Source organism: Cryptomeria japonica, chromosome 4 (genome assembly GCF_030272615.1).
Source record: "Cryptomeria japonica chromosome 4, Sugi_1.0, whole genome shotgun sequence".
Classification (NCBI taxonomy): domain Eukaryota; kingdom Viridiplantae; phylum Streptophyta; class Pinopsida; order Cupressales; family Cupressaceae; genus Cryptomeria; species Cryptomeria japonica.
In genome coordinates this window covers 66,203,106-66,347,284 of record NC_081408.1, presented here as the reverse complement: position 1 = coordinate 66,347,284, position 144,179 = coordinate 66,203,106, and the positions used below count along the sequence as shown (strand labels likewise).

The 144,179-nt window shown below is 36.2% G+C and overlaps 1 pseudogene; it reads left to right on the top strand.

Annotated features, from left to right (window-relative positions):
- The first annotated feature begins 23,869 nt into the window (after positions 1-23,869).
- On the top strand, positions 23,870-99,197 carry LOC131077878 (probable inactive poly [ADP-ribose] polymerase SRO1; annotated as a pseudogene).
- The last annotated feature ends 44,982 nt before the right edge of the window (positions 99,198-144,179 follow it).

Genomic DNA, 144,179 nt, shown 5'->3' with positions numbered 1-144,179 from the left:
GTTTTGAATCCATAGAATAACATCTACCAAATGTTTTTGTCAAGGACAACCCTAATGCTTTAGCTACTATAAAAGGCATTATATTATCAAACGCACCTGAATTTATAATACAATTATTTAACTTATGACCATTTATAAACAATGATATGTAAAAGGGTTCAAGTTTTGACTCAAGGGTAGACAAAGAATCATCTGTTTGGAGAGAAGTTATTTCAGGTACATTTTCATGAGCAACAGGGTAAACTGATTCATTACTGTGCGTAGGCAATATGGCATTCATTGACTTTGTGTTCCATTAGCTTGCAGTACATTATTTCCTTTTATGAACTGAAAGAGCCTATCTAACTCTTTGGGATTTATCTTAAGGTACTCGGTAGGTGTAATTTAAATTTGAGAAGATTTACAAAATTCTACAATATCAAATGAACTTTCCTTTTCAACAGACCTTAACAATGGAGAATCTTGTAATTTTTTATCATTGTTATGAAATTTTGAAACCATCTCCTTACCTTTGAAACTCATAGTAGAAGATGAAGGGGCACCCTGAGGTTTCACATTTTGTTGATTTTTTGTGAGCACAGCACATGAAGGATATTATAAAGTACCCAAAATATCACCCCCTCTTTTTGAATCTAACTCGTACTGTAGCAAGTGGATTTTAGAGTTGCCAGGTTGCTTTAAAGATTCTTCTTCAGTCCACTCATTTGGGGTATCTTTAGAGTTAATCAATTGTTCATAACGCACCATCTCAAGACAGGAACTACCTTCATGTCCGTCGATGAGATGAAAAACACACATACTCCCTTTAGGTGGCGGTGCCTCAATTGCCGAGCAGGGGCTAATTGCAAAGTCTTGTTCACAAACCCCAAAGACTAATTTGTATTTTTCCTAGGTACATCTTGATAGGGATATGGGTATGATGTACTGGATTTAGGTAATTATCTTTTAAGGGTAATCACATCATTCATCAATCTTTGGATCACAGGGTCGGAACAAGTAGAAGGTTGGGCACTAGGAGTCTGTACTTCTCTTTTCCATTTACCTGTCATGATCAGATCATCCTCCAATTCAATGATAAGGGTTTTGGCAGCACTTAAATCTGCAACTCTTTGTCCAACCTATTTCTAAAGGCATAGAATTTATAAAAAAACACTTCAAATTATCATCTAAAGGTGACCAAAATTTTATGCATAATTTTATCAAATTTTTCTACAAAGTCCCTCATAGACACCATAATCTCTTTCTTTAATTGGGCCAATTGAGCCAAGAGAGAGTGTTCATATTCGATCACTTTAAATCTTGCCACAAACCATGTTTTCAAACTCTGCCATTTTTTATCACGTTGTTTGGTAGGTGATAGAAACAATGTGCAACTACTCCAGTTAGTGTTTGAACAAACAATCTTATAACAACATCCTCATGTTGAACATCTATTATCCCACAAGCTACATTGAATACATTTAGGTGCTCATTAACCATGATTTTCCCATCCCCACTAAACTTTGGCAGCTGATCTCTAGCATCTTTGGGTAAGGGGTTCAAATTTAATCCTAAATTCAATGGACCTACAATAGTCCCCCAAGGAATATTTATTGCCATTGGAAAGATGATATTAAGCAGAGTTGGGTTGATTATTTTTGGTAAAGTAATACCATTCAGGGTCAAAGCTCGACACACTAAGGACATAGGAGATGATGGGGATGGGGAAGGAGGCCTACTTCTTGCTCGTCTTTGAGGTGAAAAGGTGGGTTGAAAATTGAGGTTTTGTAACTCCTGAAAGACAGAATCAACTATCCGCTCCCTTCTTTGGGACCTAGTATATCTCTTTGACTCCAGTCTTGCAACTAGGCAACCAATCTTCTAATTCGACTCCCCAACAGAGTCACCAAAAATCTGTTCATAAACAGATTTGTCTCTTTCCTGAAATCTATTTGTTTTCTCTGAACAGAAAAATAACTCTTGTACGCCCCTTTATGAAAGGAAACAAATTACCAACAGTTGGATGAATTAATTAAAATCCAACCTCTGCATTAGAGGGAAACTCCTCATATGATTTGCAATGAATTTAATACATAAATAAAATGTTGACACTTATTACCAGAAAGCATGGAAAGGCTTTAGCATTCACCATCAACACAAATGAATGCCTTCTAACTAAAACAAAGAAAATATTCTGATGATTAAATAGGAGCTCATAGACCCTGATTCACACACACACTCACTTTATAAATTCAAAGCATAGAAAATGCACAACAATATTGATGTCTAATCAATACTCTCTCATGCCTCACAAGACAAGGGGGATTACAACAACTCAATACACAATGAATCTGCTAACAATTAATAGAAACCATGAACTCAGAAAAAAAACATAGAAATAACTGATCATAAATGATATCATGCCCATAACAAATTTCTCAAGAAACATTGCTAATCTTTAAATACACAGATTCAAAGACTGCACACCATAACATTTTATTGATAATCAGTCATTCCAATTTAAACAGTTCATAGAAAAAAAAATGGATATTGTTTGTTACTTGAAAAATTAAAGTTTTTTGGACCTCAACAAAAATAAGCTTTCTAGCTAAAGTATCCAGCCGGATCATATTTTTTACATAACAAAAATACACTTTACTTTAACCAAAGATTAAAGAAACCACTTACTATAACAGGAAAGAAAAACTAAAACAACAACCACTATGAGGCTGACAACTCATTCTTGGATTAATCATGATTCCACTGTGGTAGAAGAAGTTACTGATTTGTCCTGCTTTGCCGCAGAACCATGCATTCCATTCCATTCCAAATTTGTCACCGAGAAGTTCAGGATGCCCTGATAATATGGAAGTCTGATGTGCTGAATTCTTTGCTTCCACACCTCCTTGTCGATGTTCACTTGTGTCACCCTTTCCTTATGTGCCTCCAAATGATCGAAACAGACTGTGAGCATTGATTTGATCCTAGCCACCTTTGAGAAGTCATCCATGGTCAAGGATTTTGTCATCTGGATGAATTGTATTCTTTCCTGAAAGATTTTGGTCATATGTATGGCTGCTTCAATTGTCTTAGCATCACTTTTCATCAGCTGAATATCAATGCACTTGAGATCCTTCTCCATTGTATCAATTAAGTCTATCAATCCTCTAAGAAGCTTAGTGGACTCTTCATGCCCCTATTTAATGATTGAGTTATGCCACTCCACATTCTTCTTTGATACATATAACACATTATCATCCATATTTTCTACTAGTTTTTTGGCTAAGATCATCATCACTACATACATTTGTATGTCGTTCATTTGCGCAAGAACTACCACCCATTTGATCCTTTATTTCTCCTAGGCCATAGTCTCCAGCTCCAATTCCTTGCTCACAGTCTTGGCATCATTATAAACCTTCACCAAATTGATGATGTAGTTTGATCCTTGTTGCATTATAAGATCCAACCATTTATTGAACATCTTTGTGACTATTCTATTCCTTTGAACCTGGTCCAACATTTTCTGATTGGCTAGAGCTTTAGGATCAAATGATATAGGTACCTATGACAAAGGTTGGGGATTTGGATTATGAATGAAATTCATATACTCAGCCATCTGAGTGAAGACTTTCTTCAATTCCCTTTTATCTTTTCATCTTTCCATGTCCTAGAAATTATCCTTTTTGTGGATGACTCCAAATGCTTAACATCTACGACACATGAAGAAACTCCTAAGTCTATCTTTTCAACTATAAAGTCTTCCTCAGTAGCTTTGTTTGCATCTCTCTCTGGAATTGGTTTGGCTATCTCGACTGTCCAGTGACCTGTTGCTTCATCCACTTCAACCATTGTTTGAGTCTTGAGTTTTCTCAGCTTTGATGCCTTTCCCAAAAATTTGTTGACCATGTCTTCCATAGGGATTGTAATTGGCACTACACTCCATTTCTTTCCAACAACACCTTCCAACCATCGTTGTTTATTTGCAGGCTCTTTAGGTGGAGGAGTTGTCTATATATCGAGTGAAGTGATAATGACCAAGTGTTCATGGGGTCTTGTTTTCTTTCCACTTCTTTACCCATGTCAATTTCTTGCATCTCAAGTTCTTCCAAATCCTTTTGATCCATTGTTACCTCTATCCCTTCACTAGGGTCTAGGTCTACAACAACCTATTTCAAAATGTTCTCCCTACTCTTCTTCTTACTCCTAGACTGAGTTACTCAAGCAGCTATGGAACCTGATGGTGACCTCTTTGATCTCAGAGGTTGGAATTTCTCTACAATAGGCCCTGAAAAACCCACAACATTAACAATTTCATTAGTGGAAGAAATGGGAGATTGAGTCACAATGTGTGAATTAACTCTTAGTTCATGTGAGGAAATGTGAGATCCCTCCTTAAACTTTTGGTTTCTCAACCATCTCTCTATTCTTCTCACAACATTGAAGGTTCTAGCTTGAACATTGTCATCCTCCTTTCTATTCCAATCAATTTTTTGGAATTGGTTTTCCTTGAACCTCTATGTCAAACTCAAGGTCTAAGATATCTTCCCCTGTATCTTCTTGTGCTACAAATATATTGATTGGAAGCTTCATGGTAATTATTTGTTACAAACTGAACCATGGCCACAATCTTTTCCTTACCTCATATTCGTCACTGCAATTCTCCTAGTAATCCTCCAACTGAGGTTCATGACAAAAATGGTTGTCCATATTTATATTTTCAATGGCATAACCTCTACTATCAAAATTACATCTTGCCACATATGGCTGTAGGTTCATCCTCTTGAATTCCAATTCTAGGTTCAGAGAGTCAGATACAAATTTGCAGCTATAGTATCCAAGTTCAATAGGGAATACAACTCTAGACTTACCCTTTGTCACCAATCATTTGTCAATGTAAGCTAGCTCCTTGCTCAACTCTATAAGTACATAGCTGTCAAAGGCATACCTAGGAAGCTTGAATGGTTGACACTCAAAACCACCTATGCATAGTTAAGTGAACCTAGGAAATTGAATAAAGAAGCTACCATATATGATTATGAACTCATTTTCTTCAACAAACATTCTCCTTTTCACATCCCCTTGGAGCTCAAAAGCAATTTTTCCCACAAAGACACCATTTCATCTATCAATTTGCTCAACATGTCTTTGTTGCTGTAACAAGGGATAATAATTATACACCCTCATCCCATATACCCAAGGTTCATTAAGAAAACCAAGCCAATCCCTTGTACAAGCTAGTATGAAGAAAAGAGAAGAATACATATAAAAACCTAACATTCCCACAAAGTTACTCAACATTTAATGAAGTCTATCTGCAATTACCTGAGACCAATCAAGATACTGGTCACTAGATAACAACACCTCATTGAAAAAGTACATCCAATCTTCCCAGTAGACATAATGTGAGTTTCCCTTCACCCTGTTCAAAAGTATCACAATATCCCACACTTATGTGATGAAATGCTCTCTAGTCAGGGGCTTTGGCATCCATGACCCTCCTTTCTAAACTTTCAGCAGCCAATTCCTAGCAATCACACTCCTGTACTTACTTTTCTTTTCTGATAAATAGGCATACGAGCTCCCAATGGTCCAATCCCGATATTCGTCCTTGTGCGGAATTCCTATTGCCTCCATTACTATTTCTCTATTAATATTGACTAGCAGCTCACCATTACTAGTTCCGATGTATCTTTTCTCCATATCATACCTATTCATGCAAGCAATCACCAAATCTGGACATGGTGCGAGAAGCGGAAACGCAACAGCTTTAACAAGACTGCTTTTCACTATTTTCTCCATCATTGAACCAGTTTGAGGGTTCTTGGCTCTCTCTAATAAATATCCTAAATCAACATGAGCCAAGGAAGTATCTTCTATCTCTAGTAATATGCTCACTAGACACGAGGTCTGACCAAGCTTTGACAATATTGGCCTCATACTGCCTATCTATACTTCTAACCAAGAAATTCTAAAACAAGGCAGAATTTTACTCCAGCAATTTAGAGATTTTCTTCCTATATTGATAAATCTTCAGAACTTAAAGAAACATAGCTTACGAGGAGTCATCTGAACTTACCCATTATCACCATTAAAACAGGAAACTTTCTCAGGAAATCAGAGCTGGTTTTACCTTCGATGCCTCAAATTTGCTCAAATATTGCAGCTGCAACCCTTACAAACTATGGAAATAAATTCATACATTCCTTTTGAACAGATGGGAAAATATCTATAAAGCCACACATGATTCATAATGATTCACTCAAGCATACAAAGTAACAGTGAAATGACTAAAATCTGACACATTTTTAATTATCCATCACTTTCAGACAAGTAGTTGATGCACTCATGATTAGTTTCCATATTTAAAATTTTAAATTGCTGAATGTTGGGAATATTCCTTCTTTCTGCACCACTTTTATTGTCATCAAAAGCCTTAGAATTAGTTTTCAAGTGAACTTATGAACCTTGAACCATTTCACAAAGAGTTCAATGGTTCAAATTCATTTAGGAAGTACAACAATGAACAAGCGGCACACAACAATATCGTGAATGAGCAACAACAATGATTATTAAGCAGAAGCCTTGAACCATTGAATTGCTTGAACCTTTTGAACCGCTTGAAAATTTGTTCAAAGTCCAAGTTTGAAAACTAACATAAAACATATAGACATCTGCTCGTTATACAATAATACATTTCTGTGACTTACAAAAGACATTTTGAACCTTGAATCAATTAAGGTTCACAGGTTCAAAGTTCAAAACATCTAACAATAATGTGCTTGCTTTCGTGAAGACAAAGACCACTTATGACTTTTTTCTAAATCTCGCTTTGAACCTTGAACCTATTGAACTTTTAGAAAGAGTTCAATAGTTCAAGTGTGAAATAAAGGCACAATAAGGCAACCTGCAAGTATGAACATTCAAAATGGAAAATTGCAGGGAGGCTAACAAATTATTAATAACAAAACTTACATATCATGATAACTATCTAACATACAACAATGCATGATAAGGTTATAGGGTTGTTAAGTTTTCTAGGATGAGTTTTACGGGTGACAAAAAGGTAGATAAGCAACTCTTGTAAATAAAATAAAAAATTAGAAACTAATGAAAATTTATAAATCTTACAATTTCACTTTGTCAAATTATAAACTTAGGGAAAGAGTAGAAAAGGATGAAAGTAAAACTATGAATCTATTCGTTTTTCAGAGATGTCAAGAATGGTATGACAGAGAGAGGGACTATGGTGGTCTCAAGAATTATCATGATGGAAGGATAGGTTTGAAAAGGGCACATAACTATCATAAAAATACAAATGATAGATTTAACACCCAATCATAAGCATAGCAAAATCATAGGTATAAATATAATGTCCTCTAACATGATTGTTGCAATGTAATGAATACTTATTTTAAGGTAATAAGAGAGATAATATTTTAATATATAGGAGTAATCATTTGATATAATCACACTTATGAAAGAACAATCTTACCCATCACAACTTTATATTTTCCTTAAAGTGGCCTTTACTAGTCTATATATCTATAACTATAAATAAAGTATATCTTCAACCCTTTATTGCTCTCTTTTTTTATTTAAACAAACATTGGAGACTAAATACCCACATATCTATCAATGCTCGCCAAAAACAATTTCAAATTGAAATCATAGTTTTGTAAATAAAATACACTTAACAACATGTAAAGAAAGAGATAGTCAACACTTGATAGAGTTTGAGATATTCGCTTTCACAAAATTCCTCTAGTACTAAGCATTAATTACAATTTTTTCTACATTGGGGTAAGTGCATAAAGATGGTGGTCAAAAAGGGGGGTATAAGTGGACACTTTTTTTTTTCTGAAATCGGGTGAACCTGAACTTGGAGGCAAAATTTGAAAGTCATCCACTCAAGATATGAAGATAATCAAAGAACAAATATTGTAGTACTCTAAATTTAGTTTTCAAACTACAAAATGTTTTCAAAATTGTATAATATTAAGGGGGTCAAATACTTCGCACACAAAAACCTGACCCTGATTTTTTCTAAAAAACATAACATAGTGTCTCATGTGTGCATCAAAAAGTCATAGTTAGATTTAGTATTTTGACAAATCCTTTGGCAGAAAGGTAGTTAAGACTGAGCACTAGAAGATTTGTATTGTTTTGTAATTTTATGTTGAGTATTTTTTTTTTTATGATTTTTCCAATCAACTTTATCTTGAAAAATTAGGTACCTGTTTGTGCACGAAGCATAAGTTGCACTTAACAAATCAAAAATACAATTTGTTTTTTAAAATTGTAAAGAATCAAGTGAACTACAATAATATATATATATATATATATATATATTTTTTTAATTTAGATAAGTATATTTAAAGTTATTCAAAAACTAGTGCACCTATGTCTATGAGAACCATGGAGAGATTGGTAAAAGAAATTCAATAATAATATGTTATTGTTGTTCAAATTGAAAAAAAATTATATGGTTAGAAATCTTAGAAAATGGGTGAAAATATGGTGGCAATTTTAGAAATACCCACTTGATGAAGTATAAACCTGATGATGACAAAGTTGATAAACCAAGTTGATAAAATAAAACACATCAAAAATGAGAGAAATGGAGGGAAATCAAACTTCCAAACCATAGTTTTATCATCCAGGCCTATTTCCAAGCCTAAACAGTCAAAAGAGCGTAGAGGGTACTTATGGTGTAAGCAGCGCATACGCGCTATTGTATAATATGATATTTTATATATAATATATGTATATACATATAATACATGTAATATATAATATGTGTATAATATGATATTGTATATATAATATGTGTATATATATATAATATATTAAACATATATATACACATTTAAGTGTATTGTCTCCCCCTCTCAAATGCATACAAGGTCTCTCTCTCTCTCTCTCTCTCTCTCTCTCTCTCTCTCTCTCTCTCCCCTTTTCCCTTCCTCCATACCCCATCCCTCCCTCTCTCCCCTTATCCCTTCCTCCATACCCCATCCCTCTCTCTCTCTCTCTCTCACTTTCTCCCCTTCTCCCTTCCTCCTTACCCCATCCCTCTTTCTCTTCTTGTCTCCCTCCCTCCCTCCATACCCCACTGTAATTGTGTCTGCACTTCTATAGAAGTAAGTGAATTTATTTCTTGTCTGCAACTTCCTCTTTGATTTTTATCATGTATGCTCTCCTAAGAAAATTGACTGATGGATTTGTGTGTGTATATTGAATAGAAGGAATAGGGTCTGAAATTGAACCACGGGTCTATTACCATGACAAACAAGGAAACCTGCAGCAATATTCTTCTCAAATGTGTTTTTAATGAGTAGAGTAGATGTGGAAAATAGTGTCAACAAATAAACATGATGAGTTAGAGTACCTGCAATATGTTTTTTAGAAGGAAACAACAGGTAGGAAGAGAAAGAGGGAGAGTAACACAGATGATGTCCTAGAGAATGATAGTGGTGGGTATGCGAGAGCTCCCATGTTGTTACACAATGCTTGTCCCCTAAAGAAATTAAAGTTTGTTGTATGCATGGCAGTGGTAGTATATGATGATCATCACTTGTCAAAAAACTTTGAACGATACATACCCATGAAAGAAATCAAGTGTGTAATTCCTATAGTCACAGTCGAGATCAGTCTTATAACTTTGCAAGTTTAATAGCATCATATGTTTTACAACTTAGGCAGTACTCTTAGGGTTAGGTCAAGCTCTTACACTTGCTTTTTAGCGAAGCCTCATTATTTTTTCACTTGGAGTCTCGTTGACTGATGGATTTGTGTGTGTATATTGAATAGGAGGAATAGGGTTTGAAATTGAACCACGGGTATATTACCATGACAAACAAGGAATCTTGCAGCAATATTCTTCTTGAATGTGTTTTTAATGAATAGAGAAGATGTGGAAAATAGTGTCAACAAAGCAACATGATGAGTTAGAGTACCTACAATATGTTTTTTAGAAGAAAACAACAAGTAGGAAGAGAAAGAGGGAGAGTAACGAAAATGATGTCCTGGAGAATGATAGTGGTGGGTATGCAAGATTTCCCATGTTGTTACACAATTCCTATCACCTAAAGAAATTAAATTTTATTGTATTCGTGGCAGTGGGAGTATATGATGACCCCTTAGATGTTGTTAGGGGTCATATTGTGTCCTAGAAATTAAATCTCTTCCTCTCCCTCCCCCTCCTCTCTCTCTCTCTCTCTCTCTCTCTCTCTCTCTCTCTCTCTCTCTCTCTCTCTCTCTCTCTCTCTCTCTCTCTCTCTCTATCTCTCCCCTTCTCCCTTCCTCCCTTCCTCCATACCCCATCCCTCTCTCTCACTTTCTCCCCTTCTCCCTTCCTCCATACCCTATATGTCTTTCTCTTCTTCTCTCCCTCCCTCTTTCTCTTCTTCTGTAATTCCTATAGTCACAATCGAGATCAGCCATATGGTGTCCCATGTCCTCTGTCTCTCTCTTTGTCTCTCTGTCTCTCTCTCTGTATCTCTGTCTCTCTTCTCTCTCTCTCTCTCTCTCTCTCTCTCTCTCTCTCTCTCTCTCTCTCTCTCTCTCTCTCTCTCTCTCCCTCCCTCCCTCTACCTCTCCCTACCTCCCCCCCCTCTCTACCTCTCCCTCCTTCCCTCCTCTCTCCGTCCACCCTACTCTACCTCTCCCTTCCTCCATACCCCTTATTCTATCCCACCCTCTTCTCTCCCTCTATCCCTCCCTCTACCTCTCTTCCTCTATCTACCTTCCCTCCCCCCTCTCTCTCTCTCTCCCTCTCTCTCCCTCTCCCTCCGTCCCTCTCTCTCTCCCTCTCCCCCTCTCCCTCCTTCCCTCCTCTCTCCCTCCACCCTACTCTCCCTCTCCCTTCCTCCATACCCCTTCTTCTCTCCCACCCTCCCCCCTCTTCTCTCCCTCTCTCCCTCCCTCTACCTCTATCCCTCTCTCTACCTTCCCTCCCCACTCTCTCTCCCTCTCTCCCTCTCCCTCCTTTCCTCTCTCTCTCTCTTCCTCTCCCTCCCCTCTCTCTCTCTCTCTCTCTCTCTCTCTCTCTCTCTCTCTCTCTCTCTCTCTCTCTCTCTCTCTCTCCCTCTCCCTCCTTCCCTCTATCTCTCTTCCTCCCCCTTCCCCTCCCTCCCCCCTCTCCTCTCCCTCCCTCCCCCCTACTCTCCCTCTCCCTTCCCCCATACCCATTCTTCTCTCCCACCCTTGCCCCTCTTCTCTCCCTCTCTCCCTCCCTCCTTCCCTTCTGCCCCCCTTCTCTCTCCGTCCCCCCTTCTCTGCCCCCTCTCCCTCTCCCTCTCTCTCTCTGTCCCTCCCCCTCTCTCTCTCCCTCCCTCCCTTTTCATTCACATATTTTCTACTACCAATAGCGCATACAAGGTACTAAAACTATTAGTTCACTACCCTGCCACAACTTTTTAAGGCAAAGGAGCACTTACGTGGTACTTATTACTTGTAAGCACGGATGGGGTATTGAGCCCATTATTCGCTACCCTAGGATAACATTATTTAGGACTAGGAGCATGTACGTTCTACTTATTAGTCCAAAATGGGAAAAAAGAATACCGTTGGGATTACCAACATTTTATGGACTAACAACGCATATGCGGTTATTAATGTAGCGCATATGCGATACATAGACATAGTTGTAGTTGCCCAAGAGCCTCAACAGCCTCAAAAGATGTTTTTGAGGTTGTTGAAGGCCCCACTGGAACTGTGTCTACACTTCTATCATTGTTTTATACATAGAAGTAAGTGAATTTTTTGTTTTTGCATGATTTCAAATGATTGAATTACTGTTCTTATTAGTTAAATTGTCAATAGTATTGTGATTATTTAATAGTTTGATTCCAAAAAATAGTTATAAGATGCATATTTATGGTTATTTGTTTGTTTATGAACTTTTGTTTGCATATATATGTAATATGATTCTATTTAGGACAAGCGAGGAATGATGGAACAACACGAGGCTCAAAAGGATAGACAAAGGCAGCGTATGAAGAAATTACGTGACATAAGAACAATGGGAGAAGAAGGTATGTCATCCTCAACATCTCAATTCGAGTTACCAAATGAATATAATGCACCTAATGCAATTGAAGAAGAGACATTTGATTTACTGTATGAACCTAATGCAATTGAAGAAGATACCACATTGAATAATCAATTAAATGATGAATATATTACACCTTCTCTACTTTATGAATTGAATGTACATAATGCACCGATGTTAACACCTCCTAGAATCATTCATAGGAAACTAAAGTATCTAATTGACATTGATGAGAATATATTGAAGACAATGCCCAATAAAATGAATGAGCTAACTTGTAGGAGGATGGTTAAAATAACATGGCAAAACAATTTTGAAAACTTAAATCAAACTACAAGATGTCAATTAATTTTTCAAATGATTAAAAATTTTAATTTTACAAAGACAATGAAAATTCCAGGCCTAAGATCATTTGAAAGTAACAGTAAAAGAACTATTGTGAGAAATCTATTTGTTGCATATCAATCTATTGATTCAAAATCACATACTAAAGATTCTAATGCTACTCGACGTGTCATTATATCAACCATAATGAGAAAGAAAATAAAAAAAGATCGTTTGATAAGCAAAACAAGTAAGTCATTAAACATTAGTAGAACAACATTAAGTAAAGCATTAAAGAGGCGGGAAAAAATAGAGGAACCTAACAATAATTCTCTCTGGGCATTCTTGAGTAGACTACCACACAAAGACAAGGTTGTTTTTGATGCACTAAAAACATTAATTGAAAATTTTTGGCATGAAAACATAAGAGTTTTGCCCAACCAAAGAGATGTTGTTAGAAGGAGAATTGGGTCTAAAAATCATGAGCCATGTGCCAAACACTATTTGGATATGACTCAAACTAAATTTTATGAAAGATTCCTTCAAAAGTTTCCTCAAATAAGAATTTCTCAACGATTTTTTGAAATGGAAAAACCTTTTTATATTAAGATTAATCATGTACGCACCACATGTTGTTGTACGATGCATATTAAATTTTCCATGCATTATGATATTTTTTGTCATATTTGTTGTACTTTGCACACTAACGATGTTTTGCAGGAATGTAATATACAAGCACCTCCTAAGTCAGTAAGAGAATTTATTTCAAGTGTGCTATGTAATAGACATGATGGTTGCATTTATTATAAGATTCCTTGTTTGGAAGGTTCTTGTGCTATATGTGGTGGTTTGCAACGTTTACCAAGATGCATACATTTGGAGAGCACACATGAAATTGGTACAAAACTAGTTTCTTTTGGAAAATACAAGGCAATCACATATGGAGTTAAAGATGGAAAAGATTTGAAGAGATGTGAGCTAGTGAAAAATGGTATATGTGTAGCTCAATTCATGAAATTTTTTCAAGAGAAACAACGTTATGAGTACATAATGCATACACATAGAGCTCGATGGCTAGATGAGCAATTCAAGTTATGTAAGGACACATTTTCTCTTGGCACCATTATCTCTATCGTTGATTTTGCTGAAAATTATACACTACAACCTCAAAATGAAGTGCAATACATGTATTATCACTCTACACAAGCTTCTATTTTTGTACACATAGCATTCATGCATGTAGGTGATAGCACAGAGGAGGATAGAAAAATTGTAAGAGAGTATCACTTCTACATAAGTGATGATCATACTCATTCATCAGAGTTTGTAAAAGGATGCTTTAAAGTTTTCTATGATAGTTTAAGGGAAAGGAACATACGATACAACCGACACTTAATATGGTTAGATAATTGCACCGCATAATTCAAGAATGAAAGGATGTTTTATTGGTTGACAAGGATGCATATGACAAGTGGTGTACAACATTTTTGGAATTTCATTGAGGTTGGACATGGTAAGGGAGAGCATGATGGTGCAGGAGCATGTGTGAAAAGAGCCCTAGCTAGGGAGGAACTGAAGTATGAAGGTGGTGCTCAGTTGATAGATGCATAAACAATTGTGTGATGGTGTAGGTCTATGATGGGCCTAGGTAATCTAGGTATGTCAATAGTTCATAGATATTTTTGGTTGATCACTAAATCTAACATTGAAAACTATCTAGATTGTTGTACAGTTGCAAGATCGAGTGACATGCACTCATTTATGAGTTCAAATTCAAGTTCATTGGTAATTTATACGAGACAGATGGTATGTTTTTTCTCTTCATGCATGTATTGTTTGTGGGAAGAATGTGAATCACAAGAGTGGGTTGAAAAATGGTCTTGTAGACCATTGGTTCCCATTGAGTCATATCAAATTCCCAAAGCACTACAATTGAGCCAGATGGAGACATCAGTGGATTTTGACCATGTATCCAACCTAGTGGATTCAGGTGATTTTTTGAGTTAATTTTTTTGCAATTATTCTTTTTGGTTCATTTTGTTGTACATCATACTTTATTTTTGGTATTAATTAACACTTTATAAAATGCAGGTCATGTGTATACAGTTGTTGCAGAAGAGAACAATGAAGAAGAAACATATTACTATTTGTGTCATTGTGTTGAGCCAAAAAGAAAACTGACAACCACAATCATTGATAGAGAGGGTATTGAGTAGCCAATAGGGTTTGTTGTCATGAGAGGAACGTGGCTTTAGAGATACCCTATCAAGAATTCTGATGTTTAGTTGTTTGAGGAATTTGAAACACACAAACATATTCTTCATTTCTCTAACCTTATTGTTGCAAAAAATATTCATTTGATTAAGTATCATGGTAGACCTCATAACAAGAATTATGGAAAGTTCATGAATCTAAGCACGAGGCAATACTTGACACAATACGGGTTAGAGCAGATCTCAAAGGCTCACTTGATTGATTCTATTGTTCAGAGTAGAATGATTTTGAGAATTTTGTATAAATCATCGATGAATTGTTCTATATTCATTTTTTGTATATATAAATGCCCACGAGCTGATTTTTACATGTTTAGGGGCATAATTTTGTATATTTAAATGACAATGAGCTGATTTGTACATATGTACATGCCAAATTTTGTATATTAAAATGGTGATGAGTTGAATCGCACATATTGTAATGCCAAATTTTGTATAAAATCCCATGAGATTATTTTTAAGACATTTTTCTATATAATCAAATATCCAAGAGCTGATTTGACCATATTTAGAGGCAATTTTTTGAATAATATGTGACAATGTTTTGTGACTATTTTGTGTGTCAATGTTTTGTGACTATGTTTTGAGTATATGTGATGTGTCCCTCATCAATCATGAGCATTATTGATTCTTATATAATCATGGGGAGTTATTTGAGTCATTATCGGGTCGTAGGGGTCATAGATTGAGACTAGATACAATTTGAGCAAAAATTATCATTGTTGTCAAAAACATTGTCAAAAACGTTGTCAAGCAACTTCTGAATTCCATCATTAGGGTATGACTCTCGACGTTTTGGCACTTTGGGATGCACAATAGGGGCATGCCTAGCATAAAAATGTCCACCTAAATGTGCTCATAACATCGGTTTGTGCACATGACAAGATGAATCAATTCTAGCCAATCTTGCAACTTTTCATTGCATGCAACTAACGGTTTTTGCAGCAGACAAAAAAATGCTACCAATTTAAAATGACTCGGAGTCGCCAAAAACTAAGATAGGCCATTGTAGAGGAGCCTCACACAAACCCATGGGTTCAAACAGATCTACAATATGTGTCCTAGATTTGAAGAAATAGTCCATTAAATTTTGACAATATTTTGGACTCAAGGCACTTGAGAGATCGCATTGGTATGGTATGACTCTCTACGTTCTAATGCTTTGGGATGTAGGATGGGGGCATGGCCAGTGTAAAACTACCCACCTGGATGTGCTCACCATGTTAGTTTATGCACATGACCAACCAAATCAATTCTAGCCAATCTTGCAACTTTTCATTGCATGCAACTGATAGTATTTGCAGCAGGCAAAAAAATGCCACCAATTGAAAATGGCTTGGAGTCATCAAAAACTGAGATAGGCCACTATAGAGGAGCCTCACACAACCCCACAGGTTCATATGTATCGACCATATGTGTCCTATATTTGATGAAATAGTCCGTCAAATTTTGATAATTTTTTGGACTCATGGCACTTGAGAGATCGCATCGATATGGTATGACTCTTGACATTTTGGTGCTTTGGGAAGCATGATAGGGGCATTCCTAGCATAAAAATGCCCACTCAGACATGCTCATGATGTTGGTTTGTGTACACAATGAACCAAATCAATTCTAGCCAATCTGACAACTTTGGATTGCATGCAACTGATGGTTTTTATAGCAGGTGAAAAAATACTACCAGTTGAAAATGGCTCCGACTCATCAAAAACCAAGATAGGCCATTGTAGAGGAACCTCACACAATCCCATGGGTTCAAAAGGATCGACCATATGTGTCTTGGATTTGAAGAAACAGTCCATCAAATTTTGACATTTTTTGGACTCGGGGCACTTGAGAGATCGCACCAGTATAGTATGACTCTCGACATTCTAGTTCTTTGGGATGCATGACAAGGGAATGCCTAGTGTAAACCTCCCCACATAGATGCATTTGCGACATTGGTTTGTGCACATGATGCACTGAATCAATTCTACCCAATTTGGCAACTTTGCATTGCATGCAACTGATGGTTTTTGCAGTAGGCGAAAAATGCTACCAATTGAAAATGGCTCTGACTCATCAAAAACTGAGATAGGGCATTCTAGAGGAGGCTCACATGACCCCATAGATTCAAATAGATCGACCATATGTGTTCTAGATTTGAAGAAATAGTCCATTAAATTTTGACAATTTTTTGGACTCAGGACACTTGAGAGATCGCACCGATATGGTATGACTCTCAATGTTTCGGTGCTTTGGGATGCATGAAAGGGGCATGCCTAGCATAAACCTACCCACCTGGATGCAATCGTGATGTTTGTTTGTTCACATGACTAACCTAATCAATTCTAGCCAATCTGGCAACTTTGCATTGTATGCAAGTGACAGTTTTTTGTAGCAGGTGAAAAAATGCTACCAATTGAAAATGGCTCCAACTCGTCAAAAACTGAGATAATTTTATTATAGAGGAGCCTCACACGACCCCATGGGTTCAATCAGATTGAGTATATGTGTCCTAGATTTGAAGAAATAGTCCATCAAATTTTGATAATTTTTTGGACTCAGGGCACTTTAGAGATCGCACCGGTATGGTATCACTCTCGACGTTCCGATGCTTTGGGATGCACGGTCGGTGCATGCCTAGTGTAAAACTACCCATCTACACATGCTTAGGATGTTGGTTTGTGCACATGATGAATAAAATTTGACCATTGCAAGCGTGAGGGTGCTCTTGCACCAAACACATATTGTTGTTTATATTCATATTGTCAGTTTTTGTTGTTTATATTCATATTGTTGATTACATACACAAATATTCATTTAAATTTATAAAAGGGCAGCCACCAAATACAATGAATACACAATAATGAACTTAATACAAGGAGTTTTGTAGGGTTAATTCAACATTTTAGAAATTTTATCAAATCATATTCCATGATTGCAATGTTTTATATCATATTTTTTTATTGTTTATATTCATATTGTTGATTACATATTCAAATATTCATTTAAATTTATAAAAGGACAACCACAAAATACAACAAATACAAAATAATGAACTTAGTACACATTTATTGGATCAAATATCGATATTTATGTATATTAAAAAAGGCATGTATGCCAAGTCAATACAAGTATTACAAAAATGTGGCATATTCCATGTCCAAATCGATATACAATAAAAATGTAGAATAAATATACATGTATTGGTCATTCTATGACAAAAAATAACACTATATGATTATAAAATTGTGGTGGATCATCAAAATCAAGCCTCTTCGATGCAGTATGCAGCTCTATAGATGGCTGAAAAACCACAATTCAAAAGCCAAGTTAGAATTCTTTTCTAAAAAATTGTTCACAATTAACAACATAACTATGCATTTAACTTTAATTCCTTTGCAATTGAAATGTAGATTATGTCATTGACTGATCTAGGAGCTAATGTCTTCACTCTCCTCTCCTTGTCACTCTTAGGATTTTTCTTGAAGACATACTTAAATGGATCCACATTATGGTCATACTACGAAGGGGTCTATTGTAGATTGAATGTACAATTAATACAATGTACTAACATAAATATATCAAAAACACTTAAAAGCTATAATATAGAAAACAATGGTGTACATGTTCCTGAGATGCTTCTCTAATGGACTGAGGATGGCTCACCATCGATGTAGAAACTGTTGCTATTATCTATACAAAAAATGTTCAAAGATTAAATACAATTAATATAATTGTAGGATTTTTCCAAGATCAAGGGCACAATGAAAAGCATAAAAGAGACAATAGAATGACAAGAACAAACTGTATTCTCATCAATATGCAAAACGATCAACTGGATTAACAAATACAATGAATAGAGGCCTACTTATATAGGCAAGGCCATATGGATGTATGAGCACACAAATATGACATCTGGCTCAATGAGAAACAAGGGTAGGTAAGAAATACTAAGGGTAGGTAGGAGAAATAATATAATATTCCACAAGAGGTGGATGACCCACCGAATGTGGAGTGTAATAGAAAAATAAGACCACAAAAGGTGGAATTTCTCCTACAAGCTCTATCCCTATGTGCACACTTCCCTAAGTGTCTCAAATCCAAACTACGAAGAGATGCATTATCCTAAGTTAACTTAAATAAAGTGTAATAATATCCAAAATGAATATTTATTTACACCAACACCCCCCCTTAAGTGCAACTTAGGGGAATGAAGACTCAAGTCAACAATGCAAGATGGGTCTCGGCTACTAGGCCATGATAAGTACCCATGTACAAAATGCAAATGTAAGCAAAACTATGCAATGCAAGGCAATCTCTCACAAACGGAGAAAGGGAGAAAACCCAGTGGGAAAAAACTCCCCCCCAAAAGAGAGATGAATGTACAAAAGACTCTCAAAGAAGAAGGACAAAACCTCAAAGAGGAAAAATTCCCGCTATAAGAGAGGAAGGAGAAGTCAGCTAACCCCCCTAATGACACATCCCGCACCCCCAAGAGAGCTCGCAACTGCTAGAACTTACTCTCAGTGAAAGGTTTGGTGAATATGTCAGCAACCTGCTCTGCTATAGGACAATACTACAAATCAATGACCTACTCCTGGATGAGCTCTCGAATATAGTGCGTATGAATCTCAATGTGTTTGGTCTGCTAGTGTTGGATTGGGTTCTTCGAGATTGCAATAGCACTTTGATTGTCGCAAAGTAGAACTGTCGGCCGTGGAGTGGTGAATCCAAACTCTGTGAGAATCTGTTGGAGCCAAATGGTCTCAATTGCTGTGTTAATAGTGCCTCAATACTCAACCTCAGTCAAAGAGAGAGCAATAGCATGTTGCTTCTTGCTTTGCCAACAAATGGGGCCTGAACCAAGGTGAAAACTGTAACTAGAAGTAGACTTATGATCAACTAGATCGCCAGCCCAATCAGAGTCTGTGTAACCAACCAAGCGAAGTCCTGTGCCTGCTACATAGTGAATCCCATAGTGATGTGTACCCTGGATGTAATGAAGGATGCATTCGGCGGCTTTCCAATGAAGCTCATGTGGATCCTGCATGAAGCGGGAAACCATGCCAACTGCAAATGAAATATCAGGGTGTGTATGAGTCAAGTAGATGAGACTACCCACAAGCTGACGATACAAAGTGGCATCAACTAGTGGAGAAGAACACTGAGCCTCAAGCTTGACTCCTGAAAGAAAGGGAGTCGGGATAGGCTTACAATCAGCCATATGAAAGCGTGCAAGTAGATCAAGAGCATACTTGGGCTGTGATAGTGTAATCTTAGAAGGTGACTATGAAATCTCTATCCTGAGAAAATAGTGCAAAAGACCCAAGTTAGTCATAGCAAATCTGTCATGCAAAGCAGATTTGACCCTGCTAATGATGGATGAAGTACTCCCTGTAATGATCAAGTCATCAATATAGAGCACAAGTATCAAGTGAGAGTCATCCTGTCACAAAATGTAGACATTTGGATCAGAATGACACCTGGTGAACCCTGCGGAGAGAAGAAAAGAATCCATCTTGGCATACCAAGCCCTGGGGGCCTACTTAAGGCCATAGAGAGATTTCCTTAGTTTGCAAACCAAGGAAGTATCCTGGATGAAACCTTGTGGCTGCTCCATATAAATCTTCTCATCAAGATCACCATGAAGAAAAGCACTCTTCACATCCATCTGATGTACAACCCAATCATGAGCTGTAGCAATAGAAAATGTCAAATGAATGGAGTTCATCTTGGCTATGGGTGCAAAGGTCTTAGTATAGTCAACACCTGCAACCTACGAGAAACCTTTCGCAACAAGCTGAGCCTTATACTTATCCACACTACCATCCACTGCAAACTTGGTCTGATAGATCCACTTACATCGAACCATCTTTCTCCCCTTAGGGAGATGGACTAGATCCCATGTGTTGTTCCTCATCAAGGAACTATACTCTTCCTCCATAGCTTGGTCCCACTCACGAACCCCTGATGCTTCCCTAAATGTCTATGGATCGGAAGTAGTAGCAATGAATGCATGTGGAAGATCCTGATGTTGTGATCGAGTTCTCCATGTATCCAAAGGATCCCCAATAATAGAACCCACGGACTCAAGTGTCTGTTGAGCCCAACAAGATCTAGGTGGAGGTGGAGAACAAGGCTCCTCAACTTCAAGTGGACCTTGCAGAGGTGTAACCCTATGAGTCAGAGTTGAAGGAGTGTCATCATCGGAATCACTAACATCACTATCCACAATGGAGGAAGGTGGAGGAGGTAGAGAGGCTAAGCTAGGAGAGCTTTCCTCAAAGTGAACACTCCTCTCAATGAATACCTTATGTGTCTCTGGATCCATCAATCTGTATGCTTTAACACCCTCAGGATATCCAACAAATATGCAAGGTCAACTCTGTGGTTCCAATGCCTTGCATTTCTATGGAGGTATGCAAACCCATGCTGGACACCCAAAGACTTTGAAATGTCTCACAATCGGTTTCCTACTAGCCCAAGCTTCAAAAGGAGTAATACCTTGCAAAGCTTTGTGAGGAACTCGATTCTGGATGTGTGTGGCACAACTGATAGCCTCTGTCCAAAAGGCGGGATCAAGAGAACGTGCATGTATCATACAGCTAGCCATTTCTTTGAGAGTTCTATTCTTGTGTTCTACAACCCCGTTCTATTGTGGAGTGTATGCAATAGAATGCTGAAGATCAATCCCCTCAAATGTACAAAAATCCTCAAGTCTCTTATTCACATATTCCCTTCCATTATCTGTGCGAAGAATCTTGACAACTTTCCCTAATTGCTTCTCCACATGAGTCTTGAAGTCCTGAAATCTGTCAAATACTTCACTCTTATGAATGAGAAAGTAGACCCAAGTGAAGCGGGAGTAGTCATCAATGAAGGTGAGAACATAGCGGGCCTTACTAAATGAAGGTGCTTGAAATGGACCTGCTACATTGCTATGAACAAGTTGAAGAACTTCCAAAGCTCTCCAAGTTTTCCCTTTATCAAACTTCTCTTCGGGATGCTTGCCCATGGAACAACCTAAACATACACCCTCTGAAAAACTGATTCAAGGTAGACCTGTGACCATGTCTTTAGTGCTAAGCTGCTGAAGATAGCGGCAGTTGAGGTGACCAAACCGCTCATGCCATAGCTTACTTTCTGAATTTGAATGAGTAAGTAAGGCCCTAGAAGGTGAACTTGGCACAAAGTGGGAGAATGAATAAAGCCTTGAGTTGTCATTGACTTGTCCCACTGCTACCAAGGCATCATCATCAAGTTCCTTTACCACAACTGAATCTGGTGTAAACTTAACCTTTTTCTGATTCCCATAGTGAGTGATTTGGTATATGGAGAGAAGGTTGGTAGACAAGTTAGGAACATAGAGAACATATGAGGTACCTTGGATGGCTCCAATGAAGAAAACTGCTCCTTTGTAGAACCCATGTGATATGAGGCACCCAAGTCAAGTATCCATTGCTATGAAGAACCTATTGTAGCCACAAATGCTTTCTCTTTTCCCTTAGACTATGAGGAAGAGGAAGGAGATGAATTCTTCTTTGTGTAGGTAGATGGCAAGTTGATGTTGTTTTTCTTAAGAAGATTGGTTAACTCATCAACTTGCTTTGCATGGCATCGATGCTCATCATGACCATACTTCTTGCAATATGCACAAGTTGGTTTATCCTTCTTAGGTGGTGTCCCCTTCTTGGAAGAGGATGTAAAATCGCCTTGTGATGGAGAGGATGATTGTCCTTTTTCCTGGTGTGGCTTAGACTTAGAGTGCTTCTTCTTCTTGTTGGAATCTTTTCCTTGACTTCCTTGATTCCCTTGATTAGCCACCAAAGCCTTGGACTTTGAAGACTTGAGAAACCCCATGTTCAACAACTTAGATTGTTCCAATATTAACATTTCTGTGAAAGCATCAAATGAAGGCATAACATATGAACTCCCCACTGTCAAATGATGAGTTTGGAAGCTAGACACAAATGTTGCATATTCTGGTGCAAGCTTATCCAACAAGTTGAATATCAATTGAGCATCCTTTTTGTCAATTCCACAATCCTCAAGCTTTGCTCTTAGCTCATTTGCTTTGGTGACATTATCTTGGATTATATCAAAACTCTTGGGATCCAAGTTGGTGAGCTCATTGTCAATCTGATATCCTCTGATTTCATCAACTTGTCCATACAATTTATGAAACATATCCCAAGCCTCTTTGATTGTTTTACACTTCTCAATGTGAAAAATGAGGTCATCTGATACATACTTGCATAAAGTTCCAAGAGCCATGCAATTCTTTGTGAGCCATTCTAATTGAGCATTTGGCTCAGCCTTAGGATAAGGTGGTGCTATTATTGTTCCATCTATGTAGTGTGTGAGACCCTTTTCCATTAATTTACTCCATACTTTAATTTTCCATGATGCATAATTATGTGGAGTTAAAGGTGGAAATTTATTAGGACTCATTGCAACAAAAATGAAAAGAGCACAAAGAGAGGCACAATCACACACGACACCCCCCCAAATTCACTCAATCAAAGAACCCCCCCAAATGTGATGATTTGGCACTTTATAATTAGTGCGTATATAATGGGCCACTTGCAAACAATGGCAAAGTGGACTTCTGATTTATAATTTTACAACTACCTCAATAAGGCCAAAAGAGACTCAAACTGATAATGCAAGAGATCTAACTAAGATCCAAGCAATTTACAAGTACCTAATAGGCCAAATAAGACCAATATCTGAAAGTACAATTTCCACTTAAAATATCTAAAATCTTATCATAGATTATGAAAGTAGATGAAAAAATAAGCACTTTAAAAAAAAACAGCACCTAAAAAGGAGGTCGTATGAGCTCAAACGAGGCCTTTGAAGTTGCAGAATTGAGGATTAGACAGGTACAGCTGAGAGAATTCAAAAATTCCGAAAAACCTGTGCACCAAAATGAGAAAATAACCACACCACTTCAAATATCATGAAATTTTAGCCCATTTCAAAAAAAATTGCACCAAAAAAGGAGCACAAATGAGCAAAATATGGCCTTTCAAAGTTGGACTGCAAAACTGAAAAGCTCAATGGAGAGGGGTCAAAAAATTTCCAAAAAATGTTGATGTGGTGCTGATGTTAGCAATTCATTGTGTTAAATTGGATGATCATATGACCATTGCAAAAAATTCGCCTCCCTGCTGACTGGGTGTCCATACTGTACGGATTGCTGACTATACAGATGACTGTGCATACAGACTGATAGGCGTATAGATCTGACATGGCAGATAGAGCGTACGGGTTTTCCCGTGGGCCAGTGGCCGCTTTCCATGTGGCGGATGCGGTTTTCGCCTGGTTTAGGTGGTCGCCGGTGGAGGGAGCGGCCAAAACAAAGGGAAGCCGACGGCAGCGTGCAGAGACCGGCGAGTGGCGGGAACCTACTCGGGCGGTGACGGGCGAGAAGTTGCTGAGCGGCGGGGAGAATAGGTTCTGAGGGGTGGGGAGACCTGGGCACCGGGGATGGAGGTTGCAGTGGAAATCGCCACTGGGGACGCGTGGGAGAAGGATGACCGGAGTATGGAACCGGCGTGGACCTGCGGCGACACAGGTCCGACCTGCAACACACAGTCTGTGGGTATGAGCGGTGCTATACGGGGGGGTCTATGGACCCCCAACAACCAAAATTTTTTTTTTTTATATTTTTTGAATTTTTTTATTTTTTCAAAATTTTTCAGAAAATAATTTTTTTTTTTGAAATTTTTTTTCGAAATCCATACGATAATAGCCAAAATGGGGAAAAAAAAATTCTCACCAAAATAGGTCGACTTTATAGTCAAAATTTATGGAAACGGCCTCCCGGATTCAACGGTGATGTCCAAATCGCTATATGACGCCCCCAAAAAATGAAGGTCCCCAGATCCGAAAATGGAAACCTTCCACGATGTCTCCAAAAACCAATCAATGACGCCCCAATTGCTCTGATACCATGTAGGATTTTGCCAAGATCAAGGGCACAATGAAAAGCATAAAAGAGACAATAGAATGATAAGAACAAACTATATTCTCATCAATATGCAAAATGATCAACTAGATTAACCAATACAATGAATAGAGGCCTGCTTATATAGGCAAGGCCATATGGATGTATGAGCACAGAAATATGACATGTGGCTCAATGAGAAATAAGGGTAGGTAAGAAATACTAAGGGTAGGTAGGAGAAATAATATAATATTCCAAAGAGGTGGATGACCCATCGAATGTGGAGTGTAACAGCAAAATAAGACCACAAAAGGTGGAATTTCTCCTACAAGCTCTATCCCTATGTGCACACTTCCCTAAGTGTCTCAAATCCAAACTACAAAGAGATGCATTATCCTAAGTTAACTTAAGTAAAGTGTAATAATATCCAAAATGAATATTTATTTACACCAACAATAATGATAAGTATTGAAGGTTAAAATAATTAGTTTTACATATCAAACAAAAGTGTACCGGATCCTGAGATGCTTCTCCAGTGCACGGAGGAGGGTTCACCATTGATGAAATAGGTATCGATATTTCCTATATGAATCACAAGTTCACATGTACGTGTGCATATAAACATGAAATCAAGAAAATAAAGTAGAGAAACATACCTCCGCCCAATATGGCATTATAACAAACAATGAAAGATTATAACAGACAATGAAAGATTGTTGGCATTTCTTAAGGAAATTGAGAAGGTTGTTGATGATTATAGATATAACTGATTAAAGATGTTTTACTGTCTTGATATTATTATTTTGTCATTGATGTCATGAAATTGATTTTCTAATTCAGTATGATGTTGCCATATCTTGAGAAGTATGATATGAATATTATAAAGTTGTCAGTAAAAGACATAGGAAAGAATATGATGAATAAGGGGATGAATAAGGTATTCAATGGGCAACTACTACCGAGTCAGACAATGATGAGATCATGATGTTTTAGATTGTTTTAACATCATACATATGTTGTAAATTGTAAAGGTTAATACTATACTATGTGTATGTGGGAAAAGTGGGTCAATAAAACTTAATATATGAAAAATGTTGCTAAATGACTTGTCCACACACACACACAGGATTTCTTGGTGCAAGCTATGGAGTAATGAAGTATTACTCAGCTTCCCAAGGTGGGTCCCATGGTTCTCTATCTCACAATGTCCCTCAAACCAATGTTTTTTCCTTCAGATCACTGAGCAAACTGGTTTAGGGATGGCAAATGCAAGAACGAGGGATGTTTTGATAGATTTTAGTATGAGATGCATCTTAAGCTATGCATGATTCTAGAAATGCAATAAACTAGATTATAAGATGACAAGGTTAGTATAAATACTATCCTAACATGATATATATTAGTCTATGATTGAGCTAAATGATAAAAAAAGTATTCTAAACATGCATATTTAGACTAATTCCTGATTTTAAAGAGGCTAAAATGATGAGCATAAAAATGATATATGAAAGCTTGAATGTATTTGAGCATAAGTGTGATACTACAAATTTAAAAGATGATTTAAAATGGAGGAATAAGAGCTCTATTTATAGCAAAAACAGGGCAATGGATGGTCAAGATTGAAAGATTCAATCAAGGGTTGAGTTTGAAAGTTGGGGATCCATGTGCACAATTTGCACCAATGAAAGGGTGACAAGTGTCAACATAGGGTTGGGTTGAGAGAAGGGGTTGGAGGCATTAAATGCCTGAGAAGACCTCATGGTTATCTAGAAGGTAAGGGTCAAGCTTAAGTTAGGTTTACCTATTGGATTAAGAGTTAATCCAAGGATAAACCCTTGTGCAAATGATTAAGAGATAATCATGGTCAAAGCATTAAAGTCCTGATGAGACCCTTGGGTTGGATGAAGGTTGAGCTAAAACAAATTCTTTAACCATGTAAGAGGGTTTGAGTTAACCATTAATGGTTATTGAAGACTTTGGGGGATTAAGTGGTTGAAGGTTGGAAGCCTTTAATGGCTATCAAAGACTTTGAGAAATTAAGTAGTTGAAGGTTGGAAGCCTTTAATGGTTATCAAAGACTTTGAGGTTTGAGAAGTGACTTCCCTTTGCTTAGGGATGTGACAAAGTTTAGAATGATAGGTTAGGCTAATTAGAAGTGATTAGAAGAGTCTAGAAGGGATTAGAAAGGGTTTTAGGAAGGCAAGTGGGAGATGTAGGATTTTGCAAGTGGATGGAGGGATAATAGGATTTAATTGAAATAAAGTAATTTAATTCAATTTAGTTGCAATTTGGGGAAATTAAATAAATTAGATTTATTCAATTTTAGGATAACTATTTAATTAAATTTGAATTTAATTAAAAGTGGATAGGGGGGATTTAATTGAATAAAATGATTTATTCATTAAATGGGTATAGTGAATTTTATTTAAATAAATTGAGTAATTTACTTAATAAAATAGAAGAATGTGGATAATTTAATTAAATTGGATTTAATCAAATAGAGAAATGAACATAAAATATTCATTTAGGAATATGGTCATTTTTATACGTCTACATTTTGCCCTTCTTTGAAGTGACATGTGTGCACATGTTATTTCAAAGTTAATGATGCTTTATCATGATTTATGATCAAATGCAATTTTTGTGTCGCTCTTTTAATTTGCTAGTTGTGCCTCAGATTTGATTTGATGTGTGATGCACCAGATTCGATATTTGATGGTGATGCCCCCTCGGGAGATGAATCAATATTTTGAAAATTTTGGATTTAATTTGATGAGTTGCGTATGATGTGTATGATTTCGTGCATGTGAAATGTGGGGAAATTGATTCATCTCCTAATAAGTTACAAATATTATGGTATAGGGGAGACCGCGACCATATTACAGGTCCATTCGGCTAACCCTAATTTCATTTTCCTCTTATAAAAGGGGAAAAGGGCTTGAATTAGATTCATTTGTGCTCTATTGACTTTGGAGAAAGAGAATTTGGTCTACAGAGAAAATGCCGATTCCTTATCATAGACACCGTTTCAAGCGCGTTCGGAGGTACCAGAGACCTCCAGCGTATGGATCACCAGTAAGTCAACATTTTTTACCCTTTTTTGACTTTTCATTTGGTTGTTTTTAGTCATTTTTTGATTTTCAAAGGTCGGGTTTAACGGTTTAGCGCGTCTAGGGCATAGATTAGCACATACAAAGTTTTAAGTAGCACATCAAGTCAAATATTAGGGGTCGCGTCCGAAATAGATAGGATAGCACATAAAAAAAATAGGTTAGTGCATATATGTAGAATAGCACATGGCAACAGTCGGGTAGCATAGGGTCAGCCAGGTAGCGCGTAGGGTAGACCTAGCGCATAGGGGTCATAGGGGTTCGCATGGGTAAGGGGGTTTAGCGCGTGGGGCTAACCTAGGCATAGGGTCAAATAGGTAGCGCCTGGGAGGGATAGATTAGCGCGTAGAGTCAGTCTAGCACACAAGGTAGGTTTGGGGGGAAAGAGTTAGCGCGTAGAGTCAGTCTAGTGCATAGGGTAAATAGATTAGCGTGTAGGAAAAACAGCCTAGCATGTAGGGGAATTTTAGTGCAGTGGGAGTCTGTTTTAGCGCATCTAAAATTTTTTTGGGAAATGAGCCGAAATGTAAATTTATTTGCTTTGTCTATCATGATTTTATGGATTTTTCCAATATGAGTGTCGATATAATTTGTTTTTGATTTGTGATTTTTCAAGTTATGTATAGATATCAATGTGGTGTTTTGATCAAAATATGATTTGTTTGCATACCGTGTTTCAAATTCAATGTGTGAAGCTTGATTTGTGTTACAAGCTGATATGGGTTGGAAACTTGAGTTGTGTTACAAGCTGATATGGGTGGGAAACTTCAGTTGTTTTATAAGTTTATGTGATTGTGGAGATTTGAGTTGTGTTACAAGTTTTGATATGATTTTTGATAACTTGAGTTGTGTTACAAGTTGATATGAAATGATAGGATTTTGAACTTGATGTAGATGAGAAAATTATTTCATGTTGATGTGAGTTTGATTTTGATATCGTTGGTTTTGATGTGGAAACTGATATTGGATTTGTTTTGCTTGTTTGATAGGAGCGATTGGGCGTGGTTCAGTCGTGAGAGAGATTTCTGAGACTGTGGACATTGATACCGCAGTTGTCACAAGCCGACCTTGATATCATTAAGAGATGTGGGTTGACTTCCCTCTTGGATATGTCTCGGTTCACTGTGAACTGGGGGCTATTGATAGCACTTGTGGAGAGGTGGCACAGTGATACAAACACCTTCCATTTTGCCACTAGAGAGATGACAGTCACACCAGGGGACTATTATAGGATCCTGTGCATCCCTATAGTAGGGGCACTACTACCATATGAGCAGTTGGAGGAGGGTGGGACAGAGGCACTGCGACGCATTTTTCAGGATGATATAGTCTGTGGCTATGAGATCCCATGGCAGGAGTTTCTAGACCTGGATTACGCACCACTGCCATCTATACTAGCAGGGTTCATTGGTGGATTCCTTTGTCCTGATCACAGGTCAAAGGGATTTTCGGTGGGATGGGGGCCGGTTTTGGAGGAGATGGTCACACAGGGCCAGAGGTATTCATGGGGGTCAGCTATGCTAGCCCATCTATACAGGGGTCTGCATGAGGTGGTATACCTCGGTTACGGCAGTTTGTCAGCTAGCATGACATTATTACAGGTATGGTGCTGGGAGCACATTCCAGCAGCAAGGCCACTAGTAGACAGGGATAGGCCTGTGGGATGCGCATATGCGTACGGATACAGGGGTCTAGTTGTCCAACGTAAGCTAGGCAAACTAGAGCATTGGAGGAGAGTGCTAGATGACATAGATACAGTCACCTAGCGACCGTATACAGGATGTGAGGTGTGGGCTGAGGATAGGCTGGAGATGCCCTTTGTATTCATGACCAGATACCTGATCGGGAGGACCCCATTTGTGATTGAGAGGTTTGTGGTGACCCAAGTTTTGAGGCAGTTTGGGCGCCAATAGGGTATTCCACAAGGAGCATGCTTATATGCATGGCGACGATAGGATGTAACAGATTGGGGGCCGACCATTGATAGTGCAGTGGCGGTGGAGGAGTTTGTGGGGTTGGCTGGGTAGATATGGGATTATGCCCCTGAGATTTAGGATGCGGGCATGACAGATGAGTTTTACCGATTGTTTGCTGCGTGGGCGGTGGCCAGGATATCTGATCCTGATGAGATGAGGCCAGCTTTTGATTTGGATGAGGAGGAGGGAGACAGGGGAGACGATGGAGATGATGGAGATGATGGAGGAGGACGATGAGGGAGAGGAGCCAGAGGGAGGTAGGGAGATAGAGGGAGGAGAGGGGATAGAGGTGTGGATAGAGCGGTGAGAGTGGGGGTGATAGACAGGGGTAGAGGTGGATTGGCTATTGGAGTTAGTGGAGAGGAGAGAGTGGGGGAGGTGTTAGCTGTAGTGGGTGGTACGGAGGAGGCTAGGCGACCAGTGCAGAGGAGGAGGATGGATGTACTCCCACCTCCAGCACCGAGGACAGGCTGAGTGGGAGGGGTTCCTTCAGCATAGGTACCACTATGGGTTCGGGTCCCAGGTCATATGGAGGATGCTTAGATGCGGACCCTACAGATTACTATACAGCAGTTGCAGGCACAGATTCTGACCTATCAGTGGTAGATTTCTCAGTTGACCACTAAGCAGGACACTGAGATAGAGCGAAGGGGATGAGCGAAGGAGGTGGTGTCCAACATGCAGAGAGCAGCTACGGGTGGTCCTATGAGAGACACCCTGAGAGAGCTAGTGTTGAGAGCTCAGGAGGCAGAGTACTATCGACGGCACTATGAGGCTGCAGTACCCAGGGATCGCTGAGTACAGAGTTTTGCACAGTTGAGATCTAGTCAATCTCGAGATACTAGGTCATGATCTGAGAGCTGAGGTGTTATAGGGCCACCGAGACAGGATCCTCCTGGGGATCCAGGGGTGGGTGCATCTGGAGCTAGACCATCTCCGTCAGGGGATAGTCATACTTGAGAGACATGGTCTCCGTTGTATTTTTGAGCATTGTATTCTTTGTACTGGACACAGTGTTTTGACATATTTTGTACATTTGGATCATTTTGAGATATATATATATATATATATTCGGCACCATTTGCTTTGATCATGTGATGTGTTTATATGGATGCATGTTATGTGGCTATTTCATTTATGTGATGATGCAATGCTTAAATATATGATATAATGTATGATGCAGATTGTATGCTTTTATGTGTTGTGAGATGTATCTTGAAAATGAGATGTATGATTTAGTATGTTGTTAAATGTATCTTAAAAATGAGATGTATGATTTAATATGCTGCTAAATGTATCTTGATATGCAAACATGTTAAATGACATGCAACTAATTGTAAAATGATATGCAAACTATGTTTTTGGAGCATCCTCATTCTACATTTGCCATCCAATATAGCCATTTGTTTGCTTTCTTTGTAGATATCATCATTGAGCATTGATTTTTTTAGGATATGTTGAAAATTTATACAAGCATAATGGTATAATTGAACCATAATGACTTGAGAAAAATTTACATGATGTTTGATTTTGCAAGATAGCACAAGCGTCAAGGTATAATTGAACTAGGATGACCTGAGTGCGTATTGCGTAAATAGACAAGATTGAATCATTTGTATGCGTAAAGTGGAATCAGGCCTTTAGTGATATTCGATGTATCACATCTTGAGGCCAATATTCACACAACACAAGTGATCGCCTCACAGACAGAAGACTAAGAAAATATTGGAAGTTCCTCAGGAGCTCTAGCTTTGAAGCTTTTGAGTGAGAAAAGGAAGAGAATCCAATAATTCATAAAGTTCAAAATGCAAAACTAGTTAAGATTTTTATGCGATAATGCAACATTTAATACTTCAGAAAATCATCCATCCTTTGTAGTTTTGTGAATTGTTTTGTTTGGTTTTGTGATGAAGCGCAGTTTTTGTTGTTGGATGTCAAGCTGTTTGAGTTTTGCAAATAGCCTTGATGTCTTGAGTGTTTACCATGTTTAGATGATTGGAATGCCCCTAGCTGAGTGTGCCTCTTGATGTGAATATGTACAGTGATTTCCAAGCCATGGTGGATTTGTGGTAAGAGGATATATATAGATAAACCAAGATAGTGACTACGCTGAGTATGTCCTGAATGGATATTTGCTAAGTGTCGGGCGATGGCCGATAGTGTTTGTATGGATAAAATGGTATGGATATAAATAGAGGAGCCATTCTTTCACAAGAGTGCCTGTTTACCAGGTTTGAACCCTTTGTTTTTATTGTACTTTATATTTTTGCTTTTTCTAGATTTTTTTGACATTTTTGCTTTTTTTTTTTTTTTTTTTTGGGCTGTTTTCGTGCATTAGGTTACTTAAGTGTAGTACCTCTTTAGATGGATACTATTAGTTGGTTCGTTGAGCACATCTCCTTCTAAATTTGTGAGCTGATAGGCACCTGATCCATAGACTGATATGATAACATAGGGACCCAACCAGTTAGGTTCAAATTTCCCTTTCTTTTCTTGATCTTGCTGATTTCTTGGATTTTCTTTGAGGACTAGGTCACTAATTTTGAAATTACTGGGGATCACTTTGTGATTGTAGCTCCTGCACATGCGTTGTTGATATGCTTTAAGATGAGTATAAGCATGCTGACGTCTTTCATCTAATAGTTCAAGCTCTTGCAGTCGGTTAACTTGATACTCTTCATTTGGGATTAAACCTTTCAAAGAGACTCTGAGAGATGAGATTTCTACTTCTAGAGGTAAAATGGCCTCTGATCCATATACCAATGAGTATGGTGTTGCTCCTATAGGTGTGCGGATGCTAGTTCTGTATGCCCAAAGTGCTAGATTGAGTTGTACGTGCCAATCTTTGCCTGCATCATTTACTATTTTCTTTAGGATTTTCAAGATTGTCTTGTTAGATGTTTCTACTTGACCATTTCCCTATGGGTAGTATGGTGTAGAGAACCTATGTTGGATTTTGAATTTTTCACATAGTTCTTGGATATCTTAATTTTTGAAAGGTCATCCATTATCTGTGATGATTGAACTTGGAATACCATATCTGCAGATCAGATAATTGAGGATAAAAGAGGCAATTTGTTTCCCAGTCACTGTGGTCATGGGAACTACTTCTATCCATTTGGTAAAGTATTATGTTGCTATTATAATGAACTTGTATCCATTTGAAGATGAAGGATGAATTTTGCCAACTAATTCTAGTCCCCACTGACAAAAGGGTCAGGATGTTGTAAATGGCTGCAGTTCTTGTGCTGGTGCATGTATCAGATTACCATGGATCTGGCATTTAGGACATTTCTTGGCGAAGTGGTATGAGTCTTTCTCCATTGTAGGCCAGTAGTATCCCATCCTTAGAAGCTTTTTAGCAAGAGTAGTGCCACTTGAATGTGTGCCACAAATACCTTCATGAAGCTCGTGTAAAGCAAAATCAGAATCATTATGATCAAGGCAATGAAGAAGAGTACCATCTAGACCTCGATGATACAAAGTATCAGCGATAAGGGTGTAACAGGCAGCTTGTCAGATAAAGTTACGTTTTCGGTTATGGGATTGGTCAATGGGTAAGATATTCTGCTTGAGGTGGTCGTATATTGGTCCATATAATGGAGAATCTGAACCAGTCAAGGCATACATAACTTGGGATTCAGAGTGGTCATAGGCGGGGGAGAAAAGTTGCTCTACCAAGAACTTGTAATGACTTTGTTGCTGTAGAATTTGTAGCAATGAAGCAATAGTAGCCATTGCATCGGCTGCTTTGTTGTTCAATCGTGGTATTTGCTCGAAGGTGATGTGCACAAAATACTGTTTGAAGTCATCCACCATTTGCTTGTAGGGTAGTAGCCTATCATCCTTTGTCTGATAGTCATTGTTGATTTGATGGACGACTAGTTGTGAGTCTCCATAGACCTTTAACTCTATGATTTTCCATTCTACGGCCATTTTGATGCCTATAACCAATGCCTCATATTCAGCCACATTATTTGTTCATGGAAATATAAGCCTATATGATCTTGATATAGTGTGTCCTTGAGGAGTGATGAACAGAATGCCGGCACCCGAACCATGTTGTGTATAGGATCTGTCAAAGTATAGGGTCCATTGTTTAGTAGAAAGAGCAAGAATGTCCCTGTCCGAAAATTCAATCTCCATGGTGTGTTTTCTTGGTAGCGGTGCTTCAGCCAACTGATCTGCAATTGCTTGTCCTTTGATTGCTCATCTTTCGGTGTACTGAATGTCAAATTCACTGAGAATCATGACCCATTTAGCCAAGCGGCCTGTAAGAGCTGCCTTGCTAAGTAGATATTTGAGAGGATCAATTTTTGCGACTAGCTTAATGGTGTGTGCTAGCATATAATCTCGGAACTTCTGAGATGCGAAGACCACTGTTAGGCAAGCTTTTTCAATGAATGTATAGTTGAGTTCATAGCCATTCAATGTGCTACTAATGTAATATATGGCACGTTCTTTCACTTGTTGATCTTCTTGTGCCAATAGTGCCCCAGTGATATATCTGTTGTTGAGATATATAAGATAAGAGGCTTTCCTGCGACTGGTGGTACTAGAACTAGTGGATTCATTAGGTACTGTTTGATTTGGTAAAAAGATTCTGCACACTTGGCCTCCCATTTGAAGGGTACATTTTTGTGTAGTAAATGGTTAAATGGTAGACTTTTATCTACTAGCTGAGCGATGAATCACTTGATTGATTGAAGTCATCCTTGTAGATCTGAGTTGGCTGATATTCTTCGGTGGTGGCATGTCCATAATGGCTTGTACCTTTGCTGGATCTACTTCAATACCTTTAGCTGAGACAATGTAGCCTAGTAACTTGCCTGATGTAACCCCAAAGACACACTTCTTAGGGTTGAGCCTGACTTGGAATTTCTCCACTCGATCAAAGATCTTTGTTAGGATGCCAAGATGTTCTACTCTGGTAAAGGATTTAGCTAGTAAATCATCCACATAGTCTTCCATAAATATATGCATCATGTCATGGAATATTGTGGTCATTGCTCTTTGATAAGTGGCCCCTGCATTATTCAAGCCAAAAGGCATAACATTCCAACAATACGTTCCCCAAGGACAGGTGAACGCGGTTTTATCTTGATCTTCTGGGGCTATTTTGATTTGATTATAGCTTGAGAAGCAATCCATTAGTGAAAGCATTGTGTGGCCTGCTATGAGATCTACAATGATGTCGATACTGGGCAGAGGAAAGTCATCTTTTGGACAAGCTTTGTTGACGTCCCTGAAGTCAGTGCATATTCTGATACTACCATCTGGTTTTGATACTGGAACGATGTTGGAAATCCATTCTACATAGTCAATGGGTTGGATGAATCTGACGTCTAATAATTTCTTTAGTTTAGTTTTGACCATGAGTGCCACCTGTGGATTTATCTTTCATAGCGTTTGCCTGATTGGTTTAACTCCTATAGAAATGGACAAGTGATGCATGATTAAGTGTGGATCTACTTCAGGCATATCAGCATATGACCAAGCAAAATTAAGTTGCTTTTCTTTAAAGAAAATGATGAATGTTGATCTTTCTTCCTTTGTCAGAGATTCTGCAAGATGTAGGTTTCTGACTGCTTCCGTGGTACCAATGTTGATTGATTGAGTGGGCTCAATCAATATGGGTGATTGCTCATGAAAGTGCTCAGGAAGAGTGTCAAGTCTCCCATCGTTAGGTGCCTTAAAAAGGTTTTCACCCTCAGATGCATCCTTTATTTTTACTTTTTTGTGATCTAGAGCTACCATTGACTGGTTTTCAGCATTAGATCCTTTATTTGGTTCATTTTTGCGACTGAGAGACTTGGCACTCCCTGGTTTGTAGACGTCGTTATTTTGTTCACTGGTAGATCCTGTTTCCGGATTTACGATACATAGGTAATGGATAATAGATTCATCATTTGGGAAAATTGGTATATCATGGATTTCAGGTTCATCCCAGTCGATGAGGTCAGGAAAGACAAGTGGTAAGGAATCATTAGGTGGATCAAGTTTGGCTACTGTGAGTGTTAGGACAGAGTTTTCATCGTGATTGTTCTTGGTTTTAAAGAAGTTCAAGATTTCGTCGAGGTCTTTGATGGTATTATCCTCTACATAGACTTGTTCATAATCTTCCTGTTCGCTTTCTGTGGTGTCATAGATATTCTGCGGTCCAAATTCAAGAGGTCTATCTTTTGCGTTATGTTCTTCTTGGGAAAGAGATATAGAATTAGTATCATTAGGGATATCTGTAGTAACATTGGAGCAGGTACCCCATTCATATTCATTGGAATCAGTCTCTGAGGCATCATCCCAGATTCTATCAGTGTTGTAAACTGGTATGTTGTATGGTGAAAACAAATCTTTGACGATAGATACCATTTTGATAGTTTTTGTTGATTCTGTGTCCGATCCGTCTTCTATTTTTTGTATTTGTTCATAGACTGTGCTCCCTCGGGGAGGAATAATGGTATCCAGAGATGAATTCATTGTTTCTTGAGATATTGGTGTTTGAATATGAGCTACTGCTATAGATATGGCCCTTTTGTATTTTAGAAGCTTTTCCTGATGTAACTTCTGATCCTAGCGTTCCCGTGCCTTGCGGATTGTTTTTGTTGATTCAAAGAGTGCTTCCTGCCTGGATTCTTCTTTGTACTTCGTCTTTACTTTCCATTGAGGTTTGGTAGTTAGGTGGGGTGGCCTTTTTAATAGAAAGGTGAGCTCACAACCCAATCCTACTTTGTTTCTATTGGGCTGGGAAGGAAGATTTATAGGTTCAATGACTCCTTCCTGGCGTTTCCCAATAGGTCCTTTACCATCATATCCCATTTGCTGCATGATTAAGTATCCTTTTCCATATAGGTGTGTAGGTAGAACAATGTCCAGAGCAGTTGCTCTATTATCTTCTTTCTCATCTTTGTATAACCAGCTAAGAATATCCTTATCTTCTGATTCATGTGCTAGAGTGCCCAATTGGATGAAGGTACCATCAAATTTGGTAATGGGCTGAGTGACCAGATGTGTTGATGTAGTAGGCAATCCATGACATCTAGGTGATGTTGGCAATTTGGCCAAACATAAAGGCTCCAAAGAGTATTCTCGGATACCTTGGTCTTTGATTTGCATTTTCTGTTTGAAGTCTCCCCATAAGGAGTTAGATTTCACTGTTTGTTGATCTGATGTTGAAGATTGCTGCTTTTCTCTATTATGAGGAACCAAACTGTCTTGGGCTGCCCCCATTGCGTTGCAATGTTGAAATGGATTGTGATCAGCAGATATGGAGACTTCTTGTCCATCATAAGGAAATTTAACACACTGGTGATATGTAGAAGGTACTGCTTGCATTTCATGTATCCATGGTCGCCCTAACAAAATATTGTAGGTAAGGTCTATGTCCAAAACCTGACATATAGTATCATTTTGTATTGGGCCCACTTGGATAGGTAATATCACGGTTCTTTTAGAGGACCTTTCCTCATCATCATATGCCTTTATGGTAATCTTCTTGCAGGGATCAATAGATTCTTCTAAGAAGCCTAATGCACGGATAAGCTTTAAAGTACATATATTAAGGTCGTCTCGTCCATCTATTAGGACTCTTTTTATTCAGTGTTTGCAAACAATGACTTCGATATGGAGAGGATTATTATGCGGATGGATTAAGGAAGCATCGTCATGTTCTGAAAAGGTGAGGTTATGAGGCCCAGTCATATGGGTGACCATGGCTTGAAATCTGCCCGTATCCAAATTTTGAGGTACATTGGTTTCCAAAAGCACTTGTTCTAATATGTCCTTGTGCTTTGGCGATAGTTTCATCAATTCTAGTATAGATATCTATGCTAGAGTTTTATGTAGTTGGCTTACCAAGTCATATTGGATTTTTGGTGTGGTAGTTGTAGGTGCAGTATGTCCTTTCAAGACATATTTCTGAGTTTGGGTTGTTACATTGATAGATTCATGATCACGCTGATCTCGGATGGTGATGACATTTACTTGATGATCTTCAGCTGATATGTGATTGATGGTGTTGTTGTAGATATGGTTGATATGAGCTCCGCGTGTATCATTCGAGGTTGAAGCTCCATCTTTGTTGTAATTCAAAAGAGGATTTTTAAAGGCTCCATGATCACCATTTGTTTTGAGACCATCTATTGTTAAGTCACCTCAATCAATCATATCTTGCACCACGTGTTTCAATCTCATGCACTTGTTTGTCTGATGACCCTTGTTACGATGATAATCACAATAGTTTGAATCATTCCACCAAGGTGGTTTGATTTGAGGTTCATAGTTGCTGATTGGAGGCAAGAAAAGAATCTTGTGTGCCAAAAGTTATCTGAATCCTGATTCTAGTGATTGTCCCAGTGGTTTGAAGATACGCTTTTGGAAATTGTTGTTAGGTCCTGGATTCATGTTTTTGTTTTGAGTATCGTTGGTGTTGTTTGTGTTGAGTTGTCCTTGATCGGTGTTTTGTGTATGTGTGTTAGCATTTGGATTAGCTTTTTTAGGATTTTTCGTGTTTTGAGGATTTCTAGATAATGCAAGCACTAGTTGTTTAGATTTGGGATCATGTGTTTCATTGTTGCCTTTGTTTTTGTTTCGCGTCCAAAATAGAGATTTGTCAAGGTTGGTGTTGTTCTGGTTATTGTAGTTTGATGAGTTTGTTCCTTCCTTGTAGAATTTGAGTGTTCCCTTTTTGACACATGCTTCCTCTACTTGAATGCCATTTTCAATCAATTTAGCAAAATATGGTATGCATTGAAGTTTTAGTCTGTAACTCATTTCACTATTCAAGTTATCGATGAAGATTTTCATTTTCTCCTTTTTGGGAATATCTCGAGGATATCTAGAGACCATACATCGCTAGTGTTGAAGGAACACCATGAATATTTCATTGTTCTTTTGTTTGGTGTTGCAAACATCTAGCATGGTTATGGCATGTTGGATGTTATAGGAATATTGGGTTATGAATTTTTTAACCAATTCATCAAATGAGCTAACAGGTGGTGTAATTTTGGATAACCATTCCATGGTTTGCCCTCCCAAGCTTCTGGGAAATAGCCTCATCAAATAGGTGTCATTATGAGCAAATTCAAGGCTCAGTGTGCAAAATTCTTGAACATGGTCTCGGGTATCACTTTTCCCATCATATTTATCAAATTTGGGAACGTCTGAGTTTGGTGGAAAAGGTACCATGTTCAATCTTCTATCAAATGGATAAGGACAGATTTTGTTCAAAGAGTACCACATTGTTGTCCCTTGTTGCATATCCTGTATTTGCCTTTGCAACATTTGCATTTGTTGAGTAAGGGCAGCTAAAGGTATACTTTCTTGTCGAGGGAAAAGTTCTTCCCTTGTAGTTGTTCTTAGCTGAAAAGGTGTGGTAAATGGTATATGTTGCTCTGGTGTTTCTAGTTCGGGTATACGCATTTCTGGTATGCGTTGTTCTGGAATGCGTTGCTCAGGTATGTGTTGTTCAAAGTTACGAGTTTCTTCTTCTCTTTGTTGTTCTTGATATGCATATTGGCGAGACCCGGTTTGAAAAATATTTGTGTCTAAATCTTCAGGAAGTTTAATGCCTTTACTTGTGAGCATGAGCATATACTTTTCTTTGTCATTTTCCATAAGCCTTTCGACAAGTTTTTGGAATGAAGGATTTTCTTGACATTCTTGAAGAAGTGCTTTAGTAATTTCAAGCTCTTCCGAGTGTGGAACTTCAAAAGGATTTGACAGTCTTCGGTTCATACTTGATTCTGTGTGTGTCTTGCTTTGTTGGTTCTTTGAGAGCGAGTAACAGGCATTTTAGTAGAAACTTTCGGTGACGAAGGGGACAAAATCCTCTTCGATGTGTAGCTCGGGGGTGGGTGGTTCTAGTCGAAATGTGTTATATGTGATGCACTCGTCGGGTAAGAATGTTGGATTGATCTTTCCTCCGCAGTTTATGATTTGATTAAAAACAGATTTTTGACAGTAGGCTCTTGTCTTCAAGGGTTCTTTGTCAAATTCGTTGGATTTTTTTTGGATATACCATTTGACGTGATGAAGGAATACCCGATGAGATTTGAAGAGTTGACGATTGATGTATAAAAACTTATTTCTTTTGATGAATTTGGAAAAATTAGGTTGTTGTTTCTTCAACGTGATGTTATGATAAAGGTTCCTTCTTCTCAGAATAAGGGGATTAGTCATGCATGAGTGATCAATGGTTTCCTTTGATTGGTTTGAATTCAGTTGATTCTTGTTTTTGAAAATTTCAAATCTTACTCTATCAAAGTGAAGGTTTAGATGCCCCTTCATGACAAAGTGTGTCGAATGATATGGATAAAAACCTCCTGATTTGGAAACTTGATTTGACAATCTGAAAGTTTTAAACAAGTGTTTTGAGATAAAAATTTGTAAGATGGTAAAGGATTCTATTGATACTGATGATGAAATTTTCAGATTATGATAGGAGAGACATCCTTTATGGCTCGATTCGTTTCTAATTCTGACAACGTTTGTTTTGACACAAATTTAACACAAAAAATAGTTTTAATGGTTTGTTTGTCACTCTGTTTTGATGAAAGATGATGTTGATGGAAAAAGGCCTTAAAAAAATGTTTATGAAAATTTCAAAAAAATTTCTGGTTTTGCTCTTTGTTTTTTTGTTTTGGATCATGCACTAGAACAAAGACTACATGTGCTATTGAAATGTCTTTATGTGCTAAAATAATAACCATATGCGCTAGGCTGCCCCTAGACACACGCTAAAGTTTTGACTATTTGAAATTATTTTCTGGTTGTTTGAAAAAGATATGCGCTATTCTGGGCCTGTCACGCGCTAATTGTTGAACTTAATGTGCTAATGTTTTGATTCCATGTGCTAAGTTGTTTCTTCCACGCGCTAGATTGTTTCTTTGATGTGCTAAAGGATTTTACACTGTTTTGACCTGGGATAAAACGCTACTGTTTGGAACCGACGCACTAACTGGATGTTTGGATGCACTAATATAAGTATCTTAAGCGCTAGGAAGTTGCTCTTACGTGCTAATCTGCCCTAATTTTTCCTTTGTTTGAATTTTTTCAAATTTTGAATTTTTGTTGTGAATTTTTCAAGTTTGATGGATGATTTTCAGAAGTAATAAATGTAAGCACGGCATAAAAAGTACAACCATTTTGCTTAATCTAACAAAAAGTGTATGTTCTGTGAGGATGTGTTCAAATCCCCAATGTTTTAACAGGCTTGGATACAAATAATACACTTCAGAAAGACTCTTTAATCAAGGGTCATAAATAACATCATAGCCCACTAGTCTCGATACTCCGTCAGCTCAAACAGCCGTGTCACCTCCTAGAGGGCGCCCGTTTTTTTGCCTTTTGCTAGAAAGTAACCCAAAGTGAATCGCTTCACAATTGAGTAGTTACCTTGGAAGATATATGGTGAGTAATCTTGGGGGCAGATTCTTCCCCACCCTTGCACTATGATGTTATAAATGTCTGGTTACTGACTTGGTTCAAAGCTTCTATTTCTATGGTTCATAATCAGGCTTCCCATTTGACCGTCAATGATAAACTCCCTCAGGAGGCTTCCCAACCTTTAGAACAAAGACTTTACATATCTCAAGGATACTGGGGGAAGGCTAATCGCTGCGCGCAACCATTGAAAAGGACTTTCGTCACTTTCCACATTTGATTATAGTGGGTTGGAATTCTTGGCGTTAAAGTCGTTCCTCACTTAGGTCGTTCCCTTCACACCGGCCATAAATGACTTTAAGAGTTGATTCCAACTCCTTGGGAAGGTAGGCCTGCTAAAGGATGTAAATGCTTGAAGTAAAAAAAGCTATAAGAGTGGTTTGGATTTTTGATCACCCAGTTAAGGGGAGAGTATATTCCTTCTACTTTCGAGACAAAGCAATCAAGTTGGTTCTTTTTAGCCTTTCAATTCAGTGATTTGCTAAAATCTATATGGAGATGTTGTTCCATGAAAGCATGGTGTTTATTTTATCCTTTCAAGGCAATGATTGTCTAATCTATGAAAAGGAATTGGTCAACAAAGTAAATTCGATGTTTTGTCAACAAAAGAAATCGATCAAAAGGGGAAGATCTTCCCTCTTTAGTTGCAAATGACTCTGGACATGTGTGATTCTTTTACTTTGCAAAAATTTGAAGTGAATCTTTTTATGCACCAAAGGATGGTGAAGTTCATTTTAAATCCCTTTGTTTGCAAAACTGAAAATTCTACTTGTTCCTTTTAAAGCCCAAAATGAGAATTTTTGCCCTCCTAGGAAAAGCATGAAAAGATTGTTTTTGTGGTTCGTTTTATAGCCCAAATAAGGTGAGTTCAATTTTATTTAACTAGAATTAAAAAGACTTTAAATTTTAACTAACTTGAACAAGCTAGTAAAATTTAAACAATTTTATAGTTCTAAAAAAAAAGAACACTAAGCTCCTCCCTGCAATAAAATGTCAGAAATCCTGCAAAATACCACCACAGTAGTTAGAAAAATAGAGGATTTTGTGGACTTCAACAAGTCTAAAATTTAATTTTCGGTTACAATTTTTATTTCTGTCTTCGATGCGCTACATAATAGACTTTATGCATTACAATATACCCTCGATGCGCTAAAATTAAGTATCAACGAACTACACTGTTTGCTGAATGCGCTACTCTGTACGTTGAAAGCGCTGCTCTGGTTTTCTTTTGCGTTGAGACCTCCAGGAAAAGTGATGATTTGATGCACTAAAAGATGGTTTGTACGCACTAGATGATGGACTTAAAGTGCTAGATGGTAAACTGGATGCGCTATCTAACAGATCCAAAGTGCCAATCTATTTTTCAGATGCGCTACTCTATTTTTCTTTCGCGTTGAGACCTACAAGAAAAAAATTAGTTGAGGCTATGTGCTAAAGAATGGACTTTACGCACCAGAGTAGAAACCTCACGCACTAAATAGTAGGCGGGACGTGCTAGACTGTTAACCAGATGCGCTAGGGAATGTTTCCCATGCACTGATTCCTGTTTCCCGCGGACCTGCAAAAGTGGTTAATTTTAAAAACCAATTTGATATCGTGGGTTCGAGCCCCACGATGGGCGCCAGAAATGTATGTGGGAAAAGTGGGTCAATAAAACTTAATATGTGAAAAATGTTGCTAAATGACTTGTCCACACACACACACAGGACTTCTTGGTGCAAGGTATGGAGTAATGAAGTATTACTCAACTTCCCAAGGTGGGTCCCATGGTTCTCTATTTCACAATGTCCCTCAAACCAATTTTTTTGCCCTCAGATCATTGAGCAATATGGTTTAGGGATGACAAATGCAAGAACGAGGGATGCTTTGATAGATTTTAGTATGAGATGCATCCTAAGCTATGCATGATTCTAGAAATGCAATAAACTAGATTATAAGATGACAAGATTAGTATAAATACTATTCTAACATGATATATATTAGTCTATGATTGAGCTAAATGATAAAGAAAGTATTCTAAACATGCATATTTAGACTGATTCCTGATGTTAAAGAGGCTAAAATGATGAACATAAAAATGATATATGAAAGCTTGAATGTATTTGAGCATAAGTGTGATACTACAAATTTGAAGGATGATTTAAAATGGAGGAAGGAGAGCTCTATTTATAGCAAAAACAGGGCAATGGATGGTCAGGATTGAAAGATTCAATCAAGGGTTGAGTTTGAAAGTTGGGGATCCATGTGCACAATTTGCACCAATGAAATGGTGACAAGTGTCAACATAGGGTTGGGTTGAGAGAAGGGGTTGGAGGCATTAAATGTCTGAGAAGACCTCATGGTTATCTAGAAGGTAAGGGTCAAGTTTAAGTTAGGCTTACCTATTGGATTAAGAGTTAATCCAAGGATAAACTCTTGTGCAAATGATTAAGAGATAATCATGGTCAAAGCATTAAAGTCCTGATGAGACCCTTGGGTTGAATGAAGGTTGAGCTAAAACAAATTCTTTAACCATGTAAGAGGGTTTGAGTTAACCATTAATGGTTATTGAAGACTTTGGGGGATTAAGTGGTTGAAGGTTGGAAGCCTTTAATGGCTATCAAAGACTTTGAGAAATTAAGTAGTTGAAAGTTGGAAGCCTTTAATGGTTATCAAAGACTTTGAGGTTTGAGAAGTGACTTCCCTTTGCTTAGGGATGTGACAAAGTTTAGAATGATAGGTTAGGCTAATTAGAAGCGATTAGAAGAGTCTAGAAGGGATTAGAAAGGGTTTTAGGAAGGCAAATGGGAGATGTAAGATTTTGCAAGTCGATGGAGGGATAATAGGATTTAATTGAAATAAAGTAATTTAATTCAATTTAGTTGCAATTTGGGGAAATTAAATAAATTAGATTTATTCAATTTTAGGATAACTATTTAATTAAATTTGAATTTAATTAAAAGTGGATAGGGGAGATTTAATTGAATAAAATGATTTATTCATTAAATGGGTATAGTGAATTTTTTCAAAATAAATTGAGTAATTTACTTAATAAAATAGAAGAATGTGGATAATTTAATTAAATTGGATTTAATCAAATAGAGAAATGAACATAAAATATTCATTTAGGAATATGGTCATTTTTATACATCTACACTATGTTATCAAGCAAAGAACCTAGTCGGTACACCCTAAGGTTATCGCTATCGGTTAAGAAGGTGAAATCTCTACCGAATGAATTTTAGTATTCACTGAGTTGTTACCGAGCTATAACCAAGCTATAACATAATATATTAAATGTTTTCATGCGGTATTTAATAAGGAAGCTGATGAGCTGGAGCGGATCAAATGATTGGTAAGTCATGGAAGAAGTTTGTTAACGAATCTAAGGTAATGGAAAGTCGGCATGAAGATCTATAGCTTAGATTGAACCGTAATACCCTGGCAGAAGTTCCAAGACTATTATGAAAGTTCCAAGTTGGGGTAAAACATTTTCAGATCAAAGGATGCATTGAACCTGGACAAGATTGAAGATTTGATGGCTATGATTGATCATGGGAAATGTGATCAAGGAGATTAAGAGGTTACCTAATTGTTTATACATAAGAAACTATTGATAAACAATGTACGCGGGCAAGTGTATGCATAGGGATGCTACATAGTGATTACCGAGCACAAAAGCTTGAAGACCTATTAGAATAATAAAGTATAGATTCCCAACAGATAGACAAGATTAGTTCTATGTCTAGATTGTATTGAACAAATAGGAATCTGCTTTAGCATTTTAGATGTGAAGTTGCAGATAGATTTTATGACTGTTATTTTGGGAAAGTAACGGAAAATCTCTTAACTGAGTGGACTTAACAGTCTTATATGTAAATCCTCTAACAAGGTGACATTCTGATTGAGTGTTTGAAATCCTTTAACATGGTCACTTCTAACAAAGTGAAGATCCTAACAGATCTGAGGGAAATCCCTTAACTGGGTCACATCTAGCAATGTGTTTGTAATCTTTAACAGGATTTGCTTTTAACTGAGCATACTCTAGAAGAGTATATTTCTTAGTGGGTTCGAAATCCCATAGTGGTTTTTCCCTATTTTGGTTTCCATGTTAAATCTGGTGTTATGAGGTTTATATTGTTCATATTCTTTTGAGTTTGCATGTTTAACAGTTTTGGATATATGACTGATATATATGTTACTGAGGTTGAATCTGATGTTTTTATGGATGATTAAGTTTGTATGATTCACCCCCCCTCTCATCTTGTTGGCTATTGGATCTATACTTATATTAAGTATCAAAACTATCAATTGGTATCAGAGATTTGGACTCCGGAAGGAAAGTTTAAAGGCACTTGAGTTAAAGATCCAAAGATGTATAAGAGGGATTCACCGAAGTTGAACACATCAAGTTTCTCTACATGGCAGAAAAGGATGAAGCTACATCTATTAGGAGTTGGAGAATATGTTGTATACTATCTGGAGAATGATTTTGTCACACCGAGCACCTATCCATTGGCTATGGAAGAGATAAAGGCGAAGCAAGAACATATTCAAGCAATGATTGAAATAACTTCTGCATTGACTGATTCAGAGTTTAATGATCTAGAAGGCTACAATGATGTAAAGGCAATGTGGGATAAGCTCATATCAGTATATGGAGGAGATGAACATGTTCAAAGAGGAAAAGTAGACAGACTAAGAGGACAACTTGAATCTATGAGGATGAATGAAGGTGAGAACATAACTCAGTACAGTACAAGACTAAAGGAGATTGTCAATCAAATCAAAGGAGCAGGTGGAACTATTGAAGAAAAGGATATAACAAGTAAGTTGTTAAGAACCCTTCTACTAGCTTATGCAATCCGAGTCTTAGCAATTATTGAATTGAGGTCTGTACCTAATATGCCAGTTTGTTTGGATGCTACTATTGGTAAGCTACATGCATTTGAGTTAAGTAATTTTGATAATAGTGGATCTTCGGTAAATAAAGTTGAATCTGCATTTACTTCTTTTCATCTTGATGAATCTAATCACTAAAATGAAAGAAAGTATAAGTACTCTGAAGGAGATCATAGTGGAGCAAGTGAAAGATTTCGGAAGAGCATGGAAGAAGTACACAAACTATATGAAGAAATCAGAAAGCAAGAAGAGTTTGAAGCACTATTAGCCAAAAGGTTAACGAGAGGCAAAGGTAAGTATAAAGGAAAACTACCTTTGAAATGTTTCAATTGTGATAAGATAGGACATCTGGCTTCTAACTGTCCTAACAAAGATTTTATTGAAAAGAGAGATTACCGAGATAACAGACAGAAAGATAACCATTACAGAGGACACCGAGACTTCAGAAGAAGAGATAGAAAGACATGCTTAATAGCTGATGAGGAATCTAATGATGATAAAGCAGATGAGACTGATATAGAGGAAGTTGTTTATATGGCTATCAAGGATGGCTCAGATGAAGAAAGGTATGAAGAAAAAGCCCTAATATCTCACATAAACACTAATGATTCTTGGATTATAGATAGTGGATGCTCACATCATATGAGAGGAGATAAACATAAGTTTATTATGTTAGAAGATTATGATGGAGGCTATGTTAGATTTGGTAATGATGCACCATGTCCGGTAAGAGGTAAAGGATCTATAACACTTCTTGATAATGCAAGATGCAATTATGTTTATTGGGTTGAAGGTTTGAAATACAATTTGTTGAGTGTATCACAGCTAAACAACACAGGTTACCGAATAGAATTTCAGAAAGGAATTGTCAAAGTTCATGACAAGAATGGAAAGTTAGCTGCTACCGAGACGCAAACAAAAGGTAATACATTTCACCTTGACTCAACTCGGAATAAGTGTTTGCATGCAAATATTGATGATACCTGGCTATGGCATAAGAGGTTTTGTCATTTAAATTTTGATAATCTGATCAAAATAAGTAAGAAGCACAGAGTAAGAGGTCTACCGAGTCTTGAAAAATTTGAGGATGCTATGTGCCGAGGATGCTAGATGGGTGAGATGACAAGATCAATCTTTACAAGTAAGTTTTACACTTCTAAGGGAATTTTAGATCTAGTGCACACTGATTTTTGTGGTCCTATGAAAGTTCAAAGTTATTATGGTGATAAGTATTTCATATTATTTGTGGATGACTATTCAAGGATGATGTCAGTAATGTTTTTAAAAGAAAAATTAGAAGCTTTTCAAATGTTTAAATGGTACAAGGCAAGAGTTGAAAATGAAACAAGAAGACAACTAAAATGTCTTAGATCAGATAGAGGAGGAGAGTTCACATCTGATGAATTCAACTTATTTTGCAATGATCATGGTATTAAAAGACAAGTCTCTGCACCGAGAACTCCGCAACAGAATAGAATAGCTGAAAGAAGAAACAGATCTATTGTGGATTATGCTAGAACACTGATGATTGAAAAGAAGGTACCACAAACATTTTGGAGACAAGCAACAAGCACAACCGTATACACCTTGAACCGAGTTCAATTGAAGAAAGGTACTTTGAAGACACCATATAAGATCTGGTATGATAAGAAACCTAATGTTAGTTATCTTAAAATCTTTGGAAGTAGATGCTATGTTCATAAAGATGATAGAAATGGCAAGTTTTATCACAAAAGTGAAGAAGGAACATTTCTAGGTTATTCTTCCAGAAGAAAAGCATTTAAATGTCTGATCAAATCATCTAACAAAATAGTAGAAAGTGCAAATGTGAAAATTGATGAATTTGTAGAAAGAAATAATGAAGGAAATTCCAAGGAACCAAAAAACTATGATGAATTTGTCTATGTTTAACCAAGAAGTCTTACTGAGAAGACTATTGAATAAAATGAAGAGTATCCAGTTACCGAGTGATGAAGAAGATCATACAAAGCCTATCGAGCCAGTATTAGCAAGGTATGTCAGAAGACATCATGCACCAAGTCAGATTATAGTAGATAAGGATGATCTAGTGATGACAAGGAACAAACTAAGACAGAACACATGTTTGATATCTGAATTTGAACCGAGAATAGTGAAAGAGGCATTTAACAGTGAAGATTGGGTAAATGCTATGATAGAAGAGATTGATCAAATCAAGAAGAATGACACATGGACACTAATCCCAAGACCAAAGGACAAAAATGTAATTGGTACAAAGTAGATTTTCAGAAACAAGCTAAATGAAAAAGGAGAAGTCATTCGAAACAAAGCAAGATTAGTTTGCAAAGGTTATGCTCAAGAAGAAGGAATTGATTATGGTGAAACTTTTGCACCTGTTGCTAGACATGAAGGAGTAAGAACATTGTTGGCCTATGCTGCTTTCAAGAACTTCAAGATATATCAAATAGATGTCAAATCTACATTTCTAAATGGAATAGTAGAATAAGAAGTTTTCATTGAACAACTTGAAGGATTTGTTGAAGACAATAATAAAGATCAAGTATGTAAATTGAACAAAGCTTTATATGGTTTGAAATAAGCACCAAGAGCATGGTATGAAAGATTGCACTCATATTTGATTAAGATTGGTTTTATAAGGACAAGTGAGAACAACAACATGTACTTGAAGAATGATGAAAATGGAATACTGATCTCAACCATATTTGTTGATGATATTATATTTTGTGGAAATGTCTCTTTATGCAAGAATTTTGGAAATGAAATGAGCGAAGAATTTGAGATGTCATTAATCGGTGAGATACAATATTTTATAGGTTTACAAATACTGCAAATGAAAAATGAGATTTTCATTACTCAATCCAAGTACATAAAGGAAATCTTAAAGAAAATGGATGATTCAAAACCAATAAGTACTCCTATGACTACCAATTGTAATATATCTAAGACTAATGAATCTGCATCTGTTGATGAGACACTCTATCGATCCATGATTGGAAAACTACAATATGTTGTTCACAGTAGACCAAACATAGCACATGTAGTAGGTATAGTTGCAAGATTCTCTGCAGATCCTAAGGAAACACACATGACAACAATCAAAAGAATTTTTAGATACTTGAAAGGCACAAAGGATTATGGCCTAGTATATTAGAAAGGAAATGATTTTGATTTAAAAGTTTATATTGATGCTGATTGGGCAGGCAACATTGATGACAGAAAAAGCACAAGTGGAGGAGCTTTCGTTTTAGGAGAAAGATTAGTGAGTTGGCTTAGCAAGAAACAAGGATGTGTTTCACAGTCAACAGCAGAAGCTGAATATGTTGCTACAGCATTAAATTGTACCAGTATTTCATGGATCAAACAACTATTGGAAGGTATAAATGAGAAAGTTACCGAGCCAATAACTATATTCTGTGACAATACTAGTGCCATTAATATTTCAAAGAATCCTATTATGCACTCTAAGACAAAGCACATATCTATCAAATATCATTATCTTAGAGAAGAAGCTCAAGAGAAGAAAGTGGTGTTGGAATATGTTAGCACAAAGGAGCAAATAGCAGATATCTTCACCAAGCCACTACCAAAGGATAGTTTTGAATATCTCAGAAGTAATTTAGGGGTCCTACCCCTATCTTCTTCTCACTAACCGAGTTAGGTGAAAGAATCAATCTGATGACTCTAATGAATATCTTTTGGGAGTTGATGCTAAGTTATACACTTTAGGATGTTTTCCAAAACTGTACTAGAATTAATACAGGAAATATTACAGGGAATAGGAATTGAAGACAAATGCTCTAACCGAGACTCAGTTGATACACAATAGCAAGAATCACTTCTTACAGAAAGAAATTATGTTTTTGTTCTTTACTTTTTGGCATTGTTGTCAAAGGGGGAGAAGACCTATCATACCAATATAGGGGAGAAGACTACTATAAAGAAGAGAAGACTAAGAGAAAATTGAGCAGACTATATATTGGGAAGAAGAGTGAAGAAATGAGGAGAAGTCTAATGTATGGGGGAGAGCATTTTAGCATTTCAAAATCATAGCAATCTGAATCTATTAAGGTCAAATCAATTGGTTCTGCCATCAATGCCAAAGGGGGAAATTGTTGGCAATATGGAATTATAATAGACAATGAAATATTGTTGGCATTTCTTAAGGCTATTGAGAAGGTTGTTGATGATTATAGATATAACTGATTAAAGATGTTTTACTGTCTTGATATTATTATTTTGTCATTGATGTCAAGAAATTGATTTTCTAATTCAGTATGATGTTGCCATATCTTGAGAAGTATGATATGAAGACTATAAAGATGTCGGTAAAAGACATAGGAAAGAATATGATGAATAAGGTATTCAATGGGCAACTACTACCGAGTCAGACAATGATGAGATCATGATGTTTTAGATTGTTTTAACATCATACATATGTTGTAAATTGTAAAGGTTAATACTATACTATGTTATCAACCAAAGAACCTAGTCGGTAAACCCTAAGGAACCTAGTCAGTAAACACTAAGGTTATTGCTATCGGTTAATGAAGGCAGAATGTCTACCGAATGAAGTTTAGTATTCATCGAGTTGTTACCAAGCTATAGCCGAGCTATAATAGAATACATTAAATGTTTTCATGCGGTATTTAATGAAGGAAGCTGATGAGCTGGAGTGGATCAAATGATTGGTAAGCCATGGAAGAAGTTTGTTAACGAATCTAAGGCAATGGAAAGTCGACATGAAGATCTACAACTCATATTGAACCGCAATACCCTAGCACAAGTTCCAAGACTATTATGCAACTTCCAAGGCGAGGTAAAACATTTTTAGATCGAAAGATGCATTGAACCTAGACAAGATTGAAGATCTCATGGCTACGATTGATCATGGGAAATGTGATCAAGGAGATTAAGCAGTTACCTAATTGTTTATAAATAGGAAATTGTTGATAAACAATGTATGTGGGAAAGTGTATGCACAGGGATACTACATAGTGATTACCGAGCACAAAAGCTTGAAGACCTGTTAGAATAACAAAGTATAGAAGCCTAGTAGATAGACAAGATTAGTTCTATGTCTAGATTGTATTGAACAAATAGGAATTTGTTTTAGCATTTTAGATGTGAAGTTGCAGATAGATTTTATTACTTTTATTTTCTGAAAGTAACAAAAAATCTCTTAACTGAGTGGACTTAACAGTCTTATATGTAAATCCTCTAACAAGGTGACATTCTGATTGAGTTTTTGAAATCCTTTAACAAGGTCACTTCTAACAAAGTGAAGATCCTAATAGATCTGAGGGAAATCACTTAACCAGGTCACATCTAGCAATGTGTTTGTAATCTTTAACAGGATTTGCTTTTAACCGAGCATACTCTAGAAGAGTATATTTCTTAGTGGGTCCGAAATCTCACAGTGGTTTTTCCCTATTTTGGTTTCCACATTAAATCTGGTGTTATGAGGTTTATATTGTTCATATGCTTTTGAGTTTGCATGTTTAACAGTTTTGGATATATGACTGATATATATGTTACCGAGGTTGAATCTGATGTTTTTATGGATGATTAAGTTTGTATGATGCACCCCCCCCCCTCTCATCTTGTTGGCTATTGGATCTATACTTATATTAAGTATCAGAACTATCAATACATACCTCCACCCTCTCTTAATCCATGAGTGAATCAGGTGCACTCAACAAATCCACATAGCTCAATGGCCGTTGTACATGTAAAATAGACAAAAGACACTAATCAATCTACAAACCCCAACTAATACTTGATTTCAATATTTTTAAACAATTGTAAAACTAAAAATGTGTTCAATTACCTTCTTCCCATGTTTTGGCATCTTCAACGAATTCTTTTTCTTAGGACGAGTCCTAGATGCAGAGGGGGTACCCTAAAAAAAAAAATTAACATTATATATTAGTACATATAATAAATTAAACATCATTTTAAAAATCTAAAATGAAATGACTTGCATATTCCATCAAAACAATGCATAAAAATGGTTGTACAAAATATGATACCGTATATCCTTGTAGACCAAAGTCGATCGCTGAGAGCGTGATGTCATCAATCTGGGACATTTTGTCCCATGTCAACACCTATAAACCAAAAATTGGACCATGCATTAAAGATAGTTAGTATATCTTGTATTTTTTTGAATTCAATGTGTACTATTCTATTTTAACATGTTATAAAATTTATACCTCAAGCATCAAAGTTACAACTATAGTAATTGGGGGAGGAGTATGGGATACCGCTACTACATCCTGAAATGCATATTATTTATCTCAATTTAAATCGATGTATGAATGAAAATTCATTAATGTAATTACAAATTTAAAGTGAATGATAAATAAAATGCTATGAATTAAAATCAATGCACCTATGTCTCTCACTCATTGGCAAACACCATGTCCATCAACTCATTTGTCAGTGTGAAATCCTTAGCTGTGTGGGCCTGACATCTACTCCCACAAATTATGCACAGATGAGATGAGGATCCATTTGCACCGGCTCCATCATCTATCCCTGAGCAACTAACACACATATGCTAGATGGGTTGTCTATCACCACCTAATGGCTCATCATCCAATACAATAGGGTGTGCTAATGATGTCCCATGCTAGATGATGGCACCAGTCAATGTTGTGGCCGCCTGAAGAGTCTATAGCTTTATTGACTCTTCCAGCTCTATTGGGACAACTTGATGCACCTTGGGTTTGGGTGCTAGGGGGCGACAACTCTTCACGAGTAATCACTTATGGGCTCTAAGACTATCTTGGGCAGAGCCACCACCTCTACCATGCAACTCTCTCATGTCAAAATAGTCTGGGCGCACATTGAGCACAAACTCACAATATATTGTTCTCAAAAAATATAATGGCACCTCATAATTATTACAAGGTGGATCATAGAATACCATCCACCACCTCTGCCAAAAAAGATTCTTCATCTACACATTGGTACACCAATGCATGGGAAACCTCTTTGCATTAAGAGGTAATGACTGACCAGATTTAGGATCAACAAAAAGGGCACATATTTATTGTTTAGTAATATTTTTATTTTTTAATCCATCATATGATAGCCCATCGGCATAGAATTGATGACACCTATCCCTAAAGCTTCACCATTTGGTAATTTATGTGGAAACAACTATGGCGCCACTAGCTAATGTTTCTAGGCTAGTGGCGAGGGATTGATGATGCTCAAGTTAAAAAGTTTAGAATTTAACAATCAGTATATTGATTTTAGACGTATTTTGTCCTAACTGACTAATTAATTGCTCCTATGTTTCGAGTGTGCAGTTAAAAGGAGGAAATGGGGGTTGTTCTTGTGTGTTTTCAGGAGGTGCATTTGGTTGTTCTTATTATGGATTAGAAGAATATGGTTTTTGAAACAAATGATGAAAAAACATAATCAAAATTAATGAAATTAAATTCAAAATGTAAAACAAATTGAACAAATGGGCAAACAAGATAAAAATAAACAAAAACTAACCTTGATCCATAGCTTGGAGGAAAAATCTAGCACCCTATTTGCGGTTTAGGAGAGGAAATGGAAAAAAAATGAAGTAAAAACGCACTATTCATGGGTAAACGAGACCTTTTTTTTTTTTTACTTTTTTAGCAGGCACCATGTACGTGATTATATTTGGATTATTAGCATGTACGTGCTCATTTTCCTATGAGCAGTGTGTACGTGCTCATTTTCCTAGGTGTAGCCCATATGCTCTTATTCTCCTAAAAGCAGCGCATACACACTACCTTCTCTAGGCTCGGGAAGAACAAACCTAAGCGCGTACGCGAGAATTTCAAATTTTAAAACTGTGTACATGCTGCTTGTTTTTCCATGCTTTTTTTGGATGGTGTCCACTTTTCTAACCACCATCTTTGTGCACATACCCATTTGGGAGGCACAAAAAGGCATATGGACTAATTACCAAAGAACCACAAAAGGATAAAACAAATTTAGTCAATGTTGTGCCAACATAGCTTGGCAATTTTAGTAGATAAGAGAGCTAGACTAACTATATAATAGAATAATGAGGGAGTTACAATCTTCCAACAGGAGATAACACTTGTTTGAGCACTTCCGATAGATACCCAAAACCCATATAGGAATGAAAGTGATATGCATTGTCATTAATACATCCATTTTGTGTGATAAGAAAAAGAAAAGAATTAAATATATAAAGTGAAGACTAACACATTTACTATTGGTGAATTTGAGAGAAAAATATACTCTTATGTACATCTAATCCAAATCAATTCAATAATCAAACACCCAACTCAATTACTTAAGATAAAAATTATCAATTTGAAGAAATACATAAAATTAAAACTTAGAATAAAATATCAAATACAAAATAGAGACTAGTAATATTTTCTTCTATTAAATTTGGAGATTACTTTTACAAAATGAATAAAATTCAAACTCAGAAACTAAAACAAAGTACTAATTACAAATATATTTGTAGCATTCTAGAGTTTCTCCCAATCAAATAATCTAGACCTTCTTTGATCTCTATAGCTCACATGTTGCTCACTTGGAGCTACAAAATGACTAGAGAAATCACTACTCTCAGCACAAACAAAAACAATAGTTGTTGTTACAAAACTAAGAAAATTATTTGAATCACTCAAATTTGAGAATTAATCCTCTACTATTGCTACACAAATTGACTTCAAATTATCTCTGATGGGGAAATTCCCATTGACATTCTATTTATCTAGGCTACACAAATTTCAATCTTCTCATTTAAATTTTGAAATCACCTATCAACATAAATTATCTATAGAGAAATAACTCTAGTTACACAGTTTCAGCAACATTAGGAGCAAGTGGTAGTTTGAGATCCCAATGAGATACTAGAAAACTTTAGGTTACATTTACTCTTAGCTGCTACTAACAAGGTAGGTGTGCACAAGAGTGTAAGGAGGTGTAGGGAGGCTTAGGAGAACATGATTTTCCAACAAAATGCTTGATAGTACTCTCAATCTTATATAAATGTTATATCTCATGGAACTAACTAAATATAAGATATGCACAAACCATTTGACATTATTAAACCTATCATGCATACAAACTGATAGAGCATAAAGAAGAAGCATAAGATAATCAACATAATATAGAAGCAAAGGAAGCCAATATTTCTTTAAATTATGGAAAATAGAGTCATATATTAGTTGAATGTTAAAAATCTCTAATGTATTCAGAATAAGGGGTGAATGTACATAAAATAAATCTTCATCTCCATTTCTATTTCCTTTCCTTTTCTTTGATTAGCTTGTGAAATGAAGGTCACATGTAGAGTCTATCATTATTTCAAACCCATATTTTTTTGGCAGTCATGAAATCTTCAAACCAATATGATTTAAAATAAAATATTTTACTATATATATATTTTTGCAACCTTTGTAGATGGTAATGAAAATTGATAGAGAACTACAATCTTTCCAAAATAAAGATTAAAGCCTCTATAATATAGTCGAATTAAATGCATTTATTAAAAGTTGTCACCTATTTTTTAATGTTAAGATCATTATTAATAAAGTGAGTGGTCTTATTTCCCTAAATAATTTATGGTTCTTTTGAAGAAATAAATAGAGTCGTCTTAATGTTAGGTGTTAAAATTTGTCTGAAAATAGAAATTATACACTACCTTAAAATCATTTCATGTTGCCAACAATTATGGTAGTAGTTTTCATTTCACATGTACTAGTTTTAAATAATTTTAACCTTGTACAAGTTTGTGGTTGTTTCTATTTAAATTAATAAGTAATAAATAGTTCTATTGTTTAGCATTAGCCAAAGCTTGTTGAACAATCTCCAAGATTGAGAGGGGGGTGAATAAGTCTTAATCAAAACTTAAACTTTAAGAACACCTCAAATTCAAAAACCTTAATCTAATAAACAATAATGAAAGATAAATTAATGAACACCAATACACTAGAGAACAAAAAATTTATGTGTAAAACCATTGCAAGGGAAAAAATATGGTGACAGCTATTTCACAATATATAAACAAGATTATTATTTTTTTAAGGCTCACTGCCTAGGGAAACACATTTCTCATAGAAGGACTTGCTAAAGAGGTTCACTACTCTAGAGAAAGATACAAGAACTTGTTGAAAAATATTCATTATCTTAGAGAAGGATACATGAATATTTTGATTATAAAGAATAGGCCTTCAACACACTACTACCAACAATCTCCTTAGAATGTAGGTGCTCTTGAATCACCATCTTAAGTGACCATTAAGAAACTCAAGTCCTAAATCTTGGACCATACACACTTACTACCTCATATTCACATCCCCCATAATCCATACACTTTGTAGCTGATTTGATATTCTATATATATATATTTCCTCAACATCTCAAAACTCGAGTTAGATCGACCAGAATAGGAAACAAGCAATCAGCTAATCAAGTGAGCCACTAAAAATAATTATGGTGAATTTTACCCAATCTAGGAGTTTGAGAGTACCTAAAAAAACTTATTCAATCTTTCTATGTAGACCTGAACATCAACCAAGATGGTACACATCATCCAAATTCAAAAATAGGGGAATATATAACACATAACTAGTTAGCCCAAACACATTCTCCAAATTAATTTACTCAATGTGGTCATAAAAAAGAATATTAGGATCTAAATGAAACTTGTCACATCCTTCAATATTAGCATGGATTCCCAAATTCATAAATGAAAAAGAGACAAGACCCTATCATCCAGACAGTTGTAGATCATAATGAGAACCAACTCAAGACACAATGTAATAATAAAAATACCATGCATTATCATGTGGACCACATAGAATCATTCCATGATCCTCCAACATCATTTCCAAGTTCACATATTCTATATTTTCATGCCCAAACAAGTTGGAATAAGCCAACTAATACATAGTTATTCATCATTACAAGGCCAAGAACCATAGTTATGAGATAAAGTGTTGTCAAACATACTTGCAAAAAATTTCATCGCCTGAGATATAAACTAAGACAATACATACTGTATGCGGGAAAAGTGGGGTGATGAAATTTAAAATGTGAAAATTAAAGATTAAAGAGGCTTGTCCACACACCCACGGGACTACTTGGTGCAAGTTATGGAGTCATGAAGAATGACTTGACTTCCCAAGGATGGTTCCATGGTTCTCTATCTCACAAGGTCCCTCAAGCCAATGCCTTTGCTCTCAGATCATTGAGAAAAGTAACTTAGGGATGACAAATGCTAGAACGAGGGATGCTTATGATTGATTTAGTCATGAAAATGCATCCTATCTATGCGTGATTCTACAAATGCAATAAACTAGATTATAAGATGACAAGACTAGTAGCAATACTATCCTAACATGATATACTAGTTTATGAGTTAAGCTAATGATAAAGGAAATAGTCTAAAATGTTTATTAGATTTACTCCTATAACAAAGAGAAGCTAGATGTGTTAATAAAATTGAACATAAATAAGATACTAAAGCTTGCATGGATCCTTAAAAATAGAGGAATGAGAGCTCTATTTATAGTAAAAATAGGGCAGTGGATGGTCAAGATTGAAAGAGTTAATCAAGGGTCGAGTTTGAAAGTTGTCAATCCATGTTTTCAATTTTCACCAATGAAATGGCGACAATTGTCAACATAAGGCTGGCTGAGAGGAGATGTAAGAAGCATTAAATGCTTGAGAATACCTCATGGTTACCTTAGGATGTAAGGGTTAAGGTTAGGTTAGGGTTATCCAATGGATAAAAGTTTTACCCAAGGGGTAAACTCTTGTGCAAAGGTTAAAAAAATAACCATGGTCAAAGCAATAAATGCTTGATGAGACCCTTGGGTTAGATGGAGGTTGAGTTAGTCAAAAAGTCTCTAACCACACCAATAAGGGTTAGTTAACCATTAATGGTTTGAAGACTTTGGGGGACAAATTTGTAAGAGTCCTTCCAAATTTGGGGGTATTCAATAAGTTAGCTTGTTGAATGGATAAAGGCTTTAATGCCTTTTGAAGACTTTACTCCAAATTTGAGAAGTGACCTCCTCAAATTTAGGGAAAGGGGATAATGGAATTTAGGCTAATTGATTAGGATTAGATGGATTCTAGAAGAAATTAGGAATAGGGTTAGGAGGCAAGTGGGATATGTAGGAAAATGCAAGTGGGTGAGGGAAAATAGAACTAATTAAATAAAATTACTTTATTTCAATTTGGTTGCAAGTTGGGGATTTAAATAAATTAGATTTATTTAACTGGGGTAACTATTTAATTAAATTTGAATTTAATTAAAAGTAGAGTGAAGGGTTTTTAATTAAATAAACTAATTTATTCAATTAAATTATGCAAAAAGGGCTTAAGTGAATTTAACTAAATAAATTGAATAATTTACTTAATTAAATAGAGGAATGAGAATAAAATGAACATTAAATATTCATTTAGGAATATCATCATTTTTATACATCTACAATTTGTCCCTCTTTGAAGTGACATGTGTGCACATGTTGATTCAAAGAAAATGATGTGTTGTCATGATTTAGTTATGATCAATTTTTTATGTTGTTTTGAGATTTTTAAGTCGTGCCCCAAATTTGATAAATGATGTTGATAATGCCCCCTCAGGAGATGAATAAATTTTTTTGAAAATTTGATTTGATTTAGATAAATTTGATAAATTTCATTGCATTGTACAATTTTGTCTATTTTGAATGCGGTAATTTGATTCATCTCCCGATATTGCCATTTGGTAGGGTTGTAGGAGATACCGTGAGAAATTTTACGCATCCCTCCATGTAACCCTAATTTTAATTTATGCTATATTAAGGGAAAAAGTGATTTCTTTTGTCTCATTTGTTCTTGTTAACTTTGCAGAAAGTGATTTTTGGAGAGAAGTCAACATGCCAGTTTCGTATTCTTCTCATCGATTCGAGCACGTTTGGAGGTATCAGAGGCCTACCACATATGGAGCACTAGTAAGTCAACTTTTTTGACCCCTTTTGGATTTTTTATTTTGTCATTTTTGATCATGTTTTTGATTTTATCATGCGGATTTTACGTTTTAGCACATCGGGGTCAAAGCATAGCGCATACGATAAATTTCGTAGCGCATAGGTTTTAATGGATTAGGGTAGCATTTGAAAGGTGTAGGGTAGAGCATCACTAGGTTAGGATAGCACGTAGAATTAGTTTAGCACACTGGGGTCACAAGGTAGCACAAAGGGTAAAACGGGTAGCACATAGGAGATACCTAGCGCATAGGTTTCTAGTGGGTTGCATGGGTACATCTAGATAGCACGTAGGTATGACCTATTGCATAGGGATTAATATGCAGCACAAGAGCAGGATAGAATAGCGCATAGGGTAGTTTTAGCACTTGGGGTAGGTTAGGTGGTGCTTTGGTAGAAAAGGGTAGCACATAGGGTAGATTCGGCAATGCTTGGCAAGGATAGGGTAGCACATGATAACAAGTTTAGCACATAGATAAAATAGTTTAGCACATGGGAAAAATTTGTTGGGTAAAGTAGGATTTTGGATGAAGAAAGATAGGTAAGTTTTTGCCAGTTTTATCGAGATAGGTGTAAATTGTCAATCTGCGTGTCTGCTGTCATTATTTTGATAAGTTTGTCCAATATGAGTTCTGATATAACTTGATTTGATTTGTGATTTTTCAAGTTGATATAGATTTGATGCAAATTTGATATGATGTGGTTTTTAATATGAATGTGGAGCTTCAGTTGTTTTACAAGTTGTATTGATTGTGGAACTTGAGTTGTTTTGCAAGTTGATATGGATGTGAAACTTGAGTTGTGTTGCAAGTTGATTTGATTGTGGAACTTGAGTTGTTTTACAAGTTCATATGGATGTGAAACTTGATTTGTGTTTCAAGTTGATATGATTTAGATATGAAAATGGATTGATATGATGTGGAACTTGATTTAGATTTTCAAAGTTTCAAGTTTTTAATATGAATTTGATTTTGGTATCTATGTTGTGAGGATGAAATTGATATTGGACTTGTTTCACTTTTTGATAGGAGTGTCTTGGAGTGGTTCAGTCACATGAGTGATTTATGAGACCGTGGTCCTTGATACCATGATTGACATAGGCTGATAGAGACATTATTGAGAGGTTTCTGCATAGCCAGGTGTTGCGATAGTATGGTCGATAGGAGGGGATTCCACAAGGAGCCTGTTTTTATGCTCAACGGAGATAGGATATTCAATTAGGGATTGGGGACCTACAATTGATAGCGCGGAAATAGTGGAGGAGTTCTTTCATGCAGCCGACTAGATTTGGGATTATACCCCTAAGATAGTGGATGCAGGGATGACTAATGAGTTTGCATCACTCTTTCTAGCGTGTGCGGTGGCCATGATATCGGATCCAACTGAGATGATTCTGACTTTTGATGACGATTAGGAGGTAAATGAGGGTGGTGGTTATGGAGGAGGAGATGATGGCAGAGATGGCAGAGGAGGTGGCCGAGGTCAGTGAGGAGATAGAGGGAGTTTGGATTAGGGGAGGAGAGGAGATAGGGGAGGAGATGGTGGTGATAGCAAGATACGGGCGAAGAGAGTTGTGCGGTGAGCTATGATGGATAGAGGGAGAGGAGGTTTGGCTATCAGAGCTGAGGGTAACAAGAGGGTTGGGGAGGTGATAGCAATAGTGGAAGGGTATGATGACGTGCGATGACTGGCCTAGAGGAGGAGGTCAGATGTTTTACCTCCACCTGCACTGAGGACAGGTAGTAGGATAGGGGATACCCCTTCATAGGTACCCTTGCAGATGCGGATTCCGATGCATGCAAAGGATGTGCAGATTAGATCACTACTATTGTTATTTCAACACTTGCAGACACAATTACTGGTGCATCAGCGTTAGATTACTCAGCTGACCATAGAGCATGATACTAAGATAGAGCGGTGGAGTCGAGCAGAGGAGCTCGTAGCGAGTTTGCAGAGAGCTGCAATAGGTGGTCCAATGAGAGACACCTTGAGAGAGCTGGCTTTGAGAGCCAAGGAGGTGGAGTACTATAGGAGACATTATGAGGATGCGGTGCCCAAGGAGCACCAAGTGTAGAGTTTTACATAGTCAAGATCGAGTCAATCTCGAGAGACTAGGTCAAGGATGGAGAGCAGAGGCATGAAAAGGCCTCCTAGATAGGATCCACCTTGAGATCCAAGCGCTGGGATATCTACAGTGAGACCGTCACCTTCAGGAGATAGTCATACCTGAGAGACATTGTCTCCATTGTATTTTGATTATTGTATTGGTACAGACATGACATATTTTGTGTATTGATCATTCTTTGAGATATATATATATATATATGACACCATTTTCTTTGATCCACATGTGATGTGTTATGGATTATGCTTTCTATATGCTTTTTAATTATTCTATGATGATGCAATGCTTAGATAGATGCATGTGATGTGATATGTGATGAATATGATGTGATAATACAGGATGTTGTGAGATGTATCTTGAAAAAGAGATGTATGATATGATATGCTGTGAGATGTATTTTGAAAATGAGATGTATGATATGATATGCAACTAATTGTAAAATGATATGCAACTAATTGATTTTGAGCATCCTCATTTTGCATTTGTCATCCCTGTATAGCCACATGTTGTTTGCTTTCTTTGTATGTATCATCATTGAGCATTGATTTGTTTTAGGATATGTTGAAAATTTATACAAGCATAATGGTATAATTGAACCATAATGACCTGAGAAAAATTTACATGATTTTTGATTTTGCAAGATGGCCCAAGCGTCAAGGTATAATTAAACCAAGACGACCTGAGTACGTATTGCGTAGAAACAGACAAGATTAAATAATTTGTATGCGTGATGTGGAATCATGTCTTTAGTGATATGCTATGAATTATGTCACGAGACAAGTATCGACACAGTACAGATGATCGCCTCATAGACAGAAAAAATAAGAAAATATTGGAGTCTCCCACGACGTTCTCTAGCTTTGAAGCATTTGTTTGTGAAAATTTTAGAGGATCCAACAATTTAAAAAGTTCAAGTGCAAAAATAGTCAAAACTTTATGCAAGATGCAACATTTGATATTTTAGAAAACCATCCATCATATTTGTGAATCCTGTTAAGCGATCAATGTATTGCTTTGTGATTGGGTGAGTGTTGTTTTTGCTGGATGTATATTCTCAGTTTGCGACAAGTTTTGACAGTTTGAATGTGTTGCAAGTTTACACTGCCCCTAGTCAAGTGTGCCTCTAAATGTGGATTGTACAGTGATTACCAAACCATGGTGAGATGCGGTGAAAGGATATGTGGATAAACCAGGATAGTGACTATGCTAAGTATGGTCTAGATGGATATTGTGATAAAAATGTTGGGCAATGGTCGATAGTGCGATACTATGGATATAATTGTATGGATATAGATAGAGGAGCTATCCTCTCATAATAGCACATGTTGCCAGGTTCTCACTAGTTGCTTTTATTATACCTTTTTATTTACCTTTTTCTTGATTTTTTTATTTTTTTTATTTTTTTGACTTTTCCGTGCATTAGATTACTCAAGTCTAGTATTTCTTCAAATGGATGTTGTTGGTTGGTTCATTGAGCTCATCTCCTTCTAAACTTGTAAGCTGATAGGAGCCTGATCCATAGGATAATATGATGACATAGGGACCTAACCAATTAGTTTCAAATTTCCCTTTCTTTTCCCAATCCTGTTGATTCCTAGGATTTTCCATGAGTACTAGGTCACCAATTTTAAAAATTCTGGGAATGACCTTGTGGTTGTAGCTCCTGCACATACGGTGCTGATATGCTTTGAGATGAGTGTAGGCATGTTGACATCTTTCATCTAGAAGCTCGAGCTCTTGCAATCAATTAACTCTATACTCTTCATCTGGAATTAGGCCTTTCAAAGAGACTCCAAGAGATGGAATTTCTACCTCCAAGGGTAAAATTGCTTCTGATCCATATACCAATGAATATGATGTATCTCCTATAGGTGTGCGGATGCTAGTTTTGTAGGCCCAAAGTGCTGGATTGAGTTGTATATGCCAATCTTTGCCTACATCATTCATTGTTTCTTTTAGGATTTTCAATATTGTTTTGTTGGAGGCTTCTTCCTAACCATTCCCTTGTGGGTAGTAAGGTGTAGAAAAATGATGTTGGATTTTGAATTTTTCACATAGTTCTCACACATCTTGGTTTTTGAAAGGTCGTCCATTATCTGTGATGATGGAGCTTGGAATGCCATATCTGTAGATCAGATAATTTAGGATAAAAGAAGCAATTTGTTTCCTAGTCACTATGGTCATGGGGACTACTTCTATCCATTTGGTAAAGTATTCCATTGCAGATATAATGAACTTGTGTCCATTTGAAGATGAAGGATGAATTTTGCCAACCAAGTCTAGTCCCCACTGATAGAAGAGCCAGGATGTTATGAATGGCTACAGTTCCTATGCTAGTGCATGTATAAGATTGCCATGGATTTGGTATTGAGGACACTTTTTTGCAAAGTGATAAGAGTCCTTTCCCATTGTTGGCTAGTAATATCCCGTTCTTAGAATCTTTTTAGCAAGAGTAGTACCACTTGAATGTGTGCCACAGATACCTTCATGAAGCTCGTGTAAAGCAGAGTCAGATTCATCATGATCAAGACAATGAAGAAGAGTACCATCTAGACGTCGACGATACAAAGTATTGGCAGTAAGAGTATAACGGGTAGATTTTTGGATAAAGTTGTGCGTTTGGTTTTAGGATAGGTCAATGGGTAGGATATTGTTCTTAAGATATTCATAGATGGGTCGATATAATGGAGAGTCGGAACCAATCAAGGCATAGATAACATGGGATTCTGAATGGTCATAGGCTGGGGAGAACATTTTCTCTACCAGAAACTTGTAATGATTCTATTTCTCTGGAATTTGTAGTAGTGAAGCGATAGTAGACATGGCATTAGCTACTCTATTATCCAACCTTGGTATTTTCTCGAAGGTGATGTGTAGAAAATATTGCTTGAAATCATCCACCATTCACTTGTAGGGTAGCAGCTTGTCATCCTCTATCTAATAGTCATTGATGATTTGATTGATTACTAATTGTGAATCTCCGTAGACTTTTAATTCTGTGATCCTCCATTCTATGGCCATTTTGATGCCTATAACCAATGCCTCATATTCAGCAATGTTATTTGTGCATGCAAACATAAGCCTATATGATCTTGGTATAGTGTGTCCTTCAGGAGTGATGAACAAAATGCCAACACCTGAGCCATGTTGCGTGTAGGATCCATCAAAATATAAGGTCCATTGTTTAGTGGAGATAGCAAGAACATCTTTTTCTGAAAATTTGATCTCCAAAGTTTGTTTTCCTTGTAGTGGTGCTTCTGCCAAATGATCTGCAATTGTTGTCCTTTAATAGCTCTTCGCTCTGTGTAATGGATATCAAATTCACTAAGGATCATGACCCACTTAGCCAATCTACCTATAAGAGTTGCTTTACTGAGTAAATATTTGAGAGGATCAATTTTTGCAATCAACTTAATTGTGTGAGCTAGCATGTAGTGTTGGAATTTTTGAGAGGCAAATACCACTGTTAGACAAGCTTTCTTAATGAATGTATAGTTGAGTTCATATCCATTCAATGTCCTACTGATATAATAGATAGCACACTCTTTGCCCTGTTGATCTTCTTGTGCTAACAATGCCCCCAACGAGATGTTTGTTGTTGAAATATAGAGAATGAGTGGCTTCCCTACTATTGGTGGTACTAGAACTGGTGGTTCATTAGATACTGCTTGATTTGATAAAAGAATTCGACGCATTTGGCTTCCCATCTGAATGGTACATTTATGTAGCAAATGATTGAAAGGGAGACTTTTATCTGCTAGTTGAGTGATGAATCACCTGATTGATTAGAGTCATCCTTGTAGAGATCTAAGTTGGCTGATGTTCTTGGGTGGTGGCATATCCATAATGGCTTGTACCTTTGCTGGATCCAATTCAATACATTTAGCTGAAACTATGTAGCCTAGTAATTTAACTGATGTAACCTTGAAGACACACTTCTTAGGGTTGAGCCTGACTTGGAATTTTTCCAATCTATCAAAAATCTTTTCTAAGATGCTTAGATGTCCTACCTTGGTGAAGGATTTAGCTAGTAAATCATCTACATAGTCTTCCACAAAGGTGATAACTCAATGATGAACCACTAGTACCAAACCGGTACTAAAAGGGGGTGGTGAATCAATACAAACACAAATACAGTCCAAAACTGGTTTGACAACAAATACTCAAATAACTTATAAACAGAGATACTGGTAAAATAGAGTGCAACTGGTAACATCTAGTATAGCTCAATCAGTCATGAACCGGTCACTCAATAAGATTTTCTCTTAGCTCAATACCACATTATCATTATATTCTCATGCATAAACTAGTAAACTTAACCATCAAATCTTCACAATAGTGCGTTCAATATGTTTTATAGACATGCATAAAACATAGAACCTTCATGTGCTTAACCAATAAAATAGAGCATCACAAGACAAAAGCATTACACATGACACACATATTTCTCATATTGAAACCCAACAGGAAAAAACCATGGTGGGGATAAATACCCACAAGCTACTTTTTGAACTCTTTAGAAGTCTGCTTTGTTAGGAGCCTTGTCTGGTTAAGGACATTACAATAGGTTCTAGTAGGAATTGATCCTATTAAGGATCACTCGGTTAAGGGATACCTGGTTAAGGGTTAAACCTAGTAGGGTCACCTTGTTAGAGGATTTTAAGAACTCAATAGCTGAAAGGATCTCCTAAGCTTCTCTAGCTTCTCAGAACTCATTAGCCTCGAGTTACCCAGTTAAGGGATTTGAAACAAGCTGGTTAAGACCACCCAATTTAAGGGATTTTGAATCAAGCCAGTTAAGGCTACCCTGTTAGGGGATTTTACAACTATTGAAGTGGTTAGAGATCAATAGGTATTACAATGATTTGTTAACAGCACACAATGCTAATGTAGATCCATTTAGGCTCCTCTTTTCCTTATGCACATTCACTTTGCAAGTATCTCTTCTCTCCTTTGATTTGGCAAGAATCACGTATCACTTTCCTTGGATACACACTCACAACTTTTGCCAACAACCTCATATAGAAACCCAACATCGACTTTATACGAAACATACAGGTCGGTAACAAAAACCCTAAACCCTAAACCTATTAGGTTGAGCAATTCAAACAGTTCAATCTTGACTGTTGAATCATACTGCATTAGATGCACCAGTCTTGAATTGATCTCAAGACATTCTCCATCATCCATTATCCACCATTTTCATGGCAGTTGATAACCCATCACATGTTATCACCATTAGATAGACTTCAAACATTCTTGAGGTAGATAGGAATAGTCACTTTCATGCAAGATCCTTCACGCACACAGAGCTTATGTGGCAACACGATCTATCCTCCATCATACTACTAACTCATCACACAAAGATCACCGATTGAGTCACACAGACTTGAGGTACTCCAACTGGAAACCCCAAAGTGGAAGCTGCCTACCAATCGGTAGTCATATAGTGCTTCCATGTGCTAGTTCCCATAACTACATGCCAGTTCACTTTGAACAAATATGTCGGTTCACTTTGGCATATAAACCGGTTCACACATATGCAGATTCCTCTCTCTTCACTTATCACATGTGCCGGTTCATACTATGTCTCATATTGACATCAATGACAACATACAATATCATTATGTCTTCATGCTGGTTCACATAAGGCTCATGTCGATTCACATAATGCTCATGCCAGTTCACATAATGCCAACAATCTCCCCCTTTGGCATTGATGGCAATATACAAAAGATATCTTCTCTGCTTCACATCTTCTCCCCATTTGCTGCAGATATCTTTTCGCTTCACTCCTTCTCCCCCTTTGACAACAATGCCAAAGTGGAGGTACAATCATCACTATTTCATCATGCTACTCCCCCTGAGGAGTAGCATCCATAAACACACCAATCAACAAAAGATTTGTCTTTTCAGTACCTAACTGATGTGGAACAATCACTTTTAGTTCACCTCCTGAAGGGGCAAGACCCCTAATTCACCTTTCAAATGCACAAATGTTGTCTTTGGGAGAGGCTTGGTGAATATGTCTGCTAACTGCTCCTTAGTGGACACATGCTCCAGTGCAATCTCTTTATTCTGAACCTTTTCCCTCAAGAAATGATACTTAAGCTAAAAATGCTTGGTTCTAGAATGTAAAACCGGATTCTTTGATATATTGATAGCACTTGTGTTATCACAGAATATACTTACTAGTTCAGATACAGGGATCTTGAAGCCTTCTAGTACATGCTTCATCCAGATTGTTTGAGTGAAGTTCATGAAAGCTGTAACATACTCTGCTTCTACTGTAGACTGAGAAATGCAACTCTGCTTTTTACTCATCCATGAAACTAGTCTACCACCAAGAAAGAATGCACCACCGGTTGTGCTCTTCTGGTCATCCACATTACCGGCCCAATCAGCATCTGTGAATACTTTCAGATTGAATTTATTGTTGTATGGGTACCACAATCCATAGTCAACTATTCCCTTCAGATACCTAAGAATCCGCTTGACTGCACTCAAGTGAGATTCTCTTGGACTCTTCTGGAATCTTGCAGTGAGGCCAACTGCATGTGCAATATCTAGTCTGCTATGCCCTACATAATGCAACTTACCAATCATTGATTGGTATTCCTTCTCATCAACCAGTGCAGAATCATCCTCCTTTGTCAATTTGCAACCAGTCACCATTGGTGTACCAACCGGTTTGCTATCTTCCATGCCAAAAGTCTTCAACACTTCTTTGACATATTTGGACTGAGTGATGAAGATTCCATCTTTCATCTATTGGATCTACAGTCCAATGAAGAACTTAATCTCCTCTATGAGTGACATCTCGAACTCTTTCTTCATCTCATCAACAAACTCATGACTCATCTTGTCATCTCCACCAAAGATGATGTTATCAACAAAAACTTCACAGATCAGAATCTAATCTCCTTCAGACTTCAAGTAGATATTGCTATCTTCACTTGTTCTCTCAAATCCAATCTTCACAAGATGGGAAGGTAGGCACTCATACCATGCTCTAGGTGTTTGCTTTAGACCACATAATGCTTTATGTAGCCTACATACCATGTCATTATCTTCAGATAGGGCAAACCCATTTGGTTGCTCAATATACACCTCCTCTTCAAGTACACCATTTAGGAATGCAAATTTTACATCCATTTGATATACCTTGAGCCTCTTAAAAGCTGCATATGCAAGAAGCATACGAACTCCTTCCAATCTGGCTATAGGAGCAAAGGTTTCCCCATAGTCTTCACCTCCTTCTTGAGAATATCCTTTGCAAACCAGTCTGGCTTTATTCCTAATCACTGTGCCATCCTCATTCAACTTATTTCTAAACACCCATTTGGTGCCAATGATATTTTTATGTTCTGGTCTGGGTACCAAGGACCATGTACCATTTTTCTCTATCTGGTCAAGTTCTTCTTCCACTGCCTTGATCCAGTCTTCATCTTTATGAGCCTCTTTGAATGACTTAGGCTCAAATTCAAAGATCATACATGAGCTTTCTCTAATCTTTCTTCTAGTAAGGATTCTTGCATCCTTATCACCTATGATCTGCTTGGGATCATGATTCAACTTGACATACTAAGGAATGGTCTTAACTGGTTCTTCTTGCTTTTCTTCTTCATCCTCATCATCATCAGTATCAACATTCACAGGTTCAGGAACATTGTTACTGGTACTAGGTTGACTGACAACCAGTTCCTAGAAGGTTGCAACCAGTTCATTTACAGCTTGCTCACTGCCAGTTTCCTCAGTCTTCTCAAAGGATTCATTAGCTCTTACATTGATGCTTTCCATAATTCTTTGAGTCCTATTGTTGTAGCACCTGAAAGCTTTACTCTTGGTGGAATATCCTAGAAATATTCCTTCATCACATTTAGCTTCAAATTTGCCTTGATGTTCACTCCTCTTGATGTAACATTTTCTACCAAATACCTTAAAGTAGTTAACCACAGGTGTCTTACCGGTCCTATACTCATAAGGAGTTTTGTCCTTACCCTTTTTGATGAGTACCCGGTTCATAGTGTAGACTGCAGTGCTCACCGCTTCTCTCCAAAAGGTGTGAGCAACCTTTCCTTGGATCAGCATAGTTCTAGCTGCTTCAACCATAGTCCGGTTATTCCTCTCTGCTAGGCCATTCTATTGTGGAGTCTGAGGGGTAGACAGTTGCCTCTTGATGCCAAATTCTTCACAATACTTATTGAATTCACTGGAAGTGAATTCCCCTCCTTGATCAGTTTTGAGACACTTGATCCTTTTACTGCTTTCCTTCTCCACTAATGCTCTGAAAGCTTTGAATTTTCCAAAAGCTTCAGACTTGTCTTTCAAGAATGTGACCCACATCATTCTTGAGCAGTCATCAGTGAGAATCATGAAGTACCTATCACCCTGCACACTTCTAGTTTTCATAGGACCACATAAATCAGTATGCACAAGATCAAGCAAGTTGTCAGTAGTGAAAGATTTACCTTTAAAGGTTGAGGAAGACATTTTCTCCAATTGACATTCTCTACACAAGGTATTATTCGGTTTTCTCAACACTGGCAACCCTCTAACTGCCTTGATCTTACTAGCCTTTACAATGTTATCAAAGTTCACATGGCAGAATCTCCTATGCCATATCCAGCTATCATCAAGCTTAGCCATAAGACATGTACTTATATTTGCATTCAGATGAAATAGGTTACCTTTAGTCTACATGCAGGTGGCTACCATTACCATCTTTACCTTTGATTCTGCAAACTCCATTCTTGAATTGCAGAGTGAGACCACTATCATTTAGCTGGGAAACACTTAGAAGGTTGCGTCTAAGACTATAAACCCAGTACACATTGTCAGCACTACTCTTTCCATTCAAAGAGATGGACCCTCTACCTTTGACCATGCATGGTGTATCATTGCCAAAGTGAACCACACCACCATCATATTCCTCTAAGGATAGAAACTTGCTCTGGTCACTAGTCATATGGTGAGAACAACCATTGTCAATGATCCACTCATTGGAATCATCAAACTGGGACACAAGAGCCTTCTTTTCTACCACATCTTCCTTTACAGCAAGAAACACAATGTCTTCATTCTCTTCATCTTCTAGTTCCTCATTTGTGACACCTTCATCAACTGCCACAAAACAATTTCTCCGATTTCCTCCTTTGAATTTCTTGAACCTTTCTGGTTTATCCTTGTTGTCACTATTAGGATAGTTCATAGCAATATGTCCTATCTGGTTATAGGAGAAACATTTCAAAGGAAGCTTACCTTTGTATTTATCAGTTCCTTTTGGAAATCTCCTGGCAAGAAGAGCTTCAAACTCCATTAGAAACTCTTCATCCTTCATTTCTCTATTCTGATTAGGTTCCCCTCTAGTGCTAGCCTCTTTTCCTTTTCTGGATGGTATAATAGAAGCTTTAAAAGTTGATTCTGTCTTTTGAACACTACCATCAAAATTGTTTAGCTCATAGTCTATCAACTTGGCTATGATGGAGTCCAAGGACACCTTAGACTTGTCTATTGATCTCATCTCCTAAATAATAGCAACCCTTATTGCATAGACCGGCAACAAGGATCTCAGGACTTTACTTACCACAGTGCAATCTTCTATTTTGCCACCTGCACTCTTTATTTCTCCAACAACTATTTTGATTCTTATTCCATACTGTTGAATGGTCTCTCCTTCAACCATCCACATGTCTTCAAACTTTCCTCTAAAGCTCTCTTCGTTAGCCTATTTTACATGCTCATCACCACCATAGATATTTTCAAGAGCATCCCATACTTCTTTGGGATTTGCCTTGTCCTGAACATCAATAAACTCAATGTCAGATAGACTACTGATGAGGGCTTCCATGACTTACCCATTTTCTTGTATCTCTATCTTTTAGTCATCGGTGAGAGTACCGGTAGGAACAACATATACATTTTCAACATAACTCCAGTGTTGAACACCCATGCTTTTGATGAATACCTTCATCCTGTCTTTGTATATACCAAAGTTTTCCCTATTGAACTTTGGACCTTCCCTCTTCATCATTTGGCAAGGATCTTTTCCTCAAGCGGTTAAGCTTACAACACAGAGGACCTAGAGTGCTCTGATACCAATTGATAACTCAATGATGAACCAGTAGTACCAAACCAGTACTGAGAGGGGGGGGGGTGAATCAGTACAAACACAAATATAGTCCAAAACCGGTTTGACAACAAATACTCAAATGACTGATAAACAGAGATACTGGTAAAATAGAGTGCAACCGGTAACATCTAGTAGAGCTCAATCAGTCATGAACCGGTCACTCAATAAGCTTTTCTCTTAGCTCAATACCACATTATCATTATATTCTCATGCATAAACTAGTAAACTTAACCATCAAATCTTCACAATAGTGAGTTCAATATGTTTTATAGATAGGCATTAAACATATAACCTTCATGTGCTTAACTTATAAAACAGAGCATCACAAGACAAAAGCATTACACATGACACACATATTTTTCATGTGGAAACCCAACTGGGAAAAACCGTAGTGGGGATGAATACCGACAAGCTGCTTTTTGAACTATTTGGAAGTCTACTCTGTTAGGAGCCTTGTCTGGTTAAGGACATTACAATAGGTTCTAGTAGGAACCTATCCTATTAAGGATCACCTGGTTAAGGGATGCCTGGTTAAGGGTTAAATCCGGTAGGGTCACCTTGTTAGAGGATTTTAAGAACTCAATAGCTGAAAGGATCTCCTAAGCTTCTCTAGCTTCTCATAACTCATTAGCCTCGAGTTACCTAGTTAAGGGATTTTAAACAAGCCGGTTAAGACCACTCCATTTAAGGGATTTTGAATCAAGCCAGTTAAGGCTACCTTGTTAGGGGATTTTATAACTATTGAAGTGGTTAGAGATCAATAGGTATTACAATGATCTATTAACAGCACTCAATGCTAATGCAGATCCATTTAGGCTCCTCTTTTCCTTCTACACATTCACTTTGTAGGTATCTCTTCTCTCCTTTGGTTTGGCAAGAATCATGTATCACTTTCCTTGGATACACACTCACAACTTTTGCCAACAACCTTAGACATAAACCCAACATCGAATTTATAGGAAACATATAGGTCAGTAACAAAAACCCTAAACCCTAAACTTGTTAGGTTGAGCAATTCAAATGGTTCGATCCTGACCATTGAATCATACTGCATTAAATGCACCAATCTTGAATCAATCTCAAGACATTCTCCATCATCCATTATCCACCATTTTCATGGCGGTTGATAACCCATCACATGTTATCACCATTTGATAGACTTCACACATTCCCGTGGTAGATAGGAATAGTCACCTTCATGCAAGATCCTTCATGCACATAGAGCTTACGTGGCAACATGATCTGTCCTCCATCATACTACTAACTCATCACACAAAGATCACCGATTGAGTCACATAGACTTGAGGTACTCCAACTAGAAACCCTAAAGTGGAAGTTGCCTACTAATCGGTAGTAATACAATGCTTCCATGTGCCAGTTCCCATAACTACATGCCGGTTCACTTTGAACAAATATGCGGCTTCACTTTGGCATATAAACAGGTTCACACATATGCCGGTTCCTCTCTCTTCACTTATCACATGTGTCGGTTCACACTATGTCTCATATTGACATCAATGACAACATACAATATCAATATGTCTTCATGCCAGTTCACATAAGGCTCATGTCGATTCACATAATGCTCATGCTGGTTCACATAATGCCAATAGAAGGTATGTATCATGTCATGAAAGATTGTTGTCATTTCTCATTGATAAGTTGCTCCTGCATTCTTTAAGCCAAAAGGCATGACATTCCAATAGTACATTCCCCATGGATAGGTAAATGCTATTCTATCTTGATCCTCTGGGGCTATCTTGATTTGATTATATCCTGAAAAACTATCCATTAGTGATAGCATTGCATGGCCTACTGTGAGGTCTACAATTATGTTGATATTGGGCAAAGGAAAGTTGTCCTTTGGACAGGCTTTGTTGACATCTCAGAAATTTGTGCAGATTTGGATACTACCATTTGGTTTTGATACTGGTACAATTTTGGAAATCCATTCAGCATAGTCAATAGGTGGAATAAATCCGATGTCTAATAGTTTCTTCGGTTCAACTTTAACCATGAGTGCCACATGTGGATTCATCTTTTGCAGTTTTTTCTTGAATGGCTTAGCTCCTAGAGAAATGGACAAGTGATGCATGATTAATTGTGGATTAATCCAGGGCATATCTACATATGACCAAGCAAATTTAATTTTTTTTCTTTCAAAAATTTAATAAATTCTGATCTTTCTTCCCCTATCAGAGATTGTGCAAGATGTATAGTTTTGGTTGCTTCTATAGTACCAGTATTGATTGATTGAGTGGGCTCAATCAATATGGGTGATCACTCATGATAATGCTCAGGAAGAGTGTCAAGTATCCCATCCTTAGGTGCCTTAGAAAGGTTTTCACCCTCAGATGCATCCTTTATTTTTACTTTTCTGTGATCTTGTAAAGCGGAAAATCACGAGCGAACCCTAAGTGTTCCCCCCACCACTCCGAGGAGAGGGGAAGGAGGTCACTAGGGTTGACGGTTTTCACTTAGGGGAGACTTTACATTCAAAAGAGGGGTTGAAACCCACAAGATCCAATCCCACACAATGTAAGATTGGATTCTAAATGAGTTTCAAGGGTTAAGACAACAAGGCTACCCTCTTTTGTAAAGAATGTAGATAGAAGGATTAAGATATGAATGCATAAAAAGAGAGAAAGATTCACTTATAATCAGAGATAGGAATATAGGATGAAGTTGTGGACCTGGAATTAGTAGTAAAATGTCAAGATGATGTTGTCCTGCAAATTTGAGTGAAAGTTGACAGGACGATGGCCCCTGGCGTGCACACGGTCCTCCGAAAAATCTGCGAAACGAAGGGGGATTTGTTCGTCTCTGCACAAGGATTCCCGATCTTCAATTATAGCTACGTACCTGCAACCTACACACAGAAAAGAGAGGATGATTGGGGGGTTAGGGATTAGGGGTTTTCCCTTAGGTCAAACCCGGGTTTTGGAATTAACCAAGAAATGAGAATGTTGTAAATGTAAATGATTGTAATGTAAAACAAGTACTAGTACCTTGTTGTAAGAATGTTTGTATTCTTACATGCAAAGGTGTAGATGTTGTTGTATGTTGTATGTTGTATGTGGTATGTGATCTCCTCTTCAATGGTTGAATCCTTGTCTTGAATGCAACACTTAGCCTTGAATGGAGACTTAGAATGATCAATTGCTTGAAGGAATGCTTGAATGCTTGAATGCTTGAATGTTTGAATATCGCTTCCACGTCTTGTACACATATGTCCTTCCTCTTTTCATCTACCCTTTTTGAGAGGGAAAATGTAGTTTATATACTTGCCAATTAGGGTTGAAAGACTGATTTTTCCGACCTTAGGCCGACCTAGGAAGATTATTTTCCAATTTGCAAACTTAAAAACCCGAAGCCCCATAAGACACCGGGCCCAAAATAGGGCCAGGGACCAGGGCACTGGGCACCATGGTCCCACCTCCCGGGACAGCAGGGTGCAAGGAGGATCAGACCAGGGTGCAGAAAAATGCAGTTTTTGATGCCATCAACAAGTTTCGGGGTTTCCATTTAGGTTCAGTGTTGCATCGCCATCGTGAAGACCCAAATGCAGTCGAAATTGCAAGTGTCGCAATTTTAGGATGCTACATTTAGCCCCCACTTTAGCGGGAGTATAAGCGTACGTTCATACTTCCGGTAAAATACAAGGAAACAACATTGAAAAACTTTCACCACATCAAGGAGGAAAGACACACCAAGCCCCCATTGGACTAAGGATCTTACGACTTCGATTGACAAAGTAAAAGGGAAGATCACGAGGGAGAACCATGACTGTCAGTAGTAAGGTTCCCTCACTATGAGTCATGCAAGAAAAATATCAAAAATTTTCAAGGCAAAGCTAAGTTCGCCAAGAAATTTTCAAGTATCCTGAAGGGATAGATGGGGTGTATGCCCCCCTACGTTAAAGCGATCGCACATGCCTCAACGGGGGTGATTGCTTTAAGGTAGTGATACACATAAGAAATGAGAAGGGAACGGAGCACGTTATCACAAAGATTTAGCCCCCAAGTGTGAGATAAACCCAAGGATAATAGACACAAACACAAAGCACGAGGTGACTTCGCTTTCCTCGGGGTCAGTATGCTGTATGATAATTCATGTATATCATATGTATGTATGCATAATTGTTCTTCATTCCCCAATCAAGGAAGGTCACCTAGAAGAAGGGAACACATGTGTCTTTTGAGTCAACATGAGAGAGACCAAAAGAGATCTCAATGCTTTGCATCATCGTCAAGTAGACAACACTAAGGACAACAAATAGAAGAAAGAGAATAACACATAGAAGAAGTAACAAAAGAGAGGAGGAGAGAGTCTACTATGCTAATGAAACTAGTCTAGCACGTCATCTACCCCCCGATCTTGCTGATCAATATTTTGGGAAGGCAGGAAACACGCTAGAGGAGGAACATCCAACATAGCAAATGGAGCTATCACAAGATCCAAACAAGGGCTATGTTCATGTTCCAAGCCACGTTGTTCTTGTCTAGGAGCTAGGATAAGTGCTTTAGAAAATTTGTTAGAAAGATGGTTATCAACATCAACATATTCGTATTCACTATCAGAAGCAAGAGAAGTAACATTTTCATCATGAATAACATTTTCATCTATATCATCATCAAGATTTATAAAAATAGGATCTTTAACTCGCACAAGATCAAAACCATCATGCATCTTATGTTTAGGAGATTTTGGAGAAAATGGAATAATGCTTGTTGAAGGTGTTTTTGGGGATTGCAAAGTCTGAGAAGCAGCTGCCTGAGCTCTAAGACAACGCTTTCATCAGTGTTCACGTGTAGAATAGTTTTGTCTAGTCTTAGTAGGAAGTGGAGAAGATTGAGGAGGAGGAATGTTCTCATCCTTATCACTTGGGTGTTTAGGTTGTGGTCTCTTAGGCTGGATAATAGGAGAAGAGGAAGGTCTCTTCTCTCCATAAGAGGAAGGAGGAGGAACTGCTCCATATAAAGGAGGAATATTTGGTTTAGGAAGGAGACCAAGTCCATCATGGCGAGGAGGTATAGGCCTACTTTTAGAAAGTTTATTAGACATAGACATAGTCACATCCATAGGAATGGGTTGGGAATCTTCTTGAGGAAAGACATTAGTTTTATCTTTCAAAGGAAGAACTTCCTTCTCAAGAACGATAGGAATATCAAGTTTGGGTGTTCTAGGTTCACTTAGAGATAGGATCATATCTGTTTTCCACTGTTGATAAGATTTGAAAAGATGATCACTTCACGGTGGAAGAGATTGGAATTGTTTAGGCCAAAAATAATCAATAGGAACACTAGAAGTTCTTTCAGCTGGTTTAAAGAGACTATGATTGACAGTAACAACTTCACCATTATGGGGAAATTTCAAACACTTATGAATAGGAGAAGCAATAGCTTTCATGGAAGATAGCCAAGGATAGCCTAGCTTCACACGAAATTGTTTGGATGAAGGAATAATAGCAAAGTTCACATCAAGGGATTTGTTATGAACTTCAATAGGTAATGTAATAGAACCAATTGCAGAAGAAGAAAATGCATCAAATAATTTCACAATCACATCTGTTTTGTCATAAATCACTTGATTCAATTGCAAAGTAAAGAGAAATTCTTCAGTAATAACATTAACCATGCAAGAAGGGTCAATAAGCACTCCACGGCAAGGTGTATTCTTGACTTTTGAAACTATATATAAAGGACCATCAGGTGCCCTGATAGTTTCACTAGAATCAAATGTGATGGAAGGTTCTTTAGGGTTTTCTTGCTGCTCTACAAAGTTAGTCACATTCGGAGTCATAGACACAAGACCATCAGATGAGAAAGAGGAATCATTAGTCTCAATCGCATTAGAGGTATGAGAAGGTAATGGATCAGTAAAAATCTTAAGATTTTGGTTAGAAGGAGCTACAGATGTGTTGCCTTTATCATTCACTCCTGAAACAGAGATAGTATTATTATCAATCAAATCTTGAATTTTACCCTTTAAAGAAAAACATGTTTCAGTATCATGCCCAGGTTGATGATGAAATTGACAAAAAGATTTGTTATCAAAATAGGGTGAATTAATCTTTGTAGGATCAATTTGCTTTATAGGAGGAAGAGTAAGCACATTTTGTTCCAATAACTTATTCATAATACTATGCAATGATTCATTTAAAGGAGTAAACTTTCTTTCCTTCTTGAAAAACTTAGAAATAGGAGGCACACCTGATGCTGCATTCACATTGTTGTTGACGATGTTTTCATTGAATTAAATGGACTCTCTATTCGGTTTAAACTTCCCAAATGGTTGTTGACTACTATCACCCTTATCACTCGGAGCAATAGGATTTGCTTGTTCCATTTGACTCACAGTCAGTTGATAATTGTGAAGAGTTGCACACAACTGTTGGAAAGAAGTAAACTCAGAAAATAGAAGTTTGTCTCGAATATCTTTTTGTAGATTAGAAATAAAGATTCTTTGAATATCATTGTCAGGCACTGGAAAAGAGATTTGAGCATACAAATGCTTATATCTACCAATGAAATCAGTCACTTTTTCTTTAACACCTTGTTTACAATGCATTAAATCAATCAAAGTAACTTTAGGACTTATATTGTTTTGAAATTGATGAATAAAAACATTTGCAAGTTGTTCGAAAGAAGTAATAGAATAAGAAGGCAATGAGCAATACCATTGTAGGGCTTTATCTCTTAATGTCCTAGTAAACAGTTTTGCAAGCAACCTTTGGTCATAAGCAAAATCGGTACATATTGTTTGAAAAGTCTTAACATGTGTTAGAGGATCACCTTTACCATTATAAAGCTTCAAATGCAGGATTTCAACATGTTTAGGAGGGATAGCTCGAATAATGTCAAGAGAAAGTGGGCTCACAACATCAAATGTGGGCACACTAAACTTAGATTGATTCATAGAGGCAATTTGTTGCTGTAAAGAAGAGACAGTTTGTGCAAGATTGTTAATGGTCGCTTGCAATTGAAGAGTTCATATTAGACGTGTTAGATTGAGATGGAGGTATTATGTTATTGAAAGAAGGTATTGATTGAGAGTAAGGAGGTGGGACACTATGATAGTTAGTCATAGGAGATGATTGGAAAGGAGGAACACTACAAGGAGGAATGGAATGGTTAAGTGAATTGCCCCCTCACATCATGTTTATTTGTGGAGATATAATAGGAACACTTATTGAAGGAATGAATGAAGAAGTTGGATTGAATGAAGGTAGAGGGTTAATTGAAGAAGAAGGATTTCCCCCATGACTGGTGATCACAGGCGGAATGTCTTGTATAGAAGTAGCCATTATGTTTGATGTAAAGGTAGGCATACTAGCAATAGAGGTTGTTAAAGGAACAGAATGATTGACTTGAGTGGGAGGTTGTGTATAACCTAAAGTTTTGGCACAACTCTTCAAAGGCATCACATTCAAATCCACAATGTGTGCAATACCACGCAAAATATCAATTCCATTCTTATCACTTTGAACCATACATTTTAGACCCTCAATTAATGAAAGAGCTTGACTATCAGGATACTCTTGAGACATCCATTGCTGAAAATCATCAAATTGGTTATCCAATTTTGAAAGTTGCTCTACAGAAACCTCATGGAGAGCTTCTTCATCATTAGGAGGATTAGAGGAATTACCTGTGTCCTCGTTAAAAAGGCCATTCAAATTAGGTTCCATCTCCTCAGTAATTAAACCTTGGAAAGACTTAATTCTACGGCTTCGTCTAACGGGAATAGTGTAAGTAGGGCTTATTGTTGTAAAACTCATGCACTAGAGAGGGAGAGAAGATTTTGAATTTAGAGGTAGCAAATTTCAATAAAATCAGCCAATCTCCTAGATTTAAGCTGTTAAATGCAATCACGACAATCTCCCAAAATTTCGGAAAAAATTTCAGGGATCGTGGCACTCGGAGTGCACACGGTCCTCGCAACTTTTTTTGAAATTTTCAAGGATGAAAGTTATGATGATTTTAAAGCTAATCTGAAAAAATTGAGTGATTTTACGATCTGTAGATAGGCCAAATTAAAGTTGCAATCTCAAAATTGAACCCTACCCAGATTGTTGAAAAATGCAAAATTTGAATTTTGAAAAACAGAGGGAAACTGAAATTTTGAATTTTATGATTTTAGAGGGAATACCAAAAGCAATGCAAGTTTTGAAATTTAAAGGTTGACTCAATTTCATGCAAAATTTAATTTTGAAAGCGGAAATCAAAGTTGTTGCAATTAAACACTTAATTTTGAAAGTCACAAATTGCAAGAATTTGAATAAAGCACTGAAATTTCGAATGAATGCCAACACACTTTTCAGATTTAGGATAGTAAGAACACAATTTTGACACAAAATTTCAATTTCAACAATTTTTGAATGATTAGGAGCCTTAATCCGAGCAATCACTAGACCAACTTTGACTTTAATTTTGAAAGTGTTAGAATTGATAAAATCAGCCAAAATTTTGGATTTTAGCAGAAAAATACAGTAAGATGTAACTCCCGAAATTTCAGAAAAAATGTCGGGGATGATGGCGCTCGGAGTGCACACGGTCCTCGCAACTTTTTTCCAAATTTTTAGGGATGAAAGATATTATGATTTTGTTGTGGAATCCAAAGTTACAGCTGATTTGGAGATGTTTTGATCAGTGAAATCATCGGTCAAAGGTTGAATCAAGAGGGTTTTAAAAATTAGGGTTTTGACACTTAACCACTTAATTTTCAGAATTAAAGCACAAATATGAATTGACAATTTGTAATAGAAGGGTAGATCTGAAACAAGCATAAACAATTAAACATTTCACAAGCTCAATTACTAAAAAGAAAATTTAGGGTTTTTATGCAATTAACCTCTAAACTTTGCAAAATATCAAACATGGAAATGTAATCAAGGCATCCAATTTTCAGATCTAACCATGAATAATTAGAAAGGATGTTCACGTCGGGTTCACCAAAATGTAAAGCGGAAAACCGCGATCAAACCCTAAGTGTTCCCCCCACCACTCCAAGGGGAAAGGGGGTCACTTAGGATTGACGGTTTTCACTTAGGGGAGACTTTACATTCAAAAGAGGGGTTGAAACCCACAAGATTCAATCCCACACAATGCAAGATTGGATTCTAAATGAGTTTCAAGGGTTAAGACAACAAGGCTACCCTCTTTTCTAAAGAATGTAGATAGAAGGATTAAGCTATGAATGCATAAAAAGTGAGAAAGATTCACTTATAAACAGAGATAGGAATATAGGATGAAGTTGCGGACCTAGAATTAGCAGTAAAATGTTGAGATGATGCTGTCCTGCAAATTTGAGCGAAAGTTGACAGGACGATGGCGCCCGGTGTGCACACGGTCCTCCGAAAAATCCGCGAAACGAAGGGGGATCTGTTCGTCTCTGCACAAGGATTCCAGATCTTCAATTACAACCGCGTACCTGCAACCTACACATAGAAAAGAGAGGACGATTGGGGGGTTAGGGATTAGGGGTTTGCCCTTAGGTCAAACCCCGGTTTTGGAATTAACCAAGAAATGAGAATGCTGTAAATGTAAATGATTGTAATGTAAAACAAGTACTAGTACCTTGTTGTAAGAATGTTTGTATTCTTACATGCGAAGGTGTAGATGTTGTTGTATGTTGTATGTTGTATGTGGTATGTGATCTCCTCTTCAATGGTTGAATCCTTGTCTTGAATGCAACACTTAGCCTTGAATGGAGACTTAGAATGATCAATTGCTTGAAGGAATGCTTGAATGCTTGAATGCTTGAATGTTTGAATATCGCTTCCACGTCTTGTACACATATGTCCTTCCTCTTTTCATCTACCCTTTTTGAGAGGGGAAATGTAGTTTATATACTTGCCAATTAGGGTTGAAAGACTGATTTTTCCGACCTTAGGCCGACCTAGGAAGATTATTTTCCAATTTGCAAACTTAAAGACCCAAAGCCCCATAAGAGACCGGGCCCAAAATAGGGCCAGGGACCAGGGTGCTGGGTGCCATGGTCCTGGGGGACCAGGGCACTGGGCGCCATGGTCCCACCTCTCGGGATAGCAGGGTGCAAGGAGGATCAGGCCAGGGTGCAGAAAAATGCAGTTTTTGATGCCGTGAACAAGTTTCGGGGTCTCCATTCAGGTTCAGTGTTGCATCGCCATCGTGAAGACCCAAATGCAGTCAAAATTGCAAGTGTCACAATTTTAGGATGCTACAGATCTATTGCTACCATTGACTGGTTTTCAGTAGTAGATCTTTTAGTTTGCTCATTTTTGCGACCGAGAGACATGGCACTCCCCTAGTTCTAGACATCGTTACTTTGTTCACTAGTAGAGTCTATTTCTAAGTTAATGGTACCTAAGTAATGGATAATGGATTTGTCATTTGGGAAAATTGGTATATCATGAGTTTAGGTTCATCCCAATCTATGAGGTTAGGAAAGATAAGTGGTTAGGAGTCATTAGGTGGATCAAGTTCAACTGTTGTAAGTGTCAGGATGGAAGTATCATCATGATTGGTCGGGGTGTTAAAGAAGTTAAGGATTTCGTCAAGGTCTTCGATGGTATCATCTTCTATATAGACTTTCTCATAATGTCATTGCTCATTTTTCTTGGCATCATAGATATTTTGTGGACCAAATTCAAGTGGTCTAGATTTTGTGCCATGTTCTTCTTGAGAGATGGGTGTATTACTGTTATTTGCACAAATATCTTCAGTAAAATTAGAACAATTGCCCCATTCATATTCATTGGAATCAATCTCAGAGGTATTATCCAAGACTCTAGTAGTTCTGTGAAGTGGCATGTTGTAGGGTGAGAACAAGTCTTTAATAATTGAGACAAGTTTGATAGTTTTCTCTGATTACCTACATCAGCTGATATAGAAACGTCTTGCCCATTGTAGGGGAATTTTACACATTGGTGATAAGTGGAAGGTATTGCTTGCATTTCATGTATCCAGGGTTGACCCAATAGGATATTGTATGTGAGGTCTATATCTAAGACCTAGCACATAGTATCCTTTCGTATTGGTCCTACCTGAATTGGCAACACCACTGTTCCTTTAGATGATATTTCTTCATCATCATATGCCTTTATAGTGATCATTTTGCATGGATCAATAGACTCCTCAGAGAAGCCTAATGCACAAATAATTTTGAAGGTACAAATATTAAGTCCAACTCCTCCATCTATTAATATTCATTTGACTCGGTGTTTAGAGACCATGACTTCAATATGGAGTGGAGTATTGTGTGGATGGCTCAAGGAGATATTATCATGCTCAGAAAAGGTGAGGTTATGAGGTCCTGTCATATGAGCCACCATGGCTTGGAATTTGTCAGCATCCAGATCTTGTGGTACATTTGTTTCTAGTAACGCTTGTTCCAATATGTCTTTGTGTTTTGGCGAAAGTTTCAGCAACTCAAGTATAGATATTTGAGCAGGAGTTTTGTGTAGTTGACTGACTAGATCATATTGAATTTTGGGTACCATTTTTGTTGTTGACATATGTCCCTTCAAGACATATTTTTGAGCTCTGGTTGTTACATTGACGGATTCGTGTTCACATCTATCTTTGATTGTGATAACATTGACTTGATTGTCTTTAGCTGATATGTGATTGATGGTGTTATTGTATATGTGATTGATACGAGCTCCACGTGTATTGTTTGAGGTTGAAGCTCCATCCTTGTTGTAGTTTGGAAGAGGATTTTTTAAAGCTCTGTGGTCACCATTTGTTTTGAGACCATCGACCATTAAATCACCTCTATCGATCATGTCTTGAACAATGTTTTTTAGCATCATGCAATCATTTGTCTGATGACCTTTGTTGTGATCAAAATCACAAAAGTGTGAGTCATTCCACTAGGGTGGTTTGATTTGTGGTTCAAAGTTGCTAATTGTGGGTAAAGAGATAATTTTGTTTGCTAGGAGTTCTCTGAATGCTGACTCTAGTGATTGCCCTAGTGGTGTATAAATGTGTTTCAAAAAGTTGTTTGTGTTACCCTATGAGTTTGGATTATGTCCTCTATCGGTGTTATTGTTTTGGGTATTGTTGGTATTGTTTGTGCTGAGTTGATCGCGATTGGTATTTTGTGTATAAGTGTTAGTGCCTGGGTTAGCACCTTTGGGATTCTTTGTAACTTGAGGATTACCTGATAACGCAAGCACGAGTTTCTTTGATTTTGGATCATTTGATTCAGTTCCTCCTTCATTTCCATTGTTTTTGTTTCTGGTCCAGAATCTAGATTTTTCCATGTTGTTGTTGTTTTGGTTGTTGTAGTTCAATGAATTCGTCCCTTCTTTAAAAAATTTCAATGTTCCTTTCTTGACACATGCCTCTTCTACTTGGATGCCATTTTCAATCAATTTAGAAAAAGATGGTATGCATTGGAGTTTGAGTCTGTAACTCATCTCACTATTCAAGTTGTTGATGAAAATTTCCATCTTTTCCTTTTTGGGTACATCATGAGGATATCTCAAAACCATATGCCACCAACGTTGAAGGAATACCATGAATGTTTCATTGTTTTTATGTTTGGTGTTATAGACATCTAACATGGTGATAGCATGTTGAATGTTATAGGAATATTGAGTTATGAATTTGTTGACTAGTTCATCGAATGATCTGATGGGAGGTGTGATTTTGGATAACCATTCCATTTTTTGTCTGCCCAAGCTTCTTGGGAATAACCTCATCAAATAGGTATCATCATGAGAAAATTAAAGACTCATTGTGCAAAATTATCAAACATGATCATGGGGATCACTTTTTCCATCATATTTGTCAAATTTGGGAATATCTAAGTTTGAAGGAAAAGGTACCATGTTCAATCTTCTATCAAACGGATAAGGACAAATTTCAGTTAAGGAGTACCATATTGTTGTACCTTGTTGCATGTCTTGCATTTGTCTTTGCAATATTTGCATTTGTTGAGTAAGAGCAATCAAAGGGGCATTATTTTATCGAGGGAAGAATTCTTCCCTTGCATTAATTCTAGGCTGAAATGGGGTATGGAATGGTATGTTTTGCTTGGGGATGTTTTTCTCAAGTATATTTTGTTCTGGTAGATTTTGTTTAGGAATATTTTGCTCAGGGTCACGTGCCTCTTCCTCTCATTGTCATTCTTGATATTTTTAATGTTGAGATCTTGTTTTAAAAATGTCTGTGTCAAAGTCTTTAGGAATTTTAACCCCTTTGCTTGTGAGAATGAGTAGGTATTTTTCCTTGTCATTCTCCATGAGTCATTCCACAATTTTTTGAAACAAAGCGCTCTCTTCACATTCTTGAAGAAGTTCTTCAGAAATTTTGGTGTCATCTAGATGCTGACCCTCGAAAGGATTTGATAATCTTTGATTCATGATGGATTCCGGCTGCATTTTGCTTTGTTTGTTTCATTGAGAGCGAGTAACAATGGGCATCTAGTAGAATCTCTCTATGACAAAGGGAATGAAATCTTCTTCAATGTTTTGTTTAGGGGTTGGTGGTTCAAATCATGGTATATTATAAGTGATGCACTCTTCGGGAAACAAGGCTAGATTGATCTTCCCTCCTTGATTTATGAGTTGACTAAATGCTGATTTTTTGACAGAACGCCCTACTCCTCAAGGGTTCTTTGTCAAATTCACTTGTTTTGTTTGGAAGATACAATCATATATGATGAAGGAATGTGCAATGAGATTTGAAGAGTTGACGATTGATGTATAAACATTTATTTCTTTTGGCAAGTTTCGAAGAACTTGGTTGTTGTTTCTTCAACTTAGTGTTATGATAAATATTCCTTCTTCTCAGAATATGAGGATTATTCATGCACAAGCGATCAATGGTTTCCTTTGATTTTTTTTGGATTTAGTTTAGCTTGTTTTGGAAACTTAAGTTTTACTTTATCAAAGTGAAGGTTTTAGATGCCCCCTCATGACAAAGTGTGTCAAATGATATGGAATACGAGCTTTCCCAATTTGGAAACTTGATTTGATAGCTTAGAGTTTTGAAACAAGTGTGTTTGAGATAAAAATCCATTTGATTTAATGGACCTGTTTGCTACTTGTGATGATGTTTCCCAATTTTGATAGGATAGAAATGTTTATCTTGCGACTAGCTTCAAATTTCAGGCAACTTTGCTTGATGGAAACTTGCTTTTAGAAATAGCTTTTGGTACTCTATTTTTGGTTTTCTGATTGATGAATTTCAGGTTGATGAAGAGAAGCTTCTGGAATTGTTCTCAAAATTTTCCAAATTGACCTCTATTTTGCCCCCTATTTTTCTGGTTTTGACTACGTGCTGAAACAGAGATGCAATGCGCTATGAAAACTTCTCTATGTGCTAGAGAAAAGACTCTACACACTACGCTGCCCCATGATACGTGCTAACTGGTTAATTTTGCTCAGATTTGGTTCAGCTTTGGTTTAAAAGGCCATGCACTAATATGGGCCTCCTATGTGTTAACAGTTAAACCCTACGCACTAAAATTTGACTTCTATGCGCTAAGCTGATGCTTCAACATGCTAACTATCACTGCTTGCTTTTAGATTCTGGTGAAGCGCTACTATTAAGACTTTACATGCTAAAAAGAAGGTTTAATGCGCTAAAATATGGTTCCTACGTGCCAAGAAGTTGCTCTTATGTGCTAAAGTGCCCTGAAATATATTGACTTGGTTGCTTTCCTGCAATTTTGGAACTTTCCGTTGAGTTTTTAGTGCTAATAGATAATTTTCTGAAATAATGAATGAAAGCACGACACCAAAGAGACAACCATCTTGCTTAATCTAAACAATAAGTGTATGTTCTGTGAGGATGTGTTCAAATCTCCAATGTTTCAATAGGTTTTGGTACAACATGCATTTCAATCAGACTCTTTATTCAAAGTTCATAAGAAATATCATATCCCACTAGTCTCGATACTCCATCAGCTCAAATAGCTGTCTCACCCCCTAGGGGGTGCCCGTTTTTTTGCCTTTCGCCAGAAATTGACCCAAAGTGCATTGCTTCACAATTGAATAGTTATCTTGGGAGATATATGGTGAGCGATCTTGGGGGTGAATTCTTCCCCACCCTTGCACTATGATATTGCAAATGTCTGGTTACTAACTCGACTCAAAGTTTCTATGCTAAGGTTCGTAATCAAGCTTCACGTTTGGCCATCAGTGATAAACTCCCTCAGGAGGCTTCCCAACCTTTAGAACAAAGGCTTTACGTATCTCAAAGATACTGGAGGAAGGCTAATCGCTGTTCACAACCATTGAAAAGGACTTTCATCACTTTCCACTTATGATTATAGTGGGTTGGAACACTTGGCTTCAAAGTTGTTTCCCACTTAGATCATTCCCTTCACATCGGCCAAAAATGGCTTTAAGATTTTTTCAACCCCTCGAGAAGGCATGCCTGCTAAAGGATTTATTGCTTGAATTAAAGAAATCTTCAAGAGTGGTTTGGCTTTTTGATCACCCAATTAAGGGGAGAGCATATACCTTCCACTTTTGAGACAAAAAACACAAGTTCTTTTTAGCCCTTCAAAGCAATGATTTGGTAATCCTAGATGGAGATGTTGCTCCACGAAAACATGGTATTCTTTTTAACTTTTCAAGGCAATGATTTTCTAATCTGAAAAGAAGAACTTCGTCAACAAAATGAACACGATGCTTCGTCAACAAAATAAATCAAGCGGAAGGGGAATATCATCCCTCTTTAATTGCAAAACAAAAGACTTTTGGGACTTTGTGATTCTTTTTCTTGCTAAAACCTACAATGGATCCTTTTATACACCAAAGGATGGTGAAATTGTTTTAATCCATTTGTTTGCAAAACTTGAAAAAAATTGATTTGTTCTTTTTAGAGCCCAATTAAAAAAATTTCTCTCCTAGGAAAGCAAGGAAAATTTTGTTTTGTGGTTCTTTTTAAAGCTCAAATAAAAGTGAGTTCAGTTTTATCAAGAATCAAAAAGGAAGTTTATATCTTAACTAAATTAACTAAGTTAGTAAAAACTTAAACTATTTAATGATCCTAAATTTAAGCTCCCATCTACAAGAAATTTCTTAGAACCCTGTAAAATAACAAGTAAAATTGTTAGACAATTTGTGGACTTCAACAAGTCTAATTTTTCTTTTTTACATTCGGTTACAGTTGTTTCGCCTCTGTCTGTGATGCACTATAGAACAAATTGTATGCACTACAAGATAATCCGGATGCACTATCGAAAAGGCCCAATGCGCTAAACTGTGTTTCAGATGCGCTTCTTTGTTTTTCTCCCACGCCGAGGCCTACAGAAAAATATTAGTGGGGATGATGCACTAAGGTAAAGACTGCACGTGCTAGAGAATAGACCCCACATGCTAAACAGTGCGTCGGATGTGTTAAAAGATCCACCAAATATGCTAAGGGATGTTCCCTATGCGCTAATTCCTATTTCTCGCATACCTGCAAAAGTGTTTATTTTTTAAAACCGATTTGATTAATGGGGTAGTGCCCCACAGTGGGTGCCAGAAATATATGCGAAAAAAGTGGGGTGATGAAACTTAAAATGTGAAAATTAAGGCTCAAAGAGGCTTGTCCACACACCCATGGGACTTCTTGGTGCCAGTTATGCAGTTATGAAGAATGACTCAACTCCCCAAGGATGGTTCCATGGTTCTCTATCTCACAAGGTCCCTCAAGCCAATGCCTTTGCTCTCAGATCATTGAGCAAAGTAGCTTAGGGATGACAAATGCAAGAATGAGGGACACTTATGATTGATTTAGTCATGAAAATGCATCCTATCTATGCAGGATTCTACAAATGCAATAAACCAGATTATAAAATGACAAGATTAGTAGCAATACTATCCTATCATGATATACTAGTTTATGAGTTAAGATAATGATAAAGGAAATAGTCTAAAATGCTTATTAGATATATTCTTATAACAAAGAGAAGCTAGATGTGTTAATAAAATTGAGCATAAATGAGATACTAAAGCTTGCATGGATCCTTAAAAATGGAGGAACGAGAGCTCTATTTATAGTGAAAATAGGACAATGGATGGTCAGGATTGAAAGAGTTAATCAAGGGTAAAGTTTTAAAGTTGTCAATCCATGTTTTCAATTTTTACCAATGAAATGGTGACAATTGTCAACATAAGGCTAGTTGAGAGGAGATGTAAGAAGCATTAAATGCTTGAGAAGACCTCATGGTTACCTTAGGATGTAAGGGTTAAGGGTAGGTTAGGGTTATCCAATGGATAAAGGTTCTACCCAAGGGGTAAACTCTTGTGCAAAGGTTAAAAAAATAACCATGGTCAAAGTAATAAATGCTTGATGAGACCCTTGGGTTAGATGGAGGTTGAGTTAGTCAAAAAGTCTCTAACCATGCCACTAAGGGTTGGTTAACCATTAATGCTTTGAAGAATTTGGGGGACAAATTTGTAAAAGTCCTTCAAATTTGGGGGTATTCTTTAAGTTATCTTGTTGAATAAATAAAGGCTTTAATGCCTTTTGAATACTTTACTCCAAATTTGAGAAGTGACCTCCTCAAATTTAGGGAAAGGGGATAATGGAATTTAGGCTAATTGATTAGGATTAGATGGATTGTAGAAGAAATTAGGATTAGGGTTAGGAGGCAAGTGGGATATGTAGAAAAATTCAAGTGGGTGAGGGAAAATAGAATTAATTAAAATAAATTACTTTATTTGAATTTGGTTGCAAGTTGGGGATTTAAATAAATTAGATTTATTTAATTGGGGTAGCTATTTAATTAAATTTTAATTTAATTAAAAGTAGAGAGGAGGGTTTTTAATTAAATAAAATGATTTATTCAATTAAATGATGCAAAAATGGATTAAGTGAATTTTACTAAATAAATTGAATAATTTACTTAATTAAATAGAGGAATGAGAATAAAATGAACATTAAATATTCATTTAGGAATATGGTCATTTTTATACGTCTACACATACATAATAAAAGAATGTCTAGCACATTATTAGAGTAGAAAAATAAAATAGAAAAATGAGGAGAATTTTTTGGACCACCTCTAATAAGAAACCAATTTTCCAACAAATTGCATTTACTGGAAACACATATAGAATCACCAGGGAACTAAAAAAAAGGATTACAACATCCAATACACACATAACATAAATAATAGACTAGAAGACCATATCTACAAATATGGAGAATGTATAGCATTTTCATAGAAAATCTTCAAAGCATCCAAGTTGCACAATTTTCTCACTTAGGAGAAATAAGAGAGATAAAATGAAAACTTGTATCATGCATAAGACCATCATCATCATATCCACTTCATCAAAATTCTTCTCACCCTCATATTATCACTTCTAATCTTCATCTCAATGTGTCTAATCATAATATAATATTATTATAATAACATTTGTACTATCCAACTATTAACTTTATCACTATCATTATTCTCCAACACTTCAACACTAATATTAGTAGCATCATCATCATACAAGTGAAAGTGTCAAAAAATGAGTGAAGACATCAACACTTGCAAGGGTTGACATCCAACTATAGACTCCATTAGCTCAACTACATATTTTACTGAAAGGAATCCATGAAAACCTAATACCTAAACATCAATCTCTAATAATTTACATAATGCTAAGGGTTGACATCAATGAAAACACATAGGTATCCATGACATCAATATCTAACAATATCTCCCTTTTCATTGTGTCAAACACTCACTAGTAAAATAACCATCTACACTCTCTCTCCTCCTTAGACATCAAGGTCAAAGGGAAAAGGCCTTCACTAGAATCTATACTAACTCATCTACACTATTTCCTTCTTACACATGTTCCTCTTATCAATAAAACTAATAAACCACCTAGTCCCTTTAACAGGTAGCCTAGAAGAAAAAAACATGACTTTAATTCCTCCCCTTAAATAGATGCATCATCTTATGCATCTACTTAGAAGAGGGAGGACTAATAACCCCTAGCTTCTTCCTAAGATAAACAATGTATATTTTGAAAGATCCTTCATAAAAATATCTACAATCTAATCTTGTGTAGGAACAACCTATAATCTAACTTCTTTCTCTATTGTCTTCTTGCGCATAAAGTAAGAGTTCAAAGAGAAAAAGTGTGATGTCTCCTCCAACATTAATGAAGAAGGCAAAAAGAAAAGTTGTGCATGAATTTATTTTTCTAGATGATATAGAACCACTTATTGTGATTAAGGATGAGAATGTTAATAAAGAAAGAAAGGATGAAAAAGATGATACATGTAGTGTTTATAATATTTTGAATTTACTAAAGGAATACATTGGGTTGAAAATTTGTAGGTGAATTCTAAATGAGTGTCCCTCCTATGATAAAAGATCAAATTGAGGAAATTATAGTTGGTTATTTGGTCTGAAATGGTATTTGTCTAGATACTATTGCAAACATCTTGTCAGTTGTCCTGATAGAAGTGCTTAGAGATTGGATGAATCAATCTATTAAGGTGTCAGTAGTTAAAGAAGATATTCAGAGTGATTTCAAGAAGAAATGTATGTATGCTCAAAATAGATTATCTAAAGACATTTAGGAATATGAGAGTCTCCATAGCAAAAGAAAGCAAAGTATACAAACACTATTTCTAGTGGCTTGTTGTTGTGGAGCATTTCAAAGCAAAAATTGACTCTATTAAATTTGAATTGTGTCCCTTGGGAAAAGCATTTGATGTTTTCAGTGATATTCATGGTGCACAGAGAAAGAAGATAAACTCCTTGCAATCAAATCTTACTTGTATTAGAAACAAAAAGAAGATGTGGTAAATATATTCTTGAAAGTAAAATAGATTATTGAACCTTAGTTAGAGCATCTTTCTAGTATTCTATTTGATGTTGAGAAGTGTGAGTGGAACATCTTTGTTCCTAGTCAGTTATCAGATGTAGTTGATGTGTTTGTACAGAATGATAGTTTGAGCTTGAGTGTCCATTTGACAATGAACCCTTGGAAGTTTTTGTATCCATAATTGAAGGAAAATCATTAGAGCATCTTCTATAAGAGTAAGTGAAGAATTGTCTCCTTTGTAGTATATATTTTTTTTTCGTAACTTATTTTGTTGTTAGCCTTTGTCCTTGATGTCAAAGTGGAAGAAATATTCTCTATCAAGGAGAAATATTGTGCATCAAGAAGTAATGTTGAGTTTTGAATTTTTGAAATATTGGAAACATTATTTAAGGGGAAATTATCACAAGTTTTGATATATGTATTTTACCATCAATGATAAAGGGGGATATTGTTGAGAGATGTTTGAGAGATTGCTGGAATTACTTATCTATGTTGTCATTGATGACAAATCTGGTGATCCAGATTGGTATGCGATTGATATGTGAGATGTTATGTATGAAGGTTGATATGTAAAATGTTGTATATGCTGAGTTGTAGTAGAGTGGATGATAGATATGAATGTTATAGATAGCAGATCCTTTCTATTGTCATTGTTGTTATCAAAGTTTTTTATATGATTATTTCTTTAGAATCATGAATATATGAGTGTATCGATGTGAGAGTTTTGGGTGTTGGTTGTGATGTCTGGTCATGTGCTTCAAAATTTGTTCTTTGGATGTCACCTTTTAGTTGTATGTTTGGACATGTTGTGGTGAGCAGATTCTTGTTCTCTAGTTTCTTCTAGCTTCATTGGTTTTTTGTAACATTCATTTGGTGGTTTATTTTTTATGTCTTGAATCGTGTAATGTTGACTTGGATCATGATTAGTATGCTTAAAAATTTTTGGTCTTAGCTATGTTTCCATTATTCCATTTTGTGCTCCAATAATTGTGGCATTATGGAGGTGTGTTTCTTTGGTGCTTCATGGATATGTTCCTTTTTGGATTAACTAACTTTGAAGATTAATATTGGTATTCTAATCTAGTGATTGTAGCATGTCATTAAAATGTTCATTTGTAAAATATCTCTAAGCTTGACTTCATATTTATTTCTAAATTGATATTATATATATGTGATCTCTTTTGGTTGTGAAAAACAAATGTGAAGCTTGGATGTGTGAGAGAAAGTGTATGTATCTGGAAGCATAAAAAGTGGAATGAGCATGAGCGAAGAACATCAGTGGTAAGAGACATAGGATAAGTGTTGGTTCGGTATGAGAAGATTGGTGTAGTAAGTTGGTAAAGTTATTTACAAAGGTTCTTAACTAGATGTATTGTAAATAGTTAGTGTATTGCAGTGAATTGGTAAACTGTATAGTCAGTGTATTGCAGTGAATTGGTAAAGTGTATAGTCAGTGTATTGCAGTGAGTTGGTGAAGTATTTTTTAGAGTTTCTTAACTGGATTAGCTACAAGCAGTTGGTTGCTTGTTAGAGCTTTCACTGGAATTGATTTCATGCATATATAGATGCAACTTTCTCATTTCACTCCATTTCTCAGTAAGCCTTTCTAGTAGTAAGCCAATTGTATCTGAGCAATAAGCCCTTTAGGTAGTGATCCCTTTGGTGGTGAGCCTATTTTGTAGCCTCATATAACTAGTTATATTATCTTAAGAGTTAACTCACTTAGTGGTTTTTGCCTCTTTGGGTTTTCCACCTATAAAAATATTTTGTGTCTCTTTTATGGTTGTGTTATGAAATTTATGTTCATTTTTCAAGGATAAATAAGACTAAGATATGATAAACATATTATCTATTTTATTTTGAGAATTTGTGTAGAATACCAATTCACCCCCCCTCTTAGTATTCCTATCTATTCAACACAGCTATCCCATTACACTAAACCTATTGTGATGTTTAGAAAAAATAACGGTGGGCCACTAATCTAAGGTGTCTAGTGGGGGAACTTCAGTGAAACTTCATGTCTACCATGCGATGGAAACTCACTTAAGAGCCTATCCCAGTCCTCATAAGAGGATTTTTATGAATATCTCACAAGTGTGGATACTAAAGGAACTTGTCAGGTAGCCCAAATTCACCAAGCAGTCATGAATTTTGCCTAAATTTTTAATTTATATAGCAGGCTGATGAAGTATTGCTTGGGTCATTCCCTCTCATTTTTCCTTATGGGCTATGCAAGAGGTAGACCCTTCTACCTAAGTGAAGAAGATAATAATAATTTCTCTTACACCCAAGGTCCAATGGAAGGCAAGGGGAGGGGATACTTTTGTTACTACCTTAGGAATCTAAAACAAGAAAGCATGCCAAAAGAACAAGATACTTGAAACAAGTTAATTAAACACAAATAAAAATGATATGACCCAAATTAAGCTAGAAAAAATAAGACATGAACTTAAACGACCCCTGCAAGAAAATAATTAGCAGTTTCAATGATTACTCCCAACTTGGAAGTACACCTGTTAGGTTAATTTAGAAAATCCAAAATGAAATGTGAAAAGGGCCCTTCAACAAGATGATATAGATAGTTGCACCACTTTGTTAGGCCACAAAGGGGTTAGAACAAAAAGCCAAATCAAATGCAAAATTCAACCTTAATAACAAAAACTAAAACTAAATGCATAAAACATACACACAATTATACCTAACGCAAATGCAAAAATATTATACATAGACGCAAAAATATTATGATTAAAAATTTGCAATTTGTAAAATCATAGAAACAAAAAAAATATGGCAATTTATAGATCATATAGATGATAACAAATGTAAAATATGTGATATAAACAAGTATATATGCAGTATAACTAGTTAGAGACATCATTCTATTAAACTTAGATGCATAAAAACTTAACTTAGATGTGGAATTAAAATGCCTAATGTTGTAAGATCCATAAAACCCAAACATAGAATAAGAATACATAGACACTAAAAAAGGATACACAAATGCTAAAAAAGGACATAGAGGTGTGACTCTATCAGTCATAGATGCCAAAAGATGATGCATGGACAAGATTCTAATGATCTTGCAAAACAAAAAACAAAAAAATTAAATGCAACAGAAGATTTCATAGACATGATTTAAACCTACAATCATCGCAAATCTAATCTGCAACTTGAAAAAAAAATAAAAAACGCAAAATGATGTTAGAAAAAGGGAATAAGGTCCTAGTGAGTATGCCAAAATGTGTACGGTGAAAATGTAATGAAAAACTATTGTAAAACCAAAAAAGATCCAACCACATAAAACCCTAGTTCTATAATTAAGAATCCACCATTTACTAATGAAGAATCTAAAACATGCAAATCACATAAAAAAGAAAGATTATACCATTCACATTCTTAGTAGGGTTCGATCTCCATTGATCTTGCTTGATATGATTTCTCTTAGATTTTGTATTGTGCACAAGAGCTCAAAAAAGAATAGATTGGAGTAGAATGCATAAAATTCTTAGCTGAATGATTAGGGTTGAAAATGATGAAATGATCCTCTTATATAGAAGACACCTTAAGAAATGGGGGGATAAGATTAAGAGGTGAAAGGTTAAATGGTCGACTAGGATTAAAGGGTAGGTAGAGGAAAATGGTAAAATGATAAAAGGGTAGTTGGAGTTAAATTAAGAGATAAACGACAAGTGTCATGGACGGAAAAAGCTAATGAATAAATTAAATAAATACAGATCTATGTAATTAATAGAAGAAGTGGGACCAATTAAATAAATAAAATATTTACTTAATTTAAAGAAAAGACAATTTAAACAAATAAAAATATTTATTTAATTAGATCAGGACAATTTTAAGTGTCTATATCTATCATTTATTAATTTATTTTTTATTGTTAGATAATTTAAAGAACCCTTGTTTCAATGTAAAGAACAAGACAAAAACAAAGGCTTCTTGCAAGACCTAAGAGAAACTTCTTTCTTTTCTTATTTTTAAGGGTAACTTTTGAATGAATAAAAGGCTAAAAATGCCTTTTGAACATGACTTCGGATATAATAAAGCAATAAAACCATATAGAGCATAACAACCATCATGAGGACTTACCTCCTTTAAAAAAGAAAAAAATGACCTTTGCATGAAGGAAAAAACTATAAGAAATGACTTAACCATTAGGCACACACTATTTTCTGCCTTTTAGACCATGCATAAATAAAAAATGTATGAAGACTTCTTAAGAGGAGTAAATGATAGCCTCAAGATCTAAAATGGCTAACAATAACATAATATAATATTAATATTGCACACTATCCCTCACCCTAAATAATATTATTAATATATTATATATATATATATGTGTGTGTGTGTGTGTATGTATGTATGTATGTATGTATATGTATATATATATATATATATATATATATATATATATATATATATATATATATATATATATAGATAAACATATATATATATATATATATATATATATATATATATATAGATAAACACATATATATATATATATATATATATATAAACACACACACATATATATATATATATATATATACATAAACATATATACATATATATATATATATATATATATTGTTTAAATTAGTTATGCACTTATAATATATTGTATTGCAAATAATATTACATTATCTATTATCTATTATCTATTATCTATTATTATTATTATTATAAAACTAAATTTAAATATATATACAGTTTTATTGAATCCTAATTTACTTTATAAAAACACCAACTAATTATATTTATAAAATAAAAAATAAAAAATAAAAAAATATTCTAATATTGTTTCTTTTATATGTTTTCATTACATATATATGTGTTTGAAACTATTTGTGTTCAATGGAATTAAAAATAAACAATAATATGGATTCTTCTAGGGTGGTGATGATGTTGTTGTTATGGTGTTGTTTTGACCACCAATTTATAACACAAATTAATAATTCTTAAATTACAACATTTTAAATAATTAACATTTAGAATTGGAATTATAATATATTTAATTAAAATATTTATAATTATTATTTGCAAATTTTAAATAATAATTAAGAAATTATGTTTTATATTTTCTATTTTTAAATCCTAAAATTCAATAGTTATTTAATTATAATTCTAAACCTCACTCCAATTAATTAAACATATTTTTATTAATTATAATAAAAATATAATTTTATTTATTTATTTATTATTATTGAAAAAATATAAATAACTTTTAATTAATTTTATCCTAAATTTTAATTAATTTTGAGTATAATTAAATTTGTTTTTAAAAACATAACAAGAATAAAAAAAAGGAAAACCTAAATAATAACATAAGACTAAAAAATAAAATTTACAAAAAAAACTATATTAAAATTATATCCTTTAATTTTTTCCGTACATCAAAATTTTCCTTTCATCTTTACATGTTATATGTATTTTAAAAGGATTTTTTCTTTTCAAAATAAATAATATTAGAAACACCCTCAAAGACCATACAATATGCTCATTGGCACACATCCAGTTAACTCAAAAAATATTTCTGTTGTGCTTATTATGAAAATAGTTGTGACTAAATAATGTTGTAATGGGTCAGTTATGATGAAAAATTGTTGTAATGCATGTTGTAATCGACTACAATGGTGATGAAAACTTTTGGAATGCATGTTTTAATGGACTACATCGGTGATGAAAAACTGTTGTAACTGCATGTTGTAATGGACTAGAGTTGTGATAAAACTTTTGTAATGCATGTTTTAATGGACTACAACTGTGATGAAAACTATTATAAATTTGCTGCAGTTGTTTTGTTGATGTTATTACTTTAACCTTATAATTTGATTCTTAATCCAAGCAAAAATAATAAAATTTTATGACAAGTAAATATGTTTTATTAATATATGAAAATAGTGCACAGTTTTCTATGAGTCATTTGTTACAAAGTTATGAAATTTTCCATTGTATTTTTACAATAGAAATAAAAAATTGAAATAAAAGAACATCCAAATCTTTAACATGATTAATATATCTTGTATGAAATATAAGAATTCCCACGGAAAGTTCCCACTATGAATAACCTATGAGATAAAAAAAGCACCCCAAGTAGTTTAAAGATCAAACCGGGTTCACACCTGCAAAAGAATAAAAAATTGTAAATTTGACCACTACGTAATTGAGAGACCACTAGCTCGACGATAAAATTAGGACATTCATTAACTTTTTTACTTGTTGGGAAAGCAAACCTATTAAACCTCCAAGCAAATGACACCGAGTGACTTGGGCGGCCATGGTTATTCTTAAATATAGGTCGGGTTTATATCTTTGATTTGTTTGAACACTCTGCAATTCAAATGTGTAAATTTCTATACGATTATAGAACACTCATTATTGTTGTTGTACCGGTTTGTTTGGGCCTTGGAGCCTTGTCCCCATAGTAAGTGGACAGAAATAATGATTTATATTGTAGTTTTAATTTCTTTTCTTTTCTTTAAAATGGATTTTAGAGGAAAGCTTATGTATCGATCATTGGTCAACAAAAGTGAAAATAGGTTGTAGCCCCATATATTAATGGAAAAAAGTGGTCATTGGTGCCCCCTGCAAAGAGGGCGAAAATCCTTTATGGATTTGTTAAGTGTTTCTCCCATGGTAATGGGATTGTGGAAAATTATAGTAATCTTAGAAAAAGTGGGATTCCTGCTCGCATTACATATTTCTATGAGGGGGACAGGATGTATTTCCCATCTAAAATTGCAATGCTCCTCAAGCAGGCTTTCCAAGATGGTAAGACAGTGGTGGAAGTGGCCATTGATGGGGTTTCATGCATGGTGGATTTTATTGATATGCTACTAATTTATCCAATTGATGGCACCCAGAGATCCATTGCTTAGATAGACGTTGATGGAAAAAGGTTTTTCCCCAAAATTCTCTATGATCCAATGGGTGATAGGCATTGCGCTTTAAATGGGTGTTTTGAGACTAAAAATTGTAGAGTAGTTATTGATAGAGATTTGGAATCTATCCATGCAGAGCTGGGTTCTAGTGACTTCAATTTGTGTGACATTGAAGGCCCCATTTTTGCTAGGAATTGCATTGCAAATGAGGCTTTTAAGGGCGCGAGAGATAATTTGATCAAGTTGGCTAAAGATGAGCAAGAGTTTGCGGATGTGAGAAACAAGTTTATGGCCAGTCTTAGAATGCTAGCAAATTTTACAAGCGTTATTGGAATATATCACAACTTGCATTGTAGTGTTGTGGCGCAATCCAGATTGAATGCTTTTCAGGGGAACATAAATAATATTACCAGAAAGAATTGGGGTGATGCCAATGTCTAGTGTGCCTGGCATGGAACCTTGAGGGATGACATCTGTGGAATAATAAAGAATGGTTTTGTGTAGCTCATGACCCTGAAACATGGTGTAGTTTTTGGTAATGGAGTCTATCTTGCACCTGAAAAATTGCTTGTGTGTTAGGTAAGGAGATCTCTATTTTTCTTGTTTTTCTCTTTTGTTATACCACATTTTGAAAAATATTTAGAGTCTCATTCTATATATTTTTAAACTATGCCATGTATGTTTGTTATCCCCCAATATTAGGTGCCCATGCAGCAAATAATTTGTGTATTGAGTGCATATAATCTCCCCTAGTATGACAAATCTTATAATTTGTGCATCTACACCACTTGTGTTGGCATAAATAATATAATTTTCTTATGTGCTCTTTGCGTTTGCACTAAATGATTTACGTTCTTATGGATGTCACTTGAGAGTGTTTTTGTTTCAATCTTCTGAATGTTAGTTTTGCACTTTGCAGTGCAATAAACTCTAATGTTGATGAAAATGGTGAACAACACATGTTATTGTGTCGTGTAATATTGGGGAATATGAAGGTAGTGATACCTAGCTCACGACAATGTCATCCTAGTAATGAAGATTTTGATAGTGGCATAAATGATCTTATTAATCCAAGGCATTACATCATCTGGAGTACACACATGAACACACATATTTCTAGAATATGTTGTTAGCTTTAAGGTTTCCTCATAGTTATAGGGTAATGTTTTTTCTGTTTGTTATTCGCTCTTTATTGAAATGGATGATTGGTTGGAAAAAATTATTTGTAGAATTTCACACATATTTGATTTCTTTATGTTGTGGTTTGTATTTTGTAGATTATTGGTCTAAATTGAAAGAAAGACAACAAGCAAGATTAATGCATGACACTGCAAGTGTATTTTGTTTCTCTTATTTTGTGCAACTAGCTCAATTTTTGTTGACCCCTTGCAAGGGATGTTGGGTCAAAATTAGGCAGCTTTGTTTTCTTTCAAGAAAATACTTATATAATTAATAATATTCTTGTTAGATTGATAATGTCTATTTACAAGAAGATATGAACTTGCGACTGAGTTAATAACCTTGATAACCACAAATTTAACTATAGTACTGCGTGCACTACTCTAGGCTATGTAGCCATGAGATTGTAAATTTGATTGTATTTATTAATTACCTGTTAAATCTCTCTATAATCAATCCTTTTAACAACAAAGAAAGAGTGATCTTCTTGAAAGGTTGGATTCCATAGGAAAGAAAATTGCAATAATAAATTACAATATGTCCTACTTGTTTAGGAAACTTCTTTATGATTCAAACATATCCTTCTAGCACAACTTTTTGGTGTAATATTTCACAATGTCTATTGCATAAGCTCAAATCTAGTTCTTGAAGATTAGTAATATTATTTCCTTTTGATGTAATGTGACACAAGTAATGTCTAGGATTCCTGTCCTCTTATATCTTGACTTAACTGTTACTACTAATATCTGATGAATATGTGTCATCCCAAATATTCACCCATTTTAGGAATACATATGTTTATAATTTAGATTTAGTTATAATTTACCACACTTGTGCTTGACATAGATTTATTGATGAGTATATAATTTACTATTGTCCCTGTAGGTGTATATCATTATCTATTATGGTACTGTTTCAACTTACTTTACTATTTCATTTTACTTTTCTTATGAAGGATCTTTATTGGACTTGTTACATAGGATGGATGTTGGCCATCTCATCCTACCTCAGATAAAAAATTAGGTCAGGTGCATACTTCAATTAATGAAAAGATGAGTGTTGGCCCCAAAAATTGAGTTGTTAGTGGCTTCAATTTTTTTACGAGTGGTGAAAATGGACCAATCTGCAAGCTTGTGTCTATGATAATTAAATTGCAAATAATGTTGTTGAACATTCATTTATGGGACTCAAAACTTGATATGTATATAGGTTATGTGTGTTGGCCATTTTGTGGAATTGATTATGTTTTGCACTGATGTTTTGTCATTTATGCCAACACTAGCTGTTTGGATGCTATAGTGGCACCCTTCTGCTCCAGATAGGTTGAGTGGTTCCTGGTTGATTTGGATCTAGCATGATCCAGTAGGATTTGGTATGATTGGGTTATGGAATTGGCTTGTTCATGATAATCATACTCATATTCAGTCAGTTGGTTTTGGTCTAGTGATTGGATGCTATCCTGCTTTCTTAGAAGCTTAGTTTCTGGTTTCGGCGAGGGTTTCACCGGAAAATATTTTGATGAAGATCTTTGTTGAATTGCATAAGTGGTGTTGGTGTAGCTTCTGGTGGAGTTTTAGGATGTTTTTGGTGATCATGTTTGAGACTTGACAAATGGAGATCATTACTATAGCGTGTGGACCTATACTGGGCCCCAGTTGATATAGGTTATGGACCGACTTTAATGTAACATGTGGATTGGACCTCTTGATGTGTTTCTGGGATGTCTTATGTTTTGGATATTATTTGTTTGGTCTAAAGTCGACATGGTTTGTAAGTATCTAATTGCTTTATTTTCTAGTGGCTGACCTAATTGTTTATGGTCGAGGGTTTGTATATATAGATGTAAGATCTCATTGTAGATCATCATGGTTATGTAAGAGGTCATGGTCAAGGAATGTAATGTGCGAATAATGTGATATCATTTAGGCAGAGGATTTGGTCAATCATTGGAGATCGAATTGGCTTCATGTAAGAGGATTCAGTCCTTTGGTATTGAGCTTAACTGGAACTCTTTTCAGCAATAGGACATGTTATCTTTTGCTATTCAACACTTCTCTGGATTTCTATCTAGTCATTGAGGCTCCTTTTGTAATGAGAAGTTCGCTCTAGGTTGTTGGCCTTCCTACAAGTGCAGGCCCCTCAATTGTAATTCACATACTTACTACAAAAGTATTATCTATAGGTAGGCTTCCCACCATGGTTTTTCCCTTTATCAAGTTTTCCATGTATAAATCTTGGTGTCATGTGGATGGTTTTTATTCTTTGATTATTGTTTATTCTTAATGGTTTACCTACTATTCTGGCATTAATTTTTTGGCTTCTGGTATTAAAGTTTTAAATTGCTAACAGTTATAGTAATCTGAGACAACTGATTCAGCCCCCCCCTCTCAGTTATCTTCTAGTTATTTGAACTATATAGCAATTGGTATTAGAGGTTTGGTCCTCTTTTCAGAAATATTAACCTCTTGAGGAAGATCCTATGGCGACTAACAGTTGAAGTTCATCTAGTTCTTCTAGAGCTATCTTTCAAAGGGATATTCTGAGGCATGATGGAGCAAATTACACATTATGGAAGATTCAGATGGAGACTCATCGGAGATGACTTTGTAAGGAGATTTGGGAGATCACATAGAATGGTGTCACACCTTATAATCTGAGATCTAGCAATCCTCCTCTGGAAAATCTAGACAAGAATCTTGAGAATGATTATAGAGAAAGAGAAGCCCTCTTGTGTGCACTTTTTGATCAGAAAATAATGAGATTAATCGACAAATCAACTAGAAAGGCTATATGGGATAAGTTGGAGACTCTTAATGAAGGTAACCCTATAGTGAAGATAGATAAACTTGATGGTTACCATGTGAGACATAAAAACCTAAAGATGGAAGAAGATGAAAGGATTACTGCATTCATGGAAAGGGTAAATGAGATTGTTATGGGAATTCAATGTTATGGTGGAACTATGAGTGAAGATGAAATTGTTTCTAATTTCCTAAGAGCCCTAACACTTACATACAAAATGAAGGCTATTGCTATTAATGAGTTGAAAACAATGGCTAATACATATGTCAACAAAGATAATTTGTTTTGAAAACTATCTGATTTTGAGCTTGAAGAATTTGGACCTTCTAGAGCTATGAAGTTTGAACCTTCTTTTCATGTATCTACATCTACAACCTATAAGAAATACTAGAAATATTTGTATGCAAAGGAGTTAGAAGATATGAACAGAGAAGATGATGAGTTTGAGCAACTTGAAGCACTATTTTCTAGAAGAGTACCTAAAGGACCAGTACGAAGTAAGTATGAAGCAAAAGAACCTTTTAAATGTTTTGCATGTAATAAGATTGGTCATTTTGCATCTAGATTTCCTGAAAGGAATTCAATATTTGAAGAAAGAGCTAGAAGATCATTTAATCCTAAACCTGGATATCAGAACAAGTACAAATACATGAAAAATAGAGACAAATCATGCTACATAGTGGATGAGGAAGACATTACTGATTCTGATAATGAACCAGCAAAAGAATCTGTTAGTGATTTCATAAATGGGAAGGAATGGGTGTTCATGGCTATTAAGGAAGATGATCTAGCATTGGAAGTGAATGTACCTAAAGAGAAGGAACTTGCTGCTAAAATTGAAGACAAGGATGAATGGGTAATTGACAATGGTTGTTCACATAACATAACTGGAGATAAAGGGAAGTTTCTATCTTTGCAATAATTTGATGGCAGTCTAGTTAGATTTGGAAATGACAAAGCATGTATGATCAAAGGAAAAGGAACTATAGCATTGGATGGTAAGAACAATACTAACAATGTTTGTTATATTGAAGGTTTAAGGCATAATCTTTTGAGTGTAGGACAATTGGTAGATAAGGGATTTCAATTATAGTTCAAGGATGGAAAATGGAAAATCAACTACAGATCCGGTTTAGAGATTGCAACCAGTACACAGACAAAAGGTAATATATTTCATTTGAACTCTAGTGAGAGGACATGTTTGATTACACAGATTGATGAGAGTAGGCTATGGCATAAAAGGCTGTGTCATGTGAATTTTGATTTCATTGTGACGACTAGTTCAACTAAGGCAGTTAGGGATATACCTAAGATTATGAAACCCTATAATTTGGTATGTAAATAATGTCAAATGGGTAAACAGGTCAGAATCTCTTTTAGGAGTATACAAGATAAATCAAATGATGTTCTTGATCTTATTCATACTGATTTGTGTGGTCCTGCTAAAGTTAAAAGTTTTTAAGGTGATAGATATTCCATGCTAATCATTGATGATTATTCTAGAATGATGTGGGTTTCTTTTCTAAAAGAGAGATTTGAAGCATTTGAAAAGTTTAAAATCTTAAAGGGTAAAGTGGAAACTGAGATAGGATTGAAGATTAAATGTTTGAGGTCAGATCATGGTGGAGAATTCACATCCAGTGAGTTTAATAACTTTTGTGAGAAGCATGGTATAAGACGATAATTTTTTGCTCCCCGGACACCTCAGTAGAATGGAGTTGTGGAAAGGAAGAAAAAAACTATCTTGGATGCTGCTAGAACAATGATGATGGAAGCTATTATACCTCATATCTACTAGAGAGAAGTAGTGAGCACAACAGTTTATACATTCAACAAAGTACATATAAAAGGAGAAACTGGTAAGACACCTTATGAATTATGGTTTGGCAATACACCTATAGTTAAGTATTTCAGAATTTTTGGTAGTAAATGTTATATCAGGAGAGATGATCTATGATTTGGAAATTTGATCCTAGATGTGATGAAGGTATATTTCTTGGTTATTCTAATGAAAGAAAAGCATATAGATGTTATAACAAGAGATTGCAGAGAATTGTAGAGAGTGCTCATGTCAAAGTAGATGAGTTGAAAAAAAGCCAAATTAGAGTTTATGAGAAGGAACCAAGAGTGGAAATGATTATATCTAAACTAGTTGAACCTTTACTAGAATAGAGTGTTGAACTAGTTACTCTGGTAGTATCGGAGAATTATATAGTAACTGAAGAACAGGGAAGAGGAATAGAAATTCAGAAGACTCCTAGGTATGTGAGATTGAATCATTCAAAAGATCAGGTCATTGGGGATAAGAGCAATGGAGTGATGAAAAGAAGAAGACTGACAACTAATTAAGTATGTTGAATTTCACAAGTTGAACTGGTATCAGTAATTGAGGGATGTACAGACGAATATTGGTTGAAAGCTATGGAAGAAGAATTAGATCAGATTGAGAAAAATAACACATGTACTTTGGTTCCCTAGCCTAAAAATAAAAATGTTATTGGAACTAAATAGATTTTTAGGAATAAATTGAATGAGGATGGTCAAGTTATAAGGAATAAGGCTATATTGGTTTGTAAAGGATATTCTCAGAAGGAAGGAATTGATTATGGAGAGACTTTTGCACCTATAGCTGGGATTGAAGTTGTAAGATTATTTCTTTCCAATGTTGCTTATAAAAACTAAAGGTTTATCAGATGGATGTTAAATTTGCATTTTTGAATGGGGATCTTGATGAGGAAGTTTATATTGATCAACTTGATGGTTTTTCACTATCAATTGATACAAGTATGGTTTATAGGTTAAGGAAAGATTTATATGGATTGAAACAAGCACCTAGAGCTTGGTATGCAAGGTTGGATAAATATCTTTTGAAGCTTGGTTTTACTAGGGGTAGTACTGAGAGTAATTTATATTATAAGATCATTGATGATGATATACTAATTATTGAATTATTTGTTGATGACATTATTTTTTAAGGTGAAGATAAGTTATGCATGGAATTTTCTAAGAGTTTTGGAGAAAGAATTTGAGATGTCTATGATTGGTGGGATGAAATTTTTCTTAGGTTTGTAGATTACTCAGACTGACAAAGGTATCTTCATCTATCAAACTAAATATGCTAAGGAATTGTTGAAGAAATCTGGTATGGGAGATTCTAAACTGATAAGTATTCCTATGGTTATAAGTGAGAAATTGACAACAAAAGATGTTTCTACATCGGTAAATCCTACAAGATACAAATCTATGATTGGAGGTCTGCTTTATTTGATGCAGACTAGGCCTGACATTATGAATGTTGTTTGTATTGTTTCAAGATTTCAAAGTGATCCTAGATAAAATCATGAGATTGTGGTGAAAAGGATTTTTAGATACTTGCAAGGTACACCAAAATATGGTTTATGGTACCCTAAGGATGATAACTTTACATTATGTGCATATACCAATGCTGATTGGGCTAGAGATATTGATGACCAGAAAAGCGCTTCCGGTGGAGCTTTCTTTCTTGGAAAGAAGTTGGTTTCATGGATCATCAAGAAATAGTGATGCACTTCTTTATCTACTATTGAAGCTGAGTATGTTGTTGTTTCTACTATCTGTACACAACTTTTATGGATGAAGCAATTGTTGAAGGATATAAAGGTGGATTGTGATGCATTGATAGTTATTCACCATGATAAATTTACTACTATTGATGTATCAAATAATTTGGTATTTTACTCTAAAACAAAGCACATATTTAACAAGTATAACTTTTTTAAAGAAAAGGTGGAAACAAATGAAATTAGACTAGGTTATATGAACACTAAAGAGAAGATTGCAGATATTTTAACTAAACCTTTTCCCAAAGAATCATTTGAGTACCTAAGACATAGAGTGGGAGTTTCTACCCCTCTTGTAGAGACTTGATTGATGTGGTTTGGCATCAGTCCGACATGCATTATCACAGATACTATTCAGTTCAACACTGATGTGGGATGCTACTACTCAAGGGGAGTAGTTAGCTTTGTGATTCAATGGTTAATGTTTTTGCTTTAATAGTTTTATCAGATTTCTGGAATTGATGTCAAACGGGGAGAGATATTGATGTGAAAAAGACAAAGAAAGAAAAAGAAAAAGTCAAAGGGGAAGAGATATTGACATTCAGAGCTGTATGTGGGAGATTGTTGGTTGTCTTCCACTGGGGGAGACTTGTTTGGCATTTCTTGGTACTTAGATATTTTTTACATCTAGTGTTGTCATTAATGCCAAAGGGGGAGATTGTTGGCCATTTGGTTGAATTGATTATGTGTTACATTGATGTTTTGTCATTGATATCAACACTATTTGTTTAAATGGTTTAGCGGCACCCTTCTGGTCTTGGTATGCTGAGTGGTTTCTAGTTGATTTGGATCCGGCATGATCTGGTAGCCTCCAATATGATTTGGTTATGAAATTGGCTAATCATGCTCATATTCGGTCAGTTGGTTTTGGTTTGGTGATCAGATGCTATCCTACATTCTTAGAAGCTTAGTTTCTAGTTCTAGCGAGGGTTTCATCGGCAGAGCTTTTGATGAAGATCATTGTTGAATTGAATAAGTGGTGTTGGTGCACATTTTGGTGGAGTTTCAGGACTCTGTTGGTGATCATTTTCAAGAATTGGCAGATGGAGATCATTGTTATAGTGTTTTGACCTACACTAGGTCCCCGTTGATCTAGGTTATGGACCAACTTTAATGTAACATGTCGATTGGACCTCTTGATTTGTTTTTGGGTGATGTTATGTGCTGGATATCATTTGTTTTGTCTAAGGCTTACATGGTTTATAATTATGTAATTGGTTTATTTTCAGGTGGCCGACCTAATTGTTTATGGTTGAGGGTTTGCATATATAGATGTAAAATATCATTTTAGATCATCATGGTTATGTAAAAGGTCATGATCAAGGAATGTAATGTGCAAATAATGTGATATCATTCATGCAGAGGATTTGGTTGATCATTGGAGGTGAATTGGGTTTATGTAAGAGGATTCAGTCCTTCGGTATTTAGCTTAACAAGAACTGTACTCAGGCATAGGAGATGCTATCTTTTGTAGTTGAACACTTCTTCATATTGTAGTCTAGATTTCTATGTTAGTGAGGCTCCTTTTATGATGAGTAGTGTGTTCTAGGCTATTGGCCTTCCAACAAGCACAGGCCCCTCAATTGTTTTCTATTTACTGGGTTTTCCACGTATAAATCTTGTTGTCATGTGGATAGTTTTTATTTTGTTATTATTGTTTTTGCTTAATTTGTTTAACTGCTATTCCAGTATTAATGTTTGGGGTTCCGTTATTAAATTTTTAAATTGCTAATAGTTCTGATAATTTGAGACAACTGATTCACCCCCCCTCTCAATTGTCTTTCAGTTATTTGAATTGTTTAACAATATGGAGGTCTTGTCTCTTTAAACAAAAGGCATACTTTTTGTCAAATATGAGGAATAATAATGCATCTTTTTTGGAAGTTAAATATTTTTAAGTCAAGTTGCATGTGGTTTAGGCAATATTTTTAACTAGTTTTGATGGATAGGGTAGCAAATTAGGGGCATGGTTTAGACTCCTAATGACATGGGTGACATTTTGAAAGAACTATCCCTTTATGTTTTTGGGAATGTGCCTCTGTATATGACTTGTTTTGCAATTAAATTTGAGCGAAGCTATCAAATGGTTGATTTTGATTTTCACTGACTATCTTTCTTAATTAGAAATTTATGTATCTTTGACTATTGGACAATTTTATGAATCTTTTGTATGTAAATTGTTTAATTCTTGTGCATAATTTTTTTTTATTTAATTTAGATATATCAAAACCTTATAATGACTAGGAAGCGGTGATCTCTTAAAAGCTTTAAGATTTTGAAAATATTTTAAAATATATAACTACTGCTCAAATGTTAACTCATTTATAGGTCATTATATTTCTAAATAAACAAACAGATGCCATTCAAGGCTATTCCTAGTTACAATGAATAAGCCACTGAACATTAGTTTTCTAACAAAACTATTCATTGGAAAATGTGTTTAGAAAGAAAAAAAAATATTATCTATTAGTGAAACAAACTTAAAATCCTTATTCACACAAATTTCAAAATAGCTAGCATATTTAGGTTGGTAATTAACATTTTTCATGAAATAGATACAAATTTTTTGAAAAACAATTGTTAAATTAATGCAAACAATTTGGAGTGAATCTTCATTATGTGCCACAAAAAAATGGGGCACCAATAGCTAACATAAAATTGCCTCTTTGGCAGATCCAATTTGATTATTGTTGTTCTTGTTGTTCCATGGGAAAAGAAAACAAACCAACCTACTCCATTCTTTTATTCATAACCTTTGTTTTCTTCCTTTAAAAAATAAAATTTACACCACATGATTATAAGATACAGAAGGGCTAAATATTTCCATTATAATGAGCTTATCTAAATATTTTGACAAGGCAACTAATATAATGTCAGAGTTTTATTTTATTTAAAATAGCTCATATTCAGATTCCTCACAATTTTCGTCTAAATTGCCCTAAAAAATATTCAAACATGGACTTGCAATGTTCAAAAGATAAAGCCTGTAATTCTCAGTAGATCTATAAATGTCATGTCTATCTCTACATGCATAATATAAAAAATAGAATTTTATGAATGTTATATTCAATTTAAATCCTTACCGATTCTTAAAAACCCTTTTAATCAAACATACCAAGTATAAAAATCTTTCCAAATTCTCATACCACAACCCTTTTAACTCTTTCAAAGAAAAATATGTATTAGTTAAAAGTAAAAGACCACTACCATTCCAAAAAATTAAATATTCCTCTCTTCACTTATAAATTATAAAAAAGATCTTAAATTTATTCAAGATCTCATGAATAATAAACTATTCAATTATGAAGTTAGATTTTAACTTGTATGATCTACTATTAATAATTGAAAATGGAAAGCTTAGAATGTTTTTTAACTATTTCATTTGGTGTTTGTCAATTGTTTTGGTTATTTAAAAAGTATATTATCTAATGTAATTAAATTATATACAATACTACATGATATTTACATGGTAGAGATCAGTTGCCATTTTTTTAATGCTTTGAACAACTCATGCCTATGGTTTGGCCCTTTTATTATGAAAAAATCCCTTTGGTATTAATTAATCAACTAAGACTTGACATTAGAATCATTATATAATCCACTTAAACCAGTGTTATTGAATGAAAGAGTGGTTCTAGACAAACTACAATTAATAAAGCAAAATTTTTATTGTTCTATGATCATATTTTTTCATGTTCTCATTAGATAAAATGTGAGAGGCCATGTTAGCTATAAAATGCAATTTTAATTTTTAGAAGATTATATCACTTGAAAGGGAAGATTTTAGGTAGGTCATAATTTTATTTTCATAATTAGTCTCACATGTATTTAGGTTCTACAAATAATTTCTAAAATAATATAGGCATCAATAATTTGAAAAACAACTTCAAATGGATAACCATCAAGAATATTTTGTTTCGTAGGCATGCGATGACATTTAAATCTAGACACATTCTTACACATTACAACACAAGATTTTATTGCATATATTTTTTATTTTTTTATAATTAAATTACTAGTAAGGGCCAATACCCATTTAATTATAAAGAAAATACAAATTTTCATACAACTAGTTTGTATTACTAGAAGGTAAAGTTATCCTCTTTCCCCCACTCTTCAAATCTTTAATTACGTAGTTCATACCAGAAATTAAACCATTCTAATACATAAAATAACATTTTGACAATCTCTAATAGCCAAATACCAAACACATTCTATACACAAACACTCCTTGGTCTATCCTCAATAGGACTCCATACTATTCTAGCTACTGTATTTTAATATACTAGACCATTTATATTTATTATATAATATTTGTCTGATCCTAGAAAATCATCCATTATTTCTAACCTTTATCCTCAATTTCCATATTGTCATCATCCATGGGACTCTCTCTTTCCACCTCCACTGATTGAAACTAATCCTCTAGACCTTCCTAGTGAATGAAATTCACAATCCAATCCAAAGCTACACTTTCCTCTACATTTGTCTAATTATTTAGCAAGTTTAGATTCCTAATTGACTCTTCTTTTTTGTCTTGGTAAGCTTCCTCATCATCCATTAGAATTATTGATATTTTTAGAACTTCTTCATTCTTCTTGTCAAAATCCTTGGTCAAAGGAATCTAAAAATTATCATAGTTTCTTAGAACATCATCTAAACCACCCAATACGTGTTTCTTAAACACTGCTTTGGTAAGATTCATATCGACTTGCTAAGTCCTATTTTTAAAGAAATGACCAAAAAAATTGATGAAATATCTATATTCATGAGATATCTATGATCTGCCATTATAAAATCCTCCCTTAGTAGATATTTCAACACATACAAAACTAATGGTTGTTTATACCTCAAGATAGTATTCAATCTCTTATCACCTATTTCTCCTAAAAGGGCCATATTCCTTCTAGTTTCCAATAGACTCTTGAAGTCTCCATTTCAACGTATTCTTCAAATGTTTAGCAGAGGGAAAATATAGGAAAATTAAGACTTAACAAATTTTGTTGGATATTTCTAATACTTTGTTATATTTAAGAAAGTTTCAAATCCCTCTTAAAAGATTCGCTCAACTTGAGTTGTAGTTCTTTCCTTTCCAAGAATTGACTAATGATATTATTCTCATATCTTCAATCATAAAATTTTGATCTCTTAGATTTCAAGGATTATCCCTTGACAAGCCATCCTCTCTAGGTTGGCACTTTAATAATAGTAGATTGCTACCAAATTTCTCCTCTTCCAAGAAACTTTCTTTTTAGCTAATTAAATTCCTCCTCTCATCAATACCCCAAATCACTATCTTCTTACATACATGTGTGGCCTTCATGCAAACTTATTTATAAATCATTAAAGATTGTTCTTACAATCTCTTGCCTTCCATTAACCATTATGAGAGTGAACAAGAATCCTTGAGCCATTTGGATATTTTATCCCATCTATTCTGACAAGATCTCCCTGCCTTACTTGAGATTTATTTCTATATTTTCATTAATTGAACAAGCTTATTCAATTTTTTTTTTAAAGTGGTCTTGTTCTGATTAATAAGAAAAATAGGTTTTTAGGACCTGAATCCTTTAACATAGGAGATTAAGAAGTATCATCATACAGTATCCAGACCATAAAAAATGCTTACAAAATGATTGGAAAAAAGCCAGTAAATAGAAAGGACAACAAAAGATAAAAACAACAAAACAACAAAAACTAGGAAAACACTTGATGAATACTAAGAGGGGGGGTGAATTAGTATGCCAAAAATCTCTGTACTTAAACACTTTGCTAGACTAACAGTAAACCAATAACACAGTTTAGTAGACAAACTAGTTAGCACACATGCAAACCAAATAGAAAATAATGCATTCACCCACAGAAGCACAAACACCATAACACGAGATTTTGATGTGGAAACCCAAATGGGAAAAACCACAGTGAGATGGAACTCACAAGTAACTATTTGCACAATAGGAACCAGACTGGTTAAGGTCAGACTGGTTAAGCTCATACAATGTTCTTTACCAGAATAGATCCTATTAGGAATCTCAATCTCTGATAGGAGATAAGTCTAATTTAAGACTACCTTTCTAGAGGATTTTAGATCCACAGATGTGAACCACCTTGTTAGAGGATTTACAAAAGGCTTTTGGGCCTACCCAGTTAAGGGCTTCAGACTTGTCGAAGATGTGAGTAATCAACAAGTGAGTGATCTAGGTAATAGCACATATTTCTTGGTTAGATCCTTAATAGCTCGTTCCTAATGCATTCCAACATTTCTTCAGTCTTCTACACATTCATACTCTCTCTAACTCATCAACCACCTTAAACCCTAGCAACAACACAAAAAACCTAGACATGATGTCCTTTTAAAGGAATCTGATTTCATGTCACTCCAATAGGATTACAATACAATTTCCTAGGTTCAATGCATCTATACATATTCTATAACATGACACAAAAAGCAATGTTGAAGTGTCAGCACCGTCAAACAATCAATGGATGGTAACTCATCACAAAATGTCGGTTGCCAACTCAGCACAGAGTATTACCGGTTCATACAAAATATCGGTTGCCGGTTAGACAAAAATTAAGACTGGGAAATGTGTGTTCTACCACTTTCATCCTTCATACTGCTTGAGATCCTCGAACCGCTTGGGATCAACATACTGCTTCAGATCAATAAACACTTTCTGCAAAACACCAATAGCCTAAGGACTATAATGCATCATACCGGTTGGAACAAGTACTGGTTGAGCTTTAACTTATTCATACAAAAGTGATCTCAATGCAAGTGTGTGTCCATCAATGACAATCACAACATAATCATCAAAGATGCCAACAATCTCCCCCTTTGGCATTGATGGCAACACTTAGGAAATTTTGACATGTAAGTGTTTTACAACAAAAATATGCCATAATCAAAATTACTCCCCCTAAGCATATAGACTATCTCTTTTGTAGAAAATACAATGTATACTACTTCTTAACAGAAATAACATTAAAGTATACATCAAAACATTCAAAATTCATACTTCTCCCCCTTTGCCAACAATGACAACAAAATATTATAGACCAACCCCTGTTTCATTACTATTAAAAGAATAAGAGTTTATGACAATAAAGAATAAAACTTGTCAAAAACTGATTTGAAGTCCTACAAAAATTGTTTCATAGATAAGGACCAGGACTCAAGTAGGGAGGTAGCCACTTCTTTCTCTGTCTGCATCTAGGAGACCTTCTCTTCCATGGTGTCAATTGTGCTCATCTCTTGAGTCACCATTAAGGCATCCAAATTGACACAACATTTCTGAAGTATCTGCAGGTGTGGGAGTAGAACCAGTTGGAGTTCCTACAACTCTCGAGTCCCGTTGTTGATTTCCAACTCTATTTTGGTAGACTGGATATGAAACTAGTGAACGGTTTGCCCATAAGCTATAAAAGAGTCATACAGCGACTTGAAGGTGCTCATATATAGCTGCAAGTTAGTTTGTAGCTTTTTCTTTTGTACAAGCACATCATCACAAAAGAGATGGGGTTGGCAAATCTTACTCAGTAGTAGATTCCCCTCATCCAGAGCATTCCTTATGTCTTTTTGAGCTTTTTGTAGATCAGACCGGAGCTCATGTAGCTTCTTCACCAGGGCAATGTTGAGAGCTTTTTGATGCTCTTTCTTGGCATTTTCCTCTGCTACCTCTTCTAGGCTCTGCACCTAATCATCCACTATGGTGCATAGGAGCTTCAATTGTGCCTATGATGAATCAGTATTGAGGAGGTTTGTGTTGGGTAACAAACTGGTAAGAGTGTCCACCACAACTTGGATCACATCTTGCTCCTTCTTCCTCCTTAACACTTCAAGGCATTCTTGAGCAACCTTAATGCTCTATAGCAGCTCCATTTCATTTTTAGACTAGAGGTCAATAGGACTAGTGAGGTCAGCCAGTTTGGCTTGACTATCAATTGCCTTTGGACTCTCCATCTGAGTGTTTTTGGCCGCTTCTTCTTTCTCTGTAGATCTTAACTTTTCCTCTTCTATCTTTTTCTTTTCCTCTTCTTTTGTTTTCCTTTTCTCTTCTTTCCTCTACTTCTCTTCTTCTTAATCCCTTTTCTTCTACTCCTCTTCCTACTACTTCTTCTCCTCTTCCTTTTTCTTTTCTCATCTTTTAGCTTCTTTTCTTCTTCATTCTTCTTCTTCTCCTCTTCATCCTTCTTCTTTACCTCTTCTTTCTTTCTCTTCTCTTCTTCATCCTTCTTCTTCTTCTCCTCTTCCTTTTTCCTCTTCTCCTCTTCATCCTTCTTCTTCTTCTCCTCTTCCTTTTTCTTCTTCTCCTCTTCATCCTTCTTTTTCTCCTTCTCCGCTTCCTTTCTCTTCTCCTCTTCTTTATCCTCCTTTGCTTTCTTCTTTTCCACTTGCTTCTTTACTTCCTCCTTTTGGTCCTCTGCTTCCTTTTTCTTTTCTACCTGTTCTGCCTGCTTCTCCTATTATGTTGCTTCTGATGGTGTATCCTGAGTAACATCCTCTACATCCAGAGCATCGACATGAATAGTGTCTATGGGTTCAGTAATTGGGTTTCCTTCATTATCAAACACTTCATCCAGTTTTGTTATTGCTGGTTCTTGCTCAGCCTTCTTGTTGGCTTCAGCCACTTTATGCATCTTAAGAGCTTCTAGAGAAAGAGTATGTGTATTCTTGATCACTTCTTGACCCTTTCCTTCTAGTAACAGGAGTCTTCTTCTTCTCATAAAGAAGAGACCTTTGTATTTATTCATAACTTCAAAAAGTTCTGAATTTGATACATCAAGAAAATGTTGAGCAAAAATTTTCTCTCTCATTTCCTATTCCTTTTCTATGGAGATGCACCATTATTGTCTAAGGAATTATACAAAGAATCTGGTGTCTCAGATCTAATTTCTAAAGGCGACCAGTCATTAACACATAAATACTTAATGATTTCTTGTTCAACTGCTTCCTTTTCATCATCATTGAAATCATCAAAACAATCAATCAAATCATTCAACACTTTTCTCCTAATATTTTTTATAGTTCTTTGACAATGTGTCAAAGGTTTGTAGGAAGAAATGTTAATATTTACCGGTGTCGATGATGCTGGTTCATTCTTTGTCTTTTTCTTTTCTTGTCTTATCTTCTTGGGTTTTTCCTTAGACACGGTTTCTTCTGAGTCCGGTGAGTTATTCCTTGTCTTCCTCTTCCTCTCGAAGACTTTGGCAGATGCCGCTTCCAGTTTCTTCTTTGTAGGTGACCACTTGGTCACTTTGGGACTAGCTGCAGTAACCGGTGTCAATGTCGAAGGCATTGCCTTTTCTTTCTTTTCAGGAGGTTCTACAACCAGTGCAACCCTTTCGAGAGAGGTGTATGTTCTCTTTACCTTGGGATCAAGGGGTGAGGTGATTAGGGTAGAAGCATACCCATCCAGCATATCATACATCACCTCATAGCCCATAGGCTCTACTTCTTCCTGTCTAGGCTCAATAGTCTCCATTATGCATTCATCCACTTTGATGATAAAGTAGATGTCCTCTTCATATTTCCTGACAATGTCACTGGATATCCTCATCCTTAGGCTTATCTTGCTTCTAAACTCATCAAAGTACTTGTTCAGAACATTAAGGTAACTAGTTCCAACTGCTTGCAGGCTCTCTTTGATTTGCTTGGTAACTAGTTGGTCAGCAGACCACTGAATATCTCCAACTCCTGGAAAATAACCTTGGAAGTAGAAGAATAACCCTACCAGTAGTTGTCGAAACTTGATTCTTAGTGCATTATCCTGTTTGATTGACTTAAGATTCAAAATAAGTTGTCTTTGCATACAAGTACACAGATCAAATGATGCATCTTCTTTGATCATCCGATAAGCGACATTTACTGCTATAGTAGATACAGAGTTAATTCTACTAGCAGAGAATGTGTGGTAGCCTATCACCATGTAGGCATACATAACCAGATCATCCTTGATTGAGTTGACAGTCATGCCACATGAGTCACTCACTGAAGCGGTGAGATTGTTCATTTAAGTCTTGCTGACCTTCCTTAGGGCTGGCACTTCCCCTGTATTGTAGAAACCGGCGATGACCTGAATAGCTTGTAGTGTTATATCATGTGTTCTTTCAAGATACATCTTGTCACCATGAACTCTGCTCAGAATGATCTGAATGTGGTCATCCATGAAATCCTCTAGGAAGTAAACCGCATTGTGAAGCTTTTTCTTCTCCAAGATGCTATACTTCGGTTTGATCTTTTTATCCTTCCCACATAATAGACCTAGCTGAGAATGGATCACAAGAGACCCTAAGTCTTCAATCTTGTAGTCTATGTAATCTGAAATCCCTTCTTCTACTATAACCCCAGCCAGTACTTGAGATAAGGCATTATATTTAGATTTTCTTTGTATGAAATCCATAGAATCGACAGTTGCACTACAACTATCATGAGATGCAAAAGCCATGACAAAATAGAAAACTCGAGAAGTACCTTTCAGAAATCGGGTATTTAGGGCTTGCAAATTCCACTTCACCCTCCACTTTATCAGTTGCTGAATCACCACTTTGAGTTCTTCTTTTGACCGTTTGAAATTTTCTTCTGAATCTTCTTCAGGGTTTTGAGATTTCTTTGAATCGCAACACAAATCACTTTTTCTTCAGTCTGCACTTGAAAAACTTCTTTTCTCAAAAAATGATAGTGAGAAATGATTTGAAAATTCCTCTTAAACATATTCCTCATCTACTGTAATAAATGCTCCACCATTAGGGTGTAAACCCTAATTTGCCTATTACCATTTTTGTTCTTCTACCAAATGACAGGTATCACATACCAGTTAAGTTCTTTTACTGGTGTAAACTGGGGGTTCGTAGTGTTTCATCATTTTCTCCCCCTAAGCTTTTCTGATGCTTAGTTTGTCAGTTCCAATATTTCCACACTAGGTGCAGAAACCGGTTCTTCTTGCAACATTGTTGGTTTCTTCTTCCAAGTTTTGTTCATATCCGCTTGAACAGTGTCAATGTCAATCTTCCCTTCTAGAGTGATTGGTATGTCATCCAATATGTTCTTTCTTGATCTGCAGAATCTAGCAATGTGACTCGGTTTGTTGCAATGATAGCACACCATTCCAGGTGCTCTCCAATGTCCATTATTCGTGTTACTATTTTTCCTCCTGCATGTTGCAGTAGTGTGACCATGATCATGACAGATCAAATGGTTTTCTCTCCATGCGGTTGCCGCTTGATAGCCACCACTTCTTGACTGATGGTTGAAGGCATTAAACCGGTTGTGATTCTGGTTCACAAAAGGTTCAGGACCAACTCCTTGAGTCCTCTGAGGATATCTTCTAGTGTTGTTCATAATAGACCTGCATTCATATGCTCTATGCCCAAACTTGTTGCATGCATAACAATTACCATTGAATCTATAGGATCTAGGCTTATGATTTAGAAAATAAGGAAAATTATTGTAAGCCTTAATCCTACACACATTGGCAGTATGTCCTTTTTTAAGACAGTTAAAGCAAACAGGTTTAAAATTTTGCTTACCTTTATCCTTTGATGTCAGTTGTTTCTTTGACACTACAACATTTATACCAGAGGTCTCACCTTCCTCATGACCAAAATAACCATTTCCATCAGTACTCTTGATAGGTTTGGTAGATTCAAGCTTTTTCTCTAGCTTAACAGTACTCTTGTTGAACTTACCAAGTATTTCCTTTGACTCAGAGAGTTCTCTGGAAATAACATTTGTTTCTATTAGGTTTTCATTCTCAAAGATGGCAATGTTCAGTTCTCCTTACATGTCTTCCTTTTCCACTTTGCTCACATGGAGTTGAGTAGTTAGGGCACCGATCTCTTGCTTCATCTTGGAGTTTTCATGATCTTTGTCTTTGACCAGATCTTCATCTTTCCTCTGGTTCTTAAGCTCTTGACACATTCGAATAGTCAGTCCTTCCAATTCTTTTCTCTGGTTGGAATTGGATTCATTCAACTTTTCTACTTCTTGAATTAGGGCTTCCATGTCCGCTTCATCAGAAGAACTATTTTTAGATAGCTCCATCAGCTTTTTAGCATGTTCTCTCCTTTTCGCTTGAGATGCCTTATATTTGATCATAAGATCATCATAGGCTTGCTCAGACTAAGTGAGCCGATGAGTAAGTTTCCTCAATGTGTATTCCCCCATATCTCTTTCTAAGTGGTTAAAATTATAGAAAGGTAGGCTCTGATACCAATTGATGAATACTAAGAGGGGGGGTGAATTAGTATGCCAAAAATATCTGTACTTAAACACTTTGCTAGACTAACAGTAAACCAGTAACATAGTTTAGTAGACAAACCAGTTAGCACACATGCAAACCAAATAGAAAATAATGCATTCACCCATAGAAGCACAAACACCATAACACAAGAGATTTGGACATGGAAACCCAAATGGGAAAAACCATGGTGAGATGGAACTCACAAGTAACTATCCGTAGAATAGGAACCAAACCGGTTAAGGTCATACAATGTTCTTTACGAGAACAGATCCTGTTAGGAATCTCAATCTCTGTTAGGAGATAAGTCCGATTAAATACTAACTTGCTAGAGGATTTTAGATCCATAGATGTGAACCACCTTGTTAGAGGATCTACAAAAGGCTTTTGGGCCTACTCGGTTAAGGGCTTCAAACTTGTTGAAGATGTGAGTAATCAACAAGTGAGTGATCTAGCTATTAGCATAGATTTCTTGGTTAGATCCTTGATAGCTCATTCCTAATGCATTCTAGCATTACTTTAGTCTTCTACACATTCATACTCTCTCTAACTCATCAACCACCTTAAACCCTAGCAACAAGACAAAAACCCTAGACATGATGTCCTTTTAAAGGAATCTGATTTCATGTCGCTCAAATAGGATTACAATACAATTTCCTTGGTTCAATGTATCTAGACATATTCTGTAACATGACACAAAAAGCACCGTTGAAGTGTCGGCACCGTCAAACAATCGATGGATGGTAACTCATCACAAAATGTTGGTTGGTAATTCATCACAGAGTATTACCAGTTCATACAAAATATTGGTTGTCGGTTTGACAAAAATGAAGACTGGGAAATGTGTGTTTTGCCGCTTTGGTCCTTTATACCACTTGAGATCCTCGAACCGCTTGGGGTCAACATACCACTTCAGATTGGTAGACACTTTCTATAAAACACCAATAGTCTAAGGACTATAATGCATCATACCAGTTGGAACAAGTATTGGTTGAGCTTTAACTTATTCATACAAAAGTGATCTTAATGCAAGTGTGTGTCCATCAATGACAATCACAACATAATCATCAAAGATTCCTACAACATTGCATAATTAAAGAGTCTTCAGGAGGTCCTTTGCCTTAATCACCAACTGGTCATAGGTGCCCACAATAGCTTTGAGTTCATCCAGGTCCTTATTAGGATTATTCTCCTTCTTTTTACCTCTGATTCTTGTTCTGGGTCATTGAACATCTCCTGTACCTTCAGTGTCAGGGTCAATTTCTAGGATATCCTTCTCCTCATCCAATTTGCTAATGAGAGTTTTGGTATTGCTAGCAGAGACCTTCAGAATGTTTAAGCTTTTCTCTGTGATACTTTTGAGACATTCCTCAATTTTGTTGACTTTACGGATAGTTTCCGACATAGTTTGATCCATAGCATTAGCATTCACTTTCCTCTCCAGCAAGTCTTTCTCAATTTGCTTGAATTTGGGGTTGAAGGAGTCTCTTATATTTTCAGCCTTAGCAACAGTATTTGTCAAATCCTCCATATAATCTGCCATAGTCTTCCCTTCACTAGTGTTGATAGTTTCTAGAATCTAGATTATGTGGCTGAGCTTCTTGTTGTCATCCATAGCTTTCTTGTAACTAGTGATTAACCATTCCATGGTGTTCATATAACCTTTCAAAACCCTTAGGAGGAGGGTTTGAGGGGGGATCTATCTTATCAGAGTTGTCATATTCCTTATTTGGGGTGTCACCAACAGTAGCTTTATCTTCAGCCCTATGAACTTCTCCAGTGGTCACCTCCTCCAAGTTTTGGTCAACATCTGAAATATTTTTCTACTTATGTTCCTCCAGCTCCTTCACATTCTCATCCTTTCTTTTTTCTTTGTTTTTGGTCTGAATATGGGCTTTAGCTTTATTTTTCATAGAACCCTGGGGTTTCTTCTTCTCTAAATATTCAAAGATGCCCTCCAAGGAGGAGGAGCTTATCTAGATAATTTTGCCTTTAGATTTCTTGCCCTTTGAGGAGGAAGGCCTTGTTTTCAAATGTTTCCTCTTCTTACCTACTTGAACTTCCAAGTCATCCATAGTCTCCTTAGATTCACTTGTTGGATCATTGTCAGAACCCTCATCCAAAGAAAAAACAAAGTCCGACCCATCCCCCTTAGACTCAAAAATAGAGGGCTGCGGGCGGTATATTTGGTTAGCCTTGAGGTGGTCATAAATAAGAACCATTAAGCCTTGATGCATGGTAGTGTCACCTGTAGGGTTCTCTTTATAGGCCTTAATGGTGGCATTCATAGAACATAACAAAAACCTTCTTGTCATGCCTAAAATGATTCATCAAAACAAAATGGTAGCCATATACTTTAGTGAATCTACCATCCAAAGTAATATAGCTCATTATAACAAAAAGGACCTCCCTCCATGGTTTAACAAAACTCCTAGGGGGATAGTAAGTTTTACTTAGCTTCACCAGGCATTTTTTCTCCTTTTCATTTTTAGGATATCTTTCAATGGCCTCCTTGGTCACTTTTCTATCTTTGTAGTAGTTGCTTCCTTCCCTTTGAAGACTCGTGTCCTAGATAGTAAGGTCTTCATCTATGACAACAAACTGGTCTCCCATCTTCAAAGTGCCCTTTCTCCAGTTTTTACAAAAGAAATTAGTGACTATAGCATCTCGTCCATGAAGCCTCTCCATAAATTTTGAAAACCTGCCCTTCTGCAGAATGTTCCAGACCACCTCCTTTTGCTTCCATTCCTTAAAGTGGCTAGGTTTGTAGTGGCGCCTATTTTCTCCCATATTTTTTCTATTCAGAGCTGAATGTCGAAACTTGCAAAGAGACTTAGACAGAGAGTTTCTTAGCTCTACCAAATTTACCCAAAAAGCATGGGAAGTTATAGATTGAGTGTTATAATAAACAATGCTGACAATATTATAATTGCTCGAAGCACTCCTTTTAATCCATTTCATTATTATTTTGTATATTAATGATCTTTGGGGTGCAATTGTATTGATCCTTAAAAATGATTAATCTGACATCCTCTAGGAGGTCTTGTTCTCCCTTCCAAGTGATCATTTCATCTTGATTGACCACCGCATTGGCTGCCCAGTTAGCAGAACCATTCACTTCACGGTAGATAAGAGATATGTAACTTTTCTCAAAAGTGTTAATGAGGTCTCTAGTAGCCTTTAAAATGTTATTGATAGAACATGAGGGCTTACAGATCCCCTTGAGGCATTTGATGATATTGTTAGAGTCCCCTTCAATCCATATGTAGGGGAATTCCATCTTTTTGTGAGGAGAATACCTTGGAGTGCTTCAATTGCTTCTGCCTTGTGGTTTGTTTGGCTTCCTATTGTAACAACAATCATTTCCTTGCATATACCTTTGTCATCTCTAAGAATAGCTCCATATCCCGCAAGGCCTGGATTACCTTTTGCGGCACCATTAAAATTGACTTTGAACCAACCATGAAGGGGTGTTTTCCATCTTGCTTCTAATCTTTTGTTTTGCTTTGTAGTACCCCTACCCTAATCAATCTCTAATCTTGGTTTAATCTTGGTTAGATTATCTTAATATAATGTTATAGTACGATGTTGATTTAACGCATAGCTGTTGATGTGGTTTCCACACTAGTTGTATGCAAGTTGTTAGTGTACCTATTTCGTGGTATTAATATCGGGCTAATGCTTTCATTAAATTTTATATATGTATACATGTATGACTCTTGGTTGCAGGAGATTTTAGGTACAATGCCACATGAGTGCGAGGTTCATCTTCACCTGGATTTGCAGGTTTGAGTGTACCTCTTTAATCCTTAGAGTTGGATTAGGTGGTCGTAAAACCCTAGTTGACCTTAGTCATGCTCAAGTGAGCATCGTCAGTCGTCGTCGGTAATCCCTTTTTGTTTGGGTTTGCGAGTCATCTATTTGGTTGACCTTCTCGGTTTGCGTGCTTGGTGTGTATGGTTAAATTGATTAATTAGTCCTTAGTAGTTATCTTGATTATATATGCATTTGTGCATTAGAGATTAATGGACTAAATTAATCGGGATTTCGTTATGCGATTTTTGTTGATATGAATTGCTTATTTTAAATTGGGAGTGAGTTCGATTAAATGACTGATTTTGAATATTAAATGCATTTTGAATATGCTGTTGAAAAGAAAGTTTTGTATTTAATTGCGATAGACTTAATTGTATTCTGTTGGCTTTTGATATTAGAAAGGCTAAATTGGATTAAATGAGAAAATCGTTTTTTGGAATTGAAAAGCAAGTTAATTTGTTGCTATAGTTAGAAAAGTATTAATTTTGAGAATTATTTTTAAATAAAAATTTTAATTCCAAAAATGGAATTTTGGTCAACTCTTCGATATAACCTAAAATTTGGGGGCAATTTTGGAGGATGGATATTTTTTTGGAGAATTTTTGGTTGAAAAATATTTTGGAGATGAAATTTGGGGGTTTTGGAGGGGGAAGGAAGGTTTTGGTAGCTGGAGATTGGGGCTCTTCAGCAGATCTTGCCAGGAACGCGAGATCAGGTAGGATCTAATTCTCAATTTTAGTTATTGTATAAAATGGAAATGGGGGTTTGAATGTTTTCATGCTATCTTGGTTCAAGATTCTCCATTGAATGCCATGCTTATGAACTGATTTAGTAAATTAATTAGCTTGGCTGGAAATGTATTTGAGGTGTTGTTAATTCCACTATTCTTTTTGGGTGTTTGAAACCCTTGGGTGTTTGTAAAGGATGAAAAACCATCAAGAAAATATGATATCTAACATAGTTCGTTTAAACCAAATTTATATTAAATCGAAATTCATTATCAAGCTTTGTAGTGGGCGTTTTGTTTTTAGAAGTTCGAACTATGTTTAAAAGGAAAAAGAAAACATTTATTTTTAATATCGAACTGTGCGTTTATTTTAGTTCGGACTGTGCATTTTTTTGTTTTTACCGAATTGGGCGAGATTTAATAAAAAACGCAGCCTTGGTTTGGGGTTGGAGGGCGGGGAGTGGAGCTCCACCCGCTCCTCCTCCCCCCCCCCCCCGCTTGTTCCCCCGCTTTCGCACCAGTTAGGAGCGGCCGCGGCCCACGGTGGTGGCCGCAAGGCGCCGCGGGACCTGCGGGCACCACCGTGGCACCGCCCACGAGTATTTCCGCCTGTGGCTAGGGCTTGGGCGCCCAGCCATCCCCGTTGGGAGGTGGGCCCCGCCCTCGCCTCTTTTTAAAAATGTGTTTTTTTTAAATAGTTTTTAAAATTGTTTTTTTAATGTATTTTTTTTATTCAAAAAAAAAATGCTCATAATATTTTAAATATTATTTTATTGTTAAGTGGAAATTAGTTTCTTAATTATGATTAGGGTGGCAATATCATGATAAATGTTAATTTGGTATTGATTAATTTAATAATGGAGTTTATAGGTTAATCATTATTCAATGTCATTTCATGACTTATGCACCCCTTCTAATTAAGTTCTAAAACTGTTAATTTTGCAATTGAATATTATTGATTATATTCTGATTGATTTTGGATTAATAAATTTATATCTTGCCTTGTAGCTGATTAGGGAAGTTGGCTAATTGAGGTGTAAGTGAAATATTTATCGTTGGGAATTTGAATTTAAACGATGTACTTTTGGAAATGATTATCTTCATTAGATTCTCTTTTTATAATTATATTTCCGTGATCCGTATTATGCATCTGGGTTTGAAAAATATGAAATTGTAGAGGACGGTTTTGAACCAGTATGTCTATGATGTTTTTAATTGGAGATTAAATATCTTATTTATTTGATTAATGGTTGTCTGAATTTTATTAATATGAATTGGTTTAAAAACTCATTATGGCTTTATATGTCTGTTCAATGCTTTGGACCTTAGAGAGTTAGAAAACCAAGAACAACCTATTCCTAGATGAGGTAGATAACTATAATCTGATTTAGATCTTGTAGAAAACTTGATCGACGTTTTAAGTTTAGATCAATTCGGAAAGATTGCATCTGTTGAATATTGTCTTTTCCAATTTTTGCCTTTGCGAGTTTAATTTCTGTATTCGCTTTTAATTATGAAATGGCAAGTCGTGCTTGTTTTGATAGGACCCTGTCGTATGGAATGATTTGAGGTACCTGTTTCAGTCCTCGATTCTGAGTTGACTGTTGTTTTGTGGTAGTGTCGTATTTGGTCATATCCTTTATGTGTGAGTTGAATGATGATTCGTGGTTGACCTTAGTTTGTCAGGTCTCTAGTTAGAGTACCATCAGTAAGTGATCATCTTGAGTCGTGTTTGACCAGATGGTTGTTTCTTCCTTCTTGAACTCCGTTCCTCTGACCATGTGTATTCCTTGGTTTTGAGTTCGTCTGAGTATAGTCTAGTGTCGTATGGGAAAGTGGCTTTCGATTGGGGGCCACGCCCAAAGTGGCTGCTGGGTAACCCGTCGAAGGTGAGTCTAATAAGTGATAACCTTTAAGTAGATTAGAACGTAATCTCTAAGTAAGATAATTGTGCCTCACACATGGGACGAGTGCTATCATAGATTCGACATGCTGTGAGAAGGCCTGAAATGGCAAACCACCATCCTTGTCTTCACGAGAGGATGTGTGGGTCCACACGAGGCTTGGATGGGCTGGAAGCTCGGATTAGGTTGCCAGGGTAACCCAGTGTATGGGGCCGGGACCTATGAAGACTTGCCATGGTAACCATACCAGGTTGTGTGATGACACTTGTCCCTACGTTCGCTAGTGTGTGGTCGTTTTGTCTTGTTAAGAGTACCTTTGTGGGTCATCCTTTGTCTCTACCCTTGTGAGTTTTGGTTTCATGTTAGACCTTGGGTGGCGATGGCTCAGTTTTATGGATGCTCTCCTGGACCTTTGTATTAGCTTTGATTATGTTCAGCTGGATCCTTTTCTTTTTAGGGATCGTTTATGTAATATTGACCGGTGCGGTCGCTTGTATATTGTTTGTATTTCGCCTTGATGGCAGGATTGTAATAGTGTAACCTCTTGTATTCTTAACTTTATTAATTATCAGAGGGGTCTTGCAGTTGAGCAAACCCGGAGATGTAGCCCCTTAGGGGTGAACTCCGAGATCATTATGGTGTTATGTGATGTATTCTCTTATGTTTCCCTTATTCAACTTTATCATGTATGAATAGCTTATGTTAGAATGTATAAGTGGATAAGATGGAATTAACTTTAAATGCTTATATTCAGTCCCTTCTTGAATGCCATGTTGATCAAATGCATAAGTGGTTTAGATGAGATTGATCGTAGATGCATGTATGTAATCATCTTTTAAAATGCAATAAATTAGAGTATGGAAGAATGTATCTTAGGGTAATGGAATCTATTCAGTTGTGGTTAGAAAATTAAGTATGCTTGAAAGGATCTCTTATGTTTATGATGAAATCCTAGTGTGTTAAGATTTTAGATGTATGGCTTGTAATTTTAAATGAAAAGCTTGAATGAAGATTATGAATAGATCTTAATGGATGAATCTTTTCTTGTGATTTATATGTCCATCTTTGAAAGAAATTATCTTGATTAAGAATTATCTCGTTGTTAAGATAATCATCTTATTGGATTAATTGTGTGAGTTAAGTGAATTGTGTTATTTAAGTAATCTCGTTGGGAAACTCTTTAGGTGTTAGTTGATGTCTTCCGCTATGTAATCTGAATCTTTGTTATCTTGTTGTATCTTATATAGTGTAACTTTAAAAATAAAAAATAAAAAATTATTGCACTCTATTCTTGTGTTATGGCTTAATCCCTTCGGGGTTTCCTGGCGGGGCATTACGTTTGGTATCAGAGCCCATGTTGCAAACATTGGGATCTCTGGTGTCGCGTGTGCCCTCTATTGGTGTGAGGTGTATCGACCTTATGTGTATGCTTGTCCTCCTTTTGCATGTGAGTGATTGAGCAGACCTTAGCTTGTGTGTAACGTGTGTGTGTTCAGACCTTGTTTTCGCCTTCTTGATGTTGGTGTTTGAGTGTTTATATGTGCATTGTGTGCTTATTTATGTCTTGGTCTATGATTACTCTTATTCTGAAAGAGAGTCGTATGTACCTTTCCTTATTGAGTGTTGTACTCTTTAGACTAATCCATTTGGGTTGGTCCGTGCTTGGCTTGAATCCGAGAGTGCGAATTGTGTTTGTTTAAAGATTATGATCTAGCTTAGTGTTGTCCACTTGAAGGACTAGTATGGCAATTATTGAATGCTTATTTTGTAGAAAATTAAATGATCATCACCATTCCTCTCTCTCTTTCTGGAAATTAAAATGATTAGGATATGTGTAATTATCTTTGATTTGAGTTTTCTTGTTTGCGAGAGAGAAAAGGGTGTGACTTCTTGAACCCTTGTGTGAGCCTTATGTTGCTTATGTTTTTAGATTATTAAAGGGCTATGGGTTTTAAAAATTTATTTTGGGTGAATGGGAGAAAACTGTATGTGTACATTTAAAGAATTCTCCATGTGTGTTTTGTGGGAGTAGCATGATTAAATTCTATCTCAGTAAGGTGCATTACTATGCAAATAGTTGAATTATGTGAAACTGCTTGGTTTGTAGAAGAAGTATTAAAAGGAGCATGTTATTGTAGCTTCGAGAGAGTGTTAATGTGTTCCCTGAAAGATTGTCTTATGTGTCTCATTAAACCAGTTTGATTGAAGATTTATTTTAGCAAATGCTCCATGGAACTCGCTTTTGGGTATATGTAATTACCTTAATGTGTTTAGAAAGTGCAAATGGAAAGCTTGTTTGATGTGCATGCATTAATATGTTTTATTTGGGTAATAGCTCCTTGCTTATCTTTGATCGTAATGTGATCTTCTCTAATAGGTTGCAAATTATGACATGTGTCTATATTGTATTATTTATGTGAGTGTTCTTAAAGAGGTCTTGCATTATCGAAAAGATTGCCTCTCTTGATCTTTGTTGTTTGGAAAACTAGAACCTCCTGTTGCAACCATAATTATTGGAAATGTTTTGTTAGGTTGATTGTCATCCTTCTAAAATGGTAGCGAAATGGAAACCGTGTAATTAAATGATAGGCTTATAGTGAGAAATTTTATAATGTAGTGTGATCTTGATTGATCTTGTGTCTTTGTAAGAAATAGTTTGGTTATCAAACTCTTTTTCCCTTCTCTTTGCCTAATCATAAGATTTTTAGAAATGGTATTAAAGAATGCATTGATTTAAATAGAATGTTTATAAAACATGTGAAATTGTGTGTTGCCTTTGGGCTTCTTATGGAAAGATGAAAGTCCTCTTTGGAAAAGAATTTGCTTAGCTAGTAATTTAGTTATGAATGCTTAGTGAAATTCGAGAAAGCTATAAGAATGATGTTATTTCCTTATATAATTGTGAATTGTTAATAATTTCAGTACTTGGATCTAGAGTAAACTTGATTCAGTTATTTATGTAGAAAGCATAATTAAAATCTTCCTTGTATAGATGTTAGCGTACTGAAAAGTACTCCCCGTAAATGTGACTAAACCAGTACTGGTGTAATTGTTTGTATTGTAAGAAACCAGTGCTTATTATATGTGCCCATGGATTGGTGAAGTAATCAACCATGGAGGATATGTTGCTTATGAGTATGGGAAACCATACTATTTATGTGATGTTGCTTATTTGTTTCCCTGCTGAGTACCAAACCTCAGGTTGTGGGTAACTCAGTATGTTAAGGGGTAGTATTCGAAGTAACCGTTCCTTGAATAGTATGGATTGGCGTACGAGTAATGTCGGCGCGAAGCGACGTTAGCTTCTCTACTTCGAGGAATGATATAGTTGTACTACTAAACTGTATCAAGGTGTACTCAATACTTTCCCTTTGATGAATCTATTTATAGGTTTGTGTGTGTCAACCTATTCCCTTCCCTTATTTGAGCTTTTCGATGGTGATTCGTGTGTATAGTGATGGTGTGATTTGGAGGATCCTTTGCCTTGTCTTCATGAAAGGTAGGTTTATTCACGTGTGCTGCCAGTTAGTATGTGTTGGTAGGCATGTGGGTGGACCCTAGTCATGTATACCTCTGACTTACGGCGAGTATCCTTCTAGATACATCACTATGTGGGATGTGACCTGCGCGTGCTTTTTCCGCGAGGTACACTACCATGCTGGATACGCCCATTGTGTGTTTTCTCCACTTGGGGTATTTCCATGCCACGTGACGACGTGATGCGGGGTGATGTCGAGGTGCACACCGCCATGCCATGTGGGTAGTGTGACTAGGTCGCACCACATGATGAGCTACTGCAATAGATAGTCAATTGTTCCTTCCTTCCTCGTTGGTGGCTAGATGCTAGTCACACAGTGATGTTATGTGCAGTTGTGATATTCTTATTATTCTTTGGGGATCAGCAATTTATTTCACTTTGACTTTGAAGGTTTAGCCACGATCTTGTGATCTTTTGCACTTTTGACTTGGTGTTGCAATTCCGGATTATTTTCTTACCTTACTGTTGGAATTGATGATTTATTACCTTGTTCATCTGTTCTTTGGTGGCTAAACTAGTTTATCCTTATTGTTTTCGGATGCTGGTCTTGTGTTGAGATGTGAAATTCCTCTCCAAGGATGTATGATACCGATTTGGTAGAGTGTGTGCGAGGAAGTTGTTGTAGGGAACCTTGAGGATGGGGGTATGTGAGGCTATGTTGCGGCTAGTATCCACTACCTACCTATGTGTGGTGACTATCTCTTGGAGGCTAACCACCTTGCTCAACAAGGGATATTCACGAAGGTCTTGTATGAAAGGTAGCACCGCTATGGTGTGCCTAGCACCATCAAGCCCTTGAGTGAGATATTGGATATTTATGATCTTATTGTTGTTCTGAGATCAGGCATAGGGATGCTGATCGTGCATGTTATCTTTGACTGAGCATTAGACATGCTCATATGTGGCCTTTTTTGTTATGCATTCCAGTTATGTGGATGGTTATTATTTGTATCATGGAGTAAATTGTGTTAACTTGTCACTATGTTATGGGACATAGTCATTGGAAAGGTTTTCTTATGCCTAGCAAGTGTAAACAATTGAGTTATTTTTGTTGCTCTTATTTATTCGAAGTTAATTTGGTTGTAGAAATTGATATTTAAGCTAGTTCTATTCAATAAAATTTTATGATAAAGATGGATTGGTAAAGGAAATTGATCATTATGGCATGTTTTCTTGTCATTTTTGGTCGATGATTATGGTAATTGTTGTTTACCTCTTTGTAATGCTTTGATTTGTTGTAATGAAAGGAAGAAAATTCTTGCTTCCTTGCTATGATTATTGATAATTCCTAGGATATTTTAAGGAATGTATGGTTTTAGATGTATCTTGCCAACGAGTAATGGCGTTTGTAAAGGATTTTGCAATAACATTTCATTTATTTATGGAAATATTTCTATGTGCAATTTGATCTTTGTTGAATGAGTTTCAGGGCTGATGCGTACGACATGTTCTCCATCTAGCCTTATGACTTCCAGGAGTAAGTCGGAACCTAGGGGGGAAGAATGAAGTACCCCTACCCTAATCAATCTCTAATCTTGGTTTAATCTTGGTTAGATTATCTTAATATAATGTTATAGTCAGATGTTGATTTAACGCATAGCTGTTGATGTGGTTTCCACACTAGTTGTATGCAAGTTGTTAGTGTACCTATTTCGTGGTATTAATATCGGGCTAACGCTTTCATTAAATTTTATATATGTATACATGTATGACTCTTGGTTGCAGGAGATTTCAGGTACAATGCCGCATGAGTGCGAGGTTCGTCTTCACCTGGATTTGCAGGTTTGAGTGTACCTCTTTAATCCTTAGAGTTGGATTAGGTGGTCGTAAAACCCTAGTTGACCTTAGTCGTGCTCAAGTGAGCATCGTCAGTCATCGTCGGTAATCCCTTTTTGTTTGGGTTTGCGAGTCATTTGTTTGGTTGACCTTCTCGGTTTGCGTGCTTGGTGTGTATGGTTAAATTGATTAATTAGTCCTTAGTAGTTATCTTGATTATATATGCGTTTGTGCATTAGACATTAATGGACTAAATTAATCGGGATTTCGTTATGCGATTTTCGTTGATATGAATTGCTTATTTTAAATTGGGAGTGAGTTCGATTAAATGACTGATTTTGAATATTAAATGCATTTTGAATATGCTGTTGAAAAGAAAGTTTTGTATTTAATTGCGATAGACTTAATTGTATTCTGTTGGCTTTTGATATTAGAAAGGCTAAATTGGATTAAATGAGAAAATCATTTTTTGGAATTGAAAAGCAAGTTAATTTGTTGCTATAGTTAGAAAAGTATTAATTTTGAGAATTATTTTTAAATAAAAATTTTAATTCCAAAAATGGAATTTTGGTCAACTCTTCCATATAACCTAAAATTTGGGGGAAATTTTGGAGGATGGATATTTTTTTGGAGAATTTTTGGTTGAAAAATATTTTGGAGATGAAATTTGGGGGTTTTGGAGGGGGAAGGAAGGTTTTGGTAGCTGGAGATTGGGGCTCTTCAGCAGATCTTGCCAGGAACGCGAGATCAGGTAGGATCTAATTCTCAATTTTAGTTATTGTATAAAATGGAAATGGGGGTTTGAATGTTTTCATGCTATCTTGGTTCCAGATTCTCCATTGAATGCCATGCTTATGAATTGATTTAGTAAATTAATTAGCTTGGCTAGAAATGTATTTGAGGTGTTGTTAATTCCTCTATTCTTTTTGGGTGTTTGAAACCCTTGGGTGTTTGTAAAGGATGAAAAACCATCAAGAAAATATGATATCTAACAAAGTTTGTTTAAACCGAATTTATATTAAATAGAAATTCATTATCAAGCTTTGTAGTGGGCGTTTTGTTTTTAGAAGTTCGAACTGTGTTTAAAAGGAAAAAGAAAACATTTATTTTTAATATCGAACTGTGCATTTATTTTAGTTCGGACTGTGCGTTTTTATGTTTTTACCGAACTGGGCAAGATTTAATAAAAAACGCAGCCTTGGTTTGGGGTTGGAGGGCGGGGAGCGGAGCTCCACCTACTCCTCCTCCCCTCCCCCTGCTCGTTCCCCCGTTTTCGCACCAGTTAGGAGTGGCCGCGGCCCACGGTGGTGGCCGCAGGGACCGCGGTGGCCGCGGGACTTGCGGGCACCACCGTGGCGCCGCCCGCGAGTATTTCTGCCTGTGGCTAGGGCTTGGGCGCCCAGCCATCCCCGTTGGGAGGTGGGCCCTGCCCTCGCCTCTTTTTAAAAATGTATTTTTTTTTAAATAGTTTTTAAAAAAATTTTTTTAATGTATTTTTTTAATTAAAAAAAAAATGCTCATAATATTTTAAATATTATTTTATTGTTAAGTGGAAATTAGTTTCTTAATTATGATTAGGGTGGCAATATCATGATAAATGTTAATTTGGTATTGATTAATTTTATAATGGAGTTTATAGGTTAATCATTATTCAATGTCATTTCATGACTTATGCAGCACTTCTAATTAAGTTCTAAAACCGTTAATTTTGCAATTGAATATTATTGATTATATTCTGATTGATTTTGGATTAATAAATTTATATCTTGCCTTCTAGCTGATTAGGGAAGTTGGCTAATTGAGGTGTAAGTGAAATATTTATCATTGGGAATTTGAATTTAAACGATGTGCTTTTGGAAATGATTATCTTCATTAGATTCTCTTTTTATAATTATATTTCCGTGATCCGTATTATGCATCTGGGTTTGAAAAATATGAAACTGTAGAGGACGATTTTGAACTAGTATGTCTATGACGTTTTTAATTGGAGATTAAATATCTTATTTATTTGATTAATGGTTGTCTGAATTTTATTAATATGAATTGGTTTAAAAACTCATTATGGCTTTATATGTCTGTTCAATGCTTTGGACCTTAGAGAGTTAGAAAACCAAGAACAACCTATTCCTAGATGAGGTAGATAACTGTAATCTGATTTAGACCTTGTAGAAAACTTGATCGATGTTTTAAGTTTAGATCAATTCGGAAAGATTGCATCTGTTGAATATTGTCTTTTCTGATTTTTGCCTTTGCGAGTTTAATTTATGTATTCGCTTTTAATTATGAAATGGCAAGTCGTGCTTGTTTTGATAGGACCCTGTCATATGGAATGATTTGAGGTACCTGTTTCAGTCCTCGATTCCGAGTTGACTGTTGTTTTGTGGTAGTGTCGTATTTGGTCATATCCTCTATGTGTGAGTCGAATGATGATTCGTGGTTGACCTTAGTTTGTCAGGTCTCTAGTTAGAGTACCGTCAATAAGTGATCATCTTGAGTCGTGTTTGACCAGATGGTTGTTTCTTCCTTCTTGAACTCCGTTCATCTGACCATGTGTATTCCTTGGTTTTGAGTTCGTCCGAGTATAGTCTAGTGTCGTATGGGAAAGTGGCTTTCGATTGGGGGCCGCACCCAAAGTGGCTGCTGGGTAACCCGTCGAAGGTGAGTCTAATAAGTGATAACCTTTAAGTAGATTAGAATGTAATCTCTAAGTAAGATAATTGTGCCTCACACATGGGACGAGTGCTATCATAGATTCGACATGCTGTGAGAAGGCCTGAAATGGAAAACCACCATCCTTGTCTTCACGAGAGGATGTGTGGGTCCACACGAGGCTTGGATGGGCCGGAAGCTCAGATTAGGTTGCCAGGGTAACCCAGTGTATGGGGCCGGGACCTATGAAGACTTTCCATGGTAACCATACCAGGTTGTGTGATGACACTTGTCCCTACGTTCGCTAGTGTGTGGTCGTTTTGTCCTGTTAAGAGTACCTTTGTGGGTCATCCTTTGTCTCTGCCCCTGTGAGTTTTGGTTTCATGTTAGACCTTGGGTGGCGATGGCTCAGTTTTATGGATGCTCTCCTGGACCTTTGTATTACCTTTGATTATGTTCAGCTGGATCCTTTTCTTTTCAGGGATCATTTATGTAATATTGACCGGTGCAGTCGCTTGTATATTGTTTGTATTTCGCCTTGATGGTAGGATTGTAATAGTGTAACCTCTCGTATTCTTAACTTTATTAATTATCAGGGGGGTCTTGCAGTTGAGCAGACCCGGAGATGTAGCCCCTTAGGGGTGAACTCCGAGATCATTATGGTGTTATGTGATGTATTCTCTTATGTTTCCCTTATTCAACTTTATCATGTATGAATAGCTTATGTTAGAATGTATAAGTGGATAAGATGGAATTAACTTTAAATGCTTATATTCAGTCCCTTCTTGAATGCCATGTTGATCAAATGCATAAGTGGTTTAGATGAGATTGATCGTAGATGCATGTATGTAATCATCTTTTAAAATTCAATAAATTAGAGTATGGAAGAATGTATCTTAGAGTAATGGAATCTATTCAGTTGTGGTTAGAAAATTAAGTATGCTTGAAAGGATCTCTTATGTTTATGATGAAATCCTAGTGTGTTAAGATTTTAGATGTATGGCTTGTAATTTTAAATGAAAAGATTGAATGAAGATTATGGATAGATCTTAATGGATGAATCTTTGCTTGTGATTTATATGTCCATCTTTGAAAGAAATTATCCTGATTAAGAATTATCTCATTGTTAAGATAATCAGCTTATTGGATTAATTGTGTGAGTTAAGTGAATTGTGTTATTTAAGTAATCTCATTGGGAAACTCTTTAGGTGTTAGTTGATGTCTTCCGCTATGTAATCTGAATCTTTGTTATCTTGTTGTATCTTATGTGGTGTAACTTTAAAAATAAAATATAAAAAAATATTGCACTCTATTCTTGTGTTATGGCTTAATCCCTTCGGGGTTTCCTGGCGGGGCATTACATGCTTGGGGTCAGAACTGCCAGCATTCTTCAGATTCTAGGAACTTAAAATGTGAGATTCCAATGGGTTGGTTGAAAAGCAAGGACCCCCAATGATCCCAATGTTCTCCAAAATCACCAATTATATTTTTTGGAACACAATATTCTAAGTAAGAGAAGTGTCCTTAAAAATATGATTGTTTCTTTCTTTCCATAATCCCCACAAGATGTGAGGGAGAGATAGCTACCATAGAGATCTCAAAAAAGAGTTAGACCAATGGTAATTCTAGGAGTAGAACAACTCACTGATAGTGTTAGGAAACACCCAATCAATGCAAAAACTCTTAAGAAATCTTTCCCAGATAGAAGAAGAATAGGAATAGTTGATAGTCAGATGGTCAACTGACTCTTCCTCCTTAATACACAAAGTACATCTATTAGGAAAGGCAAATCCTCTACCCTTGAGGTTATCTAAGGTCAAGATTTTATTTTGAAGAATAGTCCAATAGAAAAAGTTGATTTTGGGGGTCAGACCCTTTAACCAATCTTTAGACAAGAAAGGATTTTTAGAAGGGGCGGGGGAGAGAACACCATACATTGAAGAGATAGTGATATTACCTTTGGGTTCATATTTCCAAATGAGGGAGTCTTCCTCTTTATTCAAACAGGCCGAAGACAGATGATTTTTGAGCTTGATAAGGCTTGGGTGAATACTTTCTATGTTCTACCATTTATTACCAGTCCAATACCCTTCAACTAAATGAACAAAATTTCTAATATAGGAGGAGGCATAAGGGGCCCATTCTAGGAAATTGGTCAAAGGTTTATCAAAAAGCTAGGGGTCCTCCCAAAAATTAACTTTCCTACCATTGCCTACTTTCCAAGTAACCCCTTTGGCAATGCTATCTCTGCACTTAGAGGCATGATTCCAGATATGGGACCCATTAATTTTGATTTTAGAATTAATAAAAGAGGAAAGAGAGGAGGATAGAAGAGAGTGCATACTTCACCAAATTTTACACCATTCACTATCTGAGTGGAACATTTTCCAAACCTGTTTAGATAGGAGAGCTTCATTTAACATCTGGATTATTCTCAGGCCTAGACCTCCTTTACTTTTCACTCTGTATACCTGATCCCAAGCCACAAGAGACATTCTTTTCTTATCCTCAACCCCTAACCATATAAATTTTCTTTTAATTTTCTCAATTGCATCAACATACTTGACTGGAATTCTAAAAAGGCTCAGGGCATAAATAGGTATGCTTTGAAGAGAAGCTTTAAGAAGTTGAAGCTTTCCAACCTGACTTAAAAGGGCTCCTTTCCAACCAGCTAGCTTTTTATGAAATTTGTCCACTAGAGAGCTCCAAAAAGATTCAAGAGGTGCAATGCCAAAGGGGAGGCCAAGATAAGTGGAAGGAAGATCATCAATCTAACATTCTAGGATTCTACAGATTCTATGTTGTCTTCTCTCTAGTGTATTGATGAAAAAAACTTTGTTTTTGACCCAATTAATGAGCTGACCAAATGCAGAGGCAAACTTACAAAGAGTGTCCTTCAAGGTTCTAGCTTTTAAGATACTTGATTCCCCTATAACAATGGTATCATCCACAAACTGTTGGTGAGAGCAGATAAGATTAGCTGAAGAATGTTGGAGTCCCTTAAAAGATCCTCACATAACCATGTTTTCCATAAACCTACCAAAACATTCAGCCATAATAATGAAGAGGATAGGGGAAATGGGATCCCCTTGCCTCAGTCCTCTAGGTGCTTGGAAGAAGGGGGGTGGGGAGCCATTGACAAGAATAGAAAAATAGGCTAAGGTAATAAGCTAACCAAAGAGGTCAACACATTTGGTAGAAAAACCATAAGCCACAAGAACCTTCACAAGAAAAGACCAATCAACCCGGTCATAGGCCTTAGAGAGATCAAGCTTGAGGATGAGACCCTATTTCTTAGCCCTAACAAGAGAATGAATATTCTCATGGAAAATAATAAGGGAGTCAAGAATTTGTCTTCCTGGGACAAAACCATTTTGCTAATGATTAATCAGAGAAGGAAGGACAGTCAGGATTCTAGTGGTAAGAACCTTGGAGATAATATTATAAAAAGAATTACATAAGCTGATTGGTCTAAACTTGTCCATGGAGTCAACACCTTGGGTTTTGGGAAAAAGTGCACTGAAAGTGCCATTAATTTCTTTCAAAATTCTTCTAGCCCCAACAAATTCCTTGACCCCATTGGAAACATCTTTCCCTACAATGTCCCATAAATCTTGGAAAAAGAACATGGGGAAGCCATCAAGACTGGGGGCTTTGTTACCATCAAAAGAAAAAACAACATTTTTTAGTTCCAAGATCAAAGGAATTGAATAAAGGGAGGCATTCATCTTCTCATCAATGAGACAAGGAATATTTTCAAGAAAAGGAGATTGAGCATTAGCATCTAACCTATGATCCCTCCTCAGAAGTTCTGAAAAGTACCTTTTGGCCTCATTCCTTATCTCTTCCTCCTTAATCAGTTCCCCATTGTCCACTACCAATTTTGTAATCATATTTGCTGCTTTATGTTTGATCGTGGACATATGAAAAAATCTTGTATTCCTATCTCCTTCCTTTAGCAAAATGCATCTTGACCTATGCTTCAAAATTTTTTCCTCTTTAGCAATGATTTCATGTTATTTTTTAAGGGTCTCATTTTCTTCAGCTATAGACACAGTATTGAAACCATCCTTCTGAATTTGGTCTTGTATTTTCTTAAGGTCATCTTGGACTTTACCTTTGGCCTCAAAAATGTTCCCAAAGCTGGATTTATTCTAGAGTCTTATATTGTCCTTAACACTTTTGAGTTTCTTTACAACTCTGTACATAGCAGTTCCCTCTACTTGGATACTCCACCATTTCTAAATATTATGAGTGATATCAAGGTGATGAGTCCACATTTTTTCAAATCTGAAAGGAAAATGTCTTCTTGTATCGATTGGGTCAGCAATGAAGGTGATGGGAAAATGATTTGACCCAACTCGGATGTGGGCAGACAGCCAGAAGAAGTAATGTATGTACCATTCATCAGAAATAAGAGCCCTGTCAAGGAGAACTTGGATAAGATCATTACCATTTCTCCTATTAGTCCATGTGTAATTGCATCCCTGTATCTCCACATCATTGAGAGCTTGTGTATTTATGAAGTCCATAAGGGCCAACCTGCTTTCCAACTGAGAGGGGCTTCCACCAATTTTTTCCTCCTCTCTCAAAGGAGTATTAAAGTCTCCCATGACCAGCTAGCTAAGATTCTTGAAGTTGTCCCTAGTTTCTATAAGTTTTTTCCAGAAGGAGTTCCTACCTTTCAAGGTGTTGGGTGCATAAATGTTGGTGAGGACCCATGTTGTTCCATCTTTTAAATGCTCAAATATAATGCAAGAGAAATTATTTTCTTGGATAAGAACATGGCCTTTCACACTATTAAGATTCCAAATGGTAGCTATGCCTCCCGAAGCACCTTCCGAGCTACCACCACTGATACTCCTATTTTTAAAAAACTTCAAAGATTCCACTTTTTCACTACTCATTTGGTCTCTTGAATTAGAAAAACATCAGGTTTACTATCCCTTATCATATTTCTAATAATATCATGTTTATGAAGATTATTAATTCCCCTAATATTCCAAGAGATAATCTTCATAGTTACTTACCGACTCCTAATTCCTTAAGAGTCTTCTGAGTCACATCTGTAATGTTCTCACTAGCCTCCTTGTCTCTGAATTTATGGTTAGAAGGTCAAACCGGAGAAGAGGAGATTTACCCAACATCTACTTGAGCTATTCTACTAGATTTTCTTAGTTTAGAAGTCGAGGGAGTGGATCATTTCTTGTTCCTTTATTTTGGTATTTTCCAGTCAACTTCTTTCCCGAGAACCACTTTCGAATTACTGACGATTCTGGATATTTCATCTTCATTGCCCCAATTAGGGAATCTAGAATCATGTGAAGCACTGTTTACTATTTTTGAGTTTTGATCTGAGTCCGAAAGGTTCATACCTAGTATTGCAAATTTTTGGGCTTCTTCCATTTCAGAGCTTATCATGAGCAGGGAAGAGTCAGCCTCTTCTTCTTGGGAGCCAAAGATCTCCCCTTCCTTAGGTTGTTCCTCTTTCTTTTGCATTTCCTTACCAGCATAAGTATCAGCGATTACCAGTTCAACTATGTCTCTTGAAGATTCAGTCTTCTCTTTCAATTCCTCTATTTGGATCTGCTCTGTCACATGGTTGTTAACATTGGTTGACTCATTTCTCAGTACTTCCTAGGTTGGGGGATTGGAAACAAAAGTTGAGGATACCACTTAATTATTTTCCATCAAGGATTCAAAACAGTAGTTGTTAGTAAAGTCAGCTTCCATATTTTCTGATTTTTTAACTTGCCAGTTTGCTTGAGCTCTCCTTTAGGCTTGATAGGACAGGATTTTTCCTAGTGATCTACTTTCTTGCAATGGAAGCAGGCAAAGGGGATAGATTCATATTCTATTTATTATTTCCATGTCCCTAACTTTGACACTATATCTATCTGTTCTGGCATGTCTACATCATGGGCTATTCCTACACAAAACCTAGCATGAGTGAGTCTCCGTTTTGAAGCTATGATTGGGTTTAAAGGGAGGAGTTTGCCAAAGGAGCTTGCTATTCCTGAGAAGATTCTTTTTGCCCAATATTCAAGAGGTAGGTTTCGTAACTTTACCCAAACTGGAACTTGTGCCAAAAGAGAGTCATTCATGTTCAGATTTAGATTCCATTTCCAAAGAACCAAGGCTATCTTTCCTACCATCCAGGGACTACCACAAAGTATACTTAATTTATCTTCTTCACACGAGAAAGTAAAAGATAGAAGGCCTTTAGGAAAAGTCGAGATTTCAAAGTTACCCTTCAGAGCCCATTTTTGTTTGACATAAGCCCTAACAACTTTGATGTTTGGACGTGAACCCATAAATTTTTCTACTAGGGAGTTCAACATACTATTTATATTATGATCCAGAACCAGATCAGGGATAGAGATATTGAACTTTCCACTGGTTGGAACAGAAATATTATTGACAAGAGGTAAAGAGGATTTACCAGATGGTTTTGCTCCAAAAAGGGATGAACATTTTCTAGATTCTTTTTCATTCTCCAAGGTCTCTTCACGTGGGTTGGACCCCCCGTTGGACCCCTCCCCCGAAAACCCAAAACCCACTTTCTTTTTTGGAAGAGTACCACTAGACTGTGGAATGTCAACAGCCTTCGAAATGTCTAGAGGCTTGTCCTTCTCTCCCATAGGACCAGTTCCTTCATTCTGGCTGCTCCCACCATTGGAACTAGAGTTCCCACCTTATAGAGAATTTGAATTTTGAATTCTCCCATTGCCGCTTCCTACTCCTCCTAGCAGCATCTTCGTTCCCTAGCTTGATATATATAAAAAAAAGGTCTTTTTTTAAACATCGATTAGACAATTTGAAATCTATTGAACCCAACTACCCTAATCTTAGCATTTAAGTCTTCAACCTCTCTATTATTTAGTAATTTTTAACTATATTTTTGGCCAACCTATTTGCCTCAACATTCCCTTCTCTATAGATATAACTAATTCTAAAATCATCTACTTTCATAATTAATTGTTGGATTGGATTTAGCCATCTCGCCATCAACCAATTAGGTGACTTGTTTTTATAAATACCATTAATTACAATATAAGAATCACCTTCTAGATGAATCTTCCTTGCTCCTACTTTGAAACAAAGTTGTAGCCCAAGAAATGTAGCTCTAATTTATACCATATTATTCGTAGTTACTCCTAAACCTTCTAATTATTTTGCAATTGTTACCCGTTCTTCATCCCTCGCAATACAACCCATACTCCCTTCACCTAGATTGCTTTAGCTACTCCATCAAAATTATTTTTAATCCATCCCACCTAAGGGGGAATCCATTTGACTTTGTGTCTAGTTATCATTAAATCCTTATTTTTACTTCCACCTTGAATTTTGGGGATAATTAAACATTTAGATTTTTTGGTTATTTCATCATCCCATAGAGTGAAGGAATTTTCGATTTAAATCCAATTCCTTGCTATTATTGTATTGACCAAATTCACTATTTCTAAATCAATCTTTTGTTTAAGAATTTTCTCTAGAATTTCTTTATCTTGAAATATTTTACAATTTATTTCCTTCCAAAATTCCAAAATCACTGCTCAGGGAATTATTTTCCAAAGGCTAGCAAACATACCTTTCTTTCTCAAACCATCTCATATTTTGAACCAATCCAATAAGTGTTGTAGTTTGGGGCATTGAAATTATAACTTTCGTAAAATGTGGTCCCAACATTTCTTTCATATGAGAATTCTAAAAGGATATGGTATGCGGTTTCCAATTGATCATGGGTAAGCACCTTTCCTTAAATGACCATCCAAGTAAAACCCCTTCTTTTGGAAGACAATGTTTGTTCAACAATATTTTACATAGTAATTCTTCTTTAGCTATGGCTTCTTCTTTGATTTTATATCCTAATTTAACCTTGCAAGAACCTATTTTAGATCCACACCATTGAATCCTATCCATTTTGTTGGAAGGCACTAGAAACCTTTGTTTCAGGAGATCCTTCAATAAAAAAAATTGTTTCCTTGGAGCCTCTATTTCATCCAATTATTTCCATTGTCAAATACTAACTTAATCCTTCATAATTATTGACCCATAATCTTTCACTTTGGGCCACCAAATCCTAGATGTTTTCCTTTAATTTGCTCTAGATTTGGAAGGTTCTCTAGTGTTTTATAGTTATTCCATGAATCAGACCAAAAGGAGGCACTATAACCATTACCAATTTCTTGTTGGAAGTATATTGTAAATATGTGCTTGAAAAATATTTGAGAGATGTGTTATCATTCATGTCAACATATTTCTCTGACTATGGTAGTGATGTAGTGAAGTTCAATGAGCTTGTTTTTTTAGTATGGTGATGATCAAAGTTTGCAAATTAAAGGGTTTGTAAAGGGTTGTGTATAGATGATTCAATGCAATTACTAGAGGTCTACATGGATATTTTACTAAGTCGTGGATATCTATGTTGTGGTTGTTTTTTCAGTTGTTTAGTGATGTTAGTGTCTAGTATTTTGAATTGCATTGCTTTGCATTGTAATATCTTGATCTGCGGATTTGGAGAAAGTTATTTTTCAAGGTTGACAGTCATTATAATTGGTGTTCTTAAGGTTCAGTATAATAATGATCTAATTCTAGTAATTCCTATTTGTGAAAATGTTGCTATGGTAATTCAGGATACTTATGGATTCTTTTGGATCATGTTCCTTTTGTGTTGGTGGTCCGCATTGATTGTTGAGCTCGTGATTGATGATTTCTCTTTGGTGCATTAGTGTTCTTCATGTTTTTGGCCGATAGGATGATTATAGTGTGTTGCGGATGTTTGATGAGTAATTTTTGGAAGTGTAGCATGTTCAAGGTGATGATTTAGGTTCATGCTATGTTAGCTAATATTGTTTTGGTCCACATGTGATAATTTATATCTGATCAACATCTATATCATTATAATTATTTTATGTGTGTTGATCTGACCTTGTTGATCTTTCTGAGGTTGATGTCATGTATAAATAAATGTAATTTCTTTGTATTTGAGTGTGGTTGTGGATGAGACTGATCAAATAATGTATTGATCTTTTAGAAGCAGAGAAGAAGTGTGAAGAAGAGAAAGTTGTTATGTTCTCAACCGGAAACATAATAAGGAATTAAGGAGATGCTATTTTCCAATTCATTTCTTTTAGATGTAATCTAAATCTATTTGTAAGGTATTGAGCCTTGCCTGGGTTGTAGCCCTTGTTTTGTTTTAGTAGTGAGCTTTAGGCAGTGTGCCTAAATGCATGTGCATTTCCCATTGTAATACTTCTATACTTCTAACATAGTATAATCATATTTTGCATAGATTCCCATCGTTACTTTTCCCTTGACCGGGTTTTCCACATCAAAAATCTTGGTGTTATGTGTATTCTTGATGTTTTGATGATTCATGTTTTCATACTTAGTTATAAGATCTAAGATTATGTTCAAGTTGTGTAGGTTTTGGAGATAACAGGATTCACCCCCCGCTCCTCTTAATTGTCTTCCCTAATCAAGAGCTATTTCATCAATTGGTATCAAAGTAGGTTCCTCCAAAGAAGCTTGACCACTTGAGGTGATCCGGGATGGAAACCTATAAGAAGGATAGTCTGAGATTTTATGGCACAAATTACTCTCTTTGGATGAATCACATTAAGTGTCACCTAAGATGCATTGGCGAATCTTACTAGACTATTACTAAAATTAAGTATACCATTGCTACAAATGGTCCTTCTACTCCAGATGAGTTAAAGGAATATAAATGAAATATTAGGGCTAAGGAAGAATTATTGAGTGCTTTACTTGACTCTAAGATGAAAAATGTTATGAAATTCCAAACCTCTCATAAGATCTGGAAGAAGTTAGAAACTTTGTATGAAGGTGATAGTTATGTGAATATTGCTAAGTTGTAGAGTCTAAAAGGAAAGTATGAGATGTTAAGGATGGGCGAAGATGAGAACACCACTTGTTTTATGTAGAAGGTCAATGAACTTGTGTGCAATATAAGATGTGTTAGTGGAAAGCTGGAAGAATTAGAGATTGTTGCTAAGGTGCTCAGATCCTAAGTTGGAAGAATTAGATTGTTTCTAAGGTGGTAAGATCCTTAGCTGCATCCTACAAACATAAATTTATTACTATTGAGGAAATCAAGACTATGATTGATGTAACCAGGGACATGTTGATTTCTATGCTTTCATCCTTTGATTTAAGTGAGTTTGGTAATTCTCTTCCTAAGGTAGAGTCTGCATTCAAATCCATTATTTTTGAAAAGGCTAAGCAAAGATGATCTAGGAGAAAGTTCTTCAAGGTGGATGTCTATACATGAGAAGGAGAGAAAAGAAATTGAAGAAGAAGAGAGAGAACTTGAGGATCTTGGAGCTCTTATTTCTAAGAGATTGGCCAAAGGAGATGATAAGTATGAAGGAAAGTTGCCTCTTAAATTTTTTTCTTGCAATAAGATAGGTCAATTTGCCTCAAGGTGTCTGGAAAGAGTTCCCAAAAAAAATTCAAGCTTAAATTTCAGAAGAGATTTTATTATGCTACTGATGAAGGTATGTCAGATGATGAATTAGATAAAGGAAATACAAGTGATAATGAATGGGTGTGTATTTATACCAAGGATGATGATCTAATGCCTATTGATTATGCTAGTTGCATGAATGTGGAAAGATATTTGACAGGTGACAAGAGTAAGTTTGTGAGCTTGGAGAAGTATGAAGGAGTTGTGAAGTTTGGTGATCACAAAGTTTGTATATTCCATGGTAGAGGTTCTATTTCTCTTGATAGTAAGTATAATGTTGATGATGTCTTGTATGTAGATGGCATAAAACATAATATTTTGAGGGTTGGATAAATGGTCGACAAGGGATATGATAGTCAATTCAAGAATGGAAAGTGTAGAGTCTTGGGTGTAAGGAAGTTAAGTAGCGGAAACAACTTCCTACACTAACCTTGAGAGGAGGGTAATGCAAAACTTTTTCAGATCATTACAACAGTTACAGAAAATAGAAATAGATATAATAACATTCATACCACAACACAATGATTTATGTGGGGAAAACCCTTTCGGGAGAAAAACCCCACCCTCCAAAAGCAGCTCAATATTTTATTCAGCAATCAAAAACAGATTACAACATACTTGCAAAGCAAGCTCTTCGCAGGAGTACCACTAATCAGAGATTCAGAGGCAACTCAATAGCCATAGGACTCTTACACACAACCTCTATCTCACACACCTCATAAATAGGAGATACAATACAAGAAACCATCAAACGGTATTACAAAACCATGGGCTAAAACCACCCAATAAGGTGTAGTCGACCTTATCTCCCTTCTATGACATGTTAAAGCACACATCAACACGTTTCGCTCCCTTTTATAGCTCATTTATGTATCCGATACAAATTATTTTTTCCTATTTCAGGAGTACAAACTTCCGGAGGCCATAACTTGAGAACCGGGTGTCCGATTGACGAACCGTTTGAAGCGCCAGAAAGCTCGCGAAGTGCTCTATCACCTCGTAACTAGCTATGCTGGTTACGGCCACTTTTCAGGGCATTTCGGATCCTCTAAAGCCCCCAAAATTAAGTTTAAACATTTTATTGCACCCCTCCAAGACGAAAAACTTTAATATCTTCAAAACTAGCTGTGACCTTGCGATGCAACTTTACCAGAATACTTATCTAGCCAACCAGAAGCTTCAGGGAGAGTTTTGTACCATTTCATACTCAAATGAAAACTTACTATAAATAGTAACCTCACATAAATGCAAGGTTGAGACACCATTTTTCCCAACAAATCTCCCACTTGTCGAACACCTTGCATGAGCGGAAGGGAATGTCAACACAATGAATCAATTGCTAGGGGCCATAAGGCCCATAGACTCTGAACACCATCTGAACTTCTCTGTGCTCACAGCCTTAGTTAAAGCATCTGCAACATTCATCAAAGTTTCCACCTTAACCAGCTTCACCCTACCATCTTCGACCATATCTCTAACAAAATGATATTGAACATCAATATGTTTGGTCCAGGCATGAAATGTCGGGTTCTTAGCTAGGCTAATTGCACTCTGACTGT